The sequence below is a fragment of the Spea bombifrons genome, chromosome 3, assembly GCF_027358695.1.
Source record: "Spea bombifrons isolate aSpeBom1 chromosome 3, aSpeBom1.2.pri, whole genome shotgun sequence".
Lineage (NCBI taxonomy): Eukaryota > Metazoa > Chordata > Amphibia > Anura > Pelobatidae > Spea > Spea bombifrons.
In genome coordinates this window covers 100469937-100591832 of record NC_071089.1, presented here as the reverse complement: position 1 = coordinate 100591832, position 121896 = coordinate 100469937, and the positions used below count along the sequence as shown (strand labels likewise).

At 41.0% G+C, this 121896-nt stretch overlaps 7 protein-coding genes and 1 long non-coding RNA gene across 11 annotated transcripts; 5 read left to right on the top strand and 3 right to left on the bottom strand.

Moving 5' to 3' along the window:
- Positions 1 to 456: 456 nt before the first annotated feature.
- On the bottom strand, positions 457 to 5409 carry DTYMK (deoxythymidylate kinase). Its single transcript, XM_053459739.1, has 5 exons — positions 5185 to 5409; positions 3372 to 3480; positions 2575 to 2665; positions 1715 to 1912; positions 457 to 695 (listed from the first exon to the last, which is right to left on the bottom strand). Exons 1-5 carry the CDS (start codon positions 5372 to 5374, stop codon positions 579 to 581), a joined length of 705 nt encoding a protein of 234 aa, XP_053315714.1. The 5' UTR covers positions 5375 to 5409; the 3' UTR covers positions 457 to 578.
- Positions 5410 to 5698: 289 nt separating this feature from the next.
- ING5 (inhibitor of growth family member 5) lies at positions 5699 to 11346 on the top strand. The gene is made up of 8 exons (XM_053459079.1): positions 5699 to 5908; positions 7700 to 7771; positions 8301 to 8467; positions 8657 to 8768; positions 8868 to 8958; positions 9891 to 10026; positions 10656 to 10717; positions 11000 to 11346. Exons 1-8 carry the CDS (start codon positions 5872 to 5874, stop codon positions 11034 to 11036), a joined length of 714 nt encoding a protein of 237 aa, XP_053315054.1. The 5' UTR covers positions 5699 to 5871; the 3' UTR covers positions 11037 to 11346.
- A 6922-nt stretch (positions 11347 to 18268) lies between these two features.
- Positions 18269 to 37584, top strand: D2HGDH (D-2-hydroxyglutarate dehydrogenase). 2 transcript variants are annotated; one of them, XM_053460749.1, is made up of 10 exons: positions 18269 to 18652; positions 24086 to 24396; positions 25675 to 25732; positions 26096 to 26235; positions 26600 to 26793; positions 32667 to 32835; positions 33308 to 33451; positions 34126 to 34268; positions 34362 to 34527; positions 36872 to 37584. In XM_053460749.1, the coding sequence occupies exons 2-10, from the start codon at positions 24093 to 24095 to the stop codon at positions 37129 to 37131; spliced, it is 1578 nt and encodes a 525-aa protein (XP_053316724.1). In that variant the 5' UTR covers positions 18269 to 18652; positions 24086 to 24092; the 3' UTR covers positions 37132 to 37584. The 2 variants fall into 2 exon arrangements, with proteins under 2 accessions (XP_053316724.1, XP_053316723.1); XM_053460748.1 differs by lacking the exon at positions 18269 to 18652 and adding an exon at positions 19118 to 19361.
- A 3918-nt stretch (positions 37585 to 41502) lies between these two features.
- On the top strand, positions 41503 to 70263 carry DGKD (diacylglycerol kinase delta). 2 transcript variants are annotated; one of them, XM_053459275.1, is made up of 30 exons: positions 41503 to 41638; positions 46021 to 46131; positions 48828 to 48908; positions 50590 to 50694; positions 51132 to 51264; positions 54369 to 54475; positions 54608 to 54733; positions 55015 to 55117; positions 55210 to 55372; positions 55665 to 55773; positions 55866 to 56005; positions 56487 to 56571; positions 57224 to 57318; positions 57450 to 57549; positions 57694 to 57946; positions 58032 to 58178; positions 59651 to 59773; positions 59882 to 59978; positions 60947 to 61057; positions 61149 to 61245; positions 62128 to 62235; positions 62319 to 62432; positions 63015 to 63149; positions 65292 to 65458; positions 66017 to 66122; positions 66561 to 66653; positions 67132 to 67251; positions 68323 to 68437; positions 68816 to 68946; positions 69758 to 70263. In XM_053459275.1, the coding sequence occupies exons 1-30, from the start codon at positions 41513 to 41515 to the stop codon at positions 69842 to 69844; spliced, it is 3588 nt and encodes a 1195-aa protein (XP_053315250.1). In that variant the 5' UTR covers positions 41503 to 41512; the 3' UTR covers positions 69845 to 70263. The 2 variants fall into 2 exon arrangements, with proteins under 2 accessions (XP_053315250.1, XP_053315251.1); XM_053459276.1 differs by lacking the exon at positions 68816 to 68946.
- A 2549-nt stretch (positions 70264 to 72812) lies between these two features.
- On the top strand, positions 72813 to 84604 carry PROC (protein C, inactivator of coagulation factors Va and VIIIa). Its single transcript, XM_053460587.1, has 9 exons — positions 72813 to 72936; positions 79604 to 79690; positions 80111 to 80271; positions 80362 to 80386; positions 81190 to 81300; positions 81447 to 81587; positions 82472 to 82569; positions 82908 to 83022; positions 83855 to 84604. The coding sequence occupies exons 2-9, from the start codon at positions 79618 to 79620 to the stop codon at positions 84454 to 84456; spliced, it is 1326 nt and encodes a 441-aa protein (XP_053316562.1). The 5' UTR covers positions 72813 to 72936; positions 79604 to 79617; the 3' UTR covers positions 84457 to 84604.
- A 3526-nt stretch (positions 84605 to 88130) lies between these two features.
- On the top strand, positions 88131 to 96596 carry LOC128483681 (coagulation factor VII-like). The gene is made up of 8 exons (XM_053459948.1): positions 88131 to 88212; positions 90364 to 90518; positions 91992 to 92016; positions 92805 to 92918; positions 93688 to 93822; positions 94392 to 94930; positions 95504 to 95621; positions 95919 to 96596. The coding sequence occupies exons 1-8, from the start codon at positions 88152 to 88154 to the stop codon at positions 96494 to 96496; spliced, it is 1725 nt and encodes a 574-aa protein (XP_053315923.1). The 5' UTR covers positions 88131 to 88151; the 3' UTR covers positions 96497 to 96596.
- Positions 96597 to 98174: 1578 nt separating this feature from the next.
- On the bottom strand, positions 98175 to 98500 carry LOC128483041 (uncharacterized). The gene is made up of 2 exons (XR_008351036.1): positions 98431 to 98500; positions 98175 to 98396 (listed from the first exon to the last, which is right to left on the bottom strand). It is a non-coding gene; the product is annotated as an uncharacterized LOC128483041 (long non-coding RNA).
- A 660-nt stretch (positions 98501 to 99160) lies between these two features.
- IWS1 (interacts with SUPT6H, CTD assembly factor 1) lies at positions 99161 to 112762 on the bottom strand. Of its 2 annotated transcripts, XM_053459066.1 has the most exons (15): positions 112577 to 112762; positions 111214 to 111323; positions 109225 to 110389; positions 108908 to 109091; positions 108441 to 108498; positions 106285 to 106388; positions 105621 to 105771; positions 105125 to 105207; positions 103788 to 103917; positions 102822 to 102939; positions 101945 to 102056; positions 101625 to 101681; positions 101292 to 101403; positions 100946 to 101109; positions 99573 to 99621 (listed from the first exon to the last, which is right to left on the bottom strand). In XM_053459066.1, the coding sequence occupies exons 1-14, from the start codon at positions 112608 to 112610 to the stop codon at positions 100981 to 100983; spliced, it is 2547 nt and encodes an 848-aa protein (XP_053315041.1). In that variant the 5' UTR covers positions 112611 to 112762; the 3' UTR covers positions 99573 to 99621; positions 100946 to 100980. The 2 variants fall into 2 exon arrangements, with proteins under 2 accessions (XP_053315040.1, XP_053315041.1); XM_053459065.1 differs by lacking the exon at positions 100946 to 101109 and having other exon boundaries at positions 99161 to 99621.
- Between the last annotated feature and the right edge of the window lie 9134 nt (positions 112763 to 121896).

Genomic DNA, 121896 nt, shown 5'->3' with positions numbered 1-121896 from the left:
GACACCAAAAACATGGTGTATTGATTGGGAATACCAGACAGAATTAGGAGAACATATTTTTTAACTGCTAAAATTATGATATTCCCATATCTGCTTATTACACAGAAAGGTAAAATTTAAATAGCACTATCCAGCAAGATTTACATCATTGAGAGATAGAGATATATATATATATATATATATATCTTAAAATAGCCAGGAGTAGCTTCTCGTCCTGAAGTAATATGTATTCATGCAACACACTGAAGGGTAAAAGCCAAAATGTTTTCAGACTGCCATGCTCCAGCTGCCCCAAGCTCCAACGTAACGGTCCTCCGGGTGGCATAGGGCAGGACGACGACTCTCTCAAGTCCAGTCTTAGAGTTCGACAAAGCAAACGAGCGGGTGCACATCCGAGAAAACAGAAATTAACGCCAGCGAAGTAAAATCAAAAGATCCGCTTCCCCCCAGATGTGCACACACTCGTTTGCTTGCTTTGTTGAACTTAAAGCCCAAAAGTGTCTTGAGTGCACAGTGCAGTTGGTGAGATAAAATGCATAACTGCTAGCTGAATAATTATATCAGTCTCTGAATGTATGTCAGTTTTCCTCCCAGAGCTTCCCAATTGGCTTAGTCTTTGCTTCCTGGATGACTTTCTCACTGAGCTCTGCAATCTCTTTGTGAACATCCTCCATACTCTGCGACGCATCTACAACCTGAAGAAAATAAATAATTATATTATACATCTAAGTATTAAAAAAAAAACATTTACACTGAGAACGTTTGTGCGACGAGCACAGACATTCTCCGCTGCTGTCGGCACTTTGGCTGGGGCTTCTAAGACAAAGCACCAGCATGACATGACCTTCCAGTGCTCATTCATAGAAGCCCCTGGCGCTGCTGCTGTTGAAGTACAGCCAGCAGCAGCTACAGAGGATGTCTGCGAGCACCGCACAGACCTCCAATAGACACCAGGGAGTCTGGAGCACGGGGGACAAATCTAGGGATGCACTGGTAAGTCGGGTGGTGGTGGTATAATGGTTTTCTGGAGGCACAGTGCCATACAGGGGGTTAAAAGGCATATCATGGATGTTATGCTGTCACACTTGCACTGTACATCTGTGTTTACAATTTTTATCTTTCAATAAAGAGAATTGAAAGTTTTTTTAAAAAAAAAGGCATATCATGGAGGCAGAGTGGCATATAGGTGTGTATAAGGAATATCTGGGAGCAGAGTGGCAAATAGGGGGTTAAAAGGCATGTCAGAGAGGCATATGGAGGTGTATAAAGCATATCTGGGGGCAGTGGCATATAAAGGGTATAAGTCATATCTGGGGGGCAGAGTGGCAAATAAAAGGAAATAAAAAAAAATCATTTCTCAATCAGTTTTTATTAAATATGAAAAAAAATTGTTTACATGTGAATATTTACTAAAACTTTTCTTATAGGGTAGTCTTTATTTAAAAAATTATGCAGTGAAGTCACCATCAGGGGAGGCATGCAGTTCGAGCAAAAAAGTTAAGTGTTAAAACAGCGTTGGTCACAAAGAGTACGGAAAATTAAGAACAGTCTGGCCCTTATGGGGTTAAATGCATCATTACTGGTGCTGTCATGGACAGTAAACTGACCCTTTAAGATTGATCCATAGTGAAATCCTATTTACGAGCCAGTGCATACTAAAGAAAATGGTCCTGTTTTACTGCTGGGATTTAAAAATTAAACAAAACAAACATACCTTCCAATTGATCGTTTCGTCTTCCATCAGCTCTGAGTAACGTTTCTGCACCTTCATCTGGAAGCCACTTGTTTCGTATCGTTCATTCCCAAATCCACCACGAGCAGCCGCTACTTCTGGACTTACTTTTAGAAAGAGGACTAGATCTGGCTTTGGTAAGCCCACGTCCGGCTGCTTACACCACTTCATACAGAAGTTCTAGGGCAGAACAGTTGTGTTCTAGTTATTGTGGTTTAGTAAGGCAATAAACAAGACCAACCTTTAAAATATGAATAGTGCTTAGGCACAACCCAAGTATTTGATTTAAAAGAAAAAAAAATGTTAAAATGTTCAATTTTCTGTATATACCATTTACACAGTTAATGAAAGTTTTGAGGATGCGCAATAACCGTGTGCACTTGAGAAGGGGGAAAAAAAGGCATTCCTGATTATATCCCAATGCTAATCCTTTAACCAATGTAGAATACCAATACCATGTCTGTTTCCATGCTACTTAAATATGGTGCTGCCCTTCTCCTGGCAGGAGCTTCAGAAGCATCAATGATCGCTCCCGTCGCTCAAGGGGTGTTGCGGTTTAGCAACTTTTTCCATTATATCATTTTTCAGGTCCTTACGGGGTTAAAAAGGCACTGCATGCTGGGATAGGACATCATGTTCTGCTGCTCGGTTTCTTAAAGATGCTGCCCTAGGTTGGCACCAGAGCCAAGTACACTACAGAATACAGCATAGGTTAACACTCTGACGACACAGCCCTTTCCAGCACTGCATTATTTTTTGGCCTCTGGATCTTTTGTTTTTCGGTAAAGGTAATCCCTGCAGAGTAAGACTTTTAGGGAAGCAATATAAAAATGAACACTTACATCTTTGGAACTTGTGAAAGCTACCCCAGAAAACGCGTATCTATCCACTATGAGGGTGACGCCGCTCCTCAACTTCTCCAGCATCACTGGACTATGAAAAAAAAAAAAAAAAAAGCCGTAGTTAAAAGAAAGCAAATAGAGCCACAACATTAACTACAAACAATAACTAGGAGTGTTAAAGAAATAAAGATCATGTAACAAGTTCACCGAAAACACAGAATTAACTCTAAACACCAACAGCTTCAGATCAGCATGCCTACTCATGTGTATGCAAACGTACGATGTTCTAAATAAACCTCCACATTCATTAGAAGAGAATATATCGGTGAACTGGATACATATCTCTAATTCCCATTAAGAACTGGCCTAAAGTAAATGTTAACCTTCCATACTATCACACAAGTGGGAAAATGTTTAATGTCATCTCAAAGGTCACCCCGGATTGATCTAGTAGGTAGGCAACAAAAATCAATTGTCAGAACAAAGATTCTGTAGTCTGCACGAGCCATCTGGCACACTGGGAAAATGCTCTGCGAGCCACTGGCATACAGCACCCCATACCGTCCACTTCTTCATCTCCAGTACGGCCCCAGACCCAGGGCAAACTTCAACCTGCATTAAATTGTTTACGTAAAGGGGAAAGCCAACTTCTCAGCCCTGCAACATTCGTCATGCTGAGCCTCATGTTCAAATAAGTTCACGACTGCTAGAAATAAAATTAGCAGATCACAGCATCTGCTTTCTCTCATGTCCCCACCCAACCATCAAACCCTCCATGGGGTCTCCATTTGGCTTACACTTGCTCCCAGCGGTTGGCAGAAAACAGCAGGTGAACGGTGTGATCTTCGATATTATTTTTCTTTTCTAAGTAGGAGCTGATTAGTTTTCCAATCTCGGTTGTCCTTTCTGTGGAGACAAAAAAAAAACATTTTTACAACACGGTTTACAAACAGCTAAACTTCATTACATTTAGCAAATTAAGACAGATGGGCAGCAGGTGGCCGGCCAAGGAGCGAGCCAAGTAAAGGAGCCCAAAACATATCTGATAGACAAAGCCCGGATTGGGGACTGAGCAGAAGCCTTATAGGAGGAGCACAGAAAAGATATAGTCAGGGGGTGTGTGGGGTTTACATGCGCAATGGCCCAAAAATCTTTAAATAGTAAAGAATTTGCACATGGAGTTGGGTTCAAGAGTATAATCACATATGCAATACCACTCCCCCACGTACAAAAGGTGGTACTCCCCCCACATACAAAAGGTGGTAGATAAATGGAATAGCCTTACATCAGAAGTAGAAGAGGCTTATAGAGTGGGGGGATTAAACTTGCATGGGGCAGGGTTACAGCTATCCTGAATCTAAGATGAAACCAAGGACTGAGTCTTTACATTACAGAAAACGGAGACACTATATAGCCGAATGGTTCTTATCCGCGGTTGAATTCTATGTTTCTCATATAAAAAGCACGCTGGAGTGGGCTACTTACCCACACAGGAGCGTGCATTCATTGAGCGGTCCTTGGATGGATCACGGGAAAGGCGTCAGTTTTATTTTTTTCGCTTTATTTTGCACTTAAGCGTATTGTTAGCGCATAGTGTGTTAGTCCAGGAGAAAAATTACTTCCATTCCACTCTGGGGACAGATCTCCCAAACGGTGCTCCCGCGGGTAGTTAGAATTGTTACCTTGCTTGGGTTTATCTCAGTCCTGCGTGTCAGTTTAATTTCCCACGCGATTAGTAATCAGAGCTACACAACGCATTAGCATATGGCGTCGCTACCAGGAGCCAAAAACAATGAACACACAGCACCTCAGGCTTAGGCACAGAGGTAACGGAGCTCAGGTGATTACCGCTTCCTTTATCTCTGTACACATCAATAACCCAACATCTGGGACATCATACACCTGTCCCACGGTCTGTCTGCTTCAAAACAGGCCAACTAAGAAGCTACACAGACTGGCGCTGCCGTCAGAGATTAACGGACCAGAATTTGGCTTTATTTCAATGATTCCAGATATTTGTATGTAAATACACTCTGTGCTGCATTCAAAACACAGTACAGAGTCATCTAACGGTGTATGGTGGGGTAAAAGACCCCCTGGATTGCAGATACATCGATCTAGAATCAATACATACTGATTACAATGTTTTCAGACTCTTCAGCCCCAGTCCAGTGATTTTAATAACGCCATTCACTATGGCATGGCCTTCCAGCATCTACAATAGCTACAGGAACGCTTGCTTCAGTGGGTGTGGTTGGAGGTGTGGCTTTGCGAATACCTGTATGCGCTCTTTACATAGAGCTCTATAGAATCGAGGCGTTTATTATAATGACTTATTTACTATGTAACCTGTACACACATTTTTTGTTGCGGCTTTTCAGGCTGTAGAACAGTGCGATAAATTCATACTCATCAAGCATTCTGACAGGGAGAGAAGAGGCTTTGGGTCGCAATGAGGGTGAGAGATGCTATGGTAAATACACTTAACGACAGAGTACAAAGGCTGCTTTTCAATTGTAGTCAAATACACCTGACTAAAAGGGGCTTCAGAGGCCAAACAGACATCTCAGTGCGGAGTATCTGGCCGCTTAAATTCAGTAACCTCCTTACCTGGGAAACGCAGCCCCTCAGCCCGGTGTCCCCGGTTTGTCAGAGTCTCCACCAGGCGCCGGGCCTGCGTGCTCTTCCCGGATCGGTCAGCACCCTCTAGCACTATCAAAGCTCCACGACTCTCAGCCATGCTCACACACATATATCTGCAACTCCTAGAGATCCAACCAAAGGGAAATAACCCGCGCATTATAAACGTCCAATCACGGCGCGCCGAGTCTTTTAACCCACCAAAGGCCGCGGGAAACAGACCTAGGATTAACCTTTAAAGTGGAAACAATATATATTAAAACATAAATGCTATTACGTGTCTGACACAAGCAAAAATTAATAGTCTTTGTTAACAACTCAAATAACTTGACTATACTCCATTTAGCTTTTACGATTAGGAAGCATTAAGTATCATGTGTTTAGCACTCTCGTAAAGAAAAATTCTGACGCCAAAGGATTACAATCCCCACCAATAAAATAATGCCATTTCGCTACAGACTAGCCAATCCGAAAGCTAAATGGGCGGAGCTAAAGGCAGATAAGGCTGGTTCACACGGCGCGGGATTCTACTGCTCATGAATATTAATTAACACGATAACCAACCCGCCGATGCGGAAGAGCACTACTCATGAATAATCCAGCACACCGCTGAGCGGGATTGAGAGCTGCAGGAGGAAGCGGTCGGACTTTGATAACATGGCGACCGCGATGTATCTGGAACACTATCTAGACAGTGAGTAGGGGACACGGGGCGAAAACAGGAAAGAGCGAGGGGAACGCCGTTAGGCGGGATGGGAAACGAGTGTAATAAGGGAAGGCATAGGGTGTAATTAAAACTGCGTCACCAGTTTGCGGGCGCGCACTCCTGTATCTCCCATTAGAGCGTAATGACGGAAGTGAAGCGCGTAGTACGTATCGTCGAGCTTCCCCGCCCACTGCAAAACTTTATTTATCATTTCCAATGCATACAAGCCGTCAGTAGCGTATGACTGATTCTGTAACTTTTTGGGGAATCCGGAGTACTTTTTCTCTGCGGGTTACTTGTGTATGTTGTGTCCCGATGAGTGGGCGTCCACGTGCCCCAAGGATTAGGATCTCCTCTTATTATTTTTAATTATTATTAACGCGTATTAGAAGGGCTTTAGAATACATTTTTAGCAGTGTTACAGCTCCTTTCCTTCACTATACATTATGGCGGGCCGGCCCCAGAGAGCTTCCGCAGGAAGAGCTTGGCTGACCCTGTATAATGCATAGTCAGATCAGTAGCATTTCTTCAGTCTCCTCGCCCACTGAGTTATGCGTTATACAGAGCCAGCTCAGTCCTTCCTTATGGAGAAACCTGCCGGTGTTGGCCCTTCATAATGAATATTCGAGTGAGGGAGTTGAAACCGCAGCTCTCCTTTTAGTGAATAAGTACCAAAGTAGCCAACTGAATCTAGTGCACCTGCTGTTGGTACCTGTGCATGCATACCTCCCAACAGTCTTGTTTTTTACAGTACATTCACAATTTTCATGCGCTTCCCTGTTGTCCCTCTTTTGTGAATGGTGGATATCCCTTCACTGGCCCAGGAAGCTGTAAAAGCAACAGTGAGCAGTTTGCTCTGTTGCAAACCCCACACAGTATCCTCGCCATGCTCTGCCACTGATCACTACAAAGAGGCTATTCAGGTGAGGTGTGTTGGTAGCTGCATGCCTAGCCACACCCCCTTCTAATGCAGGCCACACCCCTAATACATGCCCGCATTTGAACACGTGAAATGTCCCAGTTTACACACATACACGCACATGATACAGCGTCTGAAGCATTTCATGGGTACCCCAAATCTATACCCGGAAGACATATGGGCCAGGATAGGCGGAATGCCCCCATAGGGGCGTAGTTGTCGGCGACAAGCAGCTGGTTGCTGCCACGTGCAATGATGACGCTGCCCACATCAGACATACGTTCGTGGCCGGAGGTATTTGGAGTCCCAAAGAAAAGCCATTTATTGCACCGTTAACCATATGTTTGCAGTGCGAAGAATATAACAAGCCCTGTTTAACTTGTTTTACTTTAGGATTTCTTCTGCACGTTGTATGTTGCTACTGAATAAGCCCTCGTTTATGAGAGGAGGGATGCCCCGGATAGTCGGCATTGTGTTTTTTGAGGTCTCCTTGCCGTCTGTGTTATTGAGACGGTTTCCAGAGGAAAGCCTGAATTTTCTATGCGTCAGTCGAGGGGTACAGAGGCTCTGGTGGTCACAGAGCGACGGCATTAGCCGGTCTCACCTCCTGCGCCGGGCTGTGGGCCGGTTTTATAATGTCTTTTATAAGTCCTTATGTGCCAAGCGGTTAATATGAATAAGGGGTGACTGGGAGATAACCATAAGCTCGAGCAGGAACAGGACAGCTTGCTTGTATGTTTGGAGACAATGTGCCCGGCTTGAAGCAGCCAATCATCTTTATCAGGTAGCGGGGTGCCGGAGGAGTTGCTCGTCAGAACAAAAAGCTGCCGGATGGCTTTCTTACAATTATTTTTTTCCAGGTATAGAAAATCTGCCATGCGAGCTTCAGAGAAATTTCCAGTTGATGAGTGACTTGGACCAGAGGACAGAAGGTTGGTGACTTAAACAGCACTAGTGATAAAAAGGCTTCATCGAGAGAGAAAAAATTTCAAAATTATGAGTTAACTAACTTAAATGGCCAGTTTGGTGTGGCACACACCACCAGCAAAGAATACGTATTAAAGTACCTTTTATATGCGTTCTGCTAAAAATATTGATCGTACTTCTCTTTAGGGGAAGTTGCAGTGCAAAGCTCTCCACATCGCTCTCTTTTTCGCATCTCTGATTGGCAGCGTTCCCACTGAAATCCTGTCTGCATGTTGGGCTCATCTTTTTATAGAATTGTATTTTTTTTTCATTCTTTAAAAAAATGCTACTTATGAACATGCAGACACGTTTTTATTGCAAATGCCTTATAAGCTTCCATGTCGTATGTTAACAGATATGGCATTTTTGTAGCATCTGGGCATTGTTAAATTGTTAATTTGCAGCTGTAAAAACGCTAGATTTGGGTAAAGTGACAGTTTAAACATTTCTTGCTGGCTTTGCAGTTATATATCTATACATCTTTGTTTGGAACAGATAAAAAGAAAGAAATAGATGCACTGGCTAGCGAGTACATTGCCAAGGTACGGGACTTCTCCCCGGAGCAGAGAGTGCAGCATCTTCAGCGCATCCAGAATGCCTACAGCAAGTGCAGAGAGTACAGCGATGACAAGGTGCAGCTGGCCATGCAGACGTATGAGATGGTACGTGCCGCCTGCATCCCCGAATACAGTCCCTCCCATGTAACGATTGCTTGCCATATTTATCTTAACAGAGCTTATCGTGGCTTATTTATGTGACGACAGGGATTCGTTTTCCTGTCATCTATTGCGGATGTGTAGCAGCTTATTTGAGGTGTTCTGACTAACGTCATTTGCTTCTATGCCCAAAAGGTGGATAAGCACATCAGGCGACTGGATGCGGATCTGGCACGCTTTGAAGCTGACCTGAAGGAAAAGGTGGAAGGAACAGAGTTTGACAGCCCGTCTGGACGTGGAATAAAGAGTGAGCCTCCAATTTGTTCTTAGTAATGGGCAAACTGCCAAATGGGTGCTGTTAATCAAAAAAAATGCACACATTTAAACACGTTGTTCCCTCCATCAGAGAATCGAGGCCAAAAGGATAAACGAGGTTCGCGAGGTCGGAGGGTGTCTGAAGAAGATACTGTGAAGAAAAAGAAGTTGAAAGGAGGAGTGTAAGAGACCTTTACTGACTGCACATTACTTCTCGAAAGTGTAGGAAGTAGACCCGAGCTTAGACCACAAAACCAAAGGTTTCGTTTTCTGTAACGGTTTCAGCCATCTGGGATAAATGTGTAACATCTCTAAAGGATAACATTCAACATTATCCTTTGGCATCCACACCAGCCCCTGGGCATGTCACAAGGCTTTGGAACCGTGCAGTGCTATCCGGTCACTACAGGCTTGGATATCCAAATGAGATGGCGAGGTTATTGTTGGAATACAATGCCCATGTTCACTAACACACCTTTTGGGCTTGTGGCGTTATAGGAGTAAATAATGGCTTTTTTTGCAGTTTTGCTCTATAATGTTGCCCAATTGTAGCGTTTGTAGAGACGCGAGCAGTAATCATTCCTTGGTCTTGTTCTAGATTCAGGATATGTCTCTCATCCATGTTTAATATACTCCTTTTTTTTTTTAAATATATATATATATATATATATATATATATATATATGTGTATGTGTGTGTGACATTGACTTTGACATTGATCAAATATCTTGATCTCTCCAGCATGGGAGCACTGTATTCATGCATTCTCTGCCCAATGCATTCTGCTTACATGAGGAAGCATACTTTTTTTTTTTCCCCCAAGTGCCATAGAAAAAGTTTCTCCTTGGTCATACAATACAATGCTCTATACAATAGACTTGGGCAAATATACCAAATGCAATTCAGATAATTAGTTCCATTCATTTTCATAAGGCGGTATAATAAAAAGTCAGGGCTAGTAAAATTATGTTGTGTCGCTGTCTGAAAACATTATGCGAAACTAGAACTGTTTAAAAAAGAAACGCCATTTTTGAAAGAGTTCTTAATCTAGTAAGAAAATGTTGGTATTTCCACTTTAAACATTGTTGTACTGACTGTACTTTTTGTCTTGTAGGACATCGTATTCTGATACAGTACTCCCGATGCACCCCTCGGATGTCTTGGATATGCCTGTGGACCCCAACGAGCCCACGTATTGCTTGTGTCACCAAGTTTCTTATGGCGAAATGATTGGCTGTGACAATCCAGACGTACGTTTTCAGTTGTGCCTTTATATGGAAATCTTCTTGCAGTAGTGCTTTTTGGGTAGTTTTTGTGACTTGCCTATAGCTTCTTAATAGTTAAAATAAAATGGTGATTTTTGAGCGGTTTTCCAGCTAGGTAACTGACTTTATTTTATTACATGATTCATTGTTAATCAGAACAAAATGGTCTTCAGGTGCTCAGAAACACAATGTCTATACATGTATAGTATGAACAGCAGTAAGATTCCATCTTTATGTAGGGGTTCAGTAGCTTTTGTGCAAAACATAAATAAGTTGCGGACTAATCTGGCCCATGGAATCTGCCAGTTCATTTTGTATTTGTGTTGTTGGACTCGCCAACATCTCCATTCAACTTAACGAGAGACATTTACTTTTGAATGACCTGCTCGTTTAGTTGTATGGCATTTGCTTTCTAACTGCATTCACGTATTTCCAATGCATTTTGTCCTAACATGTGAGACCAGTGCGAGAGCTTCGTGTGTCATTTAACTGCATCATACACGGCCAGCAAAGCCTGGATACATCCTTTAAAATTCATAGTGACGTTGGTGCCTTAAAATTCATGTTTGGCATAATAAGTCAAATTGACATTGCGTATGTATTTTTATCTTCAGTGTCCCATTGAGTGGTTCCATTTTGCTTGTGTAGACCTCACCACCAAACCTAAAGGGAAATGGTGAGTACTTCTCTTCGCTTACGCCTGAATATTCCACAGACAAGTTCTACATGGCTCTATTTGTGAGAACAGCGCTCTGAGTGTGACTTTTATGACATTTATTCTGATACAAAAGGAAAGAATGATGCTTTTTAGTGCAATAAAGGTAAAAAGAAAACCGGATTTTTAAGTACATTTGACACAACACAGCAGGTGTAAAATGTACCCCCTTTAAGAGTTTTAAGTATATAAAGAAGTCTGTATTGTAGAGCATGTGATGAATAGATTCTTTCTCCTTCCCAGGTTCTGTCCCCGGTGCACCCAGGAGCGGAAGAAATGATCGTAGCGCCCTATCAACTTGAGCTGTTAAATTGGTCTTTACTACTTCAATGTTTCACTTGGTATAATCCCAGACATTTTGTCCTTTTTGGAAGGTTTCATAGAAGCAGACAATCTTTCCCTGTGAAACCGCACTGACTGTAGATCTCTTCCGTAGGAGGGTTTGCACTTTGTAAATGGTATATGTTTTTATTTTTATTTTTTTGTCATGTTAAGATTCCATCCAAAGTTCATACAACAACCAAAATTATGGCCGATGGGAGTATGTTAAGTAGAAAGACAGAATAGATGTAAGCAGCAAATGCATTAACGGATGACAAGGGATGACATAAGAGCTGGAGTATACTGATTTACCCATATGTGAAAGACTTGTTACATCAGAAAAGTCCATAGTTGCATCTGGTTTAATGAAAAGCAATCGTGTTCCATAGCGTTATTTTTTAATCCTTCACCTTACAGACAGGCTGTGTTTGAAACAGAGAATAACAAGAATGTGTACAGTTTATTTTTATTTTCATATAAAGACACACAATACCTATTAAGCTGATTGCCAAAATTAATCTAACCGTTCATATGATTGAATGTCCCTGTAGAATGCTGCAGAGTGTGCCATTCTCCCTGTTTTATTTTCTACATGTAAATATAAAAATATATATAAGAAAAAATATATAGAGAGATATCTAGATATATATGGAGATCAGTTTATATCTACAAGTATTCTATTACATGCAGATCACCTAGTGGCTGAAAATTCGTGACAGAAATGGCATGGTTAGGTCTTACACACACTCACACACACACTATTTTATATATATATATATATATATATATATATATATATATATATTATATTATACATATATATATTTTTCCCCGTAACTTCTGGGAGACGGATGAATGATTGTATAACAAAGGACTTCCCAAAAGAAAAATGTTGCTCTATTTCATGCATTTCTCGCTTTATGTATTTTCAGTTGAAGTATATGCATTCAGAATGTTTAGAGGCATCTGTATATTTCATATGACCTGCCAGCCTTTACGGCGGTGTATGCTTTATTTCTCGGTTACACTGTGTGTGTTATAAAATGCACCAGTCCAAGTGGATAGATTTAAAAACTTGATGTATGTCTTAATGTATGGACTGTTTTCTGTTTTCTTTATGGCTAGCCATAACAGCATGCGTTTAGATTTGGTGCATACCGCATAGTTGAACGGCTCCCGTGCAGAAAGCTTGAGACCGGTATATATTATTCTGTACTACTATTTCTGTTTGGTTTTCTGTGACCCAAAGGACTAGAGCTGCACACTACTGGCTTAAACAATACTATGATGGACAAACCACTTGTAAAGAAATCCGATCTTAAAGATTTGGAATTGATTAGTGATAATATCATTAAAGCTCAGTTATGCCAGATGGTGATTTTGTAAATATGAAACTAGATCTGTACATACATGGCAATATTGGGCAGTTCTAGACTACAAAAATGAGTCCTATTACATCTTAAATAAGGGTAACTCTCAAATGCCACTGCCTCTACAGATTTGTCTAGTGCCCCCCCTCCTATTACCCTGAAACCTATTGTCTCTGCTGTTTAAAGAGCCCCTAAATGTAATTGTACCTGTTGCATTTTTAACTTAGAAACTATTTTCTCACGTTTTACCTGCTTGAAGTGGAAGCAACCGTTTCATCAGTTCCATTTGTCACAGTCTGCTCACTTATCCTAAAATGTAAGGCTGTCCCAGTGACTTTATGGAAAACACGTTGCAATACCCTCCCTGTTCAGTACCGTGCAGACTATCTATCATAGGCATCTGGAGTGTGTAAATGCATGCTTGCAGTGTCTGCCCACTGTATCCGATAGAAGTTGGGAAGCAACAAGGTAACTGTCCAGTGTTTCTAATTGAAATACTGCTTGTTTGATTTAAAACATTTTACATGAGGAAAACAGTTTGATTCACTGATACCTAGAAAGAAAATTGGCCGACTGCTACTTGAAAAGTGATCAGCAATCTCCAGTTTCATTTTCCGATAGTTTAAAATAGTGGTTTGAAAAAAAGGTTTTTAATCTCAAAGTAACTTTTTTTTTTTTTGGCCAGGGATATCATCTTTGTCAATAAATCCTTTCCAGTTATGCAGATTTGAACACTGATCCAGAAGAGAAACATGATTAGTTTTAGTATTTTGCTCATTTAGGAAAAAAATATACAATATCCACATATATATTTATATATATATATATTAGATTAAATAGACTGTGTCGTATCTTAAGCTCCAAAGATTTTTGATTACAGGGATCTTCCCCAATGAGCAACTTAAGTGCAATTTGTAATTAAAATAACTCTAGAAAAGTTTTTATTATAATTGCCATTTAAATTGTATTTTACAATAACATGGAGAGTATTCCTGACACTGTCCCGATAAAAATACTGTTACATGATATTTTTTCTGAGAACCCTTTAATGAATTTGGAACCTAACCTGGATGCTGTAGTGAATGTTGCCACCAATCATCCATAATTGAGCTTTAGGCGCTATGAAAATGATAGCATAGGCATTTATTTAAAATGCCAAAATAAAACTAAATTTACCATGATATTCACTAAAGATCTGATTTATTATATAATATATATTATGTATATATTATATAATATTTTATATATATATATATATATATATATATATATATATATATATATATATATATATATATATATATATATATATACCGCGCCAGTCATGATCTTCCTGTAGTGTTTTGTACAATCAAGGAGCTGATATCCGAATGCTGCTTTAGTAAATACACCGCATCGTGTGTGTAGTTGCGCAATAAATGTAAATACTAAACGGCATCCCGTTAGTTCTCATTAGAAATTTAACATCGACTCCCTTCAATTTAAGGAACATACTGCATAAAAAACCATCAATAAATCAGTATATGGTGAGTTGTTGAGGTATTTGGGGGCTGCTGTTATTAAGTATAGTTTGGAGTTTTATTATGTTGTACATTCACACTGTAAGCACGGTAGTGGTTTGCAGTCCCGTAAGTATTTGTACTTTGCACAAAGGTGTTAAAAAAAAAAAAATAAAAAAAAGTTTATTAACCCCTTCGAGACAAAGGCTGATTTTACTTTTTGTACCCTTTGTGACAATGGCCTTTTTAACATTTCTGCGCTGCTTGTGTTTAGCTGTAATTTTCTTCTTTCCCGTTTACTGAACCCACACACATTAGATATTGTTTTTTTCAGGACAAGAAGGGCTTTCTTTAGATGACATTGTTTTGATTGTATCATATTATTTACTATTAAAAAAATTATAAAATATGGTGAAAAATCTAGAAAAAAATGACTGTTTCTAACTTTTAGTTGAAAAATCTTTTACTCATCTATAAAAGGTAATGAAAAAACCTGCTAAATAGATTCTACTATTTGTCCTGAGTTTAGAAATACCCAATGTTTTTATGTTTTTTTGCTTTTTTCTACCCATTATGGGGCAATAAGTACAGGTAGCGTTTTGCTATTTCAAAGCCATTTTTTCCAAATCTGGTAATTCTTCCCCCCTTGTGCCATTTCGGGTATCTTTGAACCCGGCCAATGCAATTTACCCCATCAAGTCATATATTTTTGAAAACTAGACAGCCCAGGGTATTCCAAATGCTAGTATTTTAACTCTTTCCATGCACCATATCTACCACCAGTCTTTGTCAAACTTTATGGTAGTCATTTTTTGCATTTGTTTTGTCATACACATTTTACTTCAGGTATGAATTAAAATGTTCTCATATATGTCACTATCACAAAACACCCCAATATGTGTTCAGCAACATCTCCTGAGCACAGCGATACCCCACATGAATGATTTTGCCTGGCTGTTTGGGGGCAAAAGGGCCACATTTGGGGCATGCGCATTTTTCAATGTTGAACTTTGGCATTTGGGGATCCACTGCCCATGCCCTATTTGGTACATCTTTGAGCCGGGCCATTTCAGTGTGCCCAATAAACCCATATATTTTTGAAAACTAGACACCCCAGGGTATTTCAAATGCTAGTATTTTAACTCTTTCCATGCACCATATCTACCACCAGTCTTTGTCAAACTGTGTGGTAGTAATTTTTTTGCATTTGGTTTTCCACACACATTTTAATTCAGGTATGAATTAAAATGTTCTCGTATATGTCACTATCACAAAACACCCCAATATGTGTTCAGCAACATCTCCTGAGCACAGCGATACCCCACATGAATGATTTTGCCTGGCTGTTTTGGGGCAAAAGGGCCACATTTGGGGCACGCGCTTTTTTCAATGTTGAACTTTGGCATTTGGATCCACTGCCCATGCCCTATTTGGTACGTCTTTGAGCCAGGCCATTTCAGTGTGCCCAACAAAACCATATATTTTTCAAAACTAGACACCACAGGGTATTTTAAATGCTGGTATTTTAACTCTTTGTATGCACACATTTTACCACCAGCATTTTTTCAAAGTTTGCAGTAATATTTTTGTGTGTGTATTTTTCCCCCACACACCTACTTTATGTATGAATTTACAGCTCCTGGTATATGCCGCTGTCACACGACACCCCATAATGTGTTCAGCAACATCTCCTGAGTGCAGTGATACCCCACATGCATGGGTGTGTCATTTTTTGGGGGAACTAAAAGGCCACATTTGGTACGTGTGCATTTTTCTAATTGGAAATTAGATGTGTGGCCATCCTTCCCCCCGTGTTAATTGGGACGTTGTTGAACCTGGCCCATTCAATTTACCCCATCAAATCATACATTTTTTAAAAGTAGACACCCCACGGGCATTTAATATGCCAGTATTTTAACTCTTTCCATGCGAGAATTGTTTTAAGCTAATATGCTAACTTTAGGACTTGCTCACAAAAATATATTTTTTATATATATATATATTTTTTTTTTTTTTTTTTTTAAAAAAAATTTAACATTTTTTTTCAACTTGGAGGTTCCCCTGATAGTGACATCAGTGGGAAATGATTTTTACATTTTACTGTTTTTTTACTATTTTTTTCTAATTATTATTAATTTTATTTTATTTTTTTAATTTATTTTTACTAATCACACTGTGATTAGAAAGCTGGGCTCCATTGACTTGCATGGTGAATGCAGTACCTGTATTCAACCTGCAAGTGGAGCCAAAGTTCTCTAGATGGTCTGGACCATCTAGCTAAATTTTAAAATTTGTTGGTTCCTGTTACAGGACGGCGGCCATCTTCCTTGATGGCGAAGATTGCCGGTAGCTGCGGCTGTGACCGCTCTCCGGAGCGGTCACAGCCCATCAAAAGGTTAGTGTTTGGTGTCGCTGGATGCCTCCTGATCGAGGCATTCCAGCGACACCATTTAAGTTTAGGAGGCGATCGTCGATCGCCTCCTAAACGCTTTTAAAACGGGCGTCCGCCGCCATACAAAGTATGGCGGATGTTGACGCCCCGTGGAGGGGCCAGAGATGGCCCCTTCGTGCCGATCGCGGCGTTGCTGAATGCCTCGAGGTCGAGGCATTCAGCAACGCTTTTTGGGTGCAGAAAGCGATAGTAGATCGCTTTCTGCACCCGTTTAAAGACGTGCCGGTCCTGGCACGTCAATTGTCGTAAAGCACATGCTTTTCCGTGCCGTGCCAGGACCGGCAATTGTCGTTAAGGGGTTAAAGAGAAATAACTTTTTATGACAGATCACTCTGATGGCAGAAAATGTGGTTAATATCTTATTGCAAATGTTTATTGAAATATTCAATAATGCTGGAATGACAATATTGTATTTTTGGATAGTATTGCATTGAAATGTCTCTCATAAATAAAATATTTTTGTGCTATGTTGTCAAATATTAACATTGTAAGACCTCCCTTTGTAAAGAGGGCACTGCACTACTTGTCTGTCCGTATCTTCCCTGCTTGTTGAATAGTTTTCTCATTTGTGAAATATATAATACTTTGGAACTGAAATGACTCATTGCCTTTCTGTATCTTTTATAGATGTTTTGTTTGATTTAGAACCTGGTTTATAATAGCAGAACGAGGAATGGACCAGGATCAGTATACATATGATGGTGCTATATAAAATAATATAGGCTTGTAAATGACACACAGTCGTGTTTTATAGACAGTGGTTCTCAAAGCAGGCCTTCGTGGGTATTTTAAAATGTAGGTCAATCAGTTTCTAGGATCAATTTAAAGGGACACGCCAGTCATCACGTGTACGCACGTTCAAGCACATGCCAGCTGAGAGGTCCCTTTTGCAGATGCTTTGGGGGGGGGGGTTTCTACATAATCTCACCCCAGCTGTTTTACTTGCAGAACAGATCTCCTTAAATGTGATCCCAAGTCCGTTCACTCAGACGTGTGTGCATCAATTTCAATGGGAGAGCTTTCCTGCCACTGGCTTCTTCAAACAGCCAATCGGTGCTCAGTTTGCAAAAGGGAAATTATGCAATTAATAACCGGTGTGAAAATCCATCTGTTTGCACATTATTAGATTATTATGCGGTATGTGTATCCGAAGCATACATTGATGTTTACGGATTCTGGAAAGCAATGCTTACGCATGTTATGAAGAGATTTGAAAAGTGAAGGACACAACGATACATATGAACAATTGAAGTCTTTAATATAGCCTGCAAGCTTTTGCGTTTGCAACACTTGTTAATTCATTTGACACACAGTTTGCATCTTGTGTATCCAGCTGTTTGTTAAAGTAGCACTCCAGCCTTCATGCACGTAGATTAAGGATTGAAGATAGAATAGAGAAGGGATAAAATAGAAGAAGTAGAAGTGGTTGGCAGAGAAGGTAGGTAAACATTTAGAGAGTGTGAGAGAGAGAACTTGGGCACCGGCCAACAAATTTTGTTCCTATATTAAAAATGCCCCCATTTTTGGCCGAACTGAATGAGCAGGGAACGGAAAACTAATAGGCCAACAATCAACTGACAAATGTGTCCGAATCGTTTTTGGCCCATTTCCACGTCGAATGGGCATACAGACGCAGTCAGTGTGGGTAGGTGAGAGCTATTTACAGTTCTAATGGTGACGCTTGGTAGATGTCTGGTGGTAGGGAGTTCCAAAGATTTGGAGGTATGAAGGAGGATTTTGAAGGCGATGTGTATTTTATAGGATGGGGGGCATTGATGTTAAGAACTTGCACCGATACATCGTTATATCTACTTGTATTACTTGTTGAACAGTAAAAAGCTGCTTAGTGTTTTGTAGAGGGATTTTAGAGTTCTCTGGTGGAATGAGGGCGCAAGTCGATTCCTTCATTAGTCCAAGTAATAATAGAACGATGACTCAACGTGATCAACTTAGAATTTTAAGCATGTGATCAGTCAGTACCTTTAATTATGAGTGAGTTATTAAGTCTCCATTTTATTGCGGTCCTGCCAAGGCCACTGTTGTTCAGTGCGTCCCAGAATATCTGAGTGACCTTTGTGTGGTTGTCCATGTCTGTAAGAAGCAGAAAGGAGAACTGGTATTTGGATAAGATGTATTGTGCGGACCGATGATCTATTTCAGGTCTTAAGGCAATTCAGAAGGACTGATGCACTGAGCCTAAGGGGAAGCAGAGCAGAACTTATTGCCCTGGACGTTTGCTTTGCACCGTCTTTGTGTAGGTAACTATATAGAATATTTGCAAAAAAAAGTGGTAATTGTTGAAGGGAGGAAGAGAAAAAACTTTGACTCCTCAAAAAAACCTAGTTTTTGTGGTTTTATTTATTTCATAGGGTGGGGGAGGCTAGCAAGTGTATGATGTGTAAAATAGTTATATTTTTAGTATATACTCTTGAGATTGTGTTTATAGTATAACACTGCAGATATGCGTAAATACTTTCACAAAACATTACAAATAAAATATCCACTATCACAGTAGGTAAGACCCAGTCTGCGGTCTTGTCTTAGAGTCAGGATAGCCACACGGTACCATGCCTGTCTAAATTCTCTTATCCAGTTAGCCTCCAACACCTCTGCAGGAAGGCTGTTCCCCTTATCTATCACTCTCTTATTATTATTATTATTATCACTATGTGCATTTTAATCCCCTGCTCTGGTTTTGGAAGTCTTTGGCGTGTCACTGCAATGCATACTGCAAGTACAGTGATGCATATAAGGATTTGTCATGGATGGCTGGCCAGGGGCTGGTTGTTTCTCGTATTAACCCGGCCCCAAGGGCTGGAGCTGCACAGATCCTTCTCAGCTGTATCCCTGATCACTGAGACATACCCTTTGGCATGGTCTATGCTAGGCTGTGGGGTATGGGCGGGCCCAGAAGCCTGCGTCCTCCATACTGTCGGCAGCACCCGACTGGAAGACCCACGCAGGTTTGTACCTGTGGGCTAACTTTATTATTCAGTCGGAGGGATGGAGGTGTCCTTGGCCACCACCTGCCATAGACATTATTACACAGAAACGTGATCAAGGGGGCTTCGTAGACGATTATAATGGGCGCTTATTGAGGCTGCCTATAGCAGTGCAGATACTATGCGCGGTCAGTGGCGATAGAAACCACCGAATCCGCGCGTAACGTCGGGGTGAGGTGTAGCGTTGTACAAATCATATACCGTTTATAACGTAAAAACGCATCGTAAGGCGGAAGTAGAAAGTGACCCACTTGTCTCCTACGCACCATCAAGCGCCAGTCTTACTCCGCCTCAGCGTCTAATAGTCCAATAGAACATTAGCTCTCTGGGACATCGGGAGGCTTCAGATGGTACGTATGCAGTAATTGGCTAACGCTCAGAGGCTGGCGGGTATGAGTTTTGTGACGCGTCTGTTGCTCGGGGTTACTAGCGGTCACTGGATTGGTTGGTTGGGACTCGGGAGTTGTTTATTCAGCTTTGTAGCATGGCGCTTGTAATGTACGCGGAGGCGGCGGAAGGCACTTGGTTACATACCCCCCTCACTCCATCTCTTCCGTTAATGCCCTGCTTCTCAAGGAGCGCAGAATGTTTGCTCAGTTATGAGTGTCTTCTGTAGCTGCGATAGTCGCAGTAATATGTAGAGAAATACCAGGAGAGCTGCACATTGAACCATGTATAATAAATATATGATTATTTTTAGTGCATTGCATAGTTGTATTATTCACTATTAATAGGTCACAAAGGTACATAAAATGTAATGGTAAATCCCCGGCCCTAGCCTCCTGTCTGAAACAATTGTTCCTCTGTCAAAATGACCTCGTGTAAACGACTGTATTTCAAAGTTGGAAGCGCATTAAGGTGTTGCCCCCCCCTTACCAATGCATTGGAGGCTCCTGCGGATTATATTATATGCATTTTCCCCTTACTGTCTATTTAGACCCATGTGTAGAAATTGCCCCCACAAACTTCAATGGAAGCTCTACCCTGCCACTGATTGGTTGCTTCAATCGTTGGACCACAAAAGAGTCCGTATCTTGACCTGGTGTAAATACTAATGGGAATCGGCAGTGCGCTTTTGCCCCTAGTCAGGCGTGCTTTAGTACCCGTGAAGTTACCTGACAGAATTAGTTATGTTCGTTAGTGATATCAGGCCCTTGGGAAGGGAGTCTCATTACATTTAAGGGTTAGTTAGCAATTTATATATATGCAGGGTTTTGGGGGTACATTTATGGGGAGGGGAATTTTTGTTTTTATTACTTCCGAATAAAGGTAACTTTTATAGAGATCACTTATGCGGAATCATTAATAGTAATCTTTTGAGGGGTACCCCCTGGTGTATCTCTTTTCATTGGACACACCAACATTAGATTCAGCTGTAGCTCTTACCTAATAGCTGCTGGACGATACCCTACTGAGTAATGTCCCATACCCCACAAAACAATGGCAGGTATGATGTTCTACTGGGTACTATAAATTACTCAGGTTAAAAGGAGATGAGTTAGTCACACGTCATCTAAATGATACAAGTACACAATTTGTTTAAGTTGGTGGGATGGCTTTCAAGAAGTCACATGCTGTAGTAACTTTGCATCCATTGTACTGCGCTACGGGATTTGATGGAGCTATATAAAACAAATAATAATAATCGTGAACTCATCGTGAACCTTCAAGTAACCTGCAGACCCCTTGCTTAGTCAGTATTTCTCTCGAGAAATGGAAATCTAGCCTCTTGTCCATTCGTGCTTTATTCCGGAAGTGCAAGGTTTATAATTGGTTGTTTGCGCTCTATATGCTAACAGTGATTACATTGAATGTAAAGGTACAGTCTACTGCCCCAAACAGCCTCACCAACAAAAAACGCACATTAGGGTTCTTACTAAGTAAGATTGTACCGTCGCCCCTCTCGCTAGTTTTGGATGCTAGAAGCGGCCACTCGCTGGCAGGGATGATCTTTCTTAGAACTCAGTGGGATTGATGCACTTGAATAGGGGGTCTTGGAACCAATGTTCCATCTAATTTTTCTTAGTTGGCGTGCGCAGAAAATTTCTCTTGTGCAAAAATTTTCACAGAGCAAAAATTGTGTGTGCACAATATCCGCGCCGCATAAAGTTTAAAAAAAAATATAATTTTTTTCTTTTTTTGGGAAAAACTATTGCGCGCACAATTTTTGGACGTGTGCACTCTCTAAAAAAGCTATGTGCACACGCACAAGCGCACAGCTTAGAGGGAATACTGCTTGGAAACTGACAGCTGTCTTGTGGTGAGTATCTATGCATGCGCATTGGTGAACAGGAGATCTGGCAAAGCAAACAACTGGAAGGCAAAGAAAAGGGCAAATACAGAAAAGATTCATATAAATCCATATATACATTTATAGAGAAAGGCAAAGTAAAAGATGACATTCAGCTATTCAATTAATTAAAGTGCATATGATAGTTGGACAGCACACAGCACACATATGTAACTGCACACAAGCACATTCACATATTAATGAATACAGTGGCTTTTAAATTTGGAATAGTCTGGAACACGATCCCAGGATGGAAAGGAGTAACCACTCACAGGACATTGCACTGAAGTGCGATTACTTTGTTTATTGTGCAAATCATTTGCTAGACAGATACAATATTGATCGGCACCATATCCTTTTGCACCATATTTGCACGGATTCAGGTACATTTTCTCTACTCCCACTTCCCTTATACAGTGTGTATGATTTTAACCGTTTAGTGTTCCATTGTATGCACCATTACAAAAATTGGCAGGACACTTTACTTATATAGATAGGAGGAACATAGATCAAAATGTTCCATGCGCACTTGCTGACTCAGGGGATAGAGACAGCTGTGGAATCCAATGTAGATTTTATTTTTTTGAAAGCGTTTTAAATTGTGCTGATCAAGTAAGGCAACAGTACATAACACAGTGTGGGAGGCAATCAATTTAGGACCTCAAGTCTCTATTTTGACAATTTAGAATAACTGAATAATTCAGTATATATATATATATATATATATATATATATATATATATATATATATATATTTGAATTTCATGAATACAGAATGCAAAATAAGCCAATCATAAAGGAACTTAGCGGTAACTATGCTTTTTTGTAAGCGGATGATTACTTATCAGCATTTGGACAATTAATTGACTCTTTAACTATTAACCCTTTAATGGTCCATCAAAAACATTCTGTTGTAGCATTGAAGTAAGGATTTTGATGTACCAGTGATAAAAGCACTGTTTGGGTTAAAAGATATCATTAATGCATACCCCTTAACATCTATCTGGACACCTGGGTTAGGGGATGTGGACGTCAGTGGGCGATCCCCCTGACACTGGTAGGCGTTCCGGCTGATGTCACCCCAATTTAAGGGGGGAAGTGGGTCTTCTGTGACCTGGAGGATTTGGGTGTAAAACTGGAGAACCAGAGAAGCAGCGCTTCTCCCAGAGTCTCCAGGGAAAACCTGGAGAGGTCCCAGGTATGGCTGTGAGGTGGCTACATGGAACACCACAGACTTCCATTTACCTTACAGCTCCCTGGGCTGGTCAGGGGAGATCAGAGGATCTTCTCAACTAGCCCATGATCCTCACTGCCTGGAAATCAGGACTGTCCAATGAAGACTTTGACACTAGGTGTGAAATGTATTCTATAAATATATTATGCATGGGTAACAAATTATTAGTCATGTCCCTACAAACTCACAATGTCTACTAGGAGTAGCCTCCTGGCTCCAACGGTCTCACCAGCTGGACTCACTAGCTGCCTTATTACCGACTGATTCCTCTGTCCAGCACCACCACGAGGTGATCTTTCAGCGGGTCACGTAATGTGAAATCATGTCACCCTGCCGAAGTAGCGCAGCAGATCCCGTGTTTTATGGCTGGCTCCTGCATCTGTACACAATCTCATTTTAAGTCAACGAATAAAGCAACATTTGGTGCCATTCCTAACTTAAATAAACATATCCATAAACAAAAAAGTGTAACAGGACATAAAGTGTATGCTCCCTAACTGTATATTGCTGTTTTTTGTATAAATATTATTCTGTTCTTCTATTTATAGTTAATAAACAAAATAGTGTGACCCCCCCCCTAAGAAAATCCCGAATGCCTTACTTCCACTCTAACAGATGTTATCGTAGCCTTTCTTGCAATTGCCAATAACTAATTTCCCTAATGCAACTTTTGGGCTGTCCACTTCCGATTAATCACTGTTGCACCATTACTCCATTACTTCAGTATAGGCATCGGCGTGAATCCAAAGGTTTACACATAAGTTCATGGTTTCAGAGCATATGGAATTTGCCGCATTATTTATAGCAAATGGTTATTTTCCACCATATCATGAAAATATGTTTGTTAAATCTGTGACAGAATTCTAATTACTCTTTACCTTTTTAAAAAATAACACATCTCAAGTTGTAAGCTGTACTTCCACAACATGTCACAAATATTTAAGAATACTAACCACAATCAGTCTGTAAGGGATCAGGTGTGTGACAATGAAGGCATTTTGCATATATGTCTGCTTTTAATGTCTCAACAAATTCTCCCATTTCCTGAACCTGAGATCCGTTTTACAGGATTATGTACATGCTAACAGCTAAACATTCTGTAACCTATACACCACTTTATTACCGAACCTCTATATACTGACTCATCTTTATGTATTGTAGGGTAGTTATGACTTTTTCTGAACTCGGAGTGCCCTTCAGGTGGTGTTCCAGGACATGGACAATGACAAAGATCACCCGAATGGCTAAGCCATGCAGGGGGCAGTTTGCCATAGCTTCAGGATGTAGACTACTGAGTGTAAAGCCTGTGGACCCTCCTCTCACGTCGGAGCGTTATAAGGTGTCCCGTCTACCATTTTCCCAAGTCACAGCTCAGGACCTGAACTGCTTCCAGCAACTGGTTCCAGGAAGAGTAGTCACGGAGGAAGACGATCTGAGAAGCCATAACATTGACTGGCTCCGCACAGTACGTGGTAAGATGTATGCAATGAAGCAACAGGAAGTGTGGGTCTTGTGTATTTATTTGTTGGCAAAGCTGTGTTTGTTAAATTACTAGAGAATTGGGTACAGTGTTGAACATTAAAGGTGGGTGAGCTCGCCTGTAACCTCACAGGAGCAGGATACTCTTCTCCTTTTGTGTCAGTGTGCCTTAACCTGTGCTCGTGTTTTTACTAATTTAACATATTGTCCTTTTTTACTGTAATTGTAACGAGAACCAGGGGTCTACCGGGACGTACCTGGCCGTTGCTGCCCCTTCCTCATAGCAATATCTAGCTACAAGATGGGTATCGGTTCCGATTCACAGAGTAAACGTGCTCCTTCAGGGAAAGAGGGTCTTCACAACACGTCACACCAGTCGTGAAGCAAGGACTAGGCATGGTTCATATAACCATTTTACATGGAGAAATTGACAGACACAGGAAACAGGAAAAGATTAACATAACACAAAACACAATGACACAAAGAACATCGGCGCTAGGGCTAATCTCATCACACATACAACAATGGCAAATGCACAGCAGAGGTAAAGGGATTAGGGAAGTAACGCTTAAACAGACTAGACAGTAAGTCATTCCCAATACACATACAGGGTGGAAACACAAAATATTACAATGTAACCCTGCAAGTCAGTATAATGCAGTCCCAATAATATTCTGAAAACAGGGGCCCAACATCATAACCATAACCAACCAACTAAATAAACACAATGTAACGCATACATAAAAACATGTCGATATCCTGAACAAAACAGAGAGAATAGAATACCAGGGATATAACCAAATGAATCGCAATTTAACAGGACCGTGGCCTGTTACAGTAACTTTATATTCTCCGCACTAAAGAATCTGCTGGTTCTGTATAAATAAAATTTAACCGAGAGGAAGCCCGATGAGTTCCTGGGGATGTCCATGAGTCGGGCCAAGCCAGGCTCGACCCACTGGGTTGTTTCATATTGTTCTCAATGAACACGTCTTCCTAGCTCCCAGAAAAATCAAGCAAGTTGCCGTTTATTTATTTTTCTGGCTTTAAATTTCTGTGTAGATATGGCTGACCCTGCTGTTAACTGTTAAAATTGTTCTTTTTATTACATTTCACATTTTTTAATCTAATGTTTCCAGTTACAGAAGGACAGGATGTGCAATAATTAATTTCTTCATGTAATTCCAATCATTCTAGTTTTGATATATATGAAGTTGTTTTATCATGTTTCCCATACACTAGTGTAACTTGGTCCTCTGGATTTATTTTAGGTCACAGCAAGGTGCTTCTTAGACCCCAAAATACAAATGAAGTGTCTGAGATCCTAAGGTAACCACCTTTAAATTGGTAGATGTTCACATATTTGTATAAATCTTAAATAGACACTTTAAACGTTTGTGGTTGCTTAGTTGTTTTCATTGAAAACAAGGAAATCTCTGGCTGTAACATAATTGCAGAATGGTTTTCTAATAACCAATTACGATTTTAAAGTTAAACTTGGATTAGGGAACACAACATGCCATCGGAACACAGGAGTGATGGGAGTGATAACTAAAATAAAGTATTACCGCTGCTGTAAAACAAGCTGCATATACAGAGATGTTCTGCTGTGCCATTTAATGTAAAGTGTTTGGGGGTTATAAGACCACCACGCCATGCACTTAGATCCACTATTTTCTTCTTTTTTCACAGATATTGTAATGAGAGGAACCTGGCTGTGACCCCTCAGGGTGGGAACACAAGCTTAGTTGGGGGCAGCATCCCCGTCTTTGATGAGATCCTCATCTCCACTGCTCTTATGGACCAAGTAATCAGTTTTGATGATATCTCTGGTAAGTACTTTAATTTTAAATCCCTCTTTTAAATGTATACACATTGTTGATCCAGGGCTATTAACTGCAACTAACCATATAGTAATTAATGATCCTGTTAAAATGTGTGTGCCAGATACATGATCATTGACATAAACACTCAGGTGCTTAATGCACTCTCTTACTACAAACCTCAAATGGACCAAATGATAGTACTTACATTCCTAATCGCTCCAGAGAGAATATAACTCATAATTTAGGATGGGGTGGCATTTAGGCGTATTTTGAGCACATTCATGTTACGAGATAATGTATAAGATAAATTAATAGCACTTCTTCATGGTGTTTTATTTATTTACCTTGTAATGTCCCTTGCGTGTTTCAGGTGCTTTGGTATGCCAAGCAGGATGTGTTCTGGAGGCTCTGGACAAATACCTGGAGAGACGAGGATATACGATGCCTCTAGATCTTGGTGCAAAGGGAAGCTGTCACATCGGAGGCAACTTGGCCACTAACGCTGGTGGCCTCAAGCTTCTTAGATACGGATCTCTCCGAGGGACGGTTCTGGGATTAGAAGCAGTAGGTGGTGTCTGTAGCAGACCCCGTCTGAAATGATGGCCAAAACTTTACTGATGATTTTTAAAAGCTTTATTGTAAACTTTCCTTTAACTCCAAAAATTCACCGTAAGAGCTAAACAAAATACAAATAATATGCATTAATGACTTATCCCTAAATTATCTATCTTTTGCATATTACTAATACAAAGTAAAAAATATACAGACCTTATGCCTTTTCAGGGGTTTGCTAAACAACCTTGTATATGAGGATGGACTCTGATAACTCTTGTTGATATGCTGGCTCTCTTGTATTACAGTTATGACCAGTATGACTGTTATGACCAGTATATCCCAAGACCATTTCCTTCTGAGTAACAGTCCTACCCCAAACACATTCCCCCTGCAACATGGACAGTGTAAACCCTATCCACATTTAAAACTTGCAAAAACTATGAGAACATGAATACAACAAATTATAACATAAATGACAGAGTTAAGTCTGTTACACTCCCACCAAATTATACATGTTTTCCAAACATGAGTAATTTCCACTTAATAACACATTAATAACTATAATAAATTATAGTGAAGTCCTTTAGAACATTCAGTCATTCAGCTTCCAATAATAAGATCAACTTCTGTGCTGGTCTCTCTACTGCTGAGATCTTGTTTATCCGTTCTCCTTTCTTGCTTAGTGTTTTATCACCAAGTGCTATTGTGGCCGCCCTTACTAGTCCATCTGGGCTGATTATGGTGTCTATAATCCGTCCAAGTCTCCATTAATTTCTTGGCAAATTATCATCTGCATCCATGACCACATCACCAATTTGAAAATTCCTCTTGGAAGCATGCCAACACTGCCTAGTAGTGATGTTGAGAAGATACTCCTTTTTCCATCTGCTCCAAAACTGTTCAGTAAGATACTGTACTCGTCTCCATCTCTTTTTCCCATATAAATCTTCTCTTGTGAATTCTCCTGGTGGTGGAAGGGCTGTGGTGGATTTCATGGTAATCAGATGGTTAGGTGTAAGTGGTTCTAAGCTCTTGGGGTCATTTAGGTTGTCCACTGTAAGGGGGCGACTATTGACTATAGCCATGGCTTCATTAAACAAAGTGCGTAGTGAAGCATCATTGAGTCTGCCCGATGAGAGGGAAACTGTAGCATTAAGAACACTCCGTACAGTTTTGATTTGACGCTCCCATACACCACCTGCATGACTAGAATGAGGGACATTCATAACAAAATCACACTGTTTATCTGCAAGAAAAGCAGCGAGCCTTTTTGAGTCAAGCTCCTGTAATGCTAAGTTAAGTTCATTCTTTGCGCCGATGAAATTGGAACCTTGGTCACATCTGATCTGCCGTACTGTGCCTCGAATTGCAATAAAGCAGCGTAAACTGTTGATAAAAGCATCCGTGGACATATCTTCTAGCATTTCTATATGAATGGCTCTTGAACAAAAGCAAGTTAGAAGCAGACCATACCTTTTGTGCTGTTTCCTTCCTTCTTTAATCATGAAAGGACCAAAGCAATCCATACCGCAATACACAAATGGTGGAGAAGGCTCCACACGTTCTTTGGGGAGATCACTCATCCTCTGGCGTTCAACAGATTTTCTCAGTCTTCTACAGGTTACACAGTTGCGAATGTAAGATCTGACAGCTCTGTTTATTCCAGGTATCCAATATCCGCTAGATCTGATTTCATTAATTGTGAAACCTTTTCCTTGATGCTTTACACTTTCGTGATAGTGTGCAATTATCAACCTTGTTATATAATGATCTTTAGGAAGAATCAGTGGGTGCTTGAATGAGTGAATGCACAACGAGTGGTTTAATCTCCCTCCCACCTTGATTATACCATCTGTATCTAAGAAGGAGTCCAGGTGATGAAGTTTATTATGACCTGGAAGTTGTTTTCCTTGACTCAGAACATCTATTTCTTTCTGATATATTTGTTTCTGCACACCCTTCAAAATCAAGCGTTTTGCATCATCTTGTTCACTTACGGATGCAGGTGAATGGGTTTTGTCTTTCTTAATCCGTCTCTGAAGGCGTGCAATGGCCTTGACAGCCTTAGACCAAGATGAAAATTTGGACAAATGGTCTACAAGATCTTTACTTAATATGGTCTTTGTTTGTAATGTCTGAATTTTTCTTACTTCTGGGTCTCCTACTGTAAGTTCCAATACAACATTTGAGGTTGGTATTTCCTTTTTCCATAAGAATGAGGGACCAGGGAACCAGTTAGATGAGAGTAACTCATTTGTTGTTCTTCCTCTAGAAGCATTGTCTGCTGGGTTTTTATCCTCATTTGCTGTTTCTACATCACCTCTTTCAATTATGTCCTTCATGTAAGCAATATAGTCCGTCTTGTATTTTTCATTTTTACAGAACTTCTTGTGCAACTGATTAAGTCTGACTTTAACATGTTCTCTATTGTCAGGTAAGTATGGACGTTGTTTAAACGGAAGGGGCATTTCATGTCCTTCAGCATTTTTCTTTATGCTGCCCTTCAGTTTGTCTAGGAACGCAATAACATCTTGCGAGATTGTCTGGTCATCTGCTGTGACGTCCTTAAAGTCGGACTCTAGTATACGGATTGCATCCACAGGTGTCAAAGCTGGTATCTCCTTTGTGGTTAATCTGTGACAAAGACTGACTGCTGATGAGACGTTGATGCGTGGTGTGGAGCAGCCCACAATACTCCATCCTAAGTCTGTCAGAATAGCATAAGGTTCATCTTCTTTACCTAGTATGACTTGTCTGGGAGCTAGCACTCTAGGGCAGTTGTAGCCGATCAGTAAACCTACTTTACAACTGAGAAGAGGTGGCATTTCGTTTGTAATTACCTTCAAGTGAGCCCAGTTATTTGCTGTTTCTTGCGTTGGTATGCGATCATTATTAATAGGAATACACTCCTTTGTGTATACCGGAGGAAGATTGATATACACTGAGGAATTGTACCCTCTTACACGAAGATTAGACACTCTTTTACTTTTGATGACCATATTGTCTCCTATCATGGTGGTAAGTTTAAGTTTTATTGGGTGAGTATCTACTTGAAGTACGTTACTTATTTCTTCGTCAATAAAAGTACTGTCACTCTGAGTGTCTAACAAAGCATAGACAAGCTTTTCATCGGATGGATTTTTAACAGACGACACCCATACAGGTACTATCATAGATGTCATGACTGAATGACTTGTGCTTGTGATGTTAAGTGACATGGCATTAGTAGTTTCACCATTCTGTACATGCGCATTGCTTACCATGGACAGTGATTGTTTCCTATCTTCGTTAGCCTCATAGCTGTAATTGTGAAGACATGTGGGATGACGTAACTTGCATACGTCACATGTGTGGCGACGACGACATTCTTTGGCGCAGTGACCTGGTTTTATACAACCATAACAAAGTTTATTATCTTTGACATATGCTCTTCTGTCTTTCAGAGACTTTTGCATGAATTCTGGGCACTTACAAAGTGGATGATTGTCATCTTGACACAACATGCATGGTGTTTTTAACTGTCCCTTTGCTTTTGTCTGTTTATCATTGTTTAAAGCTGTTTGAGTTTTAAAGACAGTTGCTTTGTTTCTTTTGGTTTCCTTTTGAGACTCACGTAAATGCAGAGCTTGAAAGGAAGTAATAGGATTACACATAATCTCTGCTTCCGTTGACATGAATTTTACAAAGTCTTTAAAGGTTGGAAATTCTTTGCTATCCATAAGGGATATTGTGACCTGGCGGTTCCACCTGGAGGCTGCCCAGTCAGGAAGTTTCTGTACCAGCTTTTGGTTCTCTTCACAGTCATTTAATATTTCCAGGCCTTTAACATGAGGTATGGCTTGCAGACAGGCATTTAAGAAGTCTGAAAATGCTCTCAGACCTTCTGCATCTTTGGACTGTATTCTAGGCCACTTTGATAGCTTCTCCCGGAATGCTCTTTGAATGATAAAGGGCTGCCCGTATCTTTGGTTAAGCTTGTTCCAAGCATCTTTGTAGGATTCCTCATCATTTCGATAAAAGGTGCCTTCAAGACATCTGTGTGCTGAGCCACTCACGTACCTTTTCAAATAATAAAGTTTGTCAGCTGCAGAGATGCCCTTTCTATCTATAAGTGACATAAATGAGGCTTTCCAGTTCACAAACTGAATTGGGTCTCCGTTGAAGACTGTAGGTTCAGGTGTGGGTAATCTGTTGATGGCAATGCTGTCCTGAACTGCTTGAGCAAGGAAAGCCACTTCACTGAGATTTGTTGACTGAACAACATAGTATTGTGGATGTGTTGTAGAAGAGATTTCGTTTCTCTCACTTTCATGTTCATTTTGTATCAAGTTCAATTGACCTTTCGCTTCTTGTTTTATTACTTCATCATAGGATTTTACTCTGGCACGTGCAACTTCTAAGTCCTTTTCTAACTGCAGCCGTTCTAATTCAAACTTTTGAATTTCTAGCTCTTTTTTGAGTTGCACTTCTAGAGTTTTTATTTTTTCCCTTTGCTGTCTTTCTGAATGCATCATCTTGTATGCAGCCTCTTTTGCAGCAAGCTCTGCCACAGCATCTGCTCGTTTGCTTGTTGCACCAGAAGATTTAGAATAGCTGCTGACACTTGCTTGTGAAGCATTAGAATCGTATATAGAGCGAACATAGCTATGAGCTGAAAGTTCACGTAGACGGCTCCTTTCCCTTTCTGCATCAAACTCATCATCTGCCATGGTTAATCTTTCTAACACAATTTTGACAATGTCATTGGTCACAGCTTCACATGCATCAACTTTACGTCTTAAATCAGACACAGGTGTTATATGTTTCCTTATTTCACTAAAGATTTTCATAATACAGTTCTTTTTATTTTCCAGAGAATCAGCAATTTCAGTGAGCTGCTTATCAGATATGTTTGATTTTAACTCATGTCTCGCCTTACGAACATCTATTTTCCATTGTTCATACAAAGTATTTAACCTTTTTTCTTTCTTACAACATTCATCTTTCTGGTAAGCAAGCATTTTTTCTGTAATAATATGTGGATGTTCTGACCGTCTAGGTAGTTCTTCCCTTTCTTGTACATAACACTGTAGTTCAGATATATTTTTATCTTTAAGTTTCACTGCTCCCTTCATATTATTTTCCCTTTTACCTTCTATTTCTGTATGAGACAGGCTTTCATATTCTTGATATTCAGTGTCCATCTCCATAGTGAACTCTTTTACAATGTCCTAGCACCTTAGACCATCATGCTGATTCCAATATGCTGCAGTCCCTTAAATATTGCCACCTTAAGCAACCATGTGCAGCAGGTATTTGAACCAACGAAGGTGAAGCTCTTACTGTAGCAGACCCCGTCTGAAATGATGGCCAAAACTTTACTGATGATTTTTAAAAGCTTTATTGTAAACTTTCCTTTAACTCCAAAAATTCACCGTAAGAGCTAAACAAAATACAAATAATATGCATTAATGACTTATCCCTAAATTATCTATCTTTTGCATATTACTAATACAAAGTAAAAAATATACAGACCTTATGCCTTTTCAGGGGTTTGCTAAACAACCTTGTATATGAGGATGGACTCTGATAACTCTTGTTGATATGCTGGCTCTCTTGTATTACAGTTATGACCAGTATGACTGTTATGACCAGTATATCCCAAGACCATTTCCTTCTGAGTAACAGTCCTACCCCAAACACATTCCCCCTGCAACATGGACAGTGTAAACCCTATCCACATTTAAAACTTGCAAAAACTATGAGAACATGAATACAACAAATTATAACATAAATGACAGAGTTAAGTCTGTTACAGTGTCTAGAAACAGACCATTTTCCATCTGATATCTATTGTCCATGTACATTTTATGGTTTATAGAGTTCTTAATCTCTTGTCTAAGGTTCTTCCGGATGGCACAATCCTGAACTGTCTCAACTCTCTTCGGAAAGACAACACCGGCTATGATCTAAAGCAGCTGTTCATTGGCTCTGAGGGAACTCTGGGGCTAATAACAGCTGTATCCATTCTCTGTCCACGCAAACCCGGTGCTGTAAACGTGGCTCTGCTTGGTAAGGTATATTTGGCTTTAATTTGCACAGCTCTTCTTGACTGTCCTTCATTTATTATTATTTATCTTGATAATAGATTTAGAAAGCTTTTATTTTCTTTGTGATTTCAGGAAAATAATTTCAAAACTGTATTACACAGAAAAATGTTTTTGCAGAAAATATATATGATTTATTCATTGTTTATGTATCTGATGACTGTTTAGAACCGGCATTTGCAATAACAATTGTTTTATTTTAGTTTTGGAAAGTGTAAACTCCTTAATGACAAAGCCCGTACATGTACGGGCTCAAAATGCATTGTTTTCAATGGGTTTTGGGACCGCCCATTGTCCTTAAGGGGGTAAAGAAAGTATTAAGAAAAGAAAAAAACTATGCTGGAGTAAAAAGGTAAATTTCCCGTTGGTAAACTACTTTCACAGCGGTATTAGTGTGAAAGTGCTGAGTTGTATATAATTGGCGTGTTGTGTTGCAGGATGTGAGAGTTTCACTAGAGTGCTGCAGGTCTTCACCCTGTGCAGGGATCGTCTCGGAGAGATTCTGTCTGCTTGCGAGTTCATGGACGCTGCGTCTATGAAGGTGGTTCAGACCCACCTGAAGCTCAACAACCCAATACCAGGTAACACCCCTAACCCATTTTAATATTCTTTCTTTTGCTGTACTTCAGCTCTTGCTTAGACAGCTACAATTGGTAAATTTCTATGTTTCCAAATTAAAAGGAACAAAAGTAAGTAACTATTTTTATTTTTACATTTTGAAGAATGCATGGTTATTTTAAGAAGTTTTTGAAATTCATTTCTATAGGAAAACTGCGTAGTGATCAGTGAATAAAAAAAAAAAACAGCAGCAAAGAAAAACTTATTTTTACATCCCTTGTGTTATGCGAAACAAGAATGAAACAAAGTTGTCTTCCAACAGTAGGATTCCTGTCTAAATGGTGCTGCAGAACTCGGCTTATCGTCCCATATCTTCTGCCCACCAATGGCCATTACTTCAATAATTAAGTTCATAATCCAATACACAAAGTCCTAAGTGACATTGAACCCCAATACTTTCCGACCTTTATTACTTTTTACAATTGAACACGCCCTTTATTAGGTTCCCAAGCCTTGCAAATCATCCAGATCATCTAGCTCTTTCTAGGACTTACGCATATGAAACATATTTGAATGCAGCATCCAGCTCCACTCTTGTTATGGTCTTTAAAAAACCTTGCACAAATGATTGGCTCAGTGTAAATAAAGTATTATTCGTTAAAAAAAAAATCAGCATGGTTTCCTTTTAAAATTGCAGCAACTGCCTTCTACGTATTGATAGAGACCTCTGGTTCTTCTGCACACCACGATGAAGAAAAACTGAATGAGTTTTTGGCCCAGGCTCTGGACACTGGACTGGTAACGGCAGGAACAGTCGCCACAGACCAAACCAAAATATTGGTACGTGCTTTTCACCTAACAAATGACATTTTAATTAGCATTTAATGCTTATTTATTCCATTTGTGCTTCTTTATATTTATATACCATTTTAGAGTCTCTGGGCCCTCCGGGAGCGGATTACGGAGGCTCTGGCTCATGATGGCTATGTCTTTAAATATGACCTCTCTATGCCTGTAAACAAGCTCTACACTTTGGTCGAAGAAACAAGGGCTCGTTTGGGGAAATCTGCTAAAACCATAGTTGGCTATGGACACCTAGGTGAGTATATTGCTGCCTGTACATAGTTATATTTTTGTCTTTGATATTGCTGTATTGGACCCAGACAAGACAATACACAAAGAAAATCAATGTAACCACCTATTATGCAGGGCGCATTGGGCCTTCTTTTAGAATAAACATGCCGAATTGGCTGTTTGTAATGCATGATACATTGATATAGAATGTGTCATTTCATTTTTCAGCAACTGGTAATTAAGAGTAGGTCATTTGATCTGTGCACCAAGCAAAGTTAATCTAGAGCTTAACATTTAGGCAGCTCCTCGGTAAGTATATAATCCTTTTATGTGCATGTATACAGAGCCGGCCTTAAGTGTTCTGGCGGCCTGTGTGAACTACTCCTCTGGCGCCCCCCCATCCCAAAAAAAAGAAAGGAAAAAATCTCCCCCCTCTGCCCCTTCTCACTATCTACTACCTCTGCCCCGTCTCACTGCCTTCCCCCCTCTGCCCCTTCTCACTGCCTCCCCCCCCTGCCCCTTCTCACTGCCTTCCCCCCCGCCCCTTCTCACTGCCTTCCCCCTGCCCCTTCTCACTGCCTCCCCCCTGCCCCTTCTCACTGCCTTCCCCCCGCCCCTTCTCACTGCCTTCCCCCTGCCCCTTCTCACTATATACCCCCCTTGCCCCTTCTCACTATATACCCCCTTGCCCCTTACCACTATCTACCCCCTATCCCTACTTACCTTGTTGCCGGAGTCCTGCGGTGGGAACGGGAGGCGTCCGTCTTCCCGCTCTACACGCTTCACAGCTGAGCGCCAGAATAATTCCGGCGCTCACCACAAAACGCCGGCACCGCGACGGAGAGACGGAGAGTGAGGGGCGCCGAGGAGTTAAATTAAAACATTGTTTGTTTTTTTGTAACTTTATTTAACATCCTCCATGTTAAATAAAGTTTTTTTTTTTTACTTCATTTAACATGGAGGATGTTAAATAAAGTTAAAAAAAAACTTTATTTAACATGGAGGATGTTAAATAAAGTTACAAAAAAAACAAACAATGTTTTAATTTAACTCCCGGACGGCGCCCCTGTTGCTATGGCGCCCTGTGCGGCTGCACAGGTCGCACACCCCTAAGGCCGGCCCTGCATGTATAGATCATTTTTTTCTCTATAGTCAAAGCTATTATCTTGAAACATAGACCCTCTTTGAATATAGATGTTTTTTTAAAAGAATGTGTGTGTAGCGATACCGGCATTATCTTATTCAGACAATTGCAATTTTGTATTTAAAAAAAAATAAGTTTAAAATATCTGAGTTTGTGGCGGTATGGTAGACACTTTTTGCTTTTTTGTTTGTTTGTTTTTGCTTGCTTATCACCAAACAGTACTTGCAATAAGTAAACCCTTTATAGGCGATAAGGTCCCTTTTATTGTTTTGCATCATCTAGCAGACATCTGTATTACTTTGAACATATTGGTTGGCCATTCATTTGGCTGACTGATCCTCCAACCTGTTGAAGCAGTACAGCTCAGGGAAGCTGTCGTGTCCTATGCCTGACACTTTGCTTCTAGTCTTTTGACAGCCCTTGCAGTGAAAACGTCTTATTTAGCAGATGGAAAACATTAGATCTCCCATAATGCAGTGTGATATAGCATTACTGTCTGTGAATTTTTATGTACGAGCTGCTGTTATTTCTCCTGCTCCGTGGATCAATGAATGTGGCAGCTACATGCTCTGTTTCATTATCTCTTGATTACGACAACTCCAGAGCTAACAGAGCACTTTTCCTCCCCATAGTACCATGTTACAATCCAGAGGCTGTCAAAAAACAGTGAATCCGCTACGAAGGAGGAGCTTTTCATTATAATTAATATATTTTTATTTATATTTATAAAGCACCAGTAACCCATTAAGGACCAGGATTTTTTTATTCTATAGGACCAGAGAAACTGCTATGTCTTTCTTTAACCATCATTACAGGTATTACAGGTATATACTGTTTTACAGGTATATAAAATATACCATTGGCAGTATCCGTGCATGAGATCGGCTGCGGCAGTCTGTCTGCTGTAGTGGCGACTACGCCATCATGGTGATGTTGGGATCGTTTTTTTACCAATGACATACCAGATACGTCAATGGTCCTCTAAGGACATATTTTGATGACATATGTCGTTGGTTGTGAAGGGGTTAAAGTACTGCAACAATTCAGTCAGTGTGTCTGAGCTGCGACTCAAAAATATTAAATATTACCCCAGTCTGTGCATACTTAAAGCTAACTGAAAGCCATCAGTCCACCATTCATTCCCAATGACCAAAATGTATGTATGTATGCTCTGAATGTTTTTCTATACCATATCTATTAATGTTTGATTTATTTTCCACTGCAGGTGATGGGAACTTGCATTTAAATGTCACAGCCGAGTCACACACTGATAGTTTGCTGGCTGCACTTGAACCTTTTGTATATGAATGGACAGCCCAGCACAGGGGTAGCATCAGTGCAGAACATGGCTTGGGGTTCAAAAAGAGAGATCACATTCATTACAGCAAATCAACTGAAGCGGTGCACCTAATGCAAAAAATCAAACGCATGCTGGATCCAAAAGGCATCATGAACCCCTATAAAACTATTCCATCTTCGGATTAATCACCAAAGCACACAACTGTTTCGACAATACCTTATTTTCATTGTATTTACAATAGGAAAAAGTAAGGCAATGGTTTGGTTGATCAAAACATGATTTAAAGAGAAACGATAATACCGGTAATCCTATGAAAAGATCTAAAAGGTTGTGTGGTCTACAGATACACATATGCTTTTAAAGTACTTTTTACAGATCTATGGTTGGTGCTTGTTGTATTTGCCTTTTCTTTCATCATGGACTGAATGACCTTACCTTGGAAAGCTGGTTCATTCAGTATGCCGTGAGCTTGGAAGACCTAGGACACCCGTGAATGGTAATGCTCAACATCACCCTTCCGGCTTTTGTGAGCTGTTCTGAGTTGAGACTACACTGAAGAGAATACTACAATCTATATGCACGTGCGATCACTCAATTTTTGATGTATGTATCTGTTTTAATAAATACATCAATTGCCACCTTCAATTATTTTAGATTCATATGTGACCTTAGTAACACTTTTTATTGTAGATATTTTATTTATCAAACAACAATAAATATGGATACATGCTAACAAGAAATGTTGTAGCTCTTCCCAGTACCATATAAAAAACATTTTATTTTTGGAGCTGGAAAATCAGTAAGAACAGTAAATAATGAAAGGAGTTGTGAGCCAGGCAAGTATTATATCATCTCACAGTCTGGAGATTTTTTTCAAGTCAAATGAAGTCAAAGCGATCACACAGTTTCCTTCTACTATTAAAAATGTGAGGGTCACAGGAACAGTTTAATATCCCTGATAGCCCTACCACAGAAAAATGTCACTTATGTGACACAGACGTGGCAGCGCTGCAGCAGGAGCTGCCCTCCTCCTCCACGCTTTGGAATTTCTTGCCACTGATTGGCTGCGTTCGGATTGAAATGTATGGGAGCTCAGTGTCTGAGAAGACCCCAGCCGTTCATCAAGCCATTTCTGGAGCTGAGTAGAGGTGAGTATAGCCTGTGCGGGGAGTCGCTGAATATATACATAGCCCTCCTCACCTGTTGTCTCTGTAAGTCAATTTGTTATGTTACATACTACTTGTTATGTCTTGTCTACCCATTGTACAGCGCTACGGAATTTAATGGCGCTATATAAAACAATAAATAATAATACCCTTTCTGCAGAGGAGGAAACAACAAACACGTGAAGGGACCACACAGTTTTCATATGCATTAAAGAGCACATGGTTGCTCCAGTATCCCTTGGCTCAGATGCTTCTACAACAGATTATTATTTCACTGACAATAAGAGGCCCAAGTATGACAACATAACCACAGAATCAATGTTCTTTTTTTATTATACATAGAAGGTCCAGGTCATGGTAACCTGTAGTCAAATGTTGTTTTTTGTTTCTCTTCATGCATTCAAATCAATGTGCAATTTAGTAGCCAGACAGAAAATGTTACATGCCAAAATGGGCTGTACCCATGGAATCAGTTTAAAATAGCCAGAAGTAAAGTGTTGGAAACCATGGCAACCTGGCTTCTGGAATTCATCCACCCCTGTTAGCAGTCAATTGAAAATTATGTAAAATAGATAAGGGCTCTGCTTATAAGAGCTACTAGTCTGCAGGGGGGGGTAAACACTTATTGGTGAAGGATAAATTTAATCTGTTTATTAAACATTCTGGCAATTCCAAGAATAAAAAGAATTTTTTTTGTTTGGTTTCAGCGCAAGAGGCTCTAGTGTGCTGGCTTTTGCCTCCCTACTGCCTTTAGGCAAACAGTAAATCTGTGTGGTGTACTGCGTGACCTTGTATTTGCTCAGATTCTTACACAGCTGGTTAGTTACTTTATAAATTAAACATTTAATTGATCCTGTGATATGAAACAAAATTACACTGTATCATCGAAGTATGTGGACACCGCCAGGGCCGGCCGAAGACTTAACGCGCCTGGGGCGAAGTTTAAAACGCCGCCCCCCCCCGCCGACGCGGGGGGGGCATTTTAAACTTCGCCGACGCCATACGATCCCCCCCCCCGGTACTTACCTTTAAACAGTCTCCCTGCTCTGCCACGGTGCCGGCTTGTAATGCTGAGCGCCGGAAATTGACGTCACTTCCGGCACTCTGCATTACAAGCCGGCACCGGGACCGAACAGGGAGACTCGCCGCAGAGGAGAGAGAGAGAGGGGCTACAAAAAAAAAACCAAAAACGCTTGGGGGGGCAAAGGGCCGGCCCTGGACACCGCTACTAATTATTGTTTAGGTGTTTCTGCCACAAAATCAATTATATACCGTATTTGCTCGATTATAAGACAAGGTTTTTTTTCAGAACAAATGCTCTGAAAAATGCCCCTCGTCTTATCTTTTGGATCGTCTTATATTCAGATCCCCCACAGCGCTGCTGCAGAGCATCCTCTCTGGCAGCCGGTGAACATCTGCGCCCCCCGGGGCTTCTATGACGGAGTGCAGGCATGACATGACCTTCCAGTGCTCCATCATAGAAGCCCTGGCGGAATTACCGGCCAGCAGAGGTTGTCTACACGCATCGCACAGACGTTCACCGGCTGCCAGAGAGGAGGATTCCCCACAGCACAGCAGGAGACCTGGATCCTCCTCTCTGGCAGCCGGTGAACATAGTGCTTTGCAGTTTGTTGCGTATAGGACTAAGCAGACCGGTCAGGGTGCCCATGCTGACCCCTGTATACTGCCAGAAGCGCCTACAATGGGCACGTGAGCATAAGAACTGGACCCCGGAACAATTTTCTTTCACATCTTGGGGATGGCCAGGTGCGTTTGCGTCACTTACCTGGAGGACACATGGCACCAGGATGCATCCATGGAGGCCCCACCTCACAACGTACAGGACTTAAAGGACAGCTACTTACGTCTTGATGCTTCAGAGCTTCAGAGGTCTAGTGGAGTCCATGCCTCGACAGGTCAGGGATGTTTTGGCAGCAAAAGGGGGACCTACAAAATATTAGGCGGGTGGTCATAATGTTATGGCTGATCAGTGTATATAGTCCTGCAAAATTGGATTTAATACTGGGAAATTGTTACCATCAAACTAGTCTTATTATACGAAGAATAAAAATGGCCCCAACTGAGATAATTGACACAAAAATGAATGCCAGAAAAAGTTTCTGTATGGAAATCACCTTGACTCAATTATATTAATACTAGACTTGTGCATTCGGATTAGTGCAGATTTTAAAGAAATTTTGTTGATTTTTTTCACCCCCACTCTATCTTACTTACACTTTCTGTTAATGTCTACCTGGCTTCTTCACCAACTGCTTCTGTGTCCCTGTCTCCTTTTTCGCAACTTTGCTTCTTGACTTGCCTCTTCTTGTTTTTCTGTGTTCTTTCATGGCCTGCTTCTCCCTGCAATCTGCTCTATTAACCTGACCTCCTGGAGCACTTCTCAATTGGAGGAATAGGGGAGAAGCTGTCCCTGTGGGGAGCGCCATGGCTCAGCCTTTTTGTGAAAGTACTCCAAGATGCCAAAATAATGCAGACAGAGTTGTGGAGAAAGAGAGGTGCAGAACTGCTTCTCTTTCTCCAAGGATCTGTCTGCATTTTTCTGGCCTTTTGGGGTATGCAAGGGGGCGGAGCCACAGCACACAAAATGTGGACAATCTCTCCCCGTTCCTCCAATCAGAGGAAAGGGTGTGTGTTCAAGGCATGCTCTGTCACCGAAGTACCTGGATAACGGGGCTGATACCGGGGAGAGGCGGACAAAGAAATTAGAGAGAAGAACAGGAAAAGACAAGAGAAGAAGTGGAGCTGTGAGAAACTTGACAGGAACACAGAAGCAGTCGGCAGGAAGACATTGCGAGAGGGTTAAAGCGAGTGTGCGAAGTACGAGAGTATGAATGACAATGAACTTTGTTTCTGAATAGAAAAAACCCTGTGAATTTTGTCAGAAAAGGCAGGAAATTAAATTCATTGTCCTAATCGGTTTTGGTCCATGTGTACAAGTCTGATTGATACCGTTTTCTATGCATTGGGTACCAATAATTATATACAGTAAAAGAAACCTGGCCTGAGCTTAACATTTCAATTGCAAATTTTCAATGTTATTTTTCTCCGTGGAAATGATCTCGGCTCAATATTACTGGCGCTGGTTTTATAAATCGGACGCCGCTCTGCATGAAACGAGTAAACTAGCCCTGGAGTAACCGAATGTCTCCATAACGCTGTAACGAAATTACGGAGAGACTTCCGCCTCTCTTCGTGAAGAACGCGAACCAAAGACAAGCGAGCAGAGGATTCTGGGAGTGCGCACTGCCTCTGCACCAACAGGTGGCGCTGTGTCACGAGCGGCCGCCGAGCTGAGTCGCCAGCAGATGTCGCTGTTTTACTGGTTGTCCTGGTCCCCTGTAGCTGGCGCTGTGTCCCGGTCCCCGGCTCTCGGGCAGTGATGGCGGCCTCCCAGGCTGCAGCAGTTCCCGGGGCCCCGGCCGAGGATTCCTCCGATAGCGAACCGGAACCCGAGCCGCAGAAACTGCACAGGAAAGTGTCAACATCCGGACAAATTAGGAGGAAGGTGAGTGAAAGCCAAGGAGCATTGCGTCCGTGACATTAGAGACACTGTCTGTATCAGAGAGTGGGGCATATCGAGAGAGAGGCCGGGGAAAGCAGTACAGGGGCGGGGGAATGGAAGAGACACCATGCAAAGAGATCCACAGGCGAAACAGACTCCAAGAGACAGACGACGATGGCGACATTATGGTTAATAGGAGTGAGACCATTAAGACGAAATGCAGGGGAAAGGGACGTATAGTGAGTGAATGTGACAGAGCCAGAGAGGATAGACATAAAATGAGTGGATGTGACAGAGCCAGATAGAAGAGACATCTAATGAGTGGATGTGACAGAGCCAGAGAGAAGAGACATCTAATGAGTGGATGTGACAGAGCCAGAGAGAAGAGACATCTAATGAGTGGATGTGACAGAGCCAGAGAGAAGAGACATCTAATGAGTGGATGTGACAGAGCCAGAGAGAAGAGACATCTAATGGGTGGATGTGACAGAGCCAGAGAGAAGAGACATCTAATGGGTGGATGTGACAGAGCCAGAGAGAAGAGACATCTAATGAGTGGATGTCACAGAGCCAGAGAGAAGAGACATCTAATGAGTGGATGTCACAGAGCCAGAGAGAAGAGACATCTAATGAGTGGATGTCACAGAACCAGAGAGAAGAGACATCTAATGGGTGGATGTGACAGAGCCAGAGAGAGGAGACATCTAATGAGTGGATGTGACAGAGCTAGATAGAGGAGACATCTAATGAGTGGATGTGACAGAGCCAGAGAGAAGAGACATCTAATGGGTGGATGTGACAGAGCCAGAGAGAAGAGACATCTAATGAGCGGATGTCACAGAGCCTGCTGATGAGACATTTAATAAGTGTATGTGACAGTATGAGCCTGAAGGAAGAGACATTTAAGGAGTGTACGTGACAGATCTAGAGAATGAGACATTTTATGAGCGGGTGTTACATTAGTAGCCTGGGGGAAGAGAATTTAATGAATGAGTGTGACATTAACAGTTTGAAGGAAGAGACCTCAAATAGGCATATTTGACAGTAGGAGTCTATGAGACATCTAATGAGTCGATGCAAGGGTTTGTGATGGACTCCTGTAATGCTTAAATGTGAGAGAGCTGGACAATGAGGCGTTTAGTGAGTGGATGTGACACTAACAGTCTAAAGGAATAGACATCTCATAAGTGAATGTGACAGTAAGAGAGAAGGAAGAGGCATATACCGTAATAAGTGTTTGTGATTGTGAGAGACTAAAAGAAAAGACATACAAGGGAAGAATAGACATCTGATGGGTGGATATGACAGTAGCAGTCTGTGAGAAGAGACGTCTAATGAGTAGATGTGATGGAGCTTTGGGGTAGTTTGGGGTAAGAGAGGTTTAATGGATGAATGTGAGTGGATAGGACAGAGGTGTGGATGTGACAGTAAGAGACTGAGGAAAGAGACATTTAATGAGAAGACATGAAAGCAGTAGCTTTAATATAGAGACATCTAATGATATACTAAGTGCCTATGGGAAGAGACATATTATGTATGGATGAGACTGTTAGTATTGCAGTGACATCTAAAACATGGATGTGACATTAAGAGTTTGAGAGGGAGAGACATCTAATGACTGAATGTAGAATTATCCAATGAGCAAGCATGTGAATGAGACTCCTTATATGTGGATTTGAGAGACTGCAGAGGGAGAATCATTCATCTGGTAGATGTGAAAGACTGCTTAGGATGAAAGGAAGGAAGGAGAGGGACGGATCAGGATGAGTGGCGAGTGAGTGCTTAGGATTCTATGCTTATATGTATGAACTATCTTAGATTTTTCTGGTCTTAGCGGATCGAGAGACTGAGGGCGTCCATGGATGTTATAAGTTTGACAAACAGTGAAATGTAAATAAGACAGCCGTCGGTGACTTCTCAGGATGTCGGGGAGATGGGAGGAAAGGCAGAGCTGGGTGTAAGGGGCATGGTTCTGTTGTGGGTGAGTGATAGCTCTGAGCTGTAATCATCTTAGCCGGGTGACTGTCCTGTCTGACGAGCGACCTGCCGGGCAAACATCTGATACATATATAAAAAGCAGTCGGTAGGTGGGTCAGGGGTGGCAGCGAGAAGGTAGGACGTCATTGCGCTGGTAAAGCCAAAATGTCGATTGTGTATTATCCGTCTGATTGTTGCTTATAAACAGATTTACGTATTGGTGATGTATCCTCAATGGCCTCCTCGTAGAAGCTGTACCCTCACTATGTGCTTTCACATAATGTTCTAGAATAACAGGCAGCTTGAAGAAAGGGGCTGAGGAAGGAAGATGCAACTAGAACAGAGACATACTTCAGACTTATTTGTTTACTTGATTTGTTTAAAGCATGTTCCTGGGAAATGTTCCCTGCCATATGCTGCTCACGTTCGTTTGCGAATGTTCTGTGTCACCGAGAGATAGAATACAGAGACAGGAAGAGGTACGAGAGATTTGCTTGTAGGGGAGAGAGAGAGAAGCACAAATGGAAACCCTTTCTTTGCTAAAAGTCCTCATTGGTTGCTTTATATTATGGGAATTCCCTTTCTTTGTTAGTTGGCATATTGGGGGAGAGGGGGGCAGGTTCTGTGATCTGGGCCCAGGTGTTCCTGTACAGAAAAAGTCTCGTTCCTGACTTGAGAGTACTGGACCTGCTGAGACTTCTGGGAGGAGTAGTTCATAACCATCTGTACAAAGTTTGGTAACGCTTGGACACGTAAGAACGTGAGTTTGGAAGGCTCTGCCGATAGATATTCTAGAAAAAGGAAAGCGTTACATCGGTGCAAACAAACACCTCGAGAAATGGGGTTAGCAAAGAAGTGTTTGTGCTTCTAGTAACGGCTTTCCTGGAGACATGCTCTGAAACGTCCATTAAGATTTGAAGAATGACTTAGAGGTTCTCGTAGGCAAGCAAGGACATTTACGATGCAAAGAACAAGCGAAAAGAGGAAATGAGTTACAGAACGGAAACAGAGGCAAACATACAAGGCCAGCTGGTTATGTTTCTAAAATTGTACACTTATTTCTCACAAGGGCCTTTGATGGCTCCCCAGGGAAAGATAAGAGAGAGTAGTTTTAGATTCCATGAGATCTAGACATACAAGGACAAACATGCTTGGAAACACAGCTACAAACAATAACCCTTGCATGTGTTTCATTCATATGGAAAAAGGACTATAACGCCATGAAATCATGTCAAGAGACTTGTTAAAAATAATGGTATATACGGCGAGGAGAGAAATTGTTTTATAACCAACCCTACCTGTGAGCCCAGGGTGTAGACTAAGTATTGATTCATGATTGGGGTGCAGCGCCCAGCGTATATAGATATTGATGATTGATTGGGATGCAGCTCCCAGTGTATAGAATAGGTATTGATGGATGATTGGGGTGCAGCGCCCAGAGTATAGACTAGGTATTGATGGATGATTGGGATGCAGTGCCCAGCGTATAGACTAGGTATTGATGGATGATTGGGATGCAGTGCCCAGAGTATAGAAAAGGTATTGATGGATGATTGGGATGCAGTGCCCAGAGTATAGAAAAGGTATTGATGGATGATTGGGATGCAGTGCCCAGAGTATAGAAAAGGTATTGATGGATGATTGGGATGCAGTGCCCAGAGTATAGAATAGGTATTGATGGATGATTGGGATGCAGTGCCCAGAGTATAGAAAAGGTATTGATGGATGATTGGGATGCAGTGCCCAGAGTATAGAAAAGGTATTGATGGATGATTGGGATGCAGTGCCCAGAGTATAGAAAAGGTATTGATGGATGATTGGGATGCAGTGCCCAGAGTATAGAATAGGTATTGATGGATGATTGGGATGCAGTGCCCAGAGTATAGAATAGGTATTGATGGATGATTGGGATGCAGTGCCCAGCGTATAGAATAGGGATTGATGGATGATTGGGATGCAGTGCCCAGCGTATAGAATAGGTATTGATGGATGATTGGGATGCAGTGCCCAGAGTATAGAATAGGTATTGATGGATGATTGGGGTGCAGCGCCCAGCGTATAGACTAGGTATTGATGGATGATTGGGGTGCAGCGCCCAGCGTATAGAATAGGTATTGATGGATTGTTGGGGTGCAGCGCCCAGCATATAGACTAGGTATTGATAGATTTTTGGGATGCAGTGGAGATGACCTGTGTGTGGTTTAGTCTGGATACCATTAGATTCATTGTTTAGAAACATGTGTCTTCACATCTTCATTATTACAAAACAGCACGTGTTTGGAGTTCTCTGTATATGATTGGAAATACAGTTTAGTATTACATATGCTTTACGTGGTTCAGTACCGGATTACATAGATTTTAGGGAGCACGGCTTTTATTTAACAAATCTCTTCTTTTGCCTCTTCTAGGCGATTGTGAAAGAAGGTCACCTACAGAAGCAGACCAGCTCATTTCAACGATGGAGACGGCGCTATTTCAAACTGCGTGGAAGGACACTGTATTATGCCAAGACTGCCAAGGTTATTATTATTATTATTATTATTATTATTATACATGAAGAAGTGATGAGAAGAGCTGTGTATATCCAATATCATTTTAAGATATCCCATTCTATAATGACCTTTCTGAGGACACTAGCTGACACTACTGTGGGGCTCTCTGCTGCAGATCTCCTGTGGGCCGCACCTCAATGTCCGGCGGGCCACATATTGGACACCCTGGTATACACAGTGATGTACAGCAAAGCACACATTTATTGTTTTTAGACACTATATGACATAAACCTGTATAGCGTTCATCTTGTGGAACGTATTATTTAAAAAGTGAATTTATCCTTCCACAGAGTGGGGCAGCACTGAAGCAAGTGTGTTTTATGTCCTATTGCGCCTTTAACTGCAGACCAGGGGGTAATAAATGAAAATAAAAACAAGATTGAGGAGGGGGAAAAAAAGCTGGCTCCTAGATTTTGGTGGCCGGCTTCTAGATCCAAACCAAATTTGTAGAGCCGTGTGTCAAAGCGCGTGTGATGACTGGACCCTTTAACCATAAAGCCAAGTGAGTCCCCTTTTGCATTCTGAATGTGCGAGCCGCCATGGTATCAGTCCATGGAAAGTCCTATAATGATACACGTCTCCGGAAGTTTCACTTTGTTACCCGTCGCTGCGGGAGTGGAAAGGAGTGTTTGCATTCAGCTATACGGACAAGCATTCTCTTTCAAGTGCCACACTCTGTACAGAGGAAAGCGAACATGTACAAATACCGCCTCTGTACAGTTTGAATGGCGCTTTGAATCCCGTGGACTCCTAATGTGGGTCATTTCAATCATTCAGTTTTTGTCATTCATCTGTCATCTGTCACAACCCCCCCCCCAGAAAAAACTTGGATTCAAGTTGTTAGAGGTAGACATGTGTCTCCCATCATTATTATTTCAGTGTTTTTTTTTTAAATGCGCTGGAGAACCTATATCACTACGCAGGTGAGGTCAATTAAAACAGGACAGCTTATATATATATATATATATATATATATATATGCGCATCGCTACGGAATATTATGGCCCTATATGAAACACAAATAATATATATATATATATATATATATATATTTTTTTTTTTTACAAGCATCAAAATCAATGCTGTTTATACAATCCATCTAGAACATATACCTCCGATAATTCGGAAGGAGTGAGAAGGTCCCTTATAGTACCTAGGCCAGACCCCTGTACATGACAATTAGAAGAGAAAGCGTCTGCTGCCTGAACGGAGTGCCTGAACACTGCTAAACAGAAAGATAATGGTGCTATCGCACATAGCCAAAGCATCAACTGAGCTCACTAATGCGTTAAGCAAATAAACTTAGCAGATCTGTCGTTTTATTTATTTTTTCTTCTTTGAAGGTTCAATCACATCAAAAACAACACAGGGAATTTTAACAACCTTTGTCCGTTTCTATGGCAACAGCCTATTAGTGGCTCCCCTGACAATTAGGTATTACCTGGAGAATTATGTGTGAGGCCTAATTGTTTCATTTTGTTTAAATTTAATTTAGAACAATGATGACGTCCCCCCTACTAGTGCCGACGCATCATTTCAACATTTTAAATGAGAAGTTGAGAAATAATAGCACGGGGAGAAGTTTTGTAGCTGTCAGGAATAATTAATTACTTCCTAAAAACATCTCATCACGGGGCTCAATCTATCTGACAGGTTTTAATATACACCGGCCCGGCTATCTAAATAAAACATATCTGTACCTGTAAAAAATGCTGCATCGTCGGCACAATGTAACACCTCTAGATTTACATTTTAATAGTAGGAAAAATAATAATTCATATCAATCTTCTGACAACGCTTATATAAAACAATCGGTAATCATAATTATATTATATTCATTCTGTGACCCCCGAATGGACAAGCCTTGGAAGTCAGGAAAGGCTTTGTGATAGTGTTTAACGCTATGGAGAAATGAATTAAAATTCTGGACCTGCTGGACAGTCTAATGTCAATGACACTCTTTCTATAGAACAATGCCTATTAACCCCTTTCATGACAAAGCCCGTACATGTACGGGCTCACAATTGTTTTTAATGGATTTAAGGACAACCCATTGTCCTTAAGGAGTTAAAGTACTCAGGGATTAACTCTAACCCCCCCGTGAGTACGTAAATATTCTTCCAAAACGAGAAAAAAATAAAAATAAAACACTTGCCTGACACAAAATATGCATCCATTCTAAAAAAATCCTTTTTTTTTAAATTAAAAATAATTGCATATTGTTGCTGGCCCCGGCTCCTTGGCCGCTGCTGACCATGTGCGCCAAACTCACCACCAAACAACTTCAGTGGAGGGGCAGAAGGCATCCCCAAGTTTTTCAGTAGGTTTGAGGATGTCTATGAAGATAGTCCAGACTACCTTATATACACAGATTTTAAAGGTGTGCCTACTGCCTTTGCCCATATCGATATATTGAATAAGGTGTTAGAATGAGCACATGTGTGTGTATGTATGTATGCGTAAGTGTAGCGCTTTCCCTGACTATCATCATACTGTGTTCTGGTGGGCTTTATACACCACTGTATCCTGCCTTCAGTTTTTGGGTTTTACTTTTGTGCATTGGTTTTACCATTTATAAGTCCTAGACCGCCGTGGCATATCTACAGTTCTGTCTGATAGCAAACTCTGCTTTTAATATTCATTCTTCCACCGCCTCCTTGCAGTCTATCATATTTGAAGAAGTGGACATCACAGACGCCAGTGTCGCCGAGTCTAGCACCAAGAACCTCAACAACAGTTTCACGGTATGTCTAACATTCTGTATGTGGAGACCCCCCCCCCACCACCTTCTTTTTATTCAAGGAAGTGCAAATGATTGATTTCAAATAGGGCTGTCCAGTCTTGTCTTCAAAGTCCAGAAATGTGTATGAGTTCTCATGTTCATCTAATTCATTGAGTCAGAAAATAAATACTGCGTGTCCTTGAGTAGTGGGGAAACCTGGGGGGATTGAGACCCTCAAGGGCAGGGTCCTACTATGTTTATGGGAACCATATTTCTGAATCCACACATAGATAGATATATAGATATATCTTCTGGTTTCTTCTGGATATTATGTACAATTTTATTATTTTAATGCATGCCTGAAGAGATGTGCCTTTGTGTTTCACTGTAGGTCAGGAGTTAACCCTTTATCAGGTAGTATTTGACAGTCACATCCTGAAACTCTTTTGTTTTGGTCTTTGTCTTGGAGTGTTCTCCTTGTTTTGGTTTTCTATTGTTTATGTTGGTCAAATGACCCTCCTGAGGGTTAGTGCATTCACCCGCGATTACCCTGTCAGATAAGCACGTGTGATTTAATCTAGATAATACATAATGAATGCAAGAGGATAACATTCAAAACTTTACTTTAAAGAAGTGAGAGTTTCTGGCAAGTAAGCCTTCCAACAGCCAGGCGGTGTGGTGTAGCAGAGCGCCTGCAGAGGGGCAGATAACCACCCGGCACGAGCCACCCCTGCAGTCTCTCGTCTGGTACCAAGCGGTAGTTTATATATACAAACGGACAATCTGTAGCAGGTACGGCTTCTGTAATCATCTTCTTGTAGTTGCCAAGGGGCAATGAGCTTGGCGTGGACTCTAAGCTGAAGGTCCGGTGTGCGTGTCTGGTGCCGGGGCAGTACTGTATCGCTAGGCCTTGGGGCTACGACCTCATACAGAGATTAGTGGCAGGGTTGGGGACGGTTATGTGGATTTTAGGAGGGACATGATATATATATCTGTCTTTTATATGTAATATATATAGCCCCATTGCGACACACATGCATGCGTGCGTGAGTTAAGAAGGTATAGGGGATGCGTGTGCACACGTATGTAATGTACCCCTAAAGACATGCACGTAAGCGTGCGTTTGTGCATCATTACCTCATTATACCGAAGGGTTAAGCAGCCCGCAGGCATTTACAGCAGGGGAGTGGTTTTATAGCCATGTTTTTAAGGCACTCATTTACACTTCTGTATCACCCGGCGGGGCAATGTTCTGTGGGGCAGGATGGGGGTTAATGGTCTGCGGGGCACATTGGCTGCATGCGAGTGCCCAGTATCAGCCGAAGCATGTGGTGACAGCATGGTGTTGATTGTCTAGCTGCTTTTGTTCTTCTGTAGAATACTTTTCATGGTACCTTTTTGTTTTTCGGGATGAAATTAGTCTGCGTTTCCATGTCCCGCGAATCATGGCTCCCCACTGTTCCCTTATTGCTATTCTCCTTCCCCCTCCGTTTCCCTCCCCTTTACACCTTCTCTGATTGCCCAAAGTTTACAGGCAAGCCCTTGTTTGTGTTTCCAGAGCCACCATGCACACTGCAGACATGCCTTTAGCAAACAGCTCCTTCTTCTCGCGCCTCCTCCCTCTTTCCGAAGACTGCGGCTCTTCCTCTTACCGGACCTCTACCTGTCCCCCCTCCCTCTGACACGCTTTGTCCTCCTCACAGGTATTCACTCCCTTTCGCAAACTGATCCTCAGCGCAGACAACCGGAAAGATATGGAAGAATGGATGGCAGCTCTTAAGTCCGTGCAGAACCGCGAGCTGTTTGAGGTAATGACGTACGAACGGCCGGGACAGGCCTGCAAAGCTTCCGTTAAATGTGCAAGAGCTGCTGCCAGAAACGTAGCATACATGGGGACGTCCATCGAGGAGGTCGCTTTTTTTGCGAAGAGCTCAGCACACGGTTTTTCTTACCTACTTCTTACCATTACTTCGGCGCCTTGGGAAGTTATTTTTTTTTCTCCACGGAGGAATGTTGCGTGATTGTTGCATGATCTACAGCGTCACGTAACACCAAAGAATTTCTTTTATTTCCCGGTGAACATTTTTTCGTCTCCGGCTGAATGAGGCATGGGGTTTGCTCACAGTCACTGTAGCAATTACTGTAATCAGATCCTCTGGGTCCTAATCTGCCCCGACCTGTTGAGTGTGAATATGCGAGCGTTGCCTGGAGGGTAAACTGCATTTCTCTCCTCTATGTTTTCTAGTCCACTCAGTACAGCATGGACCATTTCTCAGGAATGCACAACTGGTACGCCTGTTCTCACGCTCGCCCTACTTACTGCAATGTCTGCCGCGAAGCCCTGTCCGGAGTTACCTCCCATGGACTTTCTTGTGAAGGTATACTTAACTTTACGAACGCAACACACGCTATTCTATGTGGTTTTAATGCATGCTTTCCAATTTTCCAGGGTCCCGTGATGGGACATTAAAGCAAATATGATGTCATGGTTGATTTCCCCCGCACAATGTGGGTACAGTTGCAGTGTCACATCACATTCAATCTACGTCGCAGATAATGTCTCCATGAGACCACCCACGTAATGCCGCATCTCATTTTTATTTAGAGAAACATGAAAACTCAGTGTTTTTTAGTGTTTTAGCTCAATTCCATGATTAGCTGCTATGGGTAATGAATATATGAGCATATGCAGAGACAGCAAATCACATTAACATTGTTTATGGGACACATTCAAGACATAATGAGTAGGTACAGCGTACAGATCCCATTGAAGATAACAATTGCTTACCAAATGTAAAGCTGCAGGTGTATACCTAAAGGGTTCCACACCTGAATGCAACCTAACCTTTTTAAATGCTCCTGATATGTCCAAAGGACGAGGGTAAAAGCTCTTTAAAGCAGATGTGTGTATTCTGATTCCCCCGGTATATGAGTGACACGTACGCGTGGAAATATCTGTATTGCTGGTAATTCTCAATGCTATTACTTCATATCTCTGATCTGCTGATCACGAAAGCATTCGATCCAAGCTTAAACAGGTGAAGGGATAGCTTTAAATCCCGACAAAGCTTTGAAATCTTCCAAATTAAAGGATTTGCATTTAAAAGAATCCCAGAGTCAGCTCGTTTGGAACATTTCTATTTATGGTCTTTAAATCTTCCAAGGCAAGAAACCAAAGGCAGGTCTTTTTACCCTACAGTATTTTGAATTGATTCAATAATTTGATTCATAGGGTCCCAACAATATTCGAGGGGTTTGATAAAACTATAATTGACAGACTGAGACAAACCGATACATTAGGTAAAGAGGGCTTGGCTCGCAAGCTTACAATCTAGAATGGAGAAATATCTGTTTAGTCCCATCTGAATATGCTTATCATATGCATATATGCATATGGGTTAAAACATATCAAACCCATTCCAGTGATCTGGGGCTGGGTGGAGGATGATTAAAGATAAATATTAATTTTAGAAATGATCCTGGTGCATTTTATAAGGATTACATTGGCCCTTTTAAGAAAGAAAACTTGTGCGTTTAGAAAGTAATGCGCAAAACTGAAAATTCCCATGTAATCTGTAATTGTTGCAGGCTTAAAAAGGGAAAAAAATAACTTGTTTTATTCTTTTAAAGCAGGAATTGGCATATGAGTTGTTATTTCATGTCACTGAATTCATTGAGCATGATGAAGGGCCAACCCTAGTATGCATTCCTGCTGGGTTTGCTCTGCATAATGCATGCTTACACCAATAATCCATCGGTAAACGGATGGAAAGGTATGTGTGTGTGTATATATATATATATGTATATATATATATATATATATATATATATATATATATATATATACCGGTGTGTGTGTGTGTGTGTGTATGTATATATATATATATATATATCCACGTGCTCATTTGGAAATGCTGTTTTTCAAGTTGTTTTACATAAAAAAAACAAATCTGTCAAGTCATTGAACAGTTGATCATTTTTGATATGAGGTTAGATGAACTCAAGGAACATACAGTCTATACCACGTGTTTTCTTTCCAGCCGACCTAACTCATTTTTGTTATCTGACAGCGGCCTCCCTCCCAGCTCGTGTCTGCAAAAGAGCCAATAAACACTTCTTTTTTTTAATAACATACAATGAGACCATTATGCTGGGTGATTACGGTTCCAATTAACAATTATGTTCAGTATCAGGGAGACGCTCCACACAAAAGGTGCCCTGTCCGTGTGCGCTCTCGCTGGCACGGGATTCACGCTGCGTCATCTGGCATGAACTTGCCGTGTCGGTTTTGTACAAGGTCTTCTAAAAGTCCCTTGTACATTAATGAAGCTTGTGTGGCTGGTTAAAGGAAAATGCTTCCGGATATTTATTTGACTGTCCAAGGAAGGCTTGGAGCATAAAATGTGTCAGTGAAAACACAGAATTAGGAAATATCAATAAAGGTTAAAATAAAGCAAGAAATAAATATTTATTATTATTTATACATTTTTTTGTAGGTAGAGCTTTTGGGGATCTTACATGACCCTTCTTCATTTAACTATAGTATATTTTAGCTTGAACGTAGCAGGTGCACATAACAGAAATTATTTAGAAGCTGAATTTTGTGAATAGCATTGCTAGGAGCAGTCGATGGGCTGTCTACCGTCAGTGTGCTTGTCTTGATTAATGTTGTTTAACGCGCTGTGTTGCTATGCGATGATCTGCTTGTTCTTAGCAATATAAGTGTGCCTGACACACAGGGCTGTGTATGTAACATTAAAGGTACATTCAGTCGCCGTATACACCTTAATGCTACCTGTGTAAGCTGTTTACATCCATATACAGAGAGGAATTCAGATTTCCCATCAGACATCATGAGGACATGCGCATGCGCAAATGTCTTGTAGCCAAATCTGGAGGGGAGGGGTAGTATCATGCAGCTCTAGAGCTGCAGCTTTTAACAATGGGTTTTCTTCCTTTTTTTTACATGATTTTTCATGGTAGGCTGCTAATGGTCTACTGCATCCTTCTACAGTGGGTTCTCGTTCTTTGCTTCACATTGGGTTTGGAAGAGATGGATGAGACGGGATAAGATATGGAAACACATGAGCAATGAGTAGGAAATGTGTTTATTATAATTAATATTACCGTATAATCCAAGAGGGCAGTAAGAACCAGAAAGTGGGGTCAAGATAGCAGAGAAACCTTTTCATCCTTGCAAGGGTGTGGAGCAGGTTTGTCAACCTCTAGGACCTGTAGACATGCAAAAGACCAAATATTCTTCCTTGAACACAATAGATTTAATCACTTTCTTTGTTTTTGGTTGTGATGCTTGTGTTCAAACCCTGGAGTCCTGGACTTCAATACCTCTGGTGTAGGTGATGTCAAGGACTCGGAGGGGGAGTAGTTAGTGTAACGTGTTACATGGGGTCTGCTTTGCTGAAGATACCATGAGTTGTATGTATGACGTGTTCTCAGCGGTTTATTGTTCTTCTTTATGCAGTGTGCAAATTTAAATCTCACAGAAGATGCGCTGTGCGGGCCACCAATAACTGCAAATGGACAACTTTGGCCTCGGTTGGGAAGGACATCATAGAGGATGAGGATGGTGTAAGTAATCAGTGTGTCCGTCTTCGGCAGGCAACATTGTTGGATCTCTCCCCAAATTGGATCAGAGCAGGTTGTTTTCATGTTGTTTCCGAAAGTATCGTTTTAGATGACTGAACGCTGGCTCTTTCTTAGGTGTCGATGCCTCACCAGTGGCTGGAAGGGAACCTGCATGTCAGTGCAAAGTGCACCGTGTGTGAGAAGACGTGTGGTAGTGTGCTCCGTCTACAGGACTGGCAGTGCCTATGGTGCAAAGCAATGGTAAGCCACTTGTTAGAATTACTGTAGTGTAGTTCTTTGTTATGAATGTTTGTTGCTCTTTTATTTCACTTTTAAAAGATGAGAGTTTTCAGAGATTTAGCAATGTTTAATCTGCGCCTGTGGATATTATTGGGCCCTCCTTCATCTAACTACACATTATAACCACATTTAATTAGACAACAGGTTGTATTTGTAACATTTCTTTTTACCTATTTTGTTGTCTTTTTCCACTCAATCATATCATTCACTTTCTTGTGTTTTTCTTGTTGTGTTCCCTACAGGTACACACAGCGTGTAAAGAGCTTCTTCCCAAAAAATGTCCGCTGGGGCAATGCAAAGTTTCTGTTATTCCACCCACTGCTCTCAACAGCATCGACTCAGATGGTATGTAGAAACCTCCTGGATCAGATGTGGGTTCAGAGGCCTAAATGATCACTGTGCGTCTCTTATGGATTTACCTGACTTTGTCTCTTCAGGGTTCTGGAAGGCCAGCTGCCCCCCGTCCTGCACTAGTCCCTTGCTTGTATTCGTTAATTCAAAGAGTGGGGACAACCAGGGAGTGAAGTTTTTACGACGTTTCAAACAACTGCTAAACCCAGCTCAAGTATTCGATTTAATGAACGGCGGACCTCATCTAGGGTGAGAGAGAGGGTTAAATGGGGATTGGTCAAGTGATCCGGTTGGAAGAATAGGCATTAGTAGGTGCCTGATTTATTGAATTTGATATTGGGGATATTTGAATAAGAAACTGTATATATTCAAAGTAATAGTAAAATCAGGCGAGTGATTGAAAATTGGTGGTAAGGAAAGCGTGAGTCTGTAAAAGGTATGCACAGCTTTTAAAAGATTGATAAACGTAAGGATTAAAAATAACAGAGAAGACATTGCGTATGCACAGAGTTACTAATACTAAGAATTTCTGTTTGTCCAGTTTGCGTTTGTTTCAGAAGTTTGACACGTTCCGGATCCTAGTGTGTGGAGGGGATGGAAGTGTTGGCTGGGTTCTTTCTGAAATAGATACCCTTAACCTTCACAAACAGGTATGTACACAATACAATAGTGTACTACTTCATCTGGGGTCTCTCTGATATAGCTATACACATAATAATATTAACTGTAATCTTTCTTTCAGTGTCAGCTGGGAGTTCTCCCTTTAGGCACTGGGAATGACCTCGCTCGGGTGCTTGGCTGGGGTTCCGCTTGTGATGATGACACTCAGCTTCCCCAAATTCTGGAGAAGCTGGAGAGAGCTGGGACCAAAATGCTAGACAGGTAAGATGGGTGTTAGGATTCTGGCAAGGGGTTGTCTGGTGGGTACAGAGAAATACCCAGCAATGAATATCAAGACAGTTTGGTTTTAATATAAAAAGGAAAGCATATAATTTTAAGTCATTTTCTTTTGAATAAAACTCTCAAGACCTCCACCCGTATTCCAAAGTTTTGGGTTTGTGCTGATCATTGGTAAATAAGATGCTGGTGGATGAGCTGTGCACATAGGAGTTGGGACAGATACCCAGCATCCTCATTAATGTCATATCTGCAACCATCGATGACCTACAAAGTAGGATGCGGGAACCCACCTGTAGCGAACAGACAGACAAACTATATGTATTAGATTACTAAATATTCTATACATATTTACTATATTTAAAGCACTATAATTGCATGTCAATGAGGAAGAGCTCTGTGTGGCCGGATTTCTTATGTTGTCTCAGTTTTCCACTCATTCCTGCTGCTGTGTATCTCCTGATAGATGGAGCATCATGGTGTATGAAACTAAGCTTCCATCTCAAACCCCAGAATCCTGCACAACCACAGAGCCAAGTGAAGATTGTGAGGTATGTCGATGGTGTTCTGTTTTTTTTTTAATGAAACAGCGTATTATTTATACTCCATGTATTCCAGGTGTAACTTTCTATGTCATCGGACTCAAAGTGGGGCCAAACACTACACTTAATGTCACCTCGAGTGCTCTTTCTCACTGTAGGCTGTACAGGACTGCAACAGATTTTCAAAACCCATAAACTGTCATGAATGACTGTTCAGATCCAGTGGGTTCCTAGAGTTAAGGCTCCATATAAGATCCATAATTAACGTTGAATGGAAATAAAATACAAGTATTTTAAGCGCTATGTAATATACTGTATATAATATAACCTATGAAGTGAAGTTCCTCCAGTCTTCCATCTAGTGGCAATGAGACCAGGCTGACCGGGACAAAAAAATTCTGGGTTATATTATTTTTGAGGCTACCTGGGAATGGCCACAGAAAAGCAAAAGAAGATAATAAGTGTGTGCTTCCTGCACAACCTCCCTGTTATTGATAAATTCTAGATGAGGGTCCAGAAGCATCATCATTTTGTATGCCCTTTTTAAATCTTAGCATGTTAACCAGGTATTGGGTTGAGCGGTTGAGGCTACGCGCAGTATATAGATAAAGCAGGGGACTGGGGCTGTAAAAAGCCTATTGATGACCTTTCACTTCATTAGGTGCAGCAGATTCTGTGCTATGAAGACTCAGTGGCAGCTCATCTATCACAGATACTCAGTTCAGACCAACACTCTGTGGTCATTTCATCAGCCAAGTAAGTGTTTCCCATACCATATAATATACATACACATAGTTATACATCAATAGGGTCTGTGTTTCTTCATGGGAAAGATACCAAGTATCTGTGATAGATCAGTGGATCTGTAATGTTCCATCCCTCCTCAGGGTCCTATGTGAGACAGTGAAGGATTTTGTTGCTCGAGTTGGGAAAGCTTACGAGAGAATGACCGAAAACTGTGAAGAATCCGAAACCATGGCAGGAAAGGTAATTTTTCCTAAATTTTACAAATATCCCAATATCTACCATTTATTTTTTTTCTGTAATAATTTCAATGATAAGCCCACGTAAGAGACGGACACCCAGACCTTCGCTTGTGGCTGTGATAGATCTCACTCTTTTCTTCTGCAGTGTTCACTTCTGCGAGAGAAGCTTGATTCCCTGTTAAAAACTCTGAATGAGGAGTCGCAGTCCACGTCAGTTCTTTCTCAACCACCCCCTACTATTAACGAAGAAGGGGAGGAAAACTCAGAAATGGTCACAGTCCCAACAACCTCTCCTTCCCCAGGCCGTGCGCAGACTTTCAGGCCTCGTGAACAACTCATGCTACGAGCCAACAGCTTGAAGAAAGCCATCCGTCAGATTATAGAGCAGGCTGAGAAAGGTATCTGAATGCCTCTGTGCTGAATATTCAGCTTCCTTGTTGTGTTATTGAAAGGATAATTCATATATCTCTTTTTTCCGCACAGCTGTGGACGAACAGAACGCACAAACGCCAAGCTCTGAAGATCTCATTCTGCCATTCTCCCAAGACGATGCCAAGGAGCCGAAATTGGAGAGTACAGTGAATGCACAAAGTGGGAACGCACTGCCGAGACTGAGGAGCTCAGGCAGAGGTACTGATCATGTACACAGATAGACTAGGTGTATAACAACATTTCCTTTTAACCCACACAAAATGTGTGATACGTTCTAAAAAGAGCGTTGCACCCCATGAGTAGCCAAGCACCCTCTAGCTGTTGTGCATCTACAACTGTCACTATGCTCAGCCAGCCATAGACGCACTTCTTTTATTTGACAATAATCACTATGTGGCTAGATACTCACTTACTACATGTTATAACATGTATTCCTATTATTACTGTAACTTGATTTTACTGTCAGTATAGCCTCAAGTAAATGCTTGTGTACGTTTTATCATCACGTGTTATTATGGCCTACCATTTTCTCCGCAAAGGACAGCGAACCATTAATAAGATAAATAAAGGTCAGATTGCAAATCATCATAACTCAGAGTTTATGCATCCACTGGTAGAGCTCTGGTTTTATCTGGGAAATCCCCAGCATGTTCACCATGGCAGCTTTCTATGAAGCGGTGTATGTAATGTATCCATACCATGGCTCATTGGAACAAGTGACACGTTATTCTGTTTACCCCTGCTCTCCGTTCCGTCCTTGTGTCAATTTTGTCATTGGGTTAATGGATTCTGCCGGTTTGGCTCTGAACTGAAAGCTCCATTAGGTAGAGTATTAGAGCGGGATGCGGAGTCAGAGTTCATCCGTCTCACAGCTTTGACAAGACAACATTTGTTGCTTCGTTGACAGTGCAGGTGTACAAAGAAGGGATTAAATTGCTAGTGATGATTAATATGTTTTAACAGAACCCAGATCACTCCAGAGAAGTCCTGAACATGTTTAGATTTAGGAAAACATAGTAGTACTACCAAACATTTAAACGTATGTCACAACCATTTTTGACTGCCAGATAGGAAAGCTGATGCCCACTCCTATGGCACTCAAAGGTTTATCCCATTAAATACAAGTATTGTACCATATGATATATAATATATGATATAATCATTGTATAGAATTTTGCTGTGTTAGCCATGGAAATAAAAAGAGACAATTTGGGAAATATGATATCTTTATAGGCTAACTGAATTGCACTAAATAGGTCAATTCATCAAGTGTAATGTATCTGAAGAAGAGATCTAAGTGGTCCAGAAAGTTTTCAATCCAGTGCAATAAAGGTGTTATCCTACCCAAATTTCCATGCTAAAATAGTACTTCTAACACGGATGATACCACGGTGTACAAACAAATAAAGCTGAAAACCTTCTCAAAAACTTTCACCTACGCTTGAACCGGACATTTTTTTTTTAGATGTAATACATAAAGAGACCTAAGTAGGCTTGAAGGCCTATAAACCAGTTAGCCAATAAACGTATCATCTTTACCAAATGGAGGTTTATTGTAACTAATTTTGCTACATTTTGTTCGTAAAACTGATGTCAGCGCTTTATATATCTGACCTACTATTCCTGATCAGTCCTTGCTGATCTGTATTTATATTGAACTTTTTTTTTAGGTGCTAAATCTGAATGTGCAACCAACAAAAACAGCCTGGTGGCAGGAGCCTCGGTGTCCCTTCCTGCGCCCTCCACCCAACGTGACAACCTACCGGTGCTGAACTACAAGATTCTCTATCCCAGCAAGTGCCCTTTACTTACTTTCATATACTTTTCACAGAAAGATGTTTGCAGCTTAAAAAGGCATTTTTTTTGGTGTATAATTTAATTTTTATTTATATATTTTGTAGATATGAGAGCCGGAATGTCTGGATCTTTGCCTGGCAACTCTATTATCAGCCGTCTGCTAATTAGTGCCGACCCTTTTAGCTCCGAACCGGACAGCCTGTAAGTGTGTGAATCGTGTTGGGAATGTACCGGGCCGAAAAGGAATATACTCAATTAGGTTACCCATATTGCCAGTTTTTCCAGAATGATCTTGTTGTGTGTGGAATTTATAACTGAAAAAACGATTTCCTTCCACAAGTTTATAAATTCCACATATCGCAGAATTAAAAAAAAATGTACGATATGGCAACGCTGTATAGCTTTCTAACAGAAATAGCGGAGGTTAAGTATGGCGAGGGAATCCAGGTATGCGTGGGATAGGCAGAAGGTTAAATTGAATATAAGGCAAGGCCAAAGGCTGAGAAAGGTTTCATTGAAGGTTGATAAACGGGCAGAATAAATGGGCTGTTCCTGTGTTCTGACAATATTTAGTATTTTATGCTTTAAGGGCCGTATTCCAGTGCAAGATAATAATCATTGAGCAATTCACAAAACACCTACTTGATTGAGGACTGCTCGAAATGTAGAATTTTGTACAATAATAGCAGTCCTAGTTTTTAAAATATTTTCAGATTTTTGAAAAGCACGACTATCTTACTCTAAGAAGAGAAGGGGCATTTAGAATGCTTGTGGCTGTATTTTATAATTGGCATGGTCTCCCCTTTTGCATGGACCTTTAAACTATGCGGTGTGGCCAGTTTGTTTAGCATTGCTTATGCTTTGATGACGTTAAACATACAGCCATTAAAGACATGCAGGTTGGCGGTTGTTTTTGGAAGCCTTCCGGGCTGGTTAGAAACGGGACGATATTACATATATCACATGTATTACATTTTAGATCATAATTGTCAGCTAACTTATCACAGTTAATCTGTCAAGGGCCAAGTGTTGGTGTTTTGTACCTTGGATGAGCATCATACTATATGAATTACTTCATATCATATGAAGCTACAACAGACTAGATCTAAAGTGAGGAAAGTAGCATAGAGCACGGTGTTCCTGATGTATCTGATTCTATGTCTCCCCAGGGAGTGTTACACAGAAAAATGTGTGATGAACAATTACTTTGGCATTGGACTGGATGCGAAAATCTCTTTGGATTTTAACAGTAAAAGGGATGAACACCCCAAGAAGTGCAGGTAAAGTGAAATGCGCTTGAAGCAGGATATGTTCTTCCCAGCCCCGTGAAATCTTACATCCCATTTAACCCATGTCTCCCCTCGATGTCAGGAGCCGCACAAAAAACAGAATGTGGTATGGAGTGCTGGGGACCAAGGAGCTCTTACAGAGAACGTACAAGAACCTGGAGCAGAGGGTGCTGCTGGAGGTGAATAGAAATATGCTTTCGTTATTAAGGTGTCTGCTGTCTTGTCTCTTTCCTTCGTTTCTTTCTGTGTTTTCATGTTACAGTGTTCCTTTTAGAGTTTTCCCCACAATTACAGGCACGCTTTATATTCTTTTAAGTCTGATCCACAGACATCAGGTTATTTGCATCACTTTGAGGTTTGAAAGGGAAGATCAGTAGTTTCCATTGACTTAGCGTTGACCACTGATGACGGCAGATTCTTGTTGGTGGACGTATCACTTCTCTATAGCTAACCCAGCTACGCCTACGCTGGTCAACCAGGAACCTCCTTCTAACTATAAAATCTTACTTATTGAATGTAGTTAAAGTTTTCCTAGTGAGTAAGTGTTGATCAGAGCTGGCATTTAGACCCTTCATGCCTACTACTTTGCACAAGTATATCAACTGTTGCATTTTTATAGATCCCAAAAGTTGCCATTGAGTATTTGTAAATAGTAAAAGGAAAATTAGTAAAAGGAAAATATGGTTTAAATAACCGTACGTATCACGTATGTCTGCCTTTTTTACACTTAGTTTACTTAACTCTTACCCAAGTCTGGTAAACAGAGCAGCACCAGAGTGTCTGTGTTTCTCCTCCGTTGAGTAAATACAGCGGATCAGTCGCTGCCGTTATCTGCTATATATATATATACCCAGTATTCCACCCCCATGTCTCTTGTTGGGTTCTGTGTGTTTCTGTCTGAAATGTGTGTCTGTCCCCTTGCGTTTCCCTGTCTGGATGCGTACTTCTCTGTGTCTGTCCTTAACACTGGTTGTGTCTGTCTTTCTTCTTTTAGATGTCTGTCTCTTTCTTTCTCAGTGGATGTGCGTTTCTCCCTCCACTTACCCCCATGTCCCCCGCAGTGTGACGGGGTCCCCATTCCATTGCCCAGCCTCCAGGGCATCGCTGTGTTGAACATTCCAAGCTACGCCGGGGGGACCAACTTCTGGGGAGGCAGCAAGGAAGATGATGTAAGTTTTATACATTGGAAGGTGATACAGTAACGTAGACGCGACCAGAACCCAACCGCACCGTGTCCTTCTCTCTTCCATAGACGTTTGCAGCGCCCTCGTTTGACGATAAGATCCTTGAGGTGGTTGCTGTGTTTGGCAGCATGCAAATGGCTGTCTCAAGGGTCATCAAACTGCAGCATCATAGAATTGCCCAGGTATTTCTGTTTACCGTCGACATGGAGACCTTCCATTTCATAAAATGTACACATTAATTCTGATAACCGCTAGATAGCTGGAAATGTTTCCGATATGATAAAATAGTGTCATAAAACATGAGATTAGAAACAACAAAGGAATAGGTAAAGTCAAGACATATTAACCCGCTGCTTTTATGCAAAGAACCTATTAGCCCTTTAATTTACAAAACAGGCAATGTATAAAATGCATTGTATGGCTATAAGAGGTTAAAGCATATATTGACTCTCTGAAGTAGGGATAAAATGTCGTAGGCATCAGCTTCTACTGCATCCACAGCTTGTTGGTAAATGGTTCATTTTATGTGCGATTATTTAGTTAATATGACGGCGTACTCATGGTAAGTGTTGGCAGTCTGTACTTAATACTGGGTCTGTCTGTAGAGATTCTACGTGTCTACCACTTTCAGTTTGATATTTCTGGCAGGAGAAGCACTTCTGTAGCCTCTGTCAGCTGTATTTATATACAGCAGTACAGAAATCCTGTATCCGTGGCCTGGGTGCTCATGTATGACGTGTGACGTGTGCTCTGTGCCCTGTTAGTGCCGCATGGTAAAGATCACGGTGCTGGGAGACGAGGGCATTCCCGTGCAGGTGGATGGAGAGGCCTGGATACAGCCTCCGGGATTCATCCGGATTGTGCACAAGAACAGAACGCAGACCCTCACCCGGGATAGGGTAAGACAGCAATGCTCCTGTACATTGGGAGATGGCTGGGTGTTTCTAATGGGGAGGAATTACATTATTTTCCCTACAGGTAAATATATACAGCAGGTTTTCCCTTCTGTGGACAGACACTACATATAATTGAACGGTAACATACATGTGGGATTTTTATTTTCTCATTAATTCCATTTTTAATTCTGGGATAAATCTCTGTCTTGGATTTGCTTTTACAAAATAGACTTCTGTCTAGGGGCGCTTAAAACCGCGATCACGAATAGCTCATATACCGATGTGGAAAAGAAAAAAAGGGAAAAAGAAAAAATATATAGTGTAATAAAGTAAAAACAATATGACTCCGGCACAACGCTTCAATGAATACACTCACAATGTGGATGAGTTTTTGGCGCGTATATCACAACCACTCCTCGGTATATGTGTTGTTCTCTTGGCTTCACATATATGCAAGAAAAGAAAATCTAATAGGGTGATATCTTTACCATCAATATGTGTGCTATGCAGTAATGCACTCACATTTAGTAGAGGGATATCAAGCTCATCTGGTTTCTTGTCCTGCAATGGAGCCGATCCTTTGATGAGGTTCCTGAGAAGTTATGTTGATTTCCACAAGAAGATTTCTTCAGTATTCCGGTGTAGAAGTGAATAAAGTGCAAGTGCTTATGTATATGATAAATATATATATTCTTAAATATGTGCCAAAAAATAGATCAAAAGAAGCGGGATAAAATAAATAAATAAATGATTTAATCTGGGACTAAGCCCTTGCCACACGTTCGTCGGCAACTACACCATATAGGTGTTTACAAAGTTGTCCCGACGTATTAAAAAAGTACTTGGACAATTAAAAATATAATGAATAAAAAATATATATAAAAAAGTAATAAAAAAGACGAATCAAGTCCAAAATAAACGATCCTCAACGCGTTTCGCCGTATATAGAGGCTTCCTCAGGAGGTATGATTGTGGCCGAGTCGTGTTCATCCTTTTATGCTTCCCCCGGTCGCATCGTCTACATGCTTTTCGTTCCGTCCGTCTGTTGCCGTCACGTCATCACGTATTCGCTCTGCCGCATGCGTGCATGCTGTATGTCCCATCTGCGTGTCGTTTTTCATACTCCGTATCTTCCTACCCATGCAGTGTAACGGGTATGTATTTCTTGTTGAATCTACGTGCAATGAGGGAATCATATATCCCGGGAACAAGATCAAAAATTAGATTTGTTGATGCAACGGCGTTTATTTTCTATAAAAATCGGAGGGACGGATTCCGAGGGGGGTAATTTATATATGGGTAAAGTAAACGATCGGCTAGTGGAAATCACCAATACCCATCATATGGATGTTTCATCATAAAACATGATTTTGTGCGTTTAGATAGGGGTAAAACATAATCTATAGCCTAGTATATCTATGGCTTATATAGATGAGCTATATCAAGAGATGAGAAGACACTGGAAATTTTAGGGATAAGGGAATAAAAATGCTATTCACATTGTTAATATGGTTCAGTTTTCACATTGTGAGTGTATTCATTGAAGCGTTGTGCCGGAGTCATATTGTTTTTACTTTATTACACTATATATTTTTTCTTTTTCCCTTTTTTTCTTTTCCACATCGGTATATGAGCTATTCGTGATCGCGGTTTTAAGCGCCCCTAGACAGAAGTCTATTTTGTATCCCCCTTTCAACATTCCGTGGAGAGTGTTTTGTAGGGCTGCAGCTATAGACCCGACCGCCAGTAAGGAAAGTATTTTGGTTTCTTTCTTTATAATTTTTTCACTTTTTTGACACTGGGTTTCACCTCTTCACGTTCTATACTTGGATTTGCTTTTGTCGGCAATTAAAATGCGTGTTACACAAAATAAACCATTTTCTCCATAGTATTAGAAGTTTTAGTATCTTCTCTCAATGTATTGTTTGCAGATCTGGAGTACACTGTATAAATAATATATATTTATATATATATATATTACACACAAACTCACATTACATTGGGTGACTTATTGCAGAAAAGTAGATTTTTCATCTCTATAGTTCCCAACTCTACTAGGGTTCTGTATGTTTAATTTGACCAACACTCTATTTTTTTCGCTCACCTTTTCTTCACGTCTCTAATTTTCATTATGATTTTGCACAGGCTTTTGAGAGCACGTTGAAGTCGTGGGAAGACAAGCAGAAATGTGAAGTGTCCCGTCCAGCTACTTCTCCTCTCTCTCCCTTCTCCTCTCACCCCGAGGTGCTCTCTGATGAGGAAGCTGCCCAGGTGTCCCAGTTTGGCCGCTCTGCTGGTGACCTCATTAAGAGGTGAGAGGGCTGCAGGGTATGGGGGTCTTCTGCTTCTGAATATAAGTATCGTTTTTCCATGCCTGTAACGATGCTAACGGCTGCTGAGGGTTTTGTCGAGGCAATCTAGCATCTGGAAAAGTTGCAGACTATCTATGAGATGTTTCCTCGTATGTTTTCCAGAACTAAGAGTGCTGTTCGGGTGAAAACACAGAGCCTGCGTTGTGTGAATATGTTTTTCTACTAAAAAAGTATTTAACCCACTTTAGAAAACATCTTCCTTTGGGACCAAAACCCCAAGACCCAGTTTTGCAGTGTCTCTGTTGTACTGCTTTTAATATGTAACATTACTCACAATAGAAGGTGGACAGATACAAATCCAAAAGCAGCTGTCTGCAGACTGCGTAGAAATATAAATAGTTCCTCAGGTTTTAGAAAGCTGCTCTAACATCATGTATGCTGCTTTGCGTACTTATTGGAGGGAAATGCAGGGCGATTGGAACATGCTGTTTGGAGAAAATGTATGTGTATGTGTTCCCATGCACTCTCATCCCATGATGAACTCTTTTTCTTTTGCAGCATTAAGGATATTGCGGTGTCCCATCAGAGTATAGAGCAGGAGTTGGCCCATGCTGTCAATGCCAGCTCTAAATCAATGGAGAAGGTTTATAGCAAGAACGCAGAGGTACCATGTATTGTTACGGTGCTTGTGTCAAATGCCACGTGTGGTGTAGGATAAGAGGACACCATTTCAAACCTGTACACCATCACTTCTTTAGAATATAATGAATTATATTCATAATATGATAATGTTAATATAATGTAATGGATTAGCATATTCATTTGTAACTCTTGCATAATTGTCATTGAAATTCCTAAGGGCATAGCTGGTGTACATAGATCCAAGTGTGTACACGGCACATGTGCAGACTTACATAGAATGTGTTCTGTTGTAAAAAAAAAAAAAACCCAAAACAATTTTAATGTTATTATCTTTAAAACAGCCAATCTTTGATGCATATTCAGGCTCATTTTTCTTTAGCATGTTCATGTCCTCCTCTGTCTCAATGAGTTTTTTCATCACTATTTCCCCTAATATGTTTCGATTCCCTTTTCTTTTCAGGGTCTAAACAGAGTTCATGTAATGGACATGGTTACAAATGTCCGAGCTCTTCTTAACGAGACAGATCTACTGATTCAAGGGAAGATGGCGCTGGTACGTGAGGGATGGATTTTATTTTTAACTGAATTACTTCATTTAAATCCAATGACCGTAGCAAGCCTCAAATTAGCGTTCATCATAAATATATGTCAAAATCAATGAATCCTGTCTGTAGCTTGTCTTTCTGTTGATATAAATGTTTTTTTATTTGACCCTAACAACTGTTTTAAATCCCTGACCTAATTGTTCTGTGTGTTTTCGTGTCTCTCTGCCGTGTATCCTTGCTTTTTCCTCCTCTTCTTTGATCCAGACGTCTCCAGTGAATTCTCAGCTCATACACCTTAAGTGGTATATTTTCTGGTGAACTGTAGCATAAGAATGTTTAAACTTTTTATATCTGAGGCTGTCATTTACTTGTACCAGTTCTGCACACTTTTCAGCTGATGACTTTTTAGTGTTTTATTGTTTGGGAAAATCTACGTGCTATAAAAAGAATCGGTTGATACCTTTATTGTTTGCTGATCTTCTCCAGCTGCTGGACCCTCCTCAGAAGGAGCAGCTTGTGATATCCCTCGGCAGCACAGAACAAGAATTAAGAAAACTTGCAGACATCTCTTGGTTGTGGCAAAGTACTGACCCCGGAGAAGAAGAGGTGAGTGCCGTCCTACCCTTTTTTTTATATCCCTTTGATTTGAATCCAACAAGAAGCACACTCGGTTATATTAAATGTGATTCCAGAGCAAAATTTGAATTATATTGTTTGCTATAGTGATGAGACTTTTTATAAATATCTTAGGTTGTATGTTTGTGTGTGTGTGTGTATGTATGTTTATGTGTGTGTATATATAAAGTGCTGTGCAAAGGTTGGCAGGCGTAAAGAATGCTTTGAAAAATAGAAATGTTTAAAGTTTATTTTCATCATTTGACAAAATGCAAAGTGAGTGAACAGAAGAGGAACAATAATCAAATCAATATTTGGTGTGATCATCCTTTGCATCAGTTATTCTAGGTACACTTCCACAAAGTCAGGGATTAAACAGTTATACCAAACAGGTGCCGGTACACCCATCTACCCATCTACTGTCTGGAGAGGTCTGCTCAGAAACGGTCTTCATGGAAGAAGTGTGGTAAAAAAGCCATACCTCTGATGTGTAAACAAGCCCAATCGACTCAACTATTCACAAAAACACAGGAACTGGGCCCAAAAATGGCAGCCGGTGCCCTGAACTGATGAGTCAAAATGTGAGGTATTTGGTTGTAGCAGAACGCAGTTTGTTTGCGGAAGGGCTGGACACCGTACAAGAATAAGTGTCTGCAGGCTACAGTGAAGCATGGTGGAGGTTCATTGCAAGTTTGGGGTTGAATTTCTGGAAATTGAGCTGGGGATTTTGTCAGAATAATTGGTCTCCTCAATGCTGAAAAGTACTGGCAGATACTTATCCATCATGAAATGCCATCAGGGAGGCATCTGATTGGCCCCAAATTCTTCTGACACAAATGTGTGTGTGTGTGTGTGTGTGTATATATACACGTATAGTAGCAAGATGTGTCATAATGTTGCTTTCTTTCCCTCTAGTTACTGCCCATCCATGGTTTCTCACCCTTGTTTTTTAATGTCATGTGTTATGGAGTTCTGTACAGAGAAGAGTTCCTTCCACTTGCAAGCATTCTTAACATAGATTTGTTTGTAGTTCCGAATGTAACATGGGTCTGTTTCTTACAGGGACCACTAGACTTTTCTAAATTAAGACGTAGCAGTCGGTTTAGACTTGTCAACAAATTCAAGAAGGAGAAGAACAGTAGGAACAAAGAGGCTGGAAGCAGCACGGGACTGTCTGGTAAATAATGCCTGCTGGTCTGTCTGTCACCGTGTGTGGCTGAACAAAAAAACTGACAAATACGCCAGCATTAAATAAGTGGCTCATGTAACGCCTCTTTGATATGTAGATGTTTCTTAGAGGAATAGAGTGTTTTTCTATGCAACTGATAGTTGAGTGTGAAGTAACATAATTAGACAGGTACTGTGGGCAGCCAAAGTAATTAATGTGTTCAGGACATGGAGCTCCTCTTCAGGAAGATGAACTTCAGACTTACAGATCCAATAATCGTGTGCCAATCATTTTCCTGTCTCTTCTGGGTTGTGGTACTTCTTTACATGGGAAGCGGTCTGTCTCTGCTTGGGATGTGGTTTCTTACTGCGGGACTTTCTCTGACAGCTCACCTCTGGGGAACGGAGGAGGTATCTCAGTGGTTGGAGCGACTCAGTCTGTCTGAGTACAAGGAGGTCTTTACTCGTCATGACATCCGTGGTTGTGAGCTCCTACATCTGGAGCGCCGAGACCTCAAGGTATCTCTCACAGATGTCCGCTCATACCGTCTTGAAAGCACCGTGTGGTCCTTCCTGGCTTTTATCCTGCTGGCCCTGTATTTCTTCCTCTCTAACTCATTTTGTTGATATTCTGAAAATCACAAAGTGCATGTCTGCTTTTATCCACGCTGTAGCCTATGGAATGTGTATGTTGTTTGGATCTGGTCTTGTCTGCCTGCTGTTTGTATTTCCTGTAAATGTCTGCATGCCCCCTGTTTGTTATGCAGGTTTGTATAGCTGCATTCAGTGTGTTGAAAGACCATCCCCATCTTGTTTGTTCAGCCATAACGTTGCCTCGCTGCTTTTCATGATTTATAGTGAGTGCCGATTTTTTTTTTTTAAGCAGCAGCAATGTCGGTCTTTTGTAAGAACCGATCCCACCAGTTTACAGGTAGCGGGTACACACAGCGCTAAAACCGTGGCGTGAAAAGATTTTTTTCATGAATGGATGCATTTTGGTTGGCCAAATTTTTTGCAGAAAAAAATATACGTGAAAATACAAGAAAAAAATACCATACCTCCTGTAGCCCACTGCTTAACATTCAACAAACTGGGTTATTTATGTAGTGTACTTAGGAAAGAAATTCTTTTTTGGGTCATTCAACATATAAAGTATAAACTGCATTCATTTCTATTTCAAAACTTAATTTTCATAGGTAATTCAGATTTCTCTAGGACGTTGATATCTTACTGTCAGGCAGATTATCTTCCCCCTCCCACAGTCGTCGGCATGTCTCCGTGTCCTTAGAGATTAAATGGTTTCCATAAATGACAATGACCTCTCTTACAGGAACTGGGGGTGACAAAGGTGGGCCACATGAAGAGAATACTCCACGGCATCCGAGAACTGAGCCACCCAGCTGTCAATGTGGACTAACATCTGTCTTCACTGCTTGCGTTGCCCAATCCGGATGATGTTCAAAAAGCGCTGCCACAAATGTCAACCACCCCACCATAGGGTTTGGCTGCAATGCTGAGCTCTGCTCGAGCTGCAGTAGATCCCGTTTGTGCCATGCACCGTTATAGCCAATACCCTTGGCATGTTAACCAGTGGCACATACCCTGAGTATGCATCCATTGAAATGAAGCTAGGGAAATTCTGCAGCCAGTCGTAGGAGACATGCATCCTAGGTATGGAGGCGTCGATGTTTTTAGTTTTTTTATTTGAGATAATCAGGGAATGGTGTGCATACTTTTGAAACCACATGCAGACAATCACCCAGAGAACATAGCAGCCAGTAAAGACTGAAGTATCCATTTGCGTTCATGTGCTACCTCGTGTAACTGGGACCAACGCATCCGGTTCTATCGTGAAGTGAGCTGAGCAAATCCCACCACCTCAAAATTCCTATTTTCCTTGCAAGCGTTCCTTCTGGTGCCACAGCATAACTCCCAGCCTCCTGACCACTTCTACTGATGATTCTTGCCCAACCGCCAATCTGCCGATCTTTTCACCATTTCCCCCGATACTGGACCCTGCTACCCCAAGTTAATATTAATGCTCGTATGTGCTGATCTCTGTGTAAATTTCGTGGTGTACAAAAGGTTTTATTTTCTAGTGATAATGGTTGCTAAAGACTTTTATGAAACCCTGCTGTGAAGTGAAGACGCATGTCTGGTCTGCGATCAAAAGATTGTTTACATTTCTCTAGGTACATTTATAAAGCAGGAAACAAACTCAGACCAGAATGATTTAACGCCTTAAGGGATGGAGAACACAGTAACGCGCTGGCTCTCTGTCAGCCGAGGTGTCCGCAGATGAAGTATATGTTTCCTGAGGCTTATTTCACGTCCTTTCGGCTTTTCTGTTCAGCCACTCTTCTCTCGTTGATCCTGGGCAGGCCCTTCTCCTTTGGCTTTTCTCTCTCATCATTTTATAACCCTAATTCCCATCTGTGTGTATTTATTGTCCTGTGCCTTAATGCAACCCCTGCTCTGTTCCTAATGTTAATGCCTGTAAATAACTGCATTGTAAAGACCAACTTCTGTTTTAACAGTAAATGATGTCTTAGGAGTGACTTATTACGTGTTAATTGATGGGTGATTTTCTTGATTTTTTTAGCAATTAGTTGGGTATTAAAAACACACTATTATAAAAATGTCAGGGTAATTAAGATGGCCAGAACAAGTATTTTTTGGTTTTGTTTCACTAATATTAGACTCAAACTAGCCAACCCAGTACTTTCATCTCCAAGACCTTGAGCGTATGTCTTGGAGATGAAAGTATCATACTCTTTATTTCTGAAGAGTATGAAGGCCATTCACATACACATTGTATCATCATTATATTCACATTGCCGGCTACCAAGTTGCCTGATGGACTACATACAGTGAAGGAAAAAACTATTTCATCCCCTGCTGATTTTGTACGTTTGCCCACTGACACAGACATGATCAGTCCATAATTTTATTTGTAGGTTTATTTGAACAGTGAGAGACAAAATAACAATAAAAAAAATCCAGAATAACACATTTGCATTTTACTCCTTCACTGTATATAAAAAGTATTTCTGGCAGGGTGTAATCAACACATTAAGTAACCATTAAGTAACCATATTAGTCTACGAACACACTTTAAATCATCTAGGCTATGGATAAGGTGAAATAGGATTAGAGATAATGGTAAATTGGTAACGTTACTCTGTCAGTACTTCCTTGCTGAATGGCAAATGAATTAAATTCATACAAAAGGAAAGTTTATGCCATTAACTTTGAAGACATTCATGAACTGACATAATATGCCAATAAAACACTTTTTTGGCTTTCTGCCAACTAACAGATGATATTGCATTTAATCTTGGTAAACCATGCTTACGGGTGCCCAATTTAGCACGACTCATTTTCAAACACAATAAGCCAGATCTTTATCCAGTGTGAGCCATTGGTCCTAAAACTAAAAAACAGTGATCACTTGGGCATTTTATTTCATTGCTTGCTTATGGGTTGACTTTTCAATAAGGACTGCAAATTTGGAACTTATTGCCTTTCTTACCTAAAACACTTACTCTGTAACTTTATAAAATCCAAAAGGCTGGTGGATAGTGTCACAAATGGAGAAGTAGCTACTCCAGAGAGTCCTAGGTGCTCTATCCACACTTGTTCATTACCTGCTTACTGATATTCAGCTCTCAAGTAAGCAGTAACCATCCAGACACCAGAAAGTAGGCAGTTACCAGGCAGGCAATAGACAATCACCTCTGCCATCCACCGAGGCATCTATAATCCTGGCCATTTGTGTGACCTGGCTGCCTACTGGATTAACAGAAAATAGCAAACTCTTCACTCCTCCTGGTACTAAAGCCACCTAATTGAAGATGACAATGCAGGGCTCTGGTAAAATATTTTTAGATTGTATGTAGTCTATGTAACCACAAGAGGGCGCTATGAGCACCGCCAACCATGAATAAAATAAATGCAGTTAATATGTGCTTATAACATACCTGTGTTATTGGCCACTATACATGACAGCTTTACTATACGTGTTCTGGAGAAGGATGACTTCCTGCAGCATGTCTGGCCAAATAAGCTGCAATAAATTAAAATCAAACATACCAAAGAATATTGGGTTCTCCATTATGATTCTTGTGGAACACTGATTCTCACCCTAGGATGAGTACCCCCTGCAGGATACTTTGGATGTTGTCCACATTTTGTTTCCGTCTGTTGCAACACACGCCATTTGCACCATTCACAAGTTTATATGCACTATATTGCATGTGATGTATGTTACAATGTTACAAGGATAGAGGTCAGTTAATGAGTGCTATACAATGTGCTGCTCTTGGCCTCCTCCTCTTTTCACTGAAATTGCAATATTTTGGAGGCTGCCTCTTGTTTGCACAGAGAGGGACAGGACACAGTGAATCAATATTTGAGGTTGTGGATTAACCAGACTCTGTTCCACTTTTTGTGACTAAAAGAGGCGACCCCAAGCTAACTTTATGAGCTTAAAGACCCCCAAGTGAAAAGGTAAAACTATGTCTTCTCAATTCAAATTCTGGGATTATAGATAAGCATTTTCTTCAGTGTTTTGCACAAGAATACGATGTCCAAGTGATGTGCTTGTGTACAAATTAGAAACGAAAAGAAATAATATGTACATTCACAGATTTACTTCTAGAAGCTGAAATAAGCACTATTGGTTAAATATCGTATTAAATGTTCGTAGAAAATAATTTTCAGAAGAGGATAAAGAGTCAGCTTTATACACAACAGAGCAGTAATATTGAAGGTTTGTTGGGACCCGGCTTATTTTAAAAATCTTTGTCTTTTTGCTGCATATGTAAAAGCAAGAATTCTGAGTTCTTTTAAAATATGTCATCTTATATTTACTTTTATGTTAAAAGAATAGCTCATGGTCTATAAGTACCTGCTTGTGGTCTTATCGATTACATAGAATTGTTTTTTTTGCCATATTCTGTTTGTTAATACACCTTCAAGTCTTGAAAACATCAGATCGCTGTGGATGTTATTTTTATGCCTGCATTGATTTAAATAAATGCCTGTTTTGCATGGTTGGGTGAAATAAATTGTCCAATATAATAATATCTGCAGGAATTTACATATTGTACTTGTATTTGTGATGGATAATGTTTTACAGTCTGTACCGCTTGTATTTGGACTGATGTTCTTTATGGGTAGGGAGTGGGCAGGTATGCCGTAATCTGCCATCGCAGTCTATGTAATTGGAAATTACAACTAAAATGTATGTAAAACATGTTTTTAATTGGTACAAACATTAACGTTCTAAATGTGTAATGTTTTATTCTTCAATTTGCCAGTAATCAGACCTATTTATCACACTCACCCTGCTAACGATTAGAATTCATACTGCTCCCTAATCACTATGCACCGGCAAATGATGCTGAGTGCCCGGATATGATGTTGTACACCACCACTCTGCATCAATAGCCGGCATGGTCCCACAACTGGATGGAGGATGGGATAAGAGATGGTGAGAAAAGCGGTGTAAGGGCAGTGTATGTGAATTTATGTGTGTATAAAGGCAGGTGTGTGTGATGGCAATGTATGTATATATGTGTGTGTAAGGGCACTGTGTGTGTAAGGGCAGTGTATGTGTGTATATGTGCGTGTAAACGCAGGTGTGTGTAAAGTCAGTGTATGCGTATATGTTTATGCAAAGACACTGTGTGTAAGGGCAGCATGTATGGGCAGTCATGTGTAAGGGCAGTGTATATGTGTGTAAAGGTAGGTGTGTATAAGGGCAGTGTATGTGTATGTATCGGCAGTCATGTGTAAGGGCAGTGTATATGTATATGTGTGTTTATGGGCATGTGTGTGTGTAAGGGCAGTGTATGTGTATGTATGGGCAGTGTATATGTAAATGTGTGTTTATGGGCAGGTGTGTGTGTAAAGGCAGGTGTGTGTAAGGGCAGTATATGTGTATATGTGTGTGTAAAGGCAGTGTGTATGGGCAGTCGTGTGTGAGGGCAGTGTATGTGTATATGGGCAGGCGTGTGTATAGGCAGGTGTGTGTAAAAAAGACGTGTGTGTTAAGGCAGTGTGTATGGGCAGCCATGTGTAAAGGCAGTGTATGTGTAAATGTGTGTTTATGGGCAGGTGTCAGGAACCGGGTCCATACAGACGACTGTAAAGACCCAGAGCGCCCAAAGATTGTGTTCAGGAGTTACGGTGCAGTAGCGGAGTTGGACAGGGCCTGGTGCAGGGTGACAGCCCTCTCACGGTGGGCATCTAGGGTTGTGCAGCCACATACCAGTGCCCTGACATAGCAGCGGATGATGACAGAACAGAACTTGGAGAAATCCTGCAGGCACCCTGGAGCAGGCATGAGACATAGCACAAGACTCATGTGCAGGATGCTGCAGGCTGGGAGTGTGGAAGCTAAGCAGAGTAACTATAGCAAGATTGAGGTATGCAGCTCCACAGCCTGGGTAGAACGTGACAGTATCCCCCTCCGAACGAGCGGCCTCCGGACGCGAACAGGAACATAAACAGAAGGAAGGCCTGCTCTCTGACGGAAGAACTGCGTAAACAAGGCAACCCAGGAACCTGCATACTCAGGAATCTGAAATCTCTTAGGAGTCCTTCGATGACCAGCACTACCGCTTAGCAGACCAACCTCCTCCAAAACAGGAATCAGCCTATGTGATCGGGAATGAGGAAACCGCTTCTTGCGCACTCTCCTCCGAAACAGGAATCAGCATATCTGAATGGGAATGAGGAAGCTGTCTCTAGCGGACTTGTAGGTCCAGGCGAAGGCAAGGCAGATCAGCCCACTTGACAGGGCCAACACGACAGGTAACCCCCTTGATGGGGCGCATACAACAGGTAACCCACTCGCAGGGCACACGGCAGGTTGCCCACTTGCAGGGCACTCAACCAGGGAGTCACGATGCAGGGCACTCAACTTGGGAGTCCACTAGTGGGGCGCCGGCCGCAACTCAGGAACAATACAGGAAAGAGCATAAGGAAATCCAGGATTGAGATATGCAGCTCCACAGCCTGGGTAGAACGTGACATCAGGTGTGTGTAAGGGTCCTGGGAGGGAGGCTAACATTAGCCTTTTTATATTTAAAAAAGAAAATTCCGCTGTGGACTACTCTTCCAATGATGCTCAGCCAGCATTATGGTGGACATCTGGCTAGCTGAGAATCATGGGAATTGTAGTTCACAGCTAGCACCTGCAGCTTTACTGTTGACTGCACTTCCCATGACGCTCAGCCAGTATTACGGAAGCAGTATGTCTGGCTGAGCCTCATTGGAACTGTAGCTAACAGCAAATGATGTGACAGGTGTTAGTTGTAAATTACAACTCCACGATGCCTAGTCATGGTGGACACCTGGCTGAACATCATGGGAATTGTAGTTCACAGCTAACATCTGTAGCTTTATCTACTGGTAACTGCACTTCCCATGACTCTCAGCCAGCATCATGAAAGTAGTATGTCTGGCTGAGCCTCATGGGAATTAAATTCAATGTGTTGGTTATTTTTAATATGCATGACTGTGCTGACAAAAATGAAGCGTGTTTTAAGCGGCGATGCAAGCGCGACATTGTAAAGTGCAACTGCTTGTATTGGCGAGAGAGATTAAAAAATAAAAGTATATATATATATATATATATATATATATATATATATATGCCAGTCTTTGAGCTGTAGATTACTTAAAATAGAAAAAGGCTCCAGGCACTCAAGGGTTCCATCAGGCAGATTTATTGAAGGAGAAGGACAACAACGTTTCGACCTCACGATGAGGTCTTTATCAAGTTGTTGTTATCATCGTGAGGTCGAAACGTTGTTGTCCTTCTCCTTCAATAAATCTGCCTGATGGAACCCTTGAGTGCCTGGAGCCTTTTTCTATTTTGATTTACTGGGGAGCTGGCCCTTCCTGGCACAGCTAAGCACCTGAGTTCCTGTGGGGAGTGTGTGCAGATTCCTGATTCTGTAGATTACTTAAAGTCAGGATAATAATATTTGATTGATAATCTGGTGACCATTTTATATTTAATTTGGAATGAATTCATGAAAACGTATTCTAATGCATTGTTGAACAATGTAATATTCTTCTGGAGATAATGTCTTTGCTGACATACACAAGGTTTCATATTTTTAAAATACTTTTGAGATTTATAGAAAGCAACATTTTAATTACCGTACTATCCAAATTTGCCACAATGCCTCCAAGTGTGTTAAAGAACATATTATTGTTTTATATAGCACTGTTATATTTTGCATGGCTGTAATATCGGTAAACATTACACAACAAGTCATGCATCACATAACAGTTTGGACTTACGGAAACAAGGTGAGCATACCTGCCAACAGTCCCAAATTTCACAGGATAGTGCCACTTTTTGGGTCCTGTCCCATCAAATTTGGAACTGTCCTGGCATAACAATACTGCCTATGCACAGTACATTACACTAGTCCATTACACTATGCACAGGCAGCATTGCATTTTAACTGCGTATGTCTAAGACATACACAGTATCTGTACTGGGTAGTCTAAAGCTCAATCCTGCAGGATCACGCAGAGTGCAGCTATTGGAGAGCTACCTACGGGTTACACCTACACTGTTCATCAGCGCTTCAATATGTATTATTCTAACTGCTCCCAGTTAAAACAATTGGAACTGTTGGTTGCTGCTCTTCATAAAGAAACAGTACCGTCACTTTAGAACAGGGTTCTTCAAACAGTGTAGATGTTCGCAATATGCCTTTAGCTGGGTGCACCAGAGCTCTCATTCACACACTCAAATGCTATAATAATGCTTTGTGAAACCAAACTGGAGACATTCATTCATAAAGTTCTGAGCTACTCCTTATTGGTCAGACTTGAAATTGATGGGAAGGCCAGTGCAGTATGAAAAACCATTGTATAGCCATGTAAATACACAAACAGGGACATTAGTGTATGTGATTTAACTAGGTTTGAAGAATGTTGCTTTGCTTCAATCCATTCAGAAACAAAGTTAAACACAGCTTTTATTCAACAATTAAAAAGGCCCTTTGATTAATGAAACATGACGTACACAGTGGCTATTTCTGCACATGGTCAGTGTATTCATTTTTAATTGTGGAATAAAAGTAATGTTTAAATTTTGTCTTTAATTTGATTAAACCAATCTCCTGAATTGAAGATACCCTTTTCCCCCAAGCATTATTTATATGGATTTGTGGGTTTAAATCACCCTTACTATTACCTTATATTAATAGTAAGCTAAGTGAACCTACCTCGTCCTATTTAAAATTTGGTTCAGTACCATAAAAATTATTTAATGTGGCAGTATGATCTGTAATGATTTTAAATTAGTTTCTTTATATACTGAAATATGTCATTTTATAAATATGCCTGTGTGTTATGATGTCATATATATTATGACTGACACCCCGACATGACATTCAACTGTGGCATTCCAAACAAACTAGTTTGATCAGATATCCATGATTTACAATAAGACCTTTAGACTGTGACCCTCTGAATCTTCTCTATCACCCCAAGATTTACATAAAAACTCAAACAAAAATAACCTAATGGTATCCAACAGGCCCGGACTGGGACAAAAAATAGGCCCGGGCATTTAAGACTGAGCAGCCCATTTTTATTTATTTATTTATTTATTGTTAAAGCCCACCCTTCATGTACCATCTTTGCATTTTCCCAAATCACTTAAACATTCATGATAGACACACTTACTCACTCATTCACACAAATCATTAACACATATTCATTAACGCAGTCTCACAAATCATTCAAGCAATTCAAACACACATGAATTCATTAATTCTCATACGCATTCACACAATTCATCCACACATTTATTCATTCATTCTTGTACGCATTCACACTACCCCCCCTCCCCATCCCCTTCTTATCTGCCCCTTCTAACTATGTTCCCCCTTATCACTATGTACCCCCTTCTCAATATGAACCCCACCTCTCACTATCTATCCCCTCTACCCCTTTCTATCTAACCCCTCTCCCCCCTCTCACTGCACCCCCCTCCCTTACCCTACGTACCTTGTTGCCGGAGTAAGCAGTAACTGCGACCGGGTCTGCCACTCTAGGGGGTCGGGCAGCCCCCACCAGGGCCGGCCTTTAGGGGTGCGCGGCCGCACAGCGCTTAAATTAAAACATCTGGGTTTTTTTGTTGTGTTTTTTTTTAACTTTATTTAACATCCTCCATGTTAAATAAAGTTAAACAAACTTTATTTAACATGAAGGATGTTAAATAAACAAAAAACAAAAACCCCAATGTTTTAATTTAAGCCCTGTGCGGCCGCGCACTCCTAAAGGCCCCATGGTGGGGGCTGACCGGCCCCCTAGAGTGGCGGACCCGGTCGTAGTTGCTGCGGGCTTAAGGGGCAGGTGCCCCTTATGCCCTGCGTTAATGCGGCCGCGTAGGCCCAGTCAGTCCGATCCTGACTGAGCCTATTTTAAGGTAGGGGCCTGGAGCTGCAGCTCCATCAGCCCCTACGTCAATCCGGCCCTGGGCCGGCCGGCCCACCGGGAAAATGCCCGGTGTGCCCGATGGCCAGTCCAGGCCTGGTATCCAAATCACTTTGTGCCATTTTATTCCCTTAATTTTCTTCCCTTAATTCCCTTCTTTCCTCGGTGCCCAAAATGCTTAGTGGGTATGAGTGTCTCATGGGGCCCTGAAAGGCAGCATTATGTGTATATGATAATAGCAAATGTGTTTATAAGTAAATACAGTATGATGCACAGCATTCATACTCTGTATAATACAGAATTGCAGGTTAGAAAGACAACCCTGTGGATGATTATTATTTATTGTTTTGTATAGTGCCATCAAATTCCATAGCGTTGTACAATGGGTGGACAGGACATAACAAGTAGTATGTAATATAACAAATTGACTAACAGAGACAACAGGTGAGGCTTACAATCTGATGAAGCTGGAAACCCCAGCAGTTATAGATAGTTGAGTTTGGTTACCAATGACACAGACACCTAAATATTCCTGTTCCTTTTAATATCTTTAAAACATGTTAATTGATTTACATTTTCCCTTTTTTGTGCAGAACTAGAATACTATGAATGGGTATTGTTTACTGACTCGCCTCACATAGGCTTATGGTTCTAGAACTTTATTGAATCTTGAGACAAGTGATTTCCCTCTCACCCTCTGCAGATCAATTACCCTGCATGATGTGGTTGATTTCCATCCTTTGCTTCGCACTGATCACTTGGGACATGCCTTGTGCTTCCAGCAGCGCAGGTAAGTGTCACTTATTAAATGACTCTGGGTAGCTGTAATTAGAGTAGATTGTATCGGAAGCACCCGCTACAATCTACTCGGCAAACCCAGAAGTGCTGCTTGCTAGAAAATGGCAGCAGATGCCGGAAAAGTGTTCCTAACACTTGTTTTACAAAACGGGAAACAGAATACATATCAAATATATCCAGAATTAATACTTTATCAGGAATGTTGTGGAATATCACCCTAGCAGTGCGTGCTTCTCATATCTGTGCTTGTTTCATAGTGGGGTAGCTTGTAACGAGTCCATTTAGCAGCAGTGCACCAATGAGTTGATCCTCAATAGGCAACATGGCCTTGGTCTTGTTGCAGATGGGCCGCCAGTAAACCACTAGCTCCATTGAGATGAGATTGTACTCTGGTTTTTCTTTTTCATTCTAGTCTTCTTCAACAGACAGGATGCAAATCGTGTTTTAAAAGTTCATAAACGGGCCTACAACTTTATGGAAGAGTTGAAGCCAGGATCACTGGAACGCGAGTGTGTGGAGGAAGTTTGTGATCTGGAGGAGGCGAGCGAGATATTTGAGACCCGCGAGGCCACTGTAAGAAAGCCAATTAATTCAGAAAGTGAACTATGAAAGAAACTGGTTGAACATATGCTGTAACTTCTAAACCTTTCCCTTTTTTCCCAGCTTAACTTTTGGGCAAAATACTTCGGTAAGTATAAACTACTCTTCAATAAAGGTGCAACACGAAAAGTATTATTATAGTTAAATTGTAGGTAAAAAGGTAATTGGTTTAAGGCCTCTACAAGTAGGTTGTCACATGCAGTTTGTAAGCTTTCTCTCATATTCTTGTCTGTCCTTGAGAGATGAAGACTCATGGGGGTGTCAGCAGAGAGAGTATGAGATCTATGGCACCGCAATTAAGTCTTCAAGGGGAGATGGCAGCCAGAATGCCAGCCCTCCTCCCCAACTATAAGCTGAATCTGCTACACCGCTGCATTTACATTATTTGCAGTTTTTCAAATAAAAAATTAAATACCATAGTGAAATCCATGGGGAATTCCGTGCTATTCTCTGCAACATACCCATGTGTAGTAATGACTGGTGCAACCATTCCCACATCAAAACCATGAAGTGCACCCAGGTTGGACTGGGGCATGGATGTACCTGTGGCTTCAAGCTACCTGGAACATTTATCCCAGAAGACCAGATATATTCCAGTCTCAGAGACCTGATATTTCAGATGTCACAGGTGATGAGCGGGCACCAAAGAAACCCATTATTTCTATGCGAACCACCGCCCAGAGATTAGGGGCCAATCTGTCCCATTGCTACTCTGCCACCATGATCTGTTTCTGTCCTGAATCCTTTATGGAGCATGCATATGTAGGAGTACTCAAGTGCACAGATTTCATGTTCCTTCTGTGTTCTCAAAATAACCCTGTGGTTTGCATAAAGGTATGTGTCTTTTTTTTACATGAATACCTCTTATTGGCCAGGTCACCTGTTTTTCAGATGGGGATCAGTGTCTGTCAGCTCCATGTGCAAATGGTGTCTGTAAGGATGGTATTGGGAGATATGACTGTATCTGCTCTAAAGGCTGGGAAGGACGGGTATGTTCTGATGGTAAGGTTACTAAATTAACTCATTGAGATATAATTATGTAAGTTTACATACATTTTGAAACATAGAATTGAAACATAGACAGTGCCTTTATTCTATCACAATAAAAATGCAGGGTTTTTTTGTTGCTAAACTTTGTTCTTTTTTAGCAATCACCTACCCAAACTGTTCTGTGAATAATGGAGGATGTCTTCACTTCTGCACTGAAACTGAGAATAGTACCTCTCGTGTGTGCAGCTGTGCCTCGGGGTACCAGTTGGATGATAACCATCACACCTGTAGCCCTGCGGGTAACATATTGTCTACTTTCCGTGTCTTCATGTACTTCGTATAGCGAAAGATAATATAACCTTAAGTTCTCCAAAACTCTAGAAAAAAATCTAATTTCATATATGGCTGCAGTTTGGTTAAATAAAGAATATTCCTTCCAACCAAATTTAGAGAACAGATTAAAAAGTAAAGGGTGTACGAAACATAACAAAAATACATTTATAACTGTATTAAAAGTAATTCAAAAACATTCAGAGCCATTTAATGCCATAAACTAAACAATTCCCTAATGCCACTGTTTTCTGATGTGTGCCCTTAAGCCTTATTATCTCATAAAATATACAGCCATTTTCAGTCATTATTGTTATTATAAAACTCTCTACCACTGCAATGCATTATTTTGTGCAGTCTTAATAACATACACAAGTTATGCATGTACATATATCTGTGTACCTCAGCTGTCTGTGGTAGATTACGATGTAGTGAGTTCTATATTTATTTATTCATATTGTTAGTGTAAGAATTCAGCAGGGGAGGTCTGGTGGTAACATTCAGCCTGTGGGGCAATTCCAGCAATGTGACCCATTTTGAAATATATTTGGAAGACAAGATGCCCAATGTGTTAACAGAAAAAGAAAGCATAAAAACACATAAAGGGAACACAGAAAGGCTTCATGGAATAAGTACACTTCTACAGAAATTCCAAGTTACCCCAGACATCCTGGTGGCTGAATGTGGAAGTGCAAGTAAAATGCACAATACAGGTTCAGGCAGTGGCCTGAACTTTTTCATTATAGAACTGATTATAGAAACTGAAATCTTCCTGTGTCTGGCATAGCCAGAAGTGGTAAATTTGTACACTTCTACACAACAAATCACAGAAATACATTGTGCTGTCTTGCAGTGGAGTACCCCTGTGGTCAAAGGAAAATCATGGATTTCGAAAGTCTACTTCGGCTGACAGCGGCAAAGCAAGGACGCAAAGGCGATAGTCCTTGGCAAGTATGGACCCTTCATTTTCTCCTCATGTTCTTGTGATGCAGTGTAAATGAAAACTCTTTATTTCCAAAGGATTATTCTGTTACATGTGTTTCCCTGGCATTGACCTAATATTCGTTCAGTCAATCTCTCCCCATGTACGATCACATTTAATCTCTGAGGCTGGTGTTTGTTTGCCAGTGTCTTGTATCTTATAATTAAATGTAAATTATTTTTTTTTTCCATTGGACTAACATTCCATTTTAAGGACAAGCTTATACAAGAGTATAAACCTCAAAAAAAGTCAAAACAAATAATCTACATAAGTAAATCTATTCTGACACTTCCCATGTTGATTTCAGGTCTTAATAATTCACGAGAAGAAATTTCACTGTGGAGGCGTCCTGATTCACCCGTTGTGGGCGCTGACAGCTGCCCATTGTATGGAGAATGCCGGAAAGTACTATGTGAGGCTTGGTATGAACCTCTTACGCTAACTGCCAGTCCTAAGTTCAAGTGCTTGGCCAGGCATCACGCTCATATGAGATGTTTGGCTGGAGCCCATAACATGATGGTAGCAGGAATTACTAGGCCACAGCAAACAAAACTGGCGTCCTGCTAAATCCAAAATAAGCAGGATGGGAGTTGTAGCCTACAACAACTGGAATGTCATAGACTGTTCAAGACGATCACTATAAGGGGAATTAAAATGGGACATGGGTATGTCTAGTATGGGGTAAAAGAGTGGAGAGGAAACTGAACTCTACTGTACCAGCAATGAAAACATCTGAACGTAAGCCTGGGCATGCTTGATATCTTTGTGTTCAGAATAAACGGCATCTCTATACTTAGTGATGTCTAATTTGTTCTGTGTTCTTGTTAAATAACACAAGGTATAAAGTCACAATTTAATTCTATTTAATTGACTTTATCATCTTGATCTTCCCAATAATAACATTGAAGCCAGGTCTCATCATGAAGATGACCTTCCTACCCGATAGATTGTATCTCGTAGGGATAATGTGTTTTCAAAAAGTAGTAAATGAAACTAAAATAGAAGGACACAATGGGATGGGAGAGTGGGGAACTGAATTCAGAGAATTGGAAACTAAAAAGGAAGAGTGTTGAATGTGTACTATACTTCAAAAGTCTGATAAATGTCCTGTGCCAAGTCTGTTGTATAATATCTGTGCAATAAAATTTCTTAAATCCTGTCATTAATTCATGCTTTAGTCAGCTGACACTCAATGGAGCCTGTGCCTGTAAGCGAGTCTGCTAACCTCTTTTCTTTACCCTTTTCCATGGACAGGTGAATATGACCGTCGCAAGATGGAGGACACAGAACAGACATTGCAAGTGTCCAAGATCATCCGACACCCTGATTACCGGTATCAAAATGCAGACAATGATATTGCTTTACTGCGTCTCTCAGCGCCTGCCCTCTATAACAAGTATGTGATTCCAATCTGCCTGCCAAGCCTGGAACTTGCCGAGAGACATTTGACTCTGGAGGGCACCGAGGTGGTAGTCACTGGCTGGGGAAGCCAGAATGAAACGTCGCGCAATCGCTCCAGCGTTCTCAGCTACATACGGATTCCAGTGGCTCCCCGTAACGAGTGCATTGCATTGATGCAAAACGAACTTACTGAAAATATGTTATGTGCTGGGCAGCTGGGGGACAGACAGGATGCCTGCCGTGGAGACAGTGGAGGACCCATGGTTACTAAGTTTGGGGGCACTTGGTTTCTGGTGGGTTTGGTGAGCTGGGGAGAAGGCTGTGGACGAGTGGATAACTTTGGTGTGTATACCAAAGTCAGCCGATACCTGGAATGGATCAGCCAGCAAATGATTAACTATGAAGCCGAAAACTCAAATGGAAAGGCAAGTTTACAGAAGTCACGCAAAGGATGATATAAGATTAAAAAAGTGCAATGATGTCTACAAGGAATAAATAGTATTAAGTATGATTAACGTATCATCATATAGCCATTAACTAGATCACCTATTGTACATTTTTGGTTTATTTTTTTCTGAAAATAAAATTCATCTTCTCGTGAAATGTGCTTTTGTGTGCGTTTTGTATAGTAGCGTCATGTCACTTGATCTGTTAGGTTTATATTTTCTTAAAGATATATTGATCCCTAACGTGTTCTAACTGCTGGATACTGAGCATTACTTTTATATGATTTAAGTGGAGCTTTGACCTTTACTTTGATCTCGAGAGCAAATGGCAATATTTTGTGTTCAGATTTTTTAAAATGGTTTCTCTTTGTGGAACAGAATCTTCAATAGCTTGAAATTAATAAGAAACATTCCCGTTTGATCAAGTTCCATGATAGCAATAGGGGTAGATAGCATATAAACAGCTGTGTGCAGCCCTTGGCTGGCCAAAGGGCATATAGCTGGGCCTGTTTTCCTCTTCCCGAAAGCATGATACAAAATAAACTGCCCAGAGACTGGTATCTGGGAGGTATAGGTGTCTGCATCTAAACTAATCCAGTGAAAACTACACTAGACCCTGGTGATTTTCTTGAGTATGAGCGGTTTCTTGGAAAATGCTATGTGCTGCAGCTCAAGTTCCAGACTCAACTCAATTAGAAATTTGTCGATTAGCGTAGTTGTTTGCAGATGCAAGCGATAGGTAAGAATGCGCCTCTGTACTATAATGGGGCAGCTAGGTTTCCACTAAAGATACACATATGATATTTAGCGTCCACTAAAGATAGCTGATTGCTATCTGTCCGAACGCATGTTAGCGCTTCTTTACAGTGCACACGTAGCCTATACTTACCACCAGCCATCTCCAGGGGACTCACATGCATGGGAAAGGCATATGGCCATCCTAAATGTAAACCACCACCAACGACTGATTAAGGAGTCCAAATGGCAATTTAATTTTACTAGGCAGTATATTGCTACATTGAATAGGATACATTTAGAGGACATTGTCTGTTGGGATGGATTCTTTTCTTGTTTTTTATTAGTTTAGTTTATTAGATTAGCCGTACAACATGGTGCGATGTGCGCTGACCTCTTCCCTGTAAACAGATGCCTGACAGACAACAGGTGCTTTTGTTCTTACAATGTTGCTTTCTTTTTTTTCTCTTGCGTTCAATGTAACACAACTCCAAAAGTGCTACTGAGAAGGAATGAGTATTTTGCGTTATGGTACAGAATATTATCTGGACAGATAGAGAAAACATATCAAGATAAAGTATGTCTTGTTTTAACCCCATTCTCTGGGTGGTAAGAAGGTAACCTTTATATTACCCAGAAACGTAGGACCATAAAATTTGAAAAGCAGGAATAATAAAATATAAACCGGAACAATGTATGGATATCTCCTCCCACCCACCTTCTTCATCCCTGTGCCAGGTCAGATCCAGTATTTACATCTTGCTGTGGATTGAATTTGGATTCATAGCTTCTATCTCCAGGTGCTTAAAGCTGTGACGTATAAGGATGTAACATAATGTGGAAAAAAACAAACCCCAAAGATACCTAAAAACATCCTGATTGTTCCAAAACCTATTTATCACCCCAGCATCCCCTCTCCCACCCCAATACTTCCTTACCGCCTCCCAATTGCTTACCTTTGTTGGCTCAGGACAGGGTTTTCCTGGTGGGAGGCAAATGTTAGTTATCCATTAATAGGAAAAATGATATGACCGGTAGTTGTAGCTAACAGACCAGCATGTACCTGCGCAACATGAGAACTTTAGTTTACTCTAGCTGGGGTGGTAAAAATTAGACACAAATACCCCCGTCTTCAATTCCTATGGTGTTCAGACAGTAATGGCTGACTGTGTATCATGGGAGCTGCAGTCAAAAACATTATTGTGCAGTGTTGCCCACCACAACCCCAGTCTATAACTACAATTCCCATGAAGTTAAGCCAGCAAAATGGCCGGATGAATATTATTGTAGATGGAGTCAACAAAAGTTAGTGTTTGTACTGAAGACTTAGTGTAGCCCCCACTCCAAGGCATAAGCTACAGTTACAGCTACTATGCCCATAATAATTATCTAGCAATGTTGCTGGCTCAACATCATGGGAGTTGCAGTCAAGAAAAGTTAATATTGTGCGATGCACAGCAGACATGCTGATGTGTTTCAAAAAAAGGGTAGTTAGAATGAAGTAAAAAAAGGGACATAAGGGATGGAATCAAAATAGGACACTTTGTAGATTTACAGCAGTTGTGGCTAAGATTTGGCACTCAAAGTGCTGTTATCACAACTTATTACATTTCTCATGGCTGAGAATCACGGGATGTGCATTTCACAGCCGCCGCATTACCCATAATCCATAATCATGTAAAAGTTAACCTGTGGCACTCCAGTTGTTGAGTTCTCACTTTCCCATAATGCTTAATACACCAGACTAGTTTGGAGTTGTAGGAGATGAACTAGAACTACCTTGTGTCTGCAGCCTGCAAACTGTATTTCTGCCTCTGTGCCTGTGAAGCTGCTAGAGTGAAGGGGAGGAGATGAGTTAGAGGGACAGGAAGAGAGCAGACCACTCCCCTGACTTTGCTCTCTATGTCATGTTAACCTTAACAGCCTACTGTTTCTCCCTCTCCTGCTGCTACTCCTGTGGGCCTCTTTTAATTTCCAGGGGGAGGGGAGTGCTCCTCCTTGCCCCCTCCAGACACCCATGCATCCACGTGTACTTCAGACATGTGTGGTGGGTCACAGCTAAAGAAGGGCCATGCTGTAGAATAAAGATTCTAACTGGTCAATCATCTATAGTTGAGACCAGTGCCACATTAAGACCAATGGGAACCTGTATATGCATGCATCTTTGGTTGACTCCTCCTAATACTACTACTCCCAGTGGTGTATATACCTTTGGCACGACCCTAGGCCTAACCCAAGGAAGCGTTGTCTGCCTCCCCTTTGTGCTTCTGTCCTTTTTTTACTGGGCGTTGAGATATGATGTCATATCCCAGCTCTCCGCTACAGATAGCTTGATTGCCCAATAGGATGATCAACCTCCTTTTTTTTTGCAGCTGAGGGACCTGCTGCCCTAGGCCACAATATACCACCCACTACACCTGCCATCCATTCCATCCCAGTCTACATGTTGTGTTCTCCTCTCACACATCTTTAGTGCTCACTGGCGTGTGGCACAATTACGTGTATTTGGTTGAGACTTTGGAAAATGTCAGTGGTGTCAGATTGGGGCTCAGCCATTGATGGTGGTTGGATGCAAGCAATGCCCAGCTGCCATGTGCCGACTTCGCTCAGCAGCTATCCAGTTTGCACTTATAGTGTCCTCCCCCACAGTGGCCATGCTGTTGACTATTTGAGCTCTGCCTTGGTATGCACTGTCAATATTTGCTTGTAATGATGATTAACTAGAGATCATCTACTCTGCTCTGTTAAACTGCCCACCTTTCATGCCCTCGCTTGTCCCTACATGAAGACTATTAGTACACACCTTCTTATAAGTAAACCAGGGATCCAAGTGCTGACCCACTCCCAGAAAAGGTATGTAAATAATTATAAAGATTTTGGCTACGAAGATCATTGAATAATACTGGCCTAAAATCTGTCTGTGCTCTTTGTATTTTAATTATAGGTTGAACAAATCCCGAAAAGTCAAGATGACTAGAGGCTTCCTTTATACTACATTGCTACTACTCTCTGTATCATCCTGTTACTCAGGTACATTATTATTTATTAATTCATACAGCGTCATTATATTCCAGACCCCTCTACCCGTACTTTCTTCATTTGACGGCAGACCTCAGCAAAATACCGCATTAATGTTGCATTGGGGTTGGTTTTCTCAACATGCTGATTTATACCAAATTTTATAGCTGAATTCAGCATTAAAAACATAATTCCTAGTACTTCTGAATGTCCAAACCCTTCACATAAATAACTCTATAATTACGTTGCCACAATTTTTGCATGTAATTCCTTATTCTCATGTGATACAAAAGCAGGCACTGAGGTTGTAACCTCAGTAAAAACAAAAAGTCTTAAAATGTTCTTAAAATGTTCCCTGTATCGTATTTATGTAATTCAGTATTCAAAGGAAAGAATAAAACATCCAATCTGCTAAAGTTTATTTGCTTAACATGTTAAAGTGCAATTAATGTTGTGTCTCAGTGGAACAGCACCATTAGTGTAAAGACTGTATTTCCCAGCACCAGCCTGAAGAGGTGCCAGCGTACTGATATTTAACATTTTTACAAAACTTTAAAACTAAAAGATACAAAAAATGATCAAAAGAACACGTAACTTATTATACGTGAAGCCTTGTACTGTGTGAATGGCTCAATATATCAGATATTATTCAAGGGGAATCCTGTCATTTTCTTTATTGTATAGATTGTAAGCTCATCTGAGCAGGGCCCTCCTTACCTGTTGTTTCTGTATGTTATCTTGTTATGTTATTCACTAATTGTTATGTCCTGTCTACCCTTCGTACAGCTCTGCGGAATCTGATGGCGCTATATAGAAAAATAAATAATAATAATAATGTAATGTTCTCTGACTCATTATCATACTGCCTGGGGTAAACAATAGAATGGCTCGGTGTTAATCACCCAGCTGGATGCTCTGATTAACTAAAGTCTATGGAGGAATGACGTGCCTAGCTCTGCCATAAAGAATCAACTCAGTGTGGTGTTTGAGCAGAGCAAACTACCCAACAATCACATGACTGCTTACAATGGCGGCCTCCAGGTCTGCAGATAAAGCAGGTCTATTGCAACTAAATGAGATAAAACCAGTGCTTTTTTTGTGTCAATGTTGCCATGTATCACTGTATATAACACTGTATTTTATACAGAAAAATGTATTTTAGAATCAGAGAAAAACTGAAGTACTTAAAGCAGTAGTAATTCGTTTTAGAGCTTGTGTATGATCAAGAGATCATGTGAGATAAAAATATGGTATTGAAACCAAATTAAGAAAAAAATGTAAGCATTTTGAGCTCTAATGCTTACGGTAAAGGGTAGTTGTTTTAGTGATTATTATCGTGTTATGTACACATATATTCTAGATAACAATTCCGTTTTAACTATCATTTACAATAAAGTGCATTCCTTTCTAAATGAGCTGAGCTTGAGACTCTTTAAAGATTAAGCATTTAATAATGAAGATTATATGTAGTGACTCCAAATGTTAAGAAATGGTTCTAATACTGGTCCTCATGGTTTGTCATCATTTAAAGATACGCTTAATTGTGTCATAACACACTGGGGGCAGATGTACCAACTGGAGGTGTGATACATGATCACAGCAACCTAGAATAGGTGCGGGCATATGTCTTCAAATCAAACTACACCTCATCCATTTTACAAGTTTGCTTCTGTCGAGACAAAAAGATAACTAAGCTAAATAATGTATCTTTATGCAGTTGTTGCAAATTAGGCAAAGACTTGCTACAAATGTCTAATATTTGCTTTCCGATTTTATATAACTACATTGTGGTAGAGCGATAAAGGCCTGTAAACACATGTATAATTTTACAAAATCTGTGTACTGATGCTCCATCCAAGGCCATTGAGGAAAGTAACAGGTATATGGAATTTTCTTCATTGAAATGTTGGTTTAAAGGTCATTTTCAAGTGCTTTGTCTGAGAGAATTTAAACTTTGTAGGGGCAAAGTGTGTGTGCGTGTGTGTGCGTGTTTTGATGCTGGCAACTACCACCTGAAAAAAGCCCTTTTTGATGATGATGCCCAGTGTTCCACCAGTAGCACATATCTATCTGGCAGGGATGACGTGGATTCTGTGAAATTGATCTCTGTTGGGAATAAATTGACTTGTTTGCTATTGTTGATAAAGGCTGTATTTCTTGCAGTGTTTATAGAACGTGAGAAGGCTCACCGCGTACTGCGAAAACGCGCCAATTATTTCTTAGAGGAAATACATCCCGGGAACCTGGAGCGGGAATGTTTTGAAGAAATGTGCTCCAGGGAAGAGGCTCGAGAAATTTTCAAATCTCAGGAAAAAACAGTGAGTATTAGAGTCTTATACTTGCATATCTAGAAGTCAGTGTTTCCCTAAGTGATTACTCAACACAGACTCATTACTCTTTGTACGCATTTTGATTGAAGGCAGAGCCGGCCTTAGGTGTTCTGGCGCCCTGTGCGAACTACTCCTCTGGCGCCCCCCCTCACTATCCCCCCTCTGCCCCTTCAAACTACCCCCCCTCTGCCTTCAAACTACCCCCCCTGTGCCTTCAAACTACCCCCCCTGCCCCTTCAAACTACCCCCCTATGCCCCTTCAAACTACCCCCCCTGCCCCTTCAAACTACTCCCCTCTCTGCCCCTTCAAACTACCCCCCCTCTGCCCCTTCAAACTACCCCCCTCTGCCTCTTCCTTCAAACTATCCCCCCGCTCTCCCTACTTCTCCTTATCCTAACTTACCTTGAGGAGTCCTGCCGGCATTTCATGTTGAGCGCCAGCACCGCGACGGAGTCACGGAGAGTAAGGGGCGTCGAGCGGTTGCTGAGAACTTCACGAGCAACCGCTCGGCGCCCCTGCCCGGGACATAAATGAAAACATTGTTGGTTTTTTTTGTTGTTGGTTTTTTTAACTTTATTTAGCATCCTCCATGTTAAATAAAGTTAAAAAAAACTTTATTTAACATGGAGGTTGTTAAATAAAGTTAAAAAAACCAACAACAAAAAAAACCAACAATGTTTTCATTTAGGTGCAGGGGGGGGCGGCGGCAGCAGCGGCGGCGGCGGCGGCGGAGGACCCCGTGGCGGCTGCGGAGGAGGACCCCGCGGCGGCGGCGGCAGCAGCGGCAGCAGCGGGGGAGGACCCGGCGGCGGCGGCGCCCCCTGGAGTGTGGCGCCCTGTGCGGTCGCACAGGTCGCACACCCCAAAGGCCGGCCCTGATTGAAGGATCAGGTGATCACATATAGCTGTTTACAAGGGACATTCTTTTGAAATGACATCTTCTTCCCTGTGTTTTTTGTTCTCGGAAAGGTTCAGTAGATGTCAAAATCGTGTGGCCTCATTGTTTATTTTTTTTAAATAAATTCTTTAAAATGCCATAAAAAGCATTTAGCATAGTCAAAGTCATTCATTATCTTATTGACTAACACACTTAAATAATATATCAGTGATACTTGATGTGGCTGGTGGTCTTTACTGATGGCTGCACAGACCTCCACAACTGCTCAGGTTTGCACTGGGAGGGCTTGCTCCAGACCCCATTATGTTTAAAGATGACCCTGCTTTTGCTACTGCTATAGTCTACCCCCACCGGTTGATAAATTATGACATCTAACTAGAAGAACAGAGTGGAAAAGAACAACCAATGTTGGATCCATTAGTTTCCTTACTCAGTTTTGCTGGATGTGTAGCGTATAAATGAAAGAATGCAGGGATAATTTAACAGAACAAATCTGAATATTTGTTCTAACAACTTGCATGTGAACATTTAATTGATTTACTCTTTTCTTGTTCTTTGCCAGACAGAGTTTTGGTATCATTATAAAGGTGAGTGCCAGAAACTGAAAGGGTGTCTTAAGAATGGGATGACTAGACATGTTTCCTTCAAAATGGATATTCTTCTGTAATTTAGTCTTCTGTGACCTGATAATGATTGTTCACCGATATGTCCTCTAGTCTAAAGATATACCGTATGTTACAGGAAGGATGTTTTATGATATTTACCTTGCAGACTATGCTATTACAAAAATGTTACCAGCCAATGAATTTTCACCGGGACTGGATCCTATACATGTCTTGTGTTTTTTTTTCTCTATACCACATTTTAATGAATGTGTATTGGAGCAAGTTGGATAGAATCACCAGACTTATTCTGCAGTTCCTGATTAACACGTTACACTTACTACTCTTCAAATGTGTGCAACATGGGATTTTAACCCAATTTTGCAGTAACAGGCCTGGGCTGACCATTGGAAACTCCAGGCTAATGCCTAGTGGGCCAATGCCTAGTAATCTGTCCTACCTGGTGTCAAAGCTGTTCAGATTGCCAATGTAATAATGTAGCCTGTGGCTCCTGGCTACACCTAGGTTGATGTATCAGTGAAATGTGTGACCACATGCGTCCAGCTTGAGGTCGCACACTGATCACTAGCCACTGACCCATAGTACCAGGGCCCATTTTACATGATGGTCCAGCCATGGCTCGTAACAATGAAGATCAAGGCAACATGTGTTTATTTTCAAAAGTTCCAAATGCTCCTCCCTCTGTTTTTGGATGTGTTTACAGTTCTAATGTATTTGATTCATTAACATATATCCCTTCTTAAATAACTTAGACCTCAGTCCATGTAAACTGAACCCATGTCAGAATGGTGGGATCTGCCAGCAGTATCATTACATCTACACATGTCTATGTCCACCTCGCTTCGCAGGAAGACACTGTGAAAATGGTAAGTCATCTATACACTGATCAAGACACAAGACATGGCATATATAAGAACATAATGATGTGGTTTTAGGACTTATACACATCTTTCATTGTTAATGCTGGAATGAAACAGAAGTCTCTGTTTCAGAAATAGTTACTTTTTAAGCATCAGTAGATCACCCGGAATATCCTGTTATCTTATCTTTGTATGAAAGAAGCCACTGCCATATACCAAACCTCTCTACTGTCCCTCATTAGGGGTTCCTATTTTGGACCCAAATCCCCATATTTTTTCTACAACTGGTGTCCATTTTTGTTGGCGCTCAGAACCTTCGCACGGTGTCCTAAAACCTTAAAAGTCACAATAATGTCTGTATCAACAAAATATTTTTCTTTATAAGTGAAATAGTCTGAATAAAATACACTAACTATTCTTTATCCAGATGCCTTACTCAGTTAGATAAATACTGTAGCTACCGACACAAATTCTTGGTGAAGTCATTCTAACCATACACCCATAAACAAAAGTGTCCCTCTTTGCCCATTTCAAATGTTGGGAGGTATGATATACCGTACCCTTCCTAAGAAGCTTAGTTGGAAGTGGGCACCACCATGAGGTTCTTTTTAAGTTAGAAACATCTGCATGCCCACAGGGCTCTGGGAACATAGTTCTCCTAGGATGCCAGAAGAAGCTAGAAGGGACATTTTAATGTGAAATGTGACAAATAATTCAGATGATTATTAGCGTTGCACACACACATGTACAACTTGGGTTATTTCTTTCCTGGCAGTAAGAATTGAGTGCTGGTATAACAATGGCGGCTGTTTGCAATATTGTACAGACACAGCACGGTCACTCAGTGTGAGTTGCTCCTGTGCACATGGATATTCCCTGAATAAGGATGGCAAGAGTTGTGACCAATCTGGTAGGTAGAACTACAAACCATTAATGGTAAGGAAGTGAGTAGAACATCATTCATATTATTTTTTCAGGGAACTTTCTCGTGATTTTCTTACTGCGTTATATATAAACACATTTGCCATGCACATTTTTGTCCACAAAAACCTTTTGACCCCTGGTGGTTCTGCCTGCTAACAGTCGCCACTCTTGTCTGCTGTTTGCCAGAGTGTGAGCTAATGCCTAGCGGCTTTGAGATAATTACCACCTTAATCAGTAACCCTCGATTCAGCTGACAAATAGTTATTCAATATCTATGATAAGTGTAAAATTATCTGCTATGGTTTATCCTACTGCTGTGATGGCAGACATATGCTTCTCATGGTTGGGGCTTTCATAGAGTTATTCATTTTTTCCAAGCTACAGAGTAATGGACGCTGTTCTGTATCTACTGTATCCTAGTTCTCAGAGGCCCGCTAGCAGCTTCTCACTGATATATGGCACAATATTGGGTTAAAAAAACTTTTCAGTCCCTTCATCTTTATATGAATACTTGGTGGGAGAGTGTCTGTTACTAACTAGACATTCTCCCTACAGCTCGTTATCCATGTGGTCTGACAATAAGCTCATCACGCTCTCTGGAGGAACCTGAGCTGGACTTGGAACCTCACAAGCTCCCTCTAAATAACCCAGGCACCACCATTGCCCCCTTCCATCAAATTAATTTAAATAGCAGTCTTACTAGTAATAATACTGAACAACCACTCAACATGAACGATACTGCCTGGCAGCACGGGAAGTACAATCCTTCTAGAAATATCACTGAGAATGAGAGAGTCTATGAAGACAACACTACCAGGGCACACAGTACCAATGTGACTGCCTGGAGACAGGATACCAACGTAACTACAGAAACAAGACCGTCTAACGAATCTACTTGGGTATATGATGAAAATGTCCCTGAGTCAGATGACAGCATAAACCTAAATGCAGATGCTGATAAGAATGATCAGAGGGCATCTGCTTGGACAGGGAGTATTACAGACTTTACAGAAGAGGCTGAGGACAATTCTACATCTGATGATTTTCGGATTGTTGGAGGGATGCGTTGTGAGCTTGGACATTGCCCCTGGCAGGTGTGTAAACCTTTCAAATAATAAAATATTATTTTATAAACACGTACCATAAATATGTAAATTTGGTTCAGTGGATACTATCCTGTGCTATGTTCAGACAGTACATGAGCTATGAGCTAGAAGTGGGAACTACGTAATTCACTTAAGGACATCACCAGTGGATACTATCAAATGGGGGTAATTATATGATGAAATATAGATGCAAGGAGAAAGAATTCTGAGTATTAAAAATGTTGGTATATGTGGTGAGCACCAGCAACTGTTAAAACGGAAAGGGTAAACTGGCTAAAGGTGCCGTAATGTTTTGACCCAATGGTCGGGTTATTCCAATAGGACATGCAGTGGAGTAGTCAGTGGTCCACAAGACGTTGAACAGCAGCAGAACATGGAACTTCCTGTGTATGGTTTGCTTCTTCAGCTCCGCAGAATTTAACAAATACAGAAAAAAAAGTATCATTCCCCTCTATGAACTGCAAACATGCACAAATATACAGTGTTTACAAATGTTTTAAGGCATTTGCAGATCACTGTTTCCCTGTATTTTCATTGGTCGCTTACTTTGCCTCTTTCCAGGTCCTGATCCGAACTTCTAGAGGAATAGATTTCTGCGGTGGAACCCTGATCAGCAGCCGTTGGGTACTGTCTGCTGCACATTGCTTCGAAGGCATTAATCCACACCATGTAACCATTGGTGAGTTATCTCCATGGAGCAAATCACGCAATCTGGCAGCCTATATTTTTTGCTTGTACGTTCAATTATGACCATTGCACATTGTAGGCAATAAATCACAAGACAAAAAGTAACAAGGACATAGCTGCCCAGGCACATTTGGTTTAAAGGACATTGCTAAGCTTTTTATTCTTGTATTGATGAAAAATACATTAGCTGGGGGATGAAATGCTGAGTTTGGACACATTTCCACCATATACCTAATTCTTCTCTCTTTTCTGCTTTACACTTCTACTCATTAAGTTTCTTAAATTTCAGGAGATTATGACAAGCTTCGACGAGACCAAGATGAGCAGAAAATTGCAGTACTGAAATTTTTTTCCCATCCTCACTATCTTGGGGAGTACTATGACCATGACATTGCATTACTGTACCTGCGCAGTGCAGTCATTCTAAATGACTATGCTCGACCAATCTGCTTACCCAGCCCTGGTCTAGGACGCCTATTAACTCAAGAGGGTGAAATAGGGCAAGTAAGCGGATGGGGAGCCACACGGTACATGGGCCGTTTTAGTCGCTTTTTACTAAAAGTCAGACTACCGATTGTCAGCCAGGAGGTTTGCATGGCCTCCACAGACAAGGTGTTGACGGGAAACATGTTCTGTGCGGGCTACAGCTCTGGGGCTCGGGACTCTTGCAAAGGGGACAGTGGAGGGCCCTTTGCCGTTTTTTATCGGCACACGTGGTACCTGCTGGGAGTGGTGAGTTGGGGTGAAGGGTGTGCATCGGAAGGAAAATATGGTGTCTACACAAGAGTGTCCAACTATATCCCATGGATAAAAGAGACAATAATGGACACAGAGGGAGCTGAGGAGCATCTTACATCTACATTATAGATGCTGTAGTAAAATATTTATGCAAACAATCTGAGGCAATGCATAGGCCAAGGGTAGCTGACATTTTTATTATCTACTGTAGAAGTACAGCACCCATAATCCTCAACCAGCTGGGTCTGCTGCATCTATGAGAGATGAAAATGCAGGTCATTGGTTCAACAGGTGCTTCACTTTAGAAGGATACCGCCAAAATCATGCTCGAAAAAGGGTCTTCGTGGGGGTGGGGGGTTGTTCCATTTTAAATAATTCCTCCCAATTCATGTCTCCTAACTTTCTGGAAGGTGGCTTTGTAAGGGTGTCCAGAACTGAATTAGAGTGCAACCGGAAATAGTATTTCTGCTAGTTCTGTCACACTTTGTCACATCGTAACTTCTAAGAGGTTATTTTAATCAATACCGTTTGACATTTTTAATATACTGAGCCTTAAAACGCACAATTAAAATGGAAAAGTGACAGATAAGCATTCAAAACGGACATTAATTCCGTTAATGAAGGTTTTTGACAAGTAGGCAGCCTCGCAGCTTGATGAGTTTGGCATTTTGTACGGCGTGAAAAATCCATAGCTGTGGGTTTGCGTGTAAACAGAAAGGGAACAATGTTCCTTAACCCTTGGTGCATGTATATATTTGTACAGTTCTACGTAAAACCACTTTTCACATTGCTTCTAGTAATAAACAAAATTGTTTTAAGTCATATTTTGATTGTCTATCAATTAAACTGTCATAATTAGTAATGAAGAAAAACAGTAAGATACAAACATGTAAATTAAAAAATATACCGTATTTGCTCGATTATAAGACCTCAAATAGAGGTCTGACTACAAAACTAAGATCCAGATCCCCTGCAGCGATGCAGGGGACCTGGATCCTCCTCTCTGGTAGCCGGTGTGCACAGACAACCTCCCTCCACTGCTGCCAGCACTTCCGACAGGGCTTCTATGACTGAGCGCCTGCGTGACATTACCTTCCAGTGCTCAGTTATGGAAGCCCCGGGTAGCAGCAGAGGTTGTCTGAGCGCATCCCACAGATGTCCACTGGCTGCTCCACTTGACACCAGGGAGTCTGGAGCACGGGGGACAAGTCCAGGGATGCATTGGTAAGTCTGGGGGGCGCATATAGGGGGGTTTAAAGGCATATCAGGGAGGCAGAGTGGCAAATAGGGGAATATAAGGCATATCTGGGGGCAGAGTGACATATAGGGGGGAATAAGGCATATCAGGGAGGCAGAGTGACATATGGGGGGGGGGGAATAAGGCATATCAGGGAGGCAGAGTGGCAAGCCTGGGGGCAGATGTGCATAACTGGGGGGCAGGTTGGCAAATAAAAAAAATACATATTTTTCTCAATCATAGCTTTTAGTAAATATGAAAAAAAGTTTACATTAATATTTACTAGTAAAACTTTTTTCCTATAGGGTCATCTTATATTCAGACTTTTTTTCCTAAATTAATATTCAGATTTGGGGGGGGGGGGTAGTCCTTGTTGACCTTACTTGCATTTGCCTACCCAGAATCTTGCATTTGCATTTTGCACATCTTTTGATGCTAAATATAACCTCACACAGAAGTGTCTAATATTTGGGGTCTTGTGCTATAGCCTCACGTATTTACATGTTCACGAAGCTGAAGAATACCCACACGATCATCAAACAGGAGCCATGGCAGATCAGAACGTCTAGCTTTTCACTATTTTATCAGTTTATTAAATTGACGTAACACAAAGTTGACACTAGCGTAATAAATTCTAGAAATCTTTGCAAGCCTGCTATGCATTTTATATATTTACAAAAGTTAAAAAGGATGAACTAATGATAAAGTAAAATACTCAATACACATGAATCATTAAGATCACAGGGAAATCTAAAAGCCGGCATTAAAGAACGTTTCCAAACATTCACCCGTCTGCAGTTACCTGTATTATGCATTTACCTGCAACACCGGCTCACCAATTTCAAGTGGCAGCGTTTGAGGATGGGAAAGCGATCAGCTACACCTTCTGCTAGCCACAGCACTTTATTGTTGGGTAAATCATTACAGGTATAAATCAACGCAGGTTGGTGGGTTTGCACGTATGTGGAAAGCCCCCCCATCACAGGATGCTAAATGTTTGCATGTCTTGTGACAGTGCTGACAGTATTTGCATTAAGAACACTTGAAGCAAGAAAACCTTGTTACTTATTCACTTGCTAGCAATGTAGCTGGCAACATAAGTAAAACCATGCTTCCCAGCAGAAGCAGACCCCGTGCGACTATACATTGATGGCTAACTTCAAGTTCCATACAGCCATGTACTCGGCAAGACGGCTATTTCACTGGCCAGCTTGATTTCTAGAAATTGATTTGAAAAAAAACGTCTAAAGTAAAATGATAAAAAGTCAATCCCATTCATCCGTTTCACATTCCACTTAATGCAATTACAAACCTTATGTACAGACTGCTTGCATATATATTACAACCTATATTACAAAAAAACCTCAATAAATCACATCCATAATGGCATTTACTATGAATGAAAGCTTGTGGAGATGCATAAATTACATTAAGCTTAAAACATCCCCAATACCTAAGTTGGAAGAGGCTGTATTTTACTATATTGAACTATTTCTCTTTGTCATGGCATGACTTGCTTTATGCAAACAATATCTGAAGCCAACTTTACAATACCATTAGAAAAACGAGATAGAATTTTATTGTCCAAAGTTCAGACAATGAGGTACGTAGAGAAATGTATCTGTACAAACAGCATTAAATACAGCCCAGAAATTAAGGCTAAAGTTCATTATAGGAGATGGGTTAGTTAATAAGAGATGTTGAGACTCCTTCGGGGCACAGAATGCCTTTAAGTGGGTTATTGTGCAAAAGAAAAAAAAAAACATTAAAAAATATTGCCAAAGGCTCCAGTGAGTCCAAATAAATGACAGCAATGGGACCAAGAAACCGTTCAGTGTGGGGCTCATTGTGGGCTCCCTCACCCAAGCCACAGCAGCAACACATGTCACAACGGCATCTTGTTCCCCTCAATGCTGATTTTCACAGCATGCATCGAGCGCCCCTTCTTCCTGATGTCCGAGAACTTCCTTATTTGTTTGTCCAGTCGGCTCACCCCTTTTTTATTGTTTCCCTGGTACTGTTGGAATAAGCAAGAGAGTATTAGAGAACAAGCAAAATACCACAGATACAAAAATTACATTTCTAAGCAGCAGTTATATGGAACAGAAAAGGGACCATCTTGATGAAGGTCCGGTATACAGAATGAATACCTGCTCAATAAACTGCATTATATGCGTACTGAAAAGCCTGTTAGTGTGTGTTCTTTATAGACACGAATATATATATATATATATATATATATATATATATATATATATATATATATATATATATATATATATATATATATATATATATATATAATGTATACATATACATCATGTCTATAAAGACATATTTGATGAATTTGTCAAAGGTCTGTATACTGACCATAAAAGCGATGTTTTATTCTGCTGAATAAACTGGACTTTATGGACTTAGTACACTGGCCCAGCTGCCGTGTAGCCCATCAATACATTGGTAAGGAACCTTTAGGCTGAGTGTATAGAAATGTCATCCAGTGTACTTTGCTTCTTGTAGTTTAATAAAATTATCGTAATATAGTTTTCTCTTTTAGTAGACTATGGGCACAAAAAGAAAAACTTATGCAAACCACTAGAAATGCGTTACTGCGCTAACAAAGAAGGTTATGTGCCACACACCGCAGGGTCAAAGCAACTCAAGTGCTGGTCATACACAGAAGATCCATGCAAATTAGTTGGCAGCACTATCTGTGCACTTTGAATGAGAAGACATCCCAAAAAACTAAACTCATAACAAACACAGATAAGATGGATTGATAAAGAGTTGCAGGAAGATACAAACCCCTGTTAAATATTAAAGCACATACGCGATAAACAGCTGAGCGGTTAATGGAAGAAAAGAAACAACCCCCCCAAAAAAAAAAAAAAAAAATCAATTTCCTTACCAAAGCCCATGGCTTATTGGGACTGTTCTTTCATCCAGTCTAGTCCACTTACCATGGATAATGACCATAAAAAAAGCATTAAGCCCGTGCATTCCTCCTGCCTGAGGTCCCAACAGGTGGGATATGTCAAGGAACGTGAGGCACATAAAAAATATTCCTCACTGAATCTGCATCTTGTGAACAAAAGTTTGTTTTTTATGGTCAAAAAAACAATACTGTCTTCAGAAAGTAAATGCGATATTGGTGTAACCTGCAATAATTTGCAAGGGGACAACATCTACCAAACACTTGAGGACTGGGGCAGAAATCGTAGTTTTCATGCTTTATGGATGTAAGTGGGATGTTAGTAGGAATTGCTCAGCTTTGAGAAGCACAAACCGTGCATACACAACAACCACGTGCGGTCTCTAATCCAGCAGTGAGTGGAAGATACCTCTCACGCAGACACAAAGGGTCCTCGCCCCAATACTAGAGGGGCATCCTGTTGCCCTCGATGCTGAATTTGATGGCATGTGTAGTTTTAGTGAGCCTTTTCTGTTCAGCAAATCGTCTTTTATGTTTCTCCAAGCGAGTTACACCTTTTCGAGGACCTCCAAACTGGGTCACGATTCCATTGGAGGATGCAAAAGGCAGAACAAAAGGGTGGCAAAGAAAGGTAAGTAGTTGTTCCCTTATAGACAGTCAACCACTTGGATCACTTACTCCAAATTAAATAAGGGAGAAGAGTGAAATTGCATTAACTGTATGTTGTTTGATGTCACCAAAGGAATTTAACTCACCCTTGAACCTTCCATCTCTATATTCCACTTCGGACGGACCACGTAATCCTTGTTGGAAGGCAGTGGAACTCGAGCTCGTGCGCAGAATCCTGGTTCTCCTGGCCGCAAAGCTCTAACAGATAGAAAAGTGACAGATTTAGTGGTTTGACTTATAGTGGACCAGCAAGATAACAAATGTAACTTTTCTATAATTCAATAAACTTTTTGTTTAAAATTACAACTTCCCCGCCTTACTGAATAATAACCGTTTTAAAATGTTACATTTTAGCAGTAATTCCTAAATGTATTGATAATCTTACCGGTGAAAATCCACTTTTGAGAATATGTACTTACTTCTCCTCCCCTGTCAATACTTTCTCCAGGTCTCTGCGTGGTGTTTGGCCTCCAGAACTGTCAAAAAAACAGATTGGTTTAAAATGTGCTACATAGAAACAAGAATACGGACATGTAATTTCTTAATATTTAACCATCATTAACCTTTTTCTTCCCATTAAGAAAACTAAGCCAATCATTCTTTTATAAAAAGGAAGGTGTGAAAAATTATTTTCATAAGAGTTTATATGAAAACTAAAGAACATGAGCCAGCTGTCCCTAAGAAGTGTGCTAAACCATGAGGAACCCAGCACGCTTTTTGGTGGCCTCTGTAGGGTTACCTGCTGACTCTCCTGCGCTGGGGCATCTGTTCCAAGTCTCTTTGTTCTCTCTCCTCCCTGGTCATTCCTTTGTAGTTTGAGGTCAGTCCAAAGATAGGCCGTGACCATTCATCTACAATAAAGCATACCGTGGGTTGTGTGAGATTGAAACGCATAATTTGAAAGAACATAAAGGACCTGGCCCATCTAGTTTGCCTGTTATTCATGTAAAGACCCTAACCAAAACTTATTGTCTTAAACATGCATGGGATAGGTATATGGCTGTCCTGAATCTAAGTCCCCTCACTTTATTAAACACTACCACTCCTGTTATGAGGCATTTCTATTTATCTACCACCCTCTCAGTAAAGTACAACCTCAATAAATTGAAGGCTGAGATTAAAAAACTCTCAATCCACACTCAGGTGTCGCTGCCTTGGAAACCTCCTAGTGATGGCAGACGGACCACCGTGGGTTCTGGACAAGTATAAGTTGCACTTAAGCAAACCCCACAGCCTCTGCCGCCTCATAATTTGTTTTCTGCCTTTTTAGAAGCGCAGCATGCGTCCTGGGGCATCTCTCAATGCTTCCCTTCATAGATGAAATATCTTAAAGGTTAACAAGATACAGGCTAAGGAGGAGAGCATTTACATATTGATATTGAAATGATGCCTTGCCCCAAAAACCCTTCCCCTCCATTAAATTGTATTGCCCCATAATGTATGCACCTAACACCCGTATATTTAATACAAACCCAAAGCAATTTTGGGTTGTATATTTAGATAAATCTCAATTTTCCTCAATCTACTTGATAAATACAATATCATCCTGCCATTCGTGCTTATGAACCGATTTCATAAGTCATTTAAGTCACATTTCGTTGAGGACTGTTACGTACTGATGAGCTTGCCAGCAATGTCTTTGTTGGGTCTGGACTCCTTGGGGTGTTTGTATAAATACATAACAGCTCTGCCAATCCCACTGTGTTTTAGAGTCTCTTGGCTCACACTGGGCAGCTGAAAGAAGAATAATGCATTTAGCAAAGAGAAAGAGTCTGTTAATAAAACAAATGGACATATAGCAAAGTACATTTTAGTACTGATAAAGAGCATACCAGACTCAGTTTCTCTAATTATGGTGTTTATTCCGAACACAAAACAGAAACTCAATGTGTGGGAGAATGAGTAACAGTCACCAGTGTATCGACTATATGACCAAAAGTTAGTAGACACCTGACCAGCACACCCATATGAGCTTGTTGGACATCCCATTCCAAAACCATGAGCATGAATATGGAGTTGTCCGGAAGGCTTTGTCTGTAGGAGCGTGTGTCGTTTCAGCCAAAAAAGCTTTTGTGACGTCAGGAACTGATGTTGAACAAGAAGACCCAGCTTGCAATTGGCGCTCCAATCCATCCTAAAGATGTTCAGTGGGGTTACATTTAGGGCTCTGTGCAGGACACCCAAATTCCTCCACACTAAACTTTACAGCAGGCAGGTGTTCTGGTAGGTGTCATTCTCCTGGCATCCGCCAAACACAGATTTATCCAAAACGCTAGGGAACAGGTTACCACTACTGCAAATTCTAGTAGCGGTTTGCTTGACACTACTCAAGCTATGTCTATGGAGGCTGCATATGTGCCTGATTTTATACACCGGGTAGCAATAGGTACGGCCGAAACGCAGTAACTGGGAGGGGTGTCCACATACTTTTAGGCATATAGTATTTAGTAGTGAGAGAGAAATGGTCACCAGCTCGTCTGCTTTATTAGGTGCTTTAATGCATGGGGATGTTAAAGCATGTAATGAACTGAATTATGACACTGTATTTTTTTGTTTCTGGATGTAAATCTCCTGGATCTCACCTCCTGAAGTATTTTTAGAAGCTCCTCTCGGATTTTCAGAGCTGGCAGACTGCGGTCAGGAAGGGGAGAGAGCCATTCCTTTATTGCAGACATGACCCCACTGTCAATGAATGTCTCTTTCAAGTCTTGCCTAAGGAGAAAAGACAAGACATATTTTTTACAGCAGCACCACTAAAGCTGGCAGTTTTATAGAATGCCAAAATATCGAGGATCATATCATTGAGGGGGCATGACATGCTATAACCACCTCTGTGCTTCATACAAACCCATTGGTGACCACAAAACATAGTGCTAATTAGAGAATTTCTCCTAAATAAATTGTCTATACTGAGCTGGGCTAATGGGGACAGCAATAAAAGAAAAAAAATATTCTGTATTCGTGGAAAAACCTACGAACCAAAAATTGTATAAAATTAAAATAATATATTATAGTACAAAGAGGTTCGATTCTCTTCTAGAATACATCCCTAACCTACAAATCAGAAGCAGTAGCTGAGCACCATGATTCCGCAGTCCCTTTTTTCTCCTGATACACAGATGATTGCTTTGTATCAATTGGATTAGTGTTCTTTAGCAATAATGTGCATAGAAACCAGTAAATAGAATGCATTATGAATCAAGCAAATGTTATAAATGACTCCTATGTGAATAGATTGCAGTCACACAAATAGTTAGGATAAAAAAAGATAAAAAAAAACTATACTAAAATAGAAAAGTAATTATATTTCTGCAATCTTAATTTTTTTTAAAAAATATTTTTCTTTAACTTATAGTGGCTAAGGGGCCCTTTTATAGATAAAATATATACATTTTATTATTTTCATTTAAAAAAGAATGTTATTTATATTTTATATATATATTTTTTTTTTTTTAATTAGGGGGAAAAACTATTTTCCTCCCTCTCCACCTCCATATCTGTTAGTGATGATCACAATGTGATCAGCAAGCAGGGCTCCATAGCCCAGCATTGTTGCAGACTTCAATAATCGGCCACCAGGGGGACCAATGGGAGAGCCCAGCAGGGTCTAGAAAGAGACTGCCGAGACTCTCCTCATCTCATGCGAATGTCGGGTGGGTGTCAGCAGTGACAGCTACTGGGAAAGGAATGCCTGACCGATTGTCAGGAGGCCAGCATTGCAACAAAGTCAGGATGTACCTGTACGTCCTAATGGGCTTCTTGCCACAAGTTTTAAGGGGACTGAAAGGGTAAATAGGGCTTTTGTCTTTAGTACATGGCAAGCATTATGTTTCAGCAAAAGAGAAACACACCAAACATTCAAACAACTACAATCTTTTAGCTTCCAGGTATTTAGAAGTTAAGGGTGAAAATATCTTACTTTTTTAGATGCATCACCACAGTCGGAAGCAGGGTTAATTTTTTTAGGGCTGGCTTCTTGCTAGAATTGAGATTTCTGTCCTCCTAAAAACACATGAAACAAAATGATGTCAAAAATGACTGACAACCAAGAAGTAGCCATGCATAGGGGCCACTGTCACTACAGGACAACATTTTTTATTCTGTCACAACCAGAAACACAGTAGTATCATCCAAAAAACATTTCTTAATATGTACCAAACATTGGAAATAGCAGAATGACTGGCGGGAAAAGGTAATGCGAGTCGAAACAGGCATTTGGATTAGATTGTGAAGGAAAGAAATCCCGTTTAAGTTATTGTTAAGTGACATGTGGAAGAGGATGTCATGTTAAAAATAAAATTATATGCTACACACACATAATATGCTCTGGGTCATATGAACATCACTCTACAATGCACAAAAGCAGTCTTAAGGTTTATCATTTTCCTTAGAAGATTAAACAGAAAGATTCTTACCTCTGCTGCTTCATTCATCTTTACAATCATAGCATTAACGACATCATCGGCATCGCTAATAAAGGTGCCCCCATCACGATTCCTTCTGCGTTTACCGCTCATACTCTTCTTCCTCTCCAACATCATATCAAAGTCTGATTTGAAGTCAGCGCTGTCACAGAAAGTGGAAATAAGTTTAATATTCATAAAGGAAACATGTCTTAAACCCTTAAGGGCCAAGGCTATTTTTTTTTTACATTGAAGGGTTATTGGTAGTTTTGTTATCTTGTTTTGAAGCCACTTATTGGCTGATGCTGGTCTGAGGCAGCCAGCAGCAATGGCCCTGAAGCTGCAGATAGCCATGAACCATGTGATGTTATGTCCCCTGCTTTAAACATGGGCAATCTGTGACAAGAAAGTCATTGAAATCAATGGCAGCCCCCGCCACACATGGGACTGAGCAGAGCCAGCACTTCAGCTGACTGTGGGTGAGTATATGTCATAGAAATGCGTATGGTCAAATACATCTCCTGTAAGGAATTTAGGCTGTGGGTATAGAAGAGGGCAAACTTAAGAAGGGCCACGCAGGTCTCGTATGAATTAAAGGGTAGATGACGGTGGAAGTGTCCCTCTCAATGAGCACATCGATTTCTGTTTTATAAATATTGCATTCTGCTGCACTCACTTTTTACTAGATCTAATGTCATCGTCTGAGTCGGATTCTGCAGCTGCTATCGGTTTTTTGTTGGCTGCAGCCTTCTCCCCTTCAAGTTCCTCTTGATTAAAACCCTATTTAACAAAGACAAAGGAGAGTAATCAGAATATCCAGTACGAGATATCACTCAAGCCCGTCATGCACAATGCCATTTGGTAAAAGCTATTCTACACAACACAAACCCCAAGGCTACTGTGCACCTTAAAATGTATACACTTAAGGAGCAGTTTTAAATAGACAGCTTAATCCTCAAAAAAAATTTTTTAATGCATATTAGAGTTAATTTTGCAATGTAAGGAGATCAGTGCAGGCATTTGTTTAGTTTTTTTTGTTTCACTTTAGTAAACATCTTTCAGAGTCTCTGTAGCAGCCTGGCTGAAACCAGTTGCAGGAGTCGCCACCAATTGCACGCTGGTTGAAAAAATGTTTTTTAATTAACGTCAATCTCCCGCATTCATGCTAGATCTGAGGTTGTGGTGGTCCAATCAGAGAGGTAGATGGGGTGTCTGAGGACCTCAGACATTGTGCTTTTGGGAATATATAGTTAATGGGGGGTTTGCTTGTTATTCTTTTGGGGGTAAAACTACCCATATACATGGTGAAACTTTCTAGTTCAGCCGTAAAAAGGTTGAAAGCTGTTCGCACTCTTCGGGCTCTTTTGTGTCTAAAGCTGACATACTTCACATAGGTGGGATTTACACGCTCAACAGACGCAGTAGAGTTATTTTTGTGCTTTATTTCTCGTTTTGTGTGCTGCATCCATTCCAAAATGTGCCTGAGATGTGAACAGGTACAGAACCCCCCTCAAGAAATTCTGTGTTCCCATTAGATGTGTTTGTGGTGGGCCACATGGAAAGGTAAGTGGGGTATCTTTGAAAGCCTCAGGTCATGTGCTTTCAGGGAATATGGTTTTTGGGGTTATTTTGGTGGTTAAGGAAAGCCCCCCCCAAGGGGGCCTTGTAGCCATGTAACATGGATAAACCACACATATGCGGTAACTGCGTGCTCAGGAGAAATGTCAATTTTTTTCCGGTTTCCTTTCTTATTTCAGGTAGCCCAATGTGAAGCATCTATTTCAAAATGTGCCTGATACATGAAAACCTCAAAATTCTGTGTTATTGGTAAGTTTGTGGTCGCAGTGGGCTACCAAGAAAGGTTAGTAGAGTGTCTTTCAAATCTTTAAGGCAGACTTCGTACAAACATTTTTTAACGAAAATTGCCTGTTTGTGCATTCGTAAAAATCAATGGTAAGAAGGGAGATCTCCGACGAAACCAAACTGCAAAAGTAACAAAAATTTGTCATGATTTGTCTCCATATGTAGTTGCCGCCACTGGCTGTGATTGATGGGTCCAACAACTTGTGCATTCAAAGACTTGCCAGACAACTGAACTGCAAACGAACGTACGGATACTTGTAAACGAGGGTCCCGCCACTAAGGAATGATCTTCACAAATTGCATGCTGCATGATGCAGTGTGATCTCCCACAATCCTGCCTATCAGTCTGTGTCACAAGTTGTAGAGAGAAGATGGGCAAATCTTTGTGGACTACATACCTCATGATCCTCAGGCTACCTTAATGTTGACTGAGCATGATGGGACATATTGTTTCTAAAGAAGTGTTACTAGTCTCTGAGCTGCAGGCGAGTATACCCATGAACCCCTCACATTACTGTAAATAATAAAAAGTGTGCATGAGTGTCTGATACACGCTAGTTTTGATTTTGTACTTTCCACCTCGGTTTGTTAGGTGCTGTAATGAATAAACAATGCTTTATGGTTCTGATTTTTTACTAACACGCATAGGAATGGTTGCTGCTATTCCCACCGATTTAAGTACTCCTTTCAGCACAAGTAGCCGAGGAGGGGAAAGCGACATTACAATGTGATAGAGTCCATGGAAAACAGACACCACTATACTTAAGGCTAGATCTTGAACTATTTCTTTAAGAGACTTTTTTTCCACCTCAGATTCCTAACACACTCTGTACACCTAGGATAAAAGATTACATGGGCTTTAAATGATGAGCTATAGGTGCCCATCAAACCAAAGCCAACTAAATATGTTGCTTTAGACAAATCTGATTTACACACAATGATTGCCTCTTTTTAAGGCAAAAGTCCTACCGTGAATTCCTCCTCCTCTTCATCTCCAGACTCCCCAAAAATATCAGCTATAAGATTTCTGCACAACGAGAAAGTATAAAGTCATTGTAAAACTACATAGTATAAATCCTCCACAAAACAGCAAATATTAAAACCATGAACTGACTGCTCAGCAACTAAACCATAAACATTTGTAGAAAATAAACTTTGGCTTTCAAAAGTTGAGAAAGAACTTAAGAGTGGACAAGAAAGTTTGCTAGAACCGTCAGAAAAAATGTTACTCAACATTTATATCAGACCCAGAGAAACAAAATGTATAAATGACTCCTAACCTAGTGTCTAGATGAAACACAATTTCTCCGGGTCTTTATAATACTTCAGTAACTCTGTTGATTGGAACGGCAAATCTCCTACATTCCAAGCTCCCTTACTTACCTTTGCCGTACCTGTAAGAGACAGTTATGTTGGTTGACTTCTGCACTACTTACTCTTCCTCGTTTCCAGAATCACTGTCGCTACCAAACAGCTTTTTCTCTTCCTCCTTTGACTCGCCTTCGTCTTTAGCCCCTTCTTCCTCCTCACTGTCAGAGGAGACAGCTTTCCTTTTTTGCTTCCCAGATCCAGCGTCACTGTCGCTGTCCCCATCAGAAAGAACTCTCTTCTTTTTACCCACTATGTGAAGTAATGTGAAAGACCAAACGTGCTGAATATTAACAACTCTATTATACTATACTATTATTACTGTTTGCAAACACAAATAAAAACGATGACAACACTTTCTTAAACGTGACAGGTGAGACAATACCTGTTTTATCAGCGGGCTCTTCGTCTTCAGTGTCAGAAAGGATCGTTGCTTTTCTTTTTCCAACTCTTTCTCCATCACTTTCTTCTTTTTGTTTCTTTGCATCCTCGTTTTCACTATCATCGCTACCAGAGCTATGTCGCGGTGATTTCTTTTTCCTCTTACGACCAGGTTTACGTTCCTCTTCGCTGTCACTGTCATCAGATGATACAATTTTCCTCTTCATTCTGGGAAACTCATCTTCAGAGTTGTTGCCTTCTGTCTTGGGTGGCTTTTCGTTCTCTGAGTCACTGGCAACACGTTTAGAAGGGGCCTCATCTTCTGAGTCACTTAACACGGCCTTAGATGGTGCTTCATCATCAGAGTCAATAAGAGATCTCTTAGCAGGAGCCTTATCTGCTGGTTTCTTTTTTGGTGCCTCATCTTCAGATTCACTCCCTGAACGCTTGACAGGAGCCTCATCTTCAGAGTCACTTTTCGGACCCTTGGCAGGTGTATCATCTCCAGAGCTGCTCTTGCCACGCTTGGTGCGGACTTTACGTTTAGCAGGTGCCACACGCTTGGCAGGACCATCATCTTCAGAATCACTTGTTGCGCGCTTGGCTGTAGCTTCGTCTTCAGAGCCGCTTGCTGTATGCTTGGTGGCTGCCGTACTCTTACTAGCGGACTCCTCTTCAGAGTCACTTGCCACATGCTTGGTGGGGGCATCATCTTCTGAGTCACTTGCAACATGCTTGGTGGGGGCCTCATCTTCTGAGTCACTTGCTGCACGCTTGATCATAGTTTCATCCTCCGAGGCACTGCCTCGACGTTTAGAAGGAGATTCATCCTCTGAATCATTCACTCGACTCTGTCTAGGCGCATCATCTTCAGAATCGCTACCTGAATGTCTAGACCGAGCCTCTTCATCAGAGTCACTGGCTGCACCTTTCATGGGAGTTCCATCATCAGAATCATTGCCTTTCTGTTTGGGTGCCTCGTCATCTGAATCACTCCCAACACGATTACGAGTTCCTTCAGGCTCAGAGTCACTTGCATTTCGGTTAAAGCTGTCGTCATTTTCTAAGTCGCTAGAGTTGGGACCTTGTTGTACCTCATCTTCTGAATCATTTGCTTCAGATCCACTGGCACCCCTTCTCTGGTTGTCCTCTGCATCACTATGTTCATTCTGAAGATGCCAAAAAACAAAACAAAAGCAAATGGTCACACAACAGAGATCAGGGCTAATATGGATGATCATTGAACGTGAAGGTGAAGATAAATTCAAACAAGCAGATTAGGGATGGTTATTTTCATATGCAATGCAAAACTATTGGGGGTACATAATGGACAAGCTATTTAAAAACCAGAGCAAAACTAAAGTAATTCTAACATCAAAGCCAATAGCAACATATTGTTCATAAGATAACTATCTACATCCATTTTCAATAACTGATTAAATAATTAAATTTTACAGGGACACTTAACTGTACACTCAAATTACACAGCTCTGAAATTGTCTGCATGACTAAATATGTTTGCTACTAATGAACAACCCGTGATGCAAATCAACAGTTAACTCCTGTGTAATGGAATAGGGTTCCTTGTTCTGTCGTATAAACACTGGTTGTACCCAATGTGTTATTAGAACCCGGAAAGTAACGGATATACTAGATCTCACCCCTTTGGGAACGATATATACTATAATGTAAAGAAGTAAAAAGTGTCCCCCTTCATCGCGCACTAGGCAGACACAACATGGTAAGCCGGGACTCTTACAATATCACCAGATGAATAGCATTACAGCATTACTTAAAATAAAAAGGAAAGCAGCATCAGCTATCTCTGTGCTATAGATGACAGAAACACAAATAAACCAGCGTTACAGAAACCACCTTTTTAGAAATTCTTTTGGACGAAAGCAAAGAGAGATTAGTCTGATCAATCCCCAAAAAACAAAGTTTTGAGCTCAGTTAAATGCGGAGAAGATGAAGAATATATGGAGACAATTACCTCGTACCGGCGGCCTGGACTTCCAGCTTCTGAACCAGGATGATGCTCGTTTCCTTCATCATCAGAGGCAGAATCCCTCTCATCCTGTACCGGAGTAGCACCTCCATCGTCTGCAGGAGGAATATTTAACATTGTGTGTAACTTAACTCTCTGCCACCATTTTCATAAAGTGAGGAGAGCAAATATAAAAAAAGGAAACGAGCAGGAATTTATCAAGTATTATACAGGAACACAAATATTATTAGAAGCTACCATCAATAAATGGATAATTTCCTTCCAAAGCAACCAACATACGAATTACATGCATGGACAGATATAACCCCAAAATACAGCTTCATACGTCTGTCCATGAACCACAAGTATTCTGGGCCAAGAGTGTCACTAATCCCATGAAGAGTCCTGATCTCAACATCATCGAGTCTGTCTGGGATTACATGAAGAGAGAGAGACAACCGACACTGCCGAAGTCCTCAGAAGAACCGAGATTGGTTTTCCAAGATGCTTGGAACCTGCTGAGCTCCTTAACAAATGTGTACCTGGAACAATGGGTGCTGTTTTGAGGGCAAACTTTTCTAGGTGTAACAATTGGCCCCAGAGGTCCACACAGGTGGTTAAAATGGAAAGCCTATTGCTTTGCATCACTCATCACTGCTTATTTCACGACTTATATACTGGTTTGTCACGGTCAGTTTAAGCATGCCATACCTATCCAATGTGTAACGTACGGCACCATATAGATAATGAGAAACAACTACCAGGGCTAAGGTTGGTGCAGCTACTTCTTTAGCGCATGCCCGTGTAACTCTGTATATCCGATGCACATCTACCCGTGAGGGTCATGCAGCGGACAAGTTTAGGAGCCTCCAGCTGGTGAATACATACAATATGACTGCAGATAAGCATTCAACCATCTAGTCAGCCATTCTTCCTGCCTAAAGACCTTAATCAGTTCTTTGCCTCATCTTACACTCAGGATAGCCATATGCCTATGCAATGCATGCTTTAGTCCCCTCTCTGTAATAGCCTCGAGCACTTCTGATCTATACAAAATACCATAACTATATGCCCAGAAGTGAAATCGTAGGAACCGAGGCCACCTGAAGTGTATCCATCACGGAGAATGAGAACCGGATCAAGAAATAAACCAGAAACATCGGATGTAGAGTGAAGCACAGATGGGATACATGCGCAGCACATATATTTATGAGAACCAGACATTGATACGAGCACCACATGTTTCCCATGATCAGGAAGTCAGTGTTACTGGTTTATGATGAGTATTTCACAGAAAACGGGTCGACTCACAAACTGACCCTCGGAAGTCGAACCCAGACGAAGAACGCAGCGCTCTCGGCCTATTTACCTGAGTGTTCCGGGCTGTAATACTCCGCCTGCATGGCTCAATTTACTTGAGCCTCCGTTCCCTTCCCCGCTAATCTCTATGAGGATCACCAAAAGTCCAACAAAAATACTATATTTCCCTCCCCTTGAGCCCAAATGCGAAAACAGTAGGCCGCAACCAAGCCGGCTGCAGCGAACATGCGCAGTAGAAAGCTCAATGGACGGGTCAATCAGGGAAGAGGCGGGACCCAAGCGTCATATCTGCGACGCCTCATGTGAGGTAAAAGAAAAGGCGCGAAAAGTGATTGGCTTATGGGAGGGAGAAGGTTGCGAACTCTGACTCTCCGTGTGTGTCGTACGAAAACCTTCAAAGATAGCGTGCGGATGGAAAACGGGGCTAGGGATATATTGTTAAATGTATGCGGATTTCTAGTAACTATATTTTGTTTGAGTCTTTTCTTTAGAGTTTAGGGGGTATTGATTTAGCTTCTGCTTCCTGAAATGAATCACGGAGCCCAGGAGTTATGTTAACCCTTTTTGTTGGTGGCTAATGGTGATGCACCCTGTATTGTCATTTAACCGGGACCTCTACCCAAAATGATACGATGTCCTCATGGTCGGTAAGAGAAGTCTGTTGGCGGCTCTGGCTTTGGGGCAGGCAGTAGGCCCAAGTCTCCTGTTCATATGCAAGTGTTTTCTGTTCGCACTCGGCTATCAAGTGTTCAAACATTGGTCTTCAGATCTCTTTATATAATCCTTACTTTTAATGCAGAAACAGGGAGAGATTCGAATTATTTATAATACTCGTTTTAAAGGTCATTACTGTGCTTTGCAATCCTGATCCGTGCTGCATAGAGAGACCCCCTTATGCCTTCGCATTTACCAGTGCTGCTTGCCAGGTGGGCATTAGCTTCCATTTAACCCCATAAGGACCGGACTGTATTTTTCTTTTTGTACCCTTTGGGACTGAGGTAGTTAACATTTTTGTGGTTCTCGTGTTTTAGCTGTTTTTTCTTTCTCGTTTAGTTTAACTACACAAATGATAGCCTTCATTTTCAGAAATAAAACTTTCTTTAGTTACTGTTATTTTGATTATATCTAACTTTACTTTAAAAAATAAACTATTTCTTATGACTTTATTTTAAAAATATTTTATTCATCCACAAAAGCGGAAAGAACTGGAGTCAAGCTATCAGACAGTTTCAAATCAGTGGTCATGCCATCAGACGCTTTTTCTTTAGAGTAGCAAAAGGTGCATTAGACCTGCAAACGTGATAATAATCATATAATTTTACAATTCTCGGTGGATTTTACAGAGTTCTCACACAAATATATCTCCCTGCAAAATTACATACGTTTATTAAACAAATTAAAGCTAAATATCTGCTCATATCCAGCAAATTACATTTTATAGCATTTCTGCATATATTACAAAATTCCACCATTGGACCAATATATTTACACTGCACATATCTCACATACACACCCCTATATAATATCTTACAATATGGTGCATTTTATGGTGAAATTTAAAGATATAGCACCCCAAATATCAGCGCAGTACTTGATAAATGTCATATTTCAACATTCTACATGGGGTTAAAAAAAAAATCCCCCATTGGACCAATACAGTTACACTGCACATATCTCAAACATACACCCCTCTGTTATTGCTGAGAATATGGTGCATTTTTACTGTGGAAATTTAAAGCTATAGTGCCCCAAATATCAGCCCAGTAGACAGCAACCGGCATTTTTCAACATCCTACATGGGGTTAAAAAAATTTCCCCATTGGACCAATACAGTTACACTGCAGATATCTCAAAAACATGCCCCTCTATTATTTCTGAGAATACGGTGCAATTTTACTGTGGAAATTTAAAGCTATAGCGCCCCAAATATCAGCCCAGTAGACAGTAACTGCCATTTTTCAACATTCTACAGAGGGTTGAAAAAAATTCCTCCATTGGACCAATTCAGTTACAGTGCAGATATCTCAAACACATGCCCCTCTATTATTTCTGAGAATATGGTGCATTTTCACTGTGGAAATTTAAAGCTATGGCACCCCAAATATCATCCCAGTAGACAGCAACTGGAATTTTTCAGCATTCTACAGAGGGTTAAAAAAATTCCCCCATTGGACCAATACAGTTACACTGCAGACATCTAAAACACATGCCCCTCTATTATTTCTGAGAATATGGTGCATTTTTACTGTGGAAATTTAAAGCTATCGCGCCCCAGATATCAGCCCAGTAGACAGTAACTGCCATTTTTCAACATCCTACAGGGGGTTAAAAAAAAAATTACCCATTGGACCAATACAGTTATACTGCAGATATCTCAAACACATGCCCCTCTATTATTTCTGAGAATATGGTGCATTTTTACTGTGGAAATTTAAAGCTATAGCGCCCCAAATATCAGCCCGGTAGACAGTAACTGCCATTTTTCAACATTCTACAGGGGGTTAATCAAAGAATTCCCCATTGGACCAATACAGTTACACTGCAGATATCTCAAACACATGCCCCTCTATTATTTCCGAGAAAATGGTGCATTTTTACTGTGGAAATATAAAGCTATAGCGCCCCAAATATTAGCCCAATACATAGCAAATGGGATTTTTCTAAAATCTACAGAGGGTTAAAAAAAATTCCTCCATTGGACCAATTCAGTTACAGTGCAAGTATCTCAAACACACCATTCTCTATTATTTCTGAGAATATGGTGCATTTTTACTGTGGAAATTTAAAGCTATAGCGCCCCAAATATCATCCAAGTAGACAGCAACTGGCATTTTTCTTTTTTTTTGAAAATAAAATTTTATTGAGGACCAAGTGTAACAGTGCAAGGTGATACAAACATCAGGAGAAGTGCATCAGGATGAAACAAGCCATGGAGATTACAGAAGTACAAGTCCACAATGGTCATTGAAGGAAGTAAAGCGATTACAATATAGCCTCATGGTCGTCGATATACTAGACATGTTAGAGATAACACAGTGGATGAGATGCGCAATAAAGCACAGTAAACGGTCCTACATTTTCATTAAAAAGAGAAAAGTGTGAACCGAACTAGAAAAAAAAAAAAAAAAAGTAAACAAAAGGAATCGCATTCTGGGGTATGTACTCAATAAGGCGGAGAAGAAGGCAAGACATGTATCTACACAGCAAACACCAGGATTGACAGATTGGAGACAACGCCAGGCAGGGAAGCCTAAGTGTCATGGGGAAGAGAACCCAGATATCGGGGGATATGAACCACCCTAAGCCATCATTCTCCAAGAAGCACCCCCAAAGCAAGAACCTTAATTTAAGGGAAGTGTGTAGAGTAAAAGGAGCTGCCCAACCAGACTGACCATACCCGATCATAGAGATGAGGTGTGCGATTTGCCAGGTGCGACATTTTTTCCATGACCCTGTGCTTCTCCAGAGTGGAGAGAACATCCAAAAAAGAGGGCGGGGACGCTGCCTTCCACTTTTTGGCTATGCACAGTTTGGCTGCTAGGAGAACATGTATTACTAATTTCCGTATATGAGAGGGGGGAGGGTCATCAAACATATGCAGGAGGGCAAGTTCAGGAAGATAATCTAAGTCAATATGGCACAATAACGGGAAAAGGGAGAAAATTTGTTTCCACAGAGGCTGTAGTATCGGGCAGCTCCACCACATATGAACCATGGAACCCTCGTGTCCACAACCCCTCCAACAAAGTTTAGAATGGCCAGGGACTATATGGGAGAGGCGAGCCGGGGTAAGATACCACCTGCAACTAATTTTCTTTTGAAGCTCGAGGTGGTTCGTACAATAAGATACCCCCCTCATCATGTCCTCTGCCTCAAGCCAGGACTCGTGGGGCAATTGTAGATGCAATTCCCTCTCCCACGCTACCATATGGGGAAGCTTACTGGCAGAGAATCGATTCAGTAGAAGGGAGTACCAGGACGAAATGGCACCCTTACATTGAGGGGCAGCAACGCATAGTGAGCGGATGGAACATAGTGATTGTGTATGTTGGATGATAGAACCAGACGAGGAGTGGAGAAGGTGGCGGATCTGGAGGTACTTGTAGAAGTCATGATGTGGAAGTCCATGGTGAGATGCAAGGTGTGTAAAAGAGTGTAGGTCACGGCCACTATAAAGGTCACCCAACACCCGCAGGGTGGGTCGAAGCCAGTGGGCCAGACTGAGGCCAGGGATCAGAAGTTCAAGAGAACGGAGCGGTGTGAGAAAGGTAAGTTTAGTCAAGGAGGGCAAATGTCTGGAGACAGTGGCCCAGGTATCAAAAATGTAAGAGGTCGTAGGCGTCAAGGCAGGCAAGGAGGGGCGCAAGGGGCCCTGCTCCCAGAGGAGTTGATCTAGAGTGTAGGGAGAGAGTATAGCATTCTCCTGGTGTACCCAAGTTGGGGAGTTAGTGCGTGCGTAAAATGATAAAGCATGTGAGAGAATGCAACCCGAGTAATAAGAAGGGATATGTGGGATTCCCAAGCCCCCCTGTAATCTCGGGGACTACCCGAGTGCGAGCAGCCACCCTGGAGCTAGCTCTCACCTTAGTGAATGACATGAAAAATCGTTGAATTGTGGTCAGTAAATTAGCCGGGGGGCGTATAGGGACTGTGCGGAAAACATAGAGAAGCTTGGGAAGGGCTGACATCTTGAGGGCATTCACACGACCCAACCATGATAGTTCATATTTCTGCCACCTGAGAATGTCCGCCCTAACACACCTCCAGGTGGCCAAAATATTGAGCGTGTTAATGTTATGTATGCATTTGGGTAGCTTGATACCCAAATAAGAGATGTGGGAGCGTTGCCAGGTAAAACAGTAGGAATTGGTAAGGTGAGCGCGGTCCACCGGGTCCAGATGGAAACACATCGTCTGAGTTTTTGGTATGTTGATTTCGTGATAGGAAACGTGAGAGTATTGAGAGAGGTGATGCTGTAGAGCGGACAAGGAGCGGGAAGGAGAAGTAAGAGATACTAATATGTCATCTGCGAAAAGGCCCAGGACACATTGAGAATGGTTGGAGATGGGAAAGCCCGTAATCGAGGTGTCAGAGCGGATGGAAGCTGTTAGAGGTTCTAAGGCTAGTATATAAAGTAAAGGGGATAAGGGACAACCCTGACGGGTGCCATTAGAGATGTCGAATGGGGAGGATAGAAAACCCTGCATGGAGATACGGGCAGAGGGGGAAGAATAAAGTGCCATGGCCGCTTGTATGAATGTAGGGGGGAAATTAAATTTTGACATGGTAAGTTGAAGGAACGACCAATGTAGCCTGTCAAAGGCTTTTTCCGCATCATAAGATAAGAGCAGCCCAGGAATTTTCTTCCTGTTGGCTTCCCATATAACATTAATGAACTTACGGGTGTTGTCAGAAGGTTGGCGGCCCGTGACAAAGCCAACCTGGTCAGGGTGAAGGAGTGACGGTAAAATGGGAGATAATCGATTAGCTAAGATCTTGGCGTATATTTTAACGTCATTGTTAAGGAGGGAAATAGGCCTATAATTGGAACAAGTGTCCATGGGTTTACCTGGCTTCGGCAGGGTGATTATATGGGCAGTTAAATTCTCAGAGGGGATAGTACCAGAAGACATGTAAGAGCGAAATAAAGAAAGTAAGTGAGGGCCCAGTATGGGTAAAAACGTACGATAGTAAGTAGCAGTGTATCCATCCGGACCCGGCGCCGAGCCCTTTTTAAGCTGAGCCACAGCCCTCTCAACCTCGCGCAACTCTATAGGCACTGCCAAAGAGGCAGAGTCGTCCGGCGGCAGAGAGGGCAAGGGGATAGGGGCAAGATAAGAGGCGATGTCAGTGTGGGCAGGATGGTGGAGAGACGCGTCCTCCTTTAAATTATATAACTTGGCGTAGTAAGACGCAAAGACTTCTGCCATTTGAGAGGGATTGCTAACTTTTAGACCAGAGGGTGCGGTAATGTATTGTGGCCTAGAAATAGCTGAGGCATGTCGAAGTTTACGGGCTAGAAGAGTGTCAGCTTTGTTGCCCTTAGCATAGAATTTTTGCTTAAGACGAAGAAGCATATGGGCTGTAGCTTGAGCATTAAGTTCCGACAACTGCCGTTTAATATGTGCGATGTCGCTTGTGAGGGAGTCAGTCGTGTGGGATTTATTAAGCATGTTTAGATCATATAGTTTCCTCAATAAAAGGAGTTTCGAGTCAGACCGTTGCTTCTTAACATAGGAGGCCAGGCTAATGAGCCGGCCTCTCAGAACCGCTTTGTGCGCGTTCCACAAGGTCTCAATAGGAGTGTCAGGGAGGGCATTATCTTGAAAATATTTATAACTAAATTACACTATAGCTTTATATTTCCACAGTAAAAATGCACCATATTCTCAGAAATAATAGAAGGGCATGTGTTTGAGATATCTGCAGTGTAACTGTATTGGCACAATGGGGGAGTTTTTTTTAATCCTCTGTAGAATGTTGAAAAATCCCATTAGCTGTCCACTGGGATGGGGGCGCCATAGCTTTAAATTTTCACAGTAAAAATGCACCATATGCTCAGAAATCATAGAGGATGGTGTGTTTGAGATACTTGCACTGTAACTGAATTGGTCCAATGGAGGAATTTTTTTTAACCCTCTGTATAATGTTGAAAAATCCCATTTGCTATGTATTGGGCTGATATTTGGGGCACTGTAGCTTTAAATTTCCACAGTAAAAATGCACCATTTCTCAGAAATAATAGAGGGGCATGTGTTTGAGATATCTGCAGTGTAACTGTATTGCTCCAATGGGGGAATTTTTTTAACCCTCTGTAGAATGCTGAAAAATGCCAGTTGCTGTCTACTGGGATGATATTTGGGGCGCTATAGCTTTAAATTTCCACAGTAAAAATGCACCATATTCTCAGAAATAATAGAGAATGGTGTGTTTGAGATATTTGCACTGTAACTGAATTGGTCCAATGGAGGAATTTTTTTTAACCCTCTGTAGAATGCTGAAAAATGCCAGTTGCTGTCTACTGGGATGATATTTGGGGCGCTATAGCTTTAAATTTACACAGTAAAAATGCACCATATTCTCAGAAATAATAGAGAATGGTGTGTTTGAGATACTTGCACTGTAACTGAATTGGTCCAATGGAGGAATTTTTTTTAACCCTCTGTAGATTTTAGAAAAATCCCATTTGGTATGTATTCGGCTAATATTTGGGGCGCTATAGCTTTATATTTCCACAGTAAAAATGCACCATATTCTCGGAAATAATAGAGGGAAATGTGTTTGAGATATCTGCAGTGTAACTGTATTGGTCCAATGGGGAATTTTTTTTAACCCCCTGTAGAATGTTGAAAAATGGCAGTTACTGTCTACTGGGCTGATATTTGGGGTGCTATAGCTTTAAATTTCCACAGTAAAAATGCACCATATTCTCAGAAATAATAGAGGGGCATGTGTTCGAGATGTCTGCAGTGTAACTGTATTGGTCCAATGGGGGAATTTTTTTAACCCTCTGTAGAATGCTGAAAAATGCCAGTTGCTGTCTACTGGGATGATATTTGGGGCGCTATAGCTTTAAATTTCCACAGTAAAAATGCACCATATTCTCGGAAATAATAGAGAATGGTGTGTATGAGATACTTGCACTGTAACTGAATTGGTCCAATGGAGGAATTTTTTTTAACCCTCTGTAGATTTTTGAAAAATCCCATTTGCTATGAATTGGGCTAATATTTGGGGCGCTATAGCTTTAAATTTCCACAGTAAAAATGCACCATATTCTCAGAAATAATAGAGGGGCATGTGTTTGAGATATCTGCAGTGTAACTGTATTGGTCCAATGGGGAATTTTTTTTTAACCCCCTGTAGAATGTTGAAAAATGGCAATTGCCGTCTACTGGGCTGATATTTGGGGTGCTATCGCTTTAAATTTCCACAGTAAAAATGCACCATATTCTCAGAAATAATAGAGGAGCATGTGTTTGAGATATCTGCAGTGTAAATATATTGGTCCAATGGGGGAATTTTTTTTAACCCTCTGTAGAGTGTTGAAAATACCAGTTGCTGTCTACTGGGCTGATATTTGGGGTGCTATAGCTTTAAATTTCCACAGTAAAAATGCACCATATTCTCAGAAATAATAGAGGGGCATGTCTTTAAGAAATCTGCAGTGTAACTGTATTGGTCCAATGGGGGAATTTTTTTTAACCCCTGTAGATTTTAAAAAAATCCCATTTGCTATGTATTTGGCTAATATTTGGGGCGCTATAGCTTTAAATTTACACAGTAAAAATGCACCATATCCTCAGAAATAATAGAGGATGGTGTGTTTAAGATACTTGCACTGTAACTGAATTAGTCCAATGGAGGAATTTTTTTAACCCTCTGTAGATTTTTGAAAAATCCCATTTGCTATGAATTGGGCTAATATTTGGGGCGCTATAGCTTTCAATTTCCACAGTAAAAATGCACCATATTCTCAGAAATAATATAGGGGCATGTGTTTGAGATATCTGCAGTGTAACTGTATTGGTCCAATGGGAAATTTTTTTTTTAACCCTCTGTAGAATGCTGAAAAATGCCAGTTGCTGTCTACTGGGATGATATTTGGGGCGCTATAGCTTTAAATTTCCACAGTAAAAATGCACCATATTCTCAGAAATAATAGAAGGGGGTGCGCTTGAGATATGTGCAGTGTAAATATATTGGTCCAATGGGGGATTTTTTTTTAACCCCTGTAGATTTTTGAAAAATCCCATTTGCTATGTATTGGAGTAACATTTGGGGCGCTATAGCTTTAAATTTCCACAGTAAAAATGCACCATATTCTCAGAAATAATAGAGGGGCACTTGTTTGAGATATCTGCAGTGTAACTGTATTGGTCCAATTGGGGAATTTTTTTCAACCCCCTGTAGAATGTTGAAAAATGACTGTTGCTGTCTACTGGGCTGATATTTGGGGCACTATAGCTTTAAATTTTCACAGTAAAAATGCACCATATTCTCAGAAATAATAGAAGGGGGTGTGCTTGAGATATGTGCAGTGTAAATATATTGGTCCAATGGGGGAATTTTTTTTAACCCTCTGTAGAATGTTGAAAAATGGCAGTTGCTGTCTACTGGGCTGATATTTGGGGTGCTATAGCTTTAAATTTCCACAGTAAAAATGCACCATATTCTCAGAAATAATAGAGGGGCATGTCTTTGAGAAATCTGCAGTGTAACTGTATTAGTCCAATGGGGGAATTTTTTTTAACCCCTGTAAATTTTTAAAAAAATCCCATTTGCTATGTATTGGGCTAATATTTGGGGCGCTATAGCTTTAAATTTCCACAGTAAAAATGCACCATATCCTCAGAAATAATAGAGGAT

Coding starts and splice junctions, on each gene's coding strand:
- DTYMK (XM_053459739.1), bottom strand. CDS start 5,374: ATGCGCGGGTTATTTCCCTTTGGTTGGATCTCTAGGAGTTGCAGATAT. Junction 3,481..5,184: donor TGAGGGGCTGCGTTTCCCAG/GTAAGGAGGTTA, acceptor TTGTCTCCACAG/AAAGGACAACCGAGATTGGA. Junction 696..1,714: donor ACGAAACGATCAATTGGAAG/GTATGTTTGTTT, acceptor TATTTTCTTCAG/GTTGTAGATGCGTCGCAGAG.
- ING5 (XM_053459079.1), top strand. CDS start 5,872: ATGGCGACCGCGATGTATCTGGAACACTATCTAGACA. Junction 5,909..7,699: donor TCTGGAACACTATCTAGACA/GTGAGTAGGGGA, acceptor ATTTTTTTCCAG/GTATAGAAAATCTGCCATGC. Junction 8,959..9,890: donor AAGAAGTTGAAAGGAGGAGT/GTAAGAGACCTT, acceptor TTTGTCTTGTAG/GACATCGTATTCTGATACAG.
- D2HGDH (XM_053460748.1), top strand. CDS start 19,120: ATGCATACTGCAAGTACAGTGATGCATATAAGGATTTGTCATGGATGG. Junction 25,733..26,095: donor GAAGTGTCTGAGATCCTAAG/GTAACCACCTTT, acceptor CTTTTTTCACAG/ATATTGTAATGAGAGGAACC. Junction 26,794..32,666: donor CGGTTCTGGGATTAGAAGCA/GTAGGTGGTGTC, acceptor CTCTTGTCTAAG/GTTCTTCCGGATGGCACAAT.
- DGKD (XM_053459275.1), top strand. CDS start 41,513: ATGGCGGCCTCCCAGGCTGCAGCAGTTCCCGGGGCCCCGGCCGAGGAT. Junction 56,572..57,223: donor AGCCAAGTGAAGATTGTGAG/GTATGTCGATGG, acceptor TCACTTCATTAG/GTGCAGCAGATTCTGTGCTA. Junction 66,654..67,131: donor TTCAAGGGAAGATGGCGCTG/GTACGTGAGGGA, acceptor GATCTTCTCCAG/CTGCTGGACCCTCCTCAGAA.
- PROC (XM_053460587.1), top strand. CDS start 79,618: ATGATGTGGTTGATTTCCATCCTTTGCTTCGCACTGATCACTTGGGAC. Junction 80,272..80,361: donor TTGAGACCCGCGAGGCCACT/GTAAGAAAGCCA, acceptor CTTTTTTCCCAG/CTTAACTTTTGGGCAAAATA. Junction 80,387..81,189: donor CTTTTGGGCAAAATACTTCG/GTAAGTATAAAC, acceptor CCTGTTTTTCAG/ATGGGGATCAGTGTCTGTCA.
- LOC128483681 (XM_053459948.1), top strand. CDS start 88,152: ATGACTAGAGGCTTCCTTTATACTACATTGCTACTACTCTCTGTATCA. Junction 90,519..91,991: donor TCAAATCTCAGGAAAAAACA/GTGAGTATTAGA, acceptor GTTCTTTGCCAG/ACAGAGTTTTGGTATCATTA. Junction 93,823..94,391: donor CAAGAGTTGTGACCAATCTG/GTAGGTAGAACT, acceptor TTCTCCCTACAG/CTCGTTATCCATGTGGTCTG.
- IWS1 (XM_053459065.1), bottom strand. CDS start 112,610: ATGCAGGCGGAGTATTACAGCCCGGAACACTCAG. Junction 105,208..105,620: donor AGATGAATGAAGCAGCAGAG/GTAAGAATCTTT, acceptor ATGTGTTTTTAG/GAGGACAGAAATCTCAATTC. Junction 101,404..101,624: donor GTATTGACAGGGGAGGAGAA/GTAAGTACATAT, acceptor TCTATCTGTTAG/AGCTTTGCGGCCAGGAGAAC.